Here is a 107,202-nt window from a genome sequence, read left to right on the forward strand (position 1 = left end):
TTCACATAATACATTACATATAATTCATTTCTGTTTGACATAGACAATGTTTATCTGAATGCAATCGTAGCGCATCGAATCGAGCAGGGACCAGTCCCCCCGTACGCAGCCTGTCTTTCTACTCCTTCTCTTCTACCCATTTCCTATCAATCAACATTGTCAAATCTCGATTCGATGCGCTACGCTCGCATCTATGCTCCGTTCACCCTTAAGCTGAGTCTAGAAGCCCCGCCTTCGGCGCGAGTTTTCTGCCCTCGTTAACACAAATCTGAATGCGCAGGCACGTGCTACTCAGTGCGGAAGCCAGCGAGCTGGCGCTGAAGGCGGAGGTTCTATAGTCTCAGTTTAAGGGTGAACGAAGTATAGATAAATGCAGCCATGTAGACGTTTCCACTTTTTACAGAAATCACAGTCCACACGTGCTAAATGACAGTCCGGCCAGCGCTCGCTCGCAAAAGACCTTTCGGTAAATTACCCAAGCATCAAAGAGAATGTTGAGAATGTATGTACTCGCGCTGCTCGTGCTGTCCTTCCCTATAGAATATATTCGAAAAAAAAAAAGCAAAACAAAACGTCCGTGGAACGCGCGTGCGAATTGTGCCATTTGTTTTAGACTTCTGCTTTTTAACTGTTAGAGCTGAAGACGCAAGCACGCGCAGGCGTGTATACCGGGCATCCGTTTTGATGCTTGGGTAATTCGCCAAGAGGTCTACAGACCTATTGCTATATTATTACCCAACCATCAAGGAAAATGCAGGGAACGGTGTTCCACGCGCCACATGGGCACGCCTTCCCCGTATAAAAGATTGGAAGTAAATAACCAAATTAAACCGTTGACGAACGCGCGTGCAAGGTGCCATTCGTTTTAGGTATCTGCTTTAGAAATGTTACTACTGCATGAGGCCATTGCACGTGCGGCGCGTGGAACACGAATGCCTGCATTCTTTTTGATGCTTGGGTAATTCGGCAAAAGGTCTATTAGCGGCGAGATGTTTTGGTGACGCCCTCGTATGGTTACCTTTCGTGACGTCATTACCTTGCGAACAACAAGTTCGAAGGTGTTTGAATTAGCATGGCGGAAGCTTGAAATCATAGCGTTCTTGAATCAACACTGTCAACACCGTCAAAATTAAAGTCCTCACGCTCCTCTTATTTCCGTCCATGAGAACTCCTTTGCTGACGTCATAGTCAGCATTCGGCCAATCGTGGACGGCCGACCGCCGCGACGCTTTCGGTCGCGCACGTCGCCAGCCAGAAAGTTTCGCTTGCATAACACACAAACACAGCAATGGACGCGCCCTTATACGCTTTTATGGAAGGTGCATATTCCTTTCACCCTTATGCTGAGACAGCCAAAGCCACAAGCGCGAGCTTGCCCGCGCTCCTTGCTCTGAGACGTGCATTTCTAGCGCGAGCGCTCATTCCCAGTCGAAAATTCTCATTAGATTCCAATTGGAATTTCCAATTGGTTCCAGTTAGGTTTTCGGACAACCAATTGGGTCACTGTAATGGGAACCAAGGGGAACCATTTGAAACCCATTAAGGTTCCAACTGGAAATTTTTTTTCCAACTGGTGAGACCCATTGGCCAGTGTTCTTCCAATTGGAACCCATTAAAACCGATTGGTTCTAATTAAAACCAGTTAGAATTCCAATTGGATCTAATGACAATTTTTAGCTGGGTTCTACAGAAGAACGCTTCGAAGCAGTGACATCGTGCTCTCGTGCTTGAGGCATTGGCTGCTGTTAAAGGTGAACCAATTATAGACGGTGCCTTGGAAAGTCTCAAACTACACGAGAGTCATCAAAGTCTACAAGGTAAAAGTGTCTGTAGTCCAGGTAAAAGTAATAAAACACGAAGAGGAAAAACGCGCTCTATGTTGCGTTGCGTATTTCCTTGCTCTTCCCTAACTCACTGTAAAAACAAACAAAAAAACCAATTACAACAACAAAAAACGTGCTTTAGTAATGCGTATTTTGTGACAGTGTTGTACAAAAATGAAAAAGTTTGGGGGGAAGGGGGGGAGGGGGGAGGGAATGATGTCACCAGCCTAGCAGATGTTGGTCATCCCGTGATCTTTTATTTTTCAAGCGAGAAATAGAGAAAAACAAGATCGCATTAACAACGAAAGCAATTGCAACAGAGTTCTGGACTGCAAACGTCTTAGTAACGGGCAAAGGTGCGTTTACATGAATGCGACAGTAGCGCATGTAAACACCTCGATTCGCTAGAGTGCGTCGAATCGAGTCCGATTCGATCCGTTTGAAGGGGGTGGTTTGAGCTTTTCGAGCCGAGTCAAGATCTCCTCGTAAACTCTAGCGAATCGTATCGAATACAAGTTGTGGATTTAAAACAGACGGTTTCGCAGTATTTGCGAGATGAAATGTACGCCCTATCCACGAGAAATGATTGTTTATAACATTGGCCCAAATGTCTGAACTTTATAAGAAATGATGCACGAAAAAAAAAAAAAGAAAGTAGAAAAGATACGGAAATTATAAGTGTTCCATGGCTACCCGACAGATGGCGCCAGTGTGATCCTCGTCGTTAGAGATCACAAACAGTTCTAAGGCTCCGGTCCCACGGTGGCCATGTACAGGAGAAGCTCCTCCCACAAGCGTGATGCGCCCGTTTAAATGCCTCCGCAGTCGAAAAAGAGTTCACTGGAAACGCTCCTTGCTCCGCTTGATGATGATGAGTGATGCCAACTTGTCTCCGATCCCACTTTATAAGAAAGTGACCTTTGTATTCATTGGAGGGGGAACCGAGCCCCTGAAAGCAGCCTTTGTATCCATAGGAGGGGGAACCTAATCCCCGAAAGTCGTATTTGTTCTCATCGGAGGGGGAAAACTCTAATCTCCCTCTCGTGGCTTCCACAATGCCAAGTCAAAGTCGAGAGATAAGGCAAATATGTACAAGAAGGCAAGACCCCCCTCGCGCGTTGGCCGCGACGTCACGGAAACGATGGGACGCCATTGGATGCGGAGGTGGCGGAGGGATATATGATTCCCTTTGAGGGGCATTTGCCGCTACCCTCTTGACCTGTAACTTACTATAAACGGTTTTGAATATATCGAAACAAAATGTAGAAATACGTACTCATAAGTAAGTTTCCTAACATATTCCTTCTGTTTTTCGGAGTTTTAGGGCAAGCTATTATAGTCGTTGGTTGTTTATATAATTAGACAAAGAATTAGTAAATATTACCGCGTGCTTCTAATTTGATTTACTTCAATATTAATGGAGAGGGGTTTTCTAAAAATTTTGTTTCAAATCGTGTTAAATTTTTTTTACCACAAATATTTTTATTTAAAAATATAGCTCACTGTAAAATAGAAATGTAAAAAAAAAAGACCCCTGCTCACCTTTTTTTTTATTCCAATACTGGGGTATGTGGTAAAAATTATCCCCCTTTATCGTTAATATTAGAGGAGAAAGATGAGGAGCACGTAAAAATACTTGCTCGTTAATTATATCTTTAAATAATTAACCTAGTACATTGCTGGCTTGCCCAAGAATCCCGAAGACCGAATATGTTAGGAAAACTACATTTGAGGATCATTTTTACATTTATTTTAATAAACTAAAATCCGTTTTTTTGGCCATTCAAGATGACGGACGTGGAACCGCGGAGTCTTAGCTCACTCGGTAGCAAGCAGTCGCAGGTGTGTAAACCAGCCTTAATGAAGAACTCTCTCTTGTAATGAGCCACGCCATAAACAATTTGGAGACGAGGGCTGTTGGACATTTCTTTTAATTATTATTCGGTGAGCAAACGCTGCTTGCCGTATTACAATAATAAAGAGAAACAACTTCGACTGCGCGCGCAGTAAAGACGTGGTAGCACCGATATGTTGAGATACCGGAGACACCGAATCGGCACGTATGTTTTTTTTGTTTTTTTTTGTTTTGTTTTTTCTTGTTTTTTTAAACCTCCAGCCTTTAGGGAGGTTGTTTTTCGTCGGCTTTGTAAACATGCTGCCCCTGGGGCCGTTGCGTCCGCAACCACCTGCAGACAAAATGTAAACTGTTTGCCACACAGTGAAGTGCAAAACAACAAAAGAGAAATTAGACTCAGTGCCAACGACGCGTTTGCACAGAGCGGGGGCCTCTGAACCCGAGGGCAGTTTGTGAGTTGCCCCTGAAAATGGCTTCTTCTTTTGGCGGCGGTATGGCCTTACAGCCGGAAACGTAATGTAGCCGTAGCACAGTCAACGCCAAAAGATCGTGCCGGGAAACGGCCTGCGCGCTCCCGCTTCAGAACAACACAAAAATCACAAAACAGCATCGTAACGCAAAATGGTCGGATGTCATCACGCTACCTAAGACAGACGTGCGCACGTAAAGGTATTATAGTCTCACACACTCAGTTCACCATTGAGCGCCTCAATGTACCAATTACCCAACAATCAAAGAGAATGCTTGGAATGTAAGTCTATACGCATCGCACGCGCTCGCCTTCCTCGTACAGAGATTCGAAGTAAATAACCAAATTAAGGGGTTGACGAACGCACGTGCAAGATGCCATTTGTTTTAGGATTTCGCTTTAGAACAGTTACAGTCTCATTACAACAGACCTGGTTACAACAGAGATTTGGATATAACATACCGATTTGTGAAGTTCGGTTGGTTTTCCTCTACATACCATGGACTCAACTTTATATCTGCATACAACACACTCCCTTTACAACAGACCAACATCTTGGTCAAAATCAAGGTCTGTTATAACGAGCTTAGACTGTATTGCTGCAGACTCCAGCACGTGCAGCACGTGTAGTAAACTACATTCACAGCGTGCTCCTTAGGGCTCGGGTAATTAGCAAAAGGTCTATACACCATTCTAATATTTACAAGTCCTCAGCCCAGCTTGCGATCTTCTTAGCGCAGCACGCGCATGTTCGTCGCTTCGGAAAGCGAGCAAATCACGCGCCCGCACGAACGCTAAAAATTTAATCGGCCAGCAGCCCTTCTTTTGGAAAGGTTTAAACACCTTTCCATAAAAGCGTATGAGGACGCGTTCATCTGTGTTTGTGTGTTATGCGCGAGCACTTTCTGGCTGGCCGCAAATACGAGCGAGCGCTGGCCTGTGATTTAGCACGTGGGCTGCGATTTTCGAAAACAGTGGAAACGGGCCCATGTTCCTACTCGTTTGAGCAGGCACCATTGCAGACCTGCCAAAGCCATCTTCATGTGCATGGTGCACGTGCTTGCACGCACGGGGCACCAGTCGGGGCTCTATGTTTGCAATAGACGTTTTGCCGAATTACCCAAGCATCAAAAAGAACGCCAAGAACGTATATACACGCGCTGCGCGTGCTGCCGTCTGTTCAAAAGGATCGCGCTGCGGCGCGTTGAAATGGGAACCGGCTTTAGCTGACGTCGAAACTACCGCTCCGGGACCCCGACGACCCAAAGCGCAGAAAGGAAGCACAGGGCCGGAGGCCCAGGCCGGGAGCGATTTTGACACCCGGGCCCACCTATTCCCATGACACCCCGGCGAAGCCTAGCTCACCCAAACTAAGCCTAGGCACGCTATCCACCTCGGCTCGGACCGCGCCTGCAGCGAGCACCTCGCCGCCGACGCGGCAGTTGCAAACCGATACAAAGGAAACGAGTGAAGTGGGATCGCAAACCGACGCATTTGGCGTACGTGCTCGATTCCCCGAGCTGGGAACAGTGTCGGCCCATAAAAAGTCTACTGCAATGTACAAGGTGAACATAGAAAGGGTAAAAGCACAGGCGAGCTGGTGAAGAACTTCCATCGTAAACCGGAGACACGGAAAAATAAAAAAAACGGACAAAACAACAACAAGTCTCAACAGACTTGTTGAGACTTGTTGTTGTTTTGTCCGTTTTTTTATTTTTCCGTGTCTCCGGTTTACGATGGAAGGTGAACATCCGGCCTCGGGAGCAAATGGACTCCTTCGTAGTGACGACGCGGAAATTGAGAAAGATATATCTTTGCACTCATCTACGCCACTGCTTACCAAGTAATTAATTGTCACAAGTCATCGAATTGTGCCACGGCGTACGTCTCCACGCTAGAGAACGCCTTCCAGCTAACGAAGTTATTGACTATTTAACAAGATAACCGAGCCGTGCAGGGGTAAGCTTATCTAACTTCAGGTCCGAACATCCATCGGCATGTAGTGACAGGGTTTGCACCCGACCACCCTGATCAAAACATTCTTCCTGATCTCCGTGCACCATCTCACAATATTCTGGCGGCTCGCCGACTAAGCAAGGGAGACTCATACCTCCTAACCGTTGAAGGTATGCAGCAAATAACTGAAATCATCTATCACTTGGTCCGATACTGCGCCTACGAGAATACAAGCCACCTACGGTTTTCTGATACCGTTGCTGCCAGCCCGGACACATGAAGGCCTTTTGTCCTGTATAAACTGTCCACCCTGAATAAGTCAACGCTGACGGCAGCTCGCGCTATCAGTGCGGACTACGCCGCTCTAACGATCACTCAATTGGATCCCCAAAAAGTCTAAGAAAAGGTTGGGGGCTGCTATATCCCGCAAGATTGCCAAGACTAGCCCTACTGCCTTGACGTAGAATCGTTTTCAAGCCCTAGCCGAAGAAGAGGAAGAGAAGGAAGAATATCACTGGGTGTCATCTAACGACGGCCTTGAGGCATCAAAGCCCTCATACGCAGCGACGATCGAAGCTACCAGGAAACGTCAACGACTGCCACGAACGACTGCCACATCGCAATGTTCGTCTCAATCCCTACACGGAGCTTCGCAAGTGTCCAGCAGCCTTCATCAACACAGGGGTGCAATGAACATGCCGTCTCGTATATATTCCCATCTGCCACGCGGCTTGATCAGGAGACACAGTCAGCCTCGGCGGCAGAAAATGGCAATACTGATGACGTGACAGCTCACCCACTGTCCGTGTCCCAAGTACCGGAGAGTGGAGACACACACACCGAATCGCTGCAATGCAATCTTACCTAGATGCCGTCCTTATGATCCTGCTGCAATGGGTCAGTCGCCTGTAGGGTTTCCTACAGCACCTACCCTCCACATATTACAGCTGTCATGGTAGCCGTCAAACATTTGGGGAACTGAGCACTGTAATCCTGTATCATCTAATAAACGTATGGCTCACCGGGCTTGTACAAGAACATTTGGAACTCATTCGTGTGCCCCCGTACTGCCGACTACCATTCACCGTTCATTCCTGCATGATGCCCGGAATTCAACGACCTCCAACTCCGAGCCCTTTAAGCCCGGCAAAGCGGCTATCTATGTCAAGGATCATCTTCAGCACGCCCCCAAAGACCTATCGAAATGATGCACCTACCGCCAGGAGGTTGTGGCTCTCCACGTCCGGATATGCTACACTTGTATTGTGACGGTCCCTTTTTACGAAAAACCTGGAAATGTGCGTCCTAACCTCGGGTGGCTTGAATACATTATCTCGCTGCATACTGACATGCATATTATCGGGGGGGGGGGGGGGGGGGGGGGGGGGGGGGGGGCGGCGGCTTCGATGCCCCCAATACGAAGTTGGGGGTACAAGCAGGATTCCTCTCGAGGCCACCAAGTATACGATCGCTCTGCCAATCGTGACTTTCTTCTCAACTTGCCGGGCCCCACTCGCCTGGGGAACTTGTCCAACGCTCCGGACCTCACCTAGTGGCGTGGGACTGGCCATCCGGCATGTACGACTGAAGATGACACTTGGAGAAGTGACCATTTCCCGATCGTTATCAACTGGTTCCCAACGGCATATAACCACACCCAGAAGCAAGTTCAAGTCACCGACGGTAGTGAACTTCGCTCATCTCTTAAAATCACGGCGCGGAACCAGACACGGTTCAGACCGCCATTAAAGACGCCATGTTGAAGTGCACCACGACTACCACAGTGCACTATGTTCAACCAACACCTGATTCCCAGCTCCTTTGCCTGTGGCAACAGCGATTTGAAGCGATCACGTTGGCCACCATACACTCCGAGCACCACCAACTTCAAGAGGAGGCTTCCCACGTGGAAGCTAAGGCGCGCCGCCACGAGCAACGACTTGTGCTCCAACGCTGGCTTAACTGGTGTGCCTCCTTGAGTAACTCAAAACACCCTGGCTCTTTGGCGGTCTTTTCACGCTATGGAACGACCTCGCCAGGCTGAAGGCCTGACTGGTAACATCCAGTGGCGTCTAGGGCTTACCGACGAAGAGTTTGCAGCGCACACGGCGGATACCTTTTCCTCTCGACATGCCAGCACGTCGGTCGCGTGCCATGTCACGGCTATGCCAGGCACCACCGGCATTACTATACGCCATTCACTCTGGCTGAGCTCCAAGACGCCATCGAGAGTTCTAGTCGCCGCTCCGCTCCAAGACATGACGGTTTCCCTTACAAGGTGTGCAATAATCTCGAGGGAGAGGCAGCCACCGACCTCCTAGCCATCATCAATAAGATCTGGGAAGCCAGCGAGCTCCCCGCATCATGGAAACACTCGATTGTAGTGCGAATTCTCAAACCGGGCAAGTCAGAGACCGGCCTCATCGTTCTGCGGCCTATATCACTGACTCCGACCATGGGAAAAATCTATGAACGGATGATAGATAACGTATCTCTTGGTGGCTTGAGGCCAGTGTTGTGCCCGTTACCGAAAAAAAGTAACGAAATAGCGTTACTCGTTAGTTTGGTAAAAAGTAACGCGTTATCGAGCTACGTTACTCGTTTACAAACGTAACAATATACCGTTACCGTTACTTTTCAAAAATAACGAACATTACTTTTACGTTACTTTTACGTTACTTTTCTGTTCGAGTACATATGTTTGGCAGAGATGTGTGATAAGCCTCCTTAACAAGCTTGGATAAAGATAAAAATTTACAGAGTGTTTTCATAGTGTTTGGATCCGCGAAGCAGCTTAATTTTCGGCATGCAGATTAGGCATTGAAACTGTAAATTACCTGATTCTGTCTACTTTAGTTGATACATTTCATTCAGACCTGCTGGCCATGGCGACGGACTTTCGTTATTCATGCCCATCTCACGCGAAAAATGAGTCGGAGATGTTAGTCAATCGGCTTTTATAAACTACAGCATGCGAACGAGGACTGCTGGGACACAACCAGCCAACCAACACCCCTCATCTGTACGCCGGTTTTAGTAACAGTCCGGTTCATACTATTACCAGAGACTGATTTATTTCACTATCTGGAACAGGACACCGTTTACCAGCACACTGGCTATAATCACTTGCTGCCTCGTACCAGCCGTAGCTCCTAGTTTTTCTGTGAAAAAAAAAAAAAGGTTTCGTGTTTGTAAGTTTTCTTTCCAGGTTTAAAACTTTTTTTTACATTTTTTTTATTATGATTATAGGGAATTAAAGACTAATCAAGCGAAAGATTCTTCTGTGTACAAAAGTGGGTCAGGAACTTTCAGGCAGCGAGGGGGAGAGCGAGGGTAAAAATATTCCACAAAGGATGTTTCTTTTTTTTTTTTTAAACTAGAGAAATGAGCAAATCGCTTCGCCACTAGTACATGTCCACTGTTCTAAACGAACCTCTCTCCACGGCTCCCCCCCCCCCCCCCCCCCCCCCCCTCCGCTGTCGCTTATGGTCAAGAGGTCCAACGAGTCAAAAGGTCCAACGAGTCAAGAGGTCCAATAGCCACGTGACAGACGAGTCGAGAGGTCCAACGAGTCAAAAGGTCCAATTCGAGTCAAGAGGTCCAACGCGTCAAGAGGTCCAACGAGTCAAAAGGTCCAATTTGTGTCAAGAGGTCCAACACGTCAAGAGGTCCATCAAGTCAAGAGGTCCAACGTGTCGGGAGGTCCAACGCGTCAAGAGGTCCATCGAGCCTTACTTTTATCTTCTCTTTTTATAATGATATTGCTATTAATGGGGGGGGGGGGGGGAGGACTGCTTGTGACGATTACTGACTGTTTGACCTATTTGAATTATTTTGGAGAATACAAGTACTATATAGCCATTGGAGACAGGTAGACAGATACTATTTGCCACAATGTATGCATATGTATTTGAGTGTTAAATAATGGATAGTACCTGGCGACATATTTTGAACTTGTAGAACTTAATATCTGTGTTCCAGCCTCTCTGTTCTAGGACTCATTTATGCCATTTCTACGGAAGTATCTCTCGAATTCCCCAGATATAAAATAAATAATGCACCTCAGCCCCCCATCTCGCGTTTACCCTTCCCTTTCATGTATCTCAGTATTTGTAATCGCAAATACTTCCATGGGTAACTTTGTCCAGTCCCGGGTTCTCGTATGTTCTCTTGAAAATATGATGCACTACTATTTTATGCTTTAGTTTTTATTCACTGAGTTCACCGAATCACTAAAGAGGTAAATAACACAACATGGGAAGAAGCTCATATATCATTGGAGGGTAAACGAGCCCAGATTATGCCATTTGGCGTCCAATAGAGTGTGGCAAATGAATGCGAGCATTGTCTCCTTGAAACGTTATGACCGGTGCAAGCTATAGCGGGTTAATTTGGGTCGTTGGCTTACTCAAAAGCACGGAGCAGCAGCAAATACTTATGCTAGTGATATGTAACTCCTTTACTGCTCTTTATTTTTGAGAGTGCTGTAAAATAAACCATGACCTTAAACGTTTCATGATTAAGCATTCTTGACGCGAATTACCGAACAGTTGTCTGTCGATATCATTTATTGTTAGTTAAAATTACGCGATGTGTTAGTCGGTTGGAATTGTAAGATGGTGGTTGCTGAAACATTTTTAAAAAATTGGGTTATAGAGACTGAAGTTGATTGAAGAAATGTTCGTGTCGGAAAGCGCGTCGATCTTTGAAGCCGATAGATCAAGTGTGTCCAGTGTTAGGCCACGGCGAACGTAAAAAATTAGTAACTTTACACAGCATGCTGCGCCAGGCCAAACTGTCTCTGCAAGCTCCTTGAAGACCAAGGATTTCAACATATCAAGGAAGCTATTTTGACGGGACGCGAACAAATTAAAATAATTACTACAACTTTTAAAAATGATGACACTGAAATTAAAAAGAAAGAACTATGTTCAGTTATCCTGACGTCAAACGCCGTAATAATGCTTTATTGTGATGATAGACATCGAAATAACAAATAACTATGAACATATATTTCGTATGTGACGAAAGATGTGTTCAAAATAGTTTTACAATTATTTCGAACCCGGATGTCAAAGCAGTCACTTCCTAAAAAATATTTAAAAAATCTTCTCAAATTGTGAAATGTATTAAGACCTTTCCAGTTACGTGTTTGATATTCGCGGGGGAGAGCAACACGGGAGATGCAGATTTACGACTTTGTGGTCAAGGGTAGAAGAGAGTAGGCACACAGGTCCCCAACAAACGAATATTGCTATAAGCTTGACAGTTTATAACAACAATGATTTCCGGTGTTTACGAATCCAGTGCCCAGCATGCGATCCCCACAGCCCAGCGCGCGCGTATCTGTCGCTTCAGAAACCAAGCAAATCACGGTTCATATACGCACGAACACTAATTACATCACCGTCTAGAAACGATTTATCAAAGCCGTGTTCGTGAGATCCCCCCTGCAGGTGGAAGTCTTCACAGCTCAAATTTTTGCTCTTTTTCCAACATTTTTCTTCTCCGCCTTTATTGTTAGCATCTCTGTTGTCTGCTTTTTTGATGCGTGAGCATTACCTGGCTCAGTCAGCGAAAAAGCCGTCGTCAAAATCCGTGACTTGTCCAACACAATCCAACATAATAAAAAAAAAAAAAAAAACTCTGGTTACGTGAAATCTTTGGTCACGTGATCTCTCTGATCACGTGACCTATCTGGTCATGTGACCAAACCAAAAAAAAAAAGGTCGGTGGTCACGAGACCAAAAAAAGAAAAAACTCTGGTCACGTGACTTCCCTGGTCACGTGAGCACGAAACCATCCCCTGCCTGGTTGCGAACCTAGGCCCTCTTGATCGCGCAACTAGCGCGCTATCCGTTGCGGCAACACAACTCTGGAAAAGCTAGTGCTCGCGCATTCTAACATTGTAAGAGAAAGCTTAGGTGCCCTTATAATTTTTTTTCTTTCTCTTTTTTGCCTGTACTTGTTTCACACCCCTTGCCTGTATATATTTCACACCAAGAGATGCAACGAGTCAAGCTATCCAATATTGGACCTCTTGACGCGTTGGACCTCTTGAGACATCGAGGCACGAGTCAAGAGATCCAATATGGGTCAAGAGGTCCAACGCGTCAAGAGGTCCAACGAGTCAAGAGATCCACGGCGAGTCAAGAGGTCCAACGCGTCAGGAGGTCCAACGCGTCAAGAGGTCCAATATTGGACCTCTTGACTCGTTGGACCTCTTGATGCGTTGGACCTCTTGACTCGGAATCCTCCGCTGTCCACTTCTGCTGCACAAAGCAGGGGGGGGGGGGGGGGGGGGGGGGAAGAGGAGGGAGGGGAGGAGGCTGTAACGCAGTCATTCGTTCAAGCCTTGTGGGTGGTGACATTATGAAAAAAAAAAAAAAAAGGGAGGATGAACGGAATTAGCTGGTAGCCGAAGGTTTTTTTCGCCTTCGAGAAGTGATTTTTTTTGTTGTTTTTTTAACTTTACTGTGACGGATGCTGGTTCCGTGCAGCGATAAGCTGGTGCAGGATTTTGAGATAAGCTCGTGTAGGATTTCACCAGTTTTGGTCAAAAGTAACGAGTAACGAGTGACGAAATTTGACGGCCGATACCGTAAAAAAGTAACGAAAATACTTTACTCGTTAGTCATTCAGAATACTAACGAGTACGTTACTGCGTTAGCGAAAAATGTAACGCGTTACCAGTAACGTCGTTACTAGTAACGCGTTACCTCCAACACTGCTTGAGGCCCACTATCTCTATCGCCCCAACCAAATTGGATTCCGGCAACATCTCGGAACGGAAGATGGCCTCGATCGCCTTGCAACGGATGTCCTACATCTATCACCCTATAGCCACTTGGTTCGTACCCTTCTGGCCACTGATATATCAAAGGCCTATGACAATATCGCCCACTTCCCACAGATAAAGGCGATGGTGGCCCTCGGCTTCCCACCTCGTGTCCTTAATGCTGTCCATGCCTTTATTACCGACAGGACTTTCGCCGTCCGCCTAACATATGACGAGTCGTCAAACTTCACATAAAGCTGTGGCGTGCCCCAAGGCTCGGTACTTGCACCTAGGGTGCCTTCATGTGCGCTTTGCTTAGGGTGGTGGCATCTCGCCATTTTGTCACACACTTTTATTTTTATGTTTTGTTCAGAAGCGCGTGAAAGAGCGTGTCCCTGCACGCGCTTGTGGCGTTGACTGTGCTATGGCGACATTTTGTTTTCGTCGATTTCTTTGTATTTTTCCCGTGAGCACGTGCTGTCGGCATCTGGTACTACAAAGGGTGGCATCACCCTAAACGGAAGGACATTGAGGCACCCTACTTGCACCACTCCAATAAACATTTTGCCGAATTAGCCAAGTATCAAAAATAACGCCGGGAACATAGATACACGCGCTGCGCGTGCTAGTATCTTCAGCTCTAACTGTTCGAAAGCAAAAATCTAAAACAAATGGCACTTCGGACGCGTTCCACGGAAGCTTTATTTTGGTTACTTACTTTTAATATTTTTTTTATATGTAGGAAGGCGAGCAGGAGCAGCGCCGTGTACCTACGTTCCTAATATCCTCTTCGATGCTTGGGTAATTTTGGCGAAAGGTAAATCTACTCAACATTTCGTTCCTTCCCCTGGCCTGGGCTCTTGCTGATATACACGACCTTCAGTTTTTAATTTACGCTGATAATGTCACAATGTGGTCGGTACCCCCCATACCTGGAGGTGCAACAAAATGCCTTACAGGGTGGGCTGAACATCCTAGAGCGCCATGCAACGACCTTTGGCTAACGGTGTCCCCAGAAAAATTCCAATTACTTTCTGTGTGTAACAACGCGACCCGGAAGAAACTGCCATCGACTGCCATACTTCTCAGGATAGGGGTGACACAGCTTCCGATGGTTGCACAAACCAAGTTCTTGGGACTCATCCACCAGCCCGGCTCAGCCAAGCACAGGCTTCAAGCGGCACACATGATGGTGGCGTCTACAGCACACCTTATCCGAAGCATCTCTAAACGATGTGGCAGAGCGGGAATGAGTTAACCCAACGCCTCGTTGAGTGCGTCCTTCAACTTCGCTTGATTTACCAAGCTCAGTTCCAGCGTCTCACTGCACCTCAGTGATAGACTCTCGAAATCATCAATAGGGACGCCATTCGCGGTATTACCAGTCTCCCTCAGCATACCCCTTCCTGGCACCTGTACGAGTATGCGGAACTAAACACTATTGAACAACCTGGCCACTCAACGCAGAGAAGCTCGAAATTTTAAGCGCGCTACCACTCCCCGCTGCTCTCGGCATGTTGGGGCTCCCCCGCCGCCATGGCCAATACACTACGATTACTACCAACAAGCATGCGACCGTCCGCAACCGTCCGCCTGGCTCTGCGCAACCACGAGTGGGGCAGGTCGCGGCCCCGAGCTCGGACGAATCGGCTTTAGATGTCTATACAACGACGGAGCAACGTACCGACGCGGCATCGCTACCGCAGCCCATTGCCCATCACAGCCTTCCATTGACGCATCGGCGTTCTACGCCACACAGCTGGACGATCCACTGATCACGGAGCTATACCCCATTCGGAACGTCACCCAAACAGTAACGTGGATGCCCTACGTCATTCGGTTGCGCGTCCACACGGATTGTGCCTCTGCCATCAGACATCTCAAGTCAACGCGATCTCTCCTACGTATCTGCCATGAGATTCATGCCTCACATCGTACACCTGGTAAAGAAATCCGAATTCTCTGAATCACTGGTCACCAGCACAATACTCACCCCGAGAAAGCCCACCATGTTGCTCGAGCCCTAATTACCTCCCCCCCGATCCAAACAAATTTTCCTGTTTCGAAACACGCAAGAACAATAGACGTTTTAAAAACACGCCCGATTAAGCCACCATTGCAGACCTTCACTTGCCTAACCGAGATGCCGAGCCACTGAAGCGGGCGTTGACGAGCCTCCACAAAGGCCTAAAGGCGTCCGCTAGGGAGGAGGACACGGTGGCACCTAAAATGGCAATAACTTGTCCTGCTGTGGCAATGATGAAGTGAGGCGAAATGAATAGGAAAAAACCATCTGAAGGTCGGTTATGACGGCGCCCGTGCACAGCTGCCTGAAAGCATCTATACAATTGTAAAAGATCCGGAGAGATGGGCATGATTGATAAGTTGATTGAATATACAGTGCCAAAGACGCTTATATTGGCGAGGAACACTTCTAGTACGATGGTATTCCATGGTGATCTTGGTGCGACTGGATTAGAGCGACCCTCTCGAAGCTTTGATGATTTGAAAGGGCCGAAATGGTGACTGCCACAGCAACGGAGACCTATTAGCTAATCACCTTGCGAGGTTTTGGTCGTCTGCATTTTAGTATTCGTTTGTGTTCGGCTAGCATGCGGGGAATGCAATGGCGCTACTTTTTTCAAGATAAAGTGATTTTAGGTCATCTGAGGAGCTCGTGGCGTCGCACTGCGCAAACGCTAAGTTCTGCGTGCTTTTTGGGTGCTTTGTCGTGCGATTGGAGCCCCGGACTAGGGGCACCCAGCCAAAACTGATTCCTCGATCAAGACCACCTATCTGTTCCTAGTCCACCTATCCCCTTCTTTTCATAAAATAAAATATGTTTTTAACAACAACATGTTTTCAATGGGCAGAACGTGAGGAAAAAGAGTTTAAAAATCAATACTGAACGCAGATGGCGAGCCTTGCACGAAGAGCATGCTATTTTGGCCATCCGGCGACTTGCTTGTTTCTTCTGGAGCATGCTTTTAAAGTATCATGCTGCCACTATTCTAATTTGGTGAGGCCGGCGGTTACCCAGAAAGTCCGTCTGTAGTGGGGTGCCTCGAAACGCGGATATTCCTGTAAACGAAGGAGGTGATCACTTGGCACGATTTTCTTTAGCTGCTTCTGTCATTAAAACCATCCCTCCACTGGTTCACGTACTCCATGCAAGCTTTAGCAGAACGCTCACTAAATTTGCTTAAGTTTTAAACGTCATGTTTTTTAGTTTCGTTTTTTTCAGCACGAGTTCAGTGCGAGGCTGGCAACGGCATGGCTAAGATGCCGGGTTATTAACGTGAAGCTCTACGCTAGCAGAATCTGGCATTGTAACGGCGCTCGTTGTACTGAGGTTTAATTTACACACCATGTATTTCTATTTGGTCGAAAATATACGGTTTTATGCCAACTTTTGTTAAAATAAGTTGAAACGGCCTCTCTCGGGCATGGTGGGCTAGAAGGGGGAGGTGGGGACGATTGCGCTTCTTAAAGTGACTTAGTGATTCAGCATGCGAAGCTGTGGTGGGTTATAGCGGGGCAGAGAGCCATCGAAAAGGGGGTAGCTGCGCCACCCTGCACTGCAGGGAATAGAGGGTGAAAGGAGTACATCGAGGCCCACCATAGCTTCACAGCAGCCCGTCTTCATTGCTGTGAGCTCAATGTGCCGTGCCCAATTTCGTTATGGCTAACAAGGAGATATTCATTATGCGGCAATTCACAATTGCGATTAGTGCGGCGGAGTGCCGCTGTGTCGCTGCTTTGGGCATAACGATGCTAACTCTGTGTGCTGAACGTCCTGGCCATTTTTTCCCGCGAGGCGAGCGGTAGTCACACCTCCCCTTTTAGCTCGGGTACTGTATCTCGGGTAGAGCGTAATGAAAGGACGAGTGGGGCCACCGGAGTGCTATTTCCGCACCTCCGTATGTAAAAAAAAAAAAAAAAAGAAAGACACAGCTAATTTAAGTTACTTCGCTCGTAGCGCCCGGGCGCTACGAGGGAAGTGGTTTGGATTATCCGTTGTTTATGAAAAACGCGTTGCGTTCCAACGCCAAGCTCGACCGGCAAGCTGGTGAAGGTCATAGAAACAATAGAACGCCGGGCTATATTTTTTTTACACAACCTAGACGTCAGGCGTCACGTCAATACTTAACGTCACCGTGACCATAGGCGTGCGCAGGATTTTTCATTAGGGGGGGCGAGATTTCCCCTGAGCGCCCCCGCCGCCCCCCCCCCCCTCCCCCCCTCTTTCTATTAACGCACTCCCACTGATGTCCTTACGCTCATATGGTAGTGCTGAGACGAGATATAGTTATGAAACGTTTATTTCAACAATATTGAATTGTAACATATACAAAATATTATTAAGCAGTAGGTTTCACTTTCTTGTGAAACGTCCGCAGAGAAAGGCAGTCCCTGCGCAGCTGAGGCGTCAGTGACACAACGCGCATACAATTTCTTTTTTCTTTCTAAACCAGAGAAAGAGACGATACATATGCCATCTTTAACAGCACAGAATATTTAAAAATATTGCCTCAACGTGACTCTGCTTGTATGGAAAATATAGTATACATACAGGGCAAACGCATGGGTGCACCTACACATGGCGAAAGCTGTCATACGGAGTCTGCAACGTTCATGCAGAGGACGAAAAACGCCACCCAATACACAACGTAATAGCAAAGCTTAAAGGCACGAGAATATACCGCAGATTAAAAATGTGCGAGACAGCAAGTTACAATATTTAGTAATTATTGAAGATAAACGCTATGACATGGCATTTTTTTTCTTCTGAGCATCCAAATGTACAGTTGATAATCTTACTTTCTGGCACTTGATAGAAACATGTAATAGAAACAACAAGATAACACGCGCGCATTATATCATGCTCAACAAACATTATACAAACTAATGGATATGTTATGTGGTGGTAAAAATATTTTATGACTAGATTACTGAAAATCTGTAGCACGTGGGAGATATAGCACTTTTTACCAATCGTGAAAAGTCTAAAGCAAAATTCTACGCGATTTTGTCGCGAACTGTTCGATGACTGACTGCGTCGCGGCGTGTTTTTATGGTTGTTTTTTTTCGTTGCGCGCACTAGAGGGAGGGAACTTTGGCGTCGGTGTTTTATGCCGTCGCACCTCGAGTCGGGCCAACTTTGCGCCCCCCCCCCCCTAGATGATTAGAGGGGGCGGCCGCCCCCCCCCTGCCCCCCCTGTGCGCATGCCTGTGACCGTGACCTGACTTGTCGTCACAACGCCATGCGACCATCACGACGACATTTTGACGTCATCGTCATCACAACGCGCCTTACACGACATCAAAACTGCGTTCTGACGTCATATTGCGTTGACAACGACGTCGATGTCAGCGTTGACGAGGACGACGACGACGTCACGCGACGTCAAGACGACGGCGTCCTTGTCAAAGCGACGTCATAAAGACGCTTGGCGTCAGGTCATCGACGTCATTGTCAAAATGATGCAACTCGACGTCACGACGACGTCCCGACAACTTCACAACGTCATCGTCGACGACGTCACACGGCATATATCAAGACTTCGTCGTGACGGCGCGTCAACGTTAGAAGGCGACGACGTTACACGTCGTCAAGGCTTCGTCGTGACGTCATTGTGACCTCGACGTTGACGACGAGGTCAGGACGACGTTAACGTGACGTTATAGGTATGTTTGAGGTTGCGTGGGGCGTCGACGTCAACGTCGGCATCGACGACCACGTCCACGTCGTCCTCGACGCGGCGCCACGTCATGACCGCGTTACAACGGCGACTTGATTTCGCGAAACGGCGTCGTCCTCGATGCGACACGATGTCACGACGGCCTTACGACACCATCTTGGCGTCGTGTAACGTCGTAGTCGACGATGATGTCGGTGTGTCGTCGTTACGCCACGTCGTCGTGGCGTGGTGTTCTGACGTTACCTCTGACGTCAAAATCATAAAAAATACATTATGGCCCCTAAGGTGCTTAACTCAGTGTGGTACGTAAAGCTGTGCCCCTTTAATTTGTGAAACTTTTCCGGTTTTACTGATTACCTACAACTTGGAGTATTAAAAAAGAGAGTAGTACTAGTAGAAAACGTTTATAAGAGGGAAGGAAAATTAGGATGGCTTCACCAGTCATCTGGACGGGATGGGAGATGGGTGTTTGTATGGGATGGTAGCAGTGGCGTCACTAGGGTCAGCGGCACCCGGGACCTCCCCCCCCCCCCCCCCCCCCCCCCCTTTTCACTGCCCAGCTGCACCCCCCTGAGCGCTGCGCCCAGGGCGGTCCCTCCCCCCTTGTGACGCCACTGGTTGATGGGGTGAGATTCCGTGTTGTGTGAGGTTTGTTGACCTGACGCTGTCAAGGAGCGAGTCCATGGTCTGCTTTGTTTGTTATTGTGCTTATCTGGAGGTCACCAAGACTTTAGCCCAGTGTTCTCACCGTAGGGCATATAAATCTTGCGTGAATATGGAGAGAACTTTTTGTCGTTCTTTGCCTGTAGCCATGCAATCCCGGATAGGATTTCTGTAGGTAGCCTTGATTCTTGGCCAATTCTCCTTACGGGTAAATGCCCCCCCCCCCCCCCCCCCCCCACACACACACACACAAATACTTTCGGAAACAACAAGAACGTTTATTGGTTGCATAACAGGAGTGACGCTTCCTATGTCACGTGCCTCACCTCGACGTTGGTCTTCGCAGGAGTCCGTGTTTCTTCTGGTGGTGCAAGGGCGTGACCCTGGCTTTTTTGCTGGCGGCTTGCGTGACCTTGCCGTCGGTGGGTGCTCGACGACGGCGCATCTTTCATGACTGCACCGAGCGCCATCTGGAGGAGTCTGAAGACATCGCGGACCTGGTGGTCAGCGCCACCGTGGAGCGACTGCTGCACGGAGGGGCCCAGGTGTGCGAGTCTCACAAGGCTCTGATCAAAGTCCGAGCTCAAGTCATCGGCTTATAAAAAGACGGGGGTGGGGCGGCGCCACGGCCGGATCGCGGGAGGGGGGGGGGGGGGGGCGAGGCCCCACGGCCGAAGTTCGCCCAGGGCGCTTGATGGTGTAGGGCCGGCCCTGCAGGGCCTGCACACATTTGGGTTGGAGCACGATGCGTTCAGTTGTGGCAGGTGGCTGCAGAACTTTGCGGAGAGCGCTTGCACAGGGCTCGTGCACATAGTTGCGTCAACACGCATTCGGAACTCAAGAGCCAATAAGAACCGGTTATCGTCTCTCGAAGTAAAATCCACGGCATCATGGCGGCGTCCGGCGACTGCGCCGAGGTGACCAATCTTGGGAGGATTCCTCTAGAGCCAGTGTATATTGCCAGAGTTTCGCATTCGATAGCGCCCGCTGTTATTGTTAAATTTTAGCTTTGATCGATCGTTTTGGCGCCGGAAGATATATGGTGGAAGGGCCTCCCACGATCCGGCCCCCCCGCGATCCGGCCCCCCGCGACCCGACCCCGTCTCCCACGCGGACTGCCACGAATTACCGCCAAAGTCAGGACGCGCTACGTGAGACCATTCGTGAGACATGGTTGTATAAAAGCAACATTAATAGTGCCGCAAAACCTTGTAAACTAAAGTTTAATGAAAACATCACGCTCCCTGTCATTCTGCACTACTCTCCAATAAAAGTTCATACAAAAAAAAATATTTTTTTTTTTTTTTTGGCAGAAAGATGTTTTTTATTTGTAGGATATGCCAGGCTGAACGAAGGAAGAAATATGCAGGACAGAGAGAGTCACAAGGAACAAACACACGCACTTCGCTTGTTCCTTGTGACTCTCTGTCCTGCATATTTCTTCCTTCGTTCAGCTGGTATATCCTACAAATATGAATAACCAACGTGCTCAGCTTCAGGCAATCACAACGATGCTTTTTAGACGCTCATGGTGACCACAGTAAAGAAAATCGATTGAACCGCTATCTTGGCTCCTCAAGCCTGGGAGTTTCGGCACTCTGGGAACATTCGGTGACTCTATAGATTCCGCTCACCTCATACTTCTGTCCAGCTTGAACCACCGCAGCCGTATTGTAGGAGAGCTGTTGCTCCCCGTCTCCACACCGCTTCCATCTAACAAAACCAAGTCCTGTCAAAAGGGGGAACCCTATGCGCGTCGCTGACGGGCGCGGGCTAGCACGTGAGCCACGCCTTCTTTTCTCGGCTTCTGATTGGTATACCGCAAAAACACGCCGCGATGGAAAGTTGAGCCCGGATGGCGATTCACACAATCGCGTCGAGTCAGAGCAGCACCACCTAGACAGAAGGCCTCCGCATGGTGTCCTCTCTCTCTCTATGAAACGTCATCGGAGTCGGATCGCGCTAACTCGGCTACTGGGCCCGAGCCCGACCTTTCGACGCGCTGATTGGACACGAGCCCCAGCCGAACACTGCCATAGCACTCGTGTCCAATCTCACGCCTTGATCGATCTGACTGTGATGACGTGTGCGGAGACCTCCTGACCAGGTGGTCTTGGTCAGACCGAGTGCAACTGCGCAACGGCTTGCGACGGTACCGGTTACCATGGCAACAGCTGCGTCGGCTCCAAGCAAAGCCCTTTTTTTACCCCTTTTTGTTGGAGCCTACACAGCTGCTCTTACGTGGCGCTGCCCCAGGGCGCGAACAGCCGCTTGATACCGCAAAGTCGCCGTTTCGCACTATGGGAGCTAAAAAGATTCCGTGCATCGTACGTAGGGCTAACGCCAAGGGTCTTTAAGCCGCAGTCACAATGCTCATACATCACACACACAAAAAGAAAAAAAAAAAAAACAAGAACGCGGCGTACCCTGCAGACATGATGACATCATCATCTGCGGACACCCACCTTAAACATGTTCCAATCATGTTCATATGTACGTTTTGAACATGTTTGCAGACTATCTTTTGTATTAGCAACCTGACCGGCGGCTTTCAACTATGGCACCTGTCTTCGCCCAGGTGAGCGCCCGCGTGAAGCGCGTCTTCAAGGGCCCCCGCGAGCTGAACGGCTCCGTGGTGCTGGTCGAAGGGCTGGACGGCGAGGGCCTGTGCGACGCCAAGCTGAGGGAAGGAGACACGCGGCTGTTCCTGCTCGAGGAGGTGGCCGCCTCCATGGCTCGCACCAGGGTCCTGGCCAGTCCGCTGCGGGTCACCCTGCCCAACCTTGACAAGCTACAGGCGGCCGTCCACGGTACGGGATGATGATCATGATGATAATAAAAGTTACATTAGGCTAAACTCACTTCAAACCATGCAGCAAAAAAAAAATCATGCTTTAATTTATGGATAATATGTACATATTATCCATAAATGGATAATATGTAGAGACCCGGAGTTCCATTTTAAGTTCAAGAAATTTATTTCAAAACATTCGTAAAAAATACACTAATACGGCTTGTGGAGGTTGGTTATACGGCCAGGGGGAGATTATGTGGATGGCTAATCTTTGCGATGAATAGGGTAATTAATTAGTACTCATTAATTTACTTTTGAATTAGTGAAAATACATATAGGGTTCCAATTCGAAGCATACTGAGCGTCATCCAAAACCCCCAAATCAACTCTTTTTAGAACGACCTGAAGCTCGTGGGAAAATCGGGTGCGTGCCAAAGTTATCGCTCGTGAAGCAGGCGCAAAGCTAGCAGTGGCGGGACGCGGATGATTAGATTATCATCACGATCCGCCCCTACTATCTTTGCGCCTGCTGCACGAGTGGTAACTTTGGCACGCACCCGATTTTCCCACGAGCGTCAGGTCGTTCTAAAAAAAGTTGATTTAGGGGTTTTGGATGACGCTCAGTATGCTTCGAATTGGAACCCTATATCTATTTTCACTAATTCAAAAGTGAATTAATGAGTACTAATTAATTACCCGATTCATCGCAAAGATTAGCCATCCACATAATGTCCCCCTTGCCGTATAACTCACCTGCACAAACCGTATTAGTGCATCATTTTATGGAATTTTTTAAATAAAAAAGTTCGAATTAAAGTGGAACACTCGGTATATTCTAAACTAGGACGAAACTGAAAACAGTTTTTGCGTCATACAATTTGTTTTTGAGTTTATGACTCCTGGACCGAAGACGGATTTTGTAATTGTGCCGATCGTCACAAGTTGCGTATTTGGGAGCTTCTCCAGGCTCAGACCTTCCGCACAACGAAGACACTGTTTACGTATCTTTTTAAACTACATTAAAAGTGCAAGATACTCATAAACGTTTTTGATGTTTTTATTATATGTTTTTAAAAACCCAAAACCTCGCCCTTCTGACGATAATTCGCCGCGTTTAGCTAACTTTTGTAACAATCGATTTTATTACAAATTATTTATCCAGTGAAAGCTTAAAGAAATATATATTCAACAAGCACAATATTGTTGTAATCAAATAAAATTATTCTGGCGGAAAACGCCTTTAAATACAAGAGGAAACTCTTTCAACATCGACTTTATAGAAAAACAAAAGTTATATATTGTTTTCTGCATGAAGAGCCATTGGTATGGTCAAAGACATCCGTTCAAAATCAGATGTAATATATGATTTGTGATTATCAATTCGTAAATTTGTGAATAGGATATATTTGAAGATCAACTTTAAAATTCGAAGCCTGGTCGTCGTAATTTGTATGCCTATTAATTAACTAATTCTTGGCACCTTTTTAGAGTATTAGCTGGCATCGATTTAACACGCTATTTAAAACAAGCAAAAATGATGCGTATGAGGGATGTTATGTTTAATATACGATGTTTTTTGTACACGTACTCCTCCAATTTATTAACTGAAAAAAAAAACCCTGTAATCACAATAAATTAATTCTTTAAGAATATTTCTTGAGAATTGAAAGCTTATAGATGCAAAATGATGTCGTAATTGGATAAAAAAAATATTTTTGATGTGCCGGCAGCCCTAGCAGGAAATTTCAGCTTTTTCCCAACTCTCGCTTCTCCACGCACACTAAGCCTTGTAAGAATTAAAGAGACACTGACAGGGTATTTATGCTTGCCACGGTTTTTATTTGTACATTACATATGAGAGCCCAACTACCCAGAAAACAATTCGCGGCTCGAAATTCGTTTTCTTTCCGACCAAAAACCGCCGATCAAGAACTGGCCGGTTTGAGTCGCGCTCACTCTCTTCTCCGTGGGCACGTGCCGTTTTCTGTGGTTTACACGCAACCACCAAATATAATCGAAGCAGTAGGTCATTGAAGGCACACGCACAATATTACAAATAGAGAAGAAATATGATACTCATTTTTTGTGGCTTCTAAAAAGCTGCGAATGCGTTGTTTGGGGGCAAAAAAAAGTCTCACTATCACGTCACTTCCGCCACCTCTCTCCTCCTCTATATTTCTCTTTCTCTCCAGTCCAGTTTCGGTTGCAAGCAGTTGCACTTTTTTACTTTATTAAAGGGATTGTCCGGTCGAAACCGGAAGTACTTAAGTTCTTGCGCTCGTTACGTCGAGGGAGCCTTCATATAGACAAAGGTCATTTTTATTTTGATATATGATCTCCCGTTATTAATCAAACCTTTCATGAGCCTATGTACGAAACTGCACCCCGCATTTCGCCAGTGTCAATGGCCGACATCCGTAGGTGCTGCGTGACGTCACAAAACGCAAAGGTTTGTCGGATGTTCGGGATAAGCGTTGGTCGATGGATGTCTTGTATTTTGTTTTGAATTATATGGTCTCCTAGGCAGTACCCTACTGAAATACAATTATTTTAATGTAGTTCCCAAGCACGTGCAAAAAAAAAGTCACGCCTTTTCGCAGAATATTACTAGCAGACAGCCATAAGCTTCGAGTGCTTCGAGCAAATGTTCGCCGTTTTGCGCAAACACAACTGCGACGGACGTCGATCGAACCAGGGGCGCTTGCAAAGCAAAGGATGCAGATTTCGCCTCGGAAGCGGCACCTAGGTACACGAAGCGGCATCTGGGTACACATTTCGGCGGATCCACAGGATCGGTGATGAGGCTGCAGGTCATTCCCTCAGAAGCGATGTCCGCGGGTCGAAGGCAAACGGCGAACCGTTCAAATGCATGTCGTCACTTGACTAGGACGAGCTTGGTGAATCAAAGTCACGCCTCATTTTCACACGCGGGTCAAACAGATATCGGGCTGCACGCGTGCTAAATACAACTTCTGGTATCATTTCGAAATGGCCTAGCTGTTGGTTTCGGTTTCGCTGCATAATCAAGGTCTGTTCGATTCGGCCAGGAAGTTCTGAACTATAGTCGGTTACAAGTCAAGAAGGCAGCGGCGAATGCCCCTCAAAGAGAATCTTTGCATTTCGACGATAGGCTCGCGGCATCAGGTTGATTTTGCGTCGGGAGTCACTGGCGGCAGCGCGCGGTCGGTATACCGGTCACGTCGAAGACGGGGGCCTGACGATAGCGTCTTGGCCAAGACAGTTATCTATTTATTTATTTATTTATTCATGGTACCTCAAAGGCCAAATTAAAGGCATTACATGGGGGGGGGGGGGGGGGGGGGGGTACATTCAGGGTAAGTATCAATCAGAACAAAAGAATAGAAACAAAGTAAAAAAAATAAAAATAAAAAACACACACACGCTTTGAGGGAAAAAAAATCTTGAATTACAAGGAAAGAAAGCAAATACAAAGCGAAAGTACGTAGATAAAAGAAAACGGAAGTGAAAATGAAGTTATAATGCTAGCATGCGCGACAAGAACCCAAAAAGCGCTGATTCAAACTAAATGATGACAAACGATGACAATACAAACAAAAAAAAAAAAAAAACACTTTGACGCAAAAATAACAGAGTAAAAATGACAATAGAACAACAAAACAGCGAAATTCAGGATGCAGTGGGGGATCATCCGACCGTAACTTTGCCGTCAATTTTAAGCGAGAATCGGCAAAAATGCCGATTCTCGGCGTCTTTCCCAGGCCCGTTAGTGGGCGTCCACAGATACCAGCGGACAAAGCATGCAGTACTTTGCTCAGCTACGGGGACATGCGAGTGCCAACGCACTAAATCCCAACTTCTGCATTGTATCGGAGTCGACAATATGCATCCAAGAGCAACTGAAGTCGGGGACTATCAAGAGGGCAATACCTTCCCCGTGTCTGTAAGTAAGAATATCAACACTGTGGATCCCCACATAGCATAAAAAAGAAACAATTTACGTGAGCCAATATTTCAACACTCACCGCAGGGAGCCAAACCTACGCGAGCAGGTGCCTAAAACGCTTTCAGAATATCATGATCAAGCAAATTCCTACCCTCGGTTATGATCTCAATTCCGCGTCCACCGCGGGTACGTTATCATCATAAATGAGAGGAAATGCAACCTCCGTATCGGCGTTGTTGTAAAACTTCGCAGACATTTGAGCAAGAGCTGCGAAAAATGGCACCGCGAGCAGAGACGGACGAGGAGTGTCGTCTGCTATCGCCGTCTGCTTCTGCACGTACGCTGAACTCTGAGTCCGGAGCCGGTGTAAGATATTGAGGAACTGGGTCTGAACTCGTTTAGAACTGGGATGAATCGAAGGCGCCAGTGCAGCGGTCGTGCAACTTCCGGTTGAATCGAATGCACCAGTTCCTGCACTGCTGAACTAGTTCAGCCAGTTCAGGCGAATCGAACAGACTTAAATTGACTGATCCGATTTGGGCGAGGAGTGGGTGGACGTAGTTTAATATCGTTGGCACAGCATCACACCTCAGCTTACGAACCTTCTGTCCGCTTAGAGCTCAGCTCGTAGCTATCTTCTGTGAGATGATTCCTGCATAAGCGGGATCTCTATCTTGACGGGAACCCAGTCCCTACTCACGACGACGATCCACACGGAAAAGTGTGGAACGTCATGTGTTGGCTCGTATGTGCTGCCCGGTGGTTGTGGCACCCAACCGCGCAACAAAGATCTCACCCAACCACGAAACAAGTCGAGCACAACAACAAAAACGAAGCACGCTGAGGCGTTCACTCGCCAGGAAACGACGAGACAAAAATGCTCGCTTTGTGTTTTGTGACGTCAGAGCTTCAATGTTGCCAACGAAAGCAGCGTTTACGCTAGAATGCGATTGGAGCAGTATAAATTCAATTATTCATGCAGAAGGGCATATAAAATTCAGATATTGCACGTACGATCCGTCTCGAGGCAATAACAATAATATTCAATCGTTTTCTCGAATAAAAAATTTGACCGGACAATCCCTTTAAACATATACGTGACGCTGTAGCAAACTAGTGACTGGGTAGTCTTCTGACACCATAATGAATCGACTGGCAAAAAATAAAAAAAAATATAAAATTTTTGGGGGTGTCAGTGTCCCTTTAAAGGGGCCCTGCAATCATATTTAAGCGTCTACCTTTTTTGCGATTTCCACGTCTCTTGGGGTTCGGGCAAGCCAGCGGGCACGGAGGGAGTAAATAAATATCAGTGCGTCATCTTTTAACCGGACGAAGCGGAAACCTCCTCCACCGACGAGGACGACCTGCGGTACCGAAAGCGCGCAAAATGTGACGTCTTTGGTCCTGGGCTTACTACTGGTCAGAGCCGCTAAAAGCTTCTTTTTAGTCGAAATACAAAATATAAGTGGCGCGAACCGTTTCAATTATTTATAAAAGTAGTTTTTGTCCAGTATTTTAGATCAGAAAAGAAACGAATGCAGTTTATAAAGTACGGAAACAAGAAATGACCCGTCGACATACCCGCCACCAATCGGTGGAAAAGGCGGCGCATATTAGAAAGGTGTAATGGGATTAGGCACCGACGTGCGGCGAGCGTAGAAAGGTCCCGGATGTACGCGGCGGCGCTGCAGTCGAGGATCCGACCGGTTCCTCCTAAAATATTGATCTATTGCCGGCTACTCAAAGCTTAATTGTTCACCGAAAAAGATGGAATGTCTTTAACATTCTAGGTTGTGATCGAAAATCAAACCGACACCTTGTAATTAGACCGGTAGGTCCACGAATAGCAGAAAAAGTGACCAGAACGGAGCATCTCATAACGGCGTTAATTTTGCGGAACACTGCACTTTCCCACTGTGTATGCGAGCTTTCATTTTTTTTAAGAAGAAACGACGATAGAAATTGTTAAACGAGCTTAGCTTCTTATTAGGCTCAGCGTGCGTGGCGAAGTGGCAGTTGGAAAAGAGCGAAATTCCGTGCTATGCCAGTCGACACATCAGTAACGCTATTCGTTTTTTTTTTTTGCCATAGAGTGCCACAGTATCCCGGATAATGCCTTAACAGGGTGATATTTATTAACTGTTTCTTCCTACTCAATTTGGGTAAATGTATTTTTACTTATTTTTTGAAGGAAACAAAATGCATGTGTATATTATTAAGCATGTTATCATACATAGCGTGTTTATTAAATGTTAAATTGAAGCCAACCAACACTATGAGTAAGTGCCCACAAATAATTAACAATTTGGATCTGTGTATCATTATAAGCACGTTATCATACATAACATGCTTTGTTAATTGTTAAATTGAGGGAAACCAACACTATGAGTAAGTGCCCACAAATAATTAACAATCTGGATGTTGGTATTAATAAGCACATTATCATACATAGCGTGTTTAACTAATTTATAAATTGAAACCAACAAATGGTTCCCCTCTGGCAGAAACAAATGGTTACGACGTAGCTTCGCATCTTAAAATAAAACTTCAAGTACATCGTATATTTGAATGTACGGATTTATACGTTGACACCATATAATACTTTCGATGTTTATTGGGTGCTTTAGGCCCTATCAATGACTCTTCATAAGAAAAAAAAAAAGAAAATATTTAAAAACTTTTTTTTTAGAAAATTTATGTTGAAATTTAGTTTCAAATGCGTTTTTCGCCAATATAACCTTATTTTATCATAACGATATTATACGCGTTCAATAGGTATTGGTTTAAGTTTTTATTTGATATATAATGTATGTCATAATATTGAATGTCACAAAAGTTATCATGAGCTAAACCTGGTAAATTATCGTCAAAGGGGCCATGTTGTGAATCTTTTACAAAAAATAAATAAAAAGAACAAAAAGCTTTTACGAGCGCGTTTTTCGCGTTTTATGTAGTTTCAAAAGCCGGGTAAAAAAAGTTTATTTGTTTTGCAAAAGGCGTCTAAGCTCAAAAAAAAAAAAAAAAATTAAAAATTACGCGATTTGTGTCAATCGCCCGAATCCCCAAATTCGTCTTTGGTTTTTTAGAGTAAAAAAAAAAAAAAAAAAACTCGAAAACTAAATACGACGCAAAAAAAAAAAAAAAACGGTTTTAAGTTTCGTCCAAGAGAAAAAAAAATTGCCTACTACATATGTACTTTTTCAAAGATGTTTTTAAAGACATGTTAACTTTTTTCTGCGCCATTTGAAATGAAATCGCCCTATAATAACTTTTTAAATATTTTTATTTTAGTTTTACATTTCACTTATATAAGCACTTGCTCCCCTAAGCAACCGGGCGGCGCGGGAACGGCGATTGTCGAGATTGAGATGAGCGCTTGTGACCTGGACTTACTTGGACCCCTCGGTTGCAATGTGCTGCAAGCTTTGGTATATACAAGGTGTCAAAAAAAAAAAAAAAAAATTACAGGTTTTTTTTTTTTTTTTTTACCGCGAAAATAAACTAGGCATCGCCGAACGCTCAATCTCCGCCCAAAGGTAGCGCTAGAGGTCACAGCCAGATGCCAAAGTTTCAGCCCGATCTGACACCTTATTTAAAAGTTATTTTCGGAAAATTTCAATGGGAAAATAGATCTCATTTTTGCCCGTTTTCGGTTTCTGGTGCCATACAGCCCCATGTAATCGAAAACTCCGTTGGCCGCCATTTTCCCATTGAAATTTTCAGAAAATTACTTATTCGCGACTCCAGCAAAACGGACGCCGCCAAGCGGGAAAACCGGGAACCAGCCGGTCCAGGTCGCTCCGCGCCCCTCCGCGTCTCTGGTGGCTTTCGCAGAGACGTGTTGTCGGCGCGGTGGCGAACAATGTAATTTGACGAAGGTCCGAATATTTCTTAAGTTTGCCTGAGTGATCATTAGTGTGGTGAAGCCTCAGTAGATTGTTTTCTTCTATTACGTGTTTGAAAGCCCGTTTACTCCACAGCACACGGTCGCGTGCTTTTGATTTCTTGGATGGAGAGGAATCACTGAAAAACTTTTTGATTTCTTGTCTGTCTCGAATCACATTCAAAGTGACGACTGCTTGGTAACTGATTCTGGAGGGAACATCAATGTTGCAGTCAAGTGAATAGGAAGGTTCGATAGCTGCTTTTCTTGAGTTTGGTTGTGTTCGGTTAGCTTCAAGTTTGAGCCACCCACGCCGGTCGGTGCGTTGGGTATTCATCTTGGCTGCTTTTCGCCGAAAAAGCCTCTGGACCACACTGAAGGAGTTGGGCTGATTTCGCAATTACTTGATTCAGGAAAACTTGCTCGCTGCAAATGATGAATGAGGGAAATTATCTGTTTTCAAAAGGTGGGAGACAAGTCTTGCAACGTTAGATGCTGTCATGGCATTTTGACCTATCGCGCCTCCAATATTTATATTACGAGGACGTCGAAGCCAGCAGCAATATACGTCTACATTGGTCAGGTTGACCGGCCACAAAAAAATACTAATTTTCTCCGTTCAGGATTCGAAGCAAAGTTCAATTCAGAGAGGTTCTGCGTGGATCTTCAATGAAGACTCTCTTCAGTTTGTCTCCGTGCTGCCGGCTATAGAACCATTTGGCTAAGTTTAAGCAGTATATCTCCGTCTGTCAAATATACTTTTAATCAGCAGCTCACCTAATAGCTAGTCAACTAAGCTCATATTTCAACCCGAAGGATATACTAATATCGCTTTAGTGGGACCCCCATAGTACGTAATATAATACATAACCCGCTCGTCAAAATGACTTCTCGATTGTTACTAAAACCTGAATTGAAATACGAGTATCAGCTGCTTAGTGCACTGTTAGAAAAACTCCTGTCAAAATATGGGACACATACATGCTAACCTTGTTGCCACAACATGTACTGTATTACCGGACTACAGAACATGTTCCATACTTCTTTAGTACGGGACATGTTGTTGCTGTATGGGCAGCCACAACAAGTTCCATACACCATCATCACGGAACAAGTACTGTATGCTACAGGAAATGTACCATCGTGGCACACAGCAGCACATGTTCTGTTGCAAGCCATGCCAGAACATGTACCATTTTTACGAAGTACATTACATGTTCCAATGCGTCCAAAACGACACAGGTTACATTTCTTGTACGTACGGAAAAAGTTCAGTCTTGTTTGTGATAGTACTCGCCCCATTTTATGTTACTGCCGCTATTCATGAGTACATCCGGGCTTTGTATGTCACATGCCAAGCTCCTCCTTGAAAAAGTTGATATGCGACATGCAAAACAGGGATGTCCTGGCAGTTTGCAGGCGCAACTTGATGCACGTCTTTGCAACATAGAATTACCTGCAATGAGCAAATGTTCCCCAAACTTGTATGTATGGAAAATTTGAATTGTCGTATCTAATGCGAGCCCTATCCTGAAAACAGAACAATTAATCTGTGACATATATACTCAATAGAACAGCCAGGAATGCCATGAGAAAGTGCTCACATGCTACGTCAAGTTTAGAGAGCATTGTACATGTAGTGGCGGGGATAAAGGCAGATAAACATTTGTAAAAAGATCGTTATCAAACTAAGTTCACGCTTGGTCCTTTTGGTTCCAACCCATAGCAACGGACCCATTTTAAAGAAGACTGAACAGTTTGCTGCTTCAAAAATATTTACATTTATTTTTCTTTTAAATGACTAGAGCAGATACACAATAAAAAAAACACAGTTCATGCCGCAAATATTTTGGGGGGCAGCTCAGCCATAAAAAAAAAATATCAAAGTGAGCAGTCTCCTAAAAAAATCTGACCAAAAATTATGCTGACATGCTACATCTCGAAAAGAACCATCTTGGCCTATACAACAGATTGCAATATTAACAATAGAAAAGAAAGATTAATCTAAACAAGCACCGAAGTTTCTTTCCACTTCTTTTGGAACTTCGAGAACTCTTGGAGGGCTCCCTGCGCCTTCAGATGCACCAGAGCAACTTTTCTTGACGACTGCCGGGACCCCTCCTGCGGGTTCATTGCCACAAGTCGCCTGAAAAAAAAAGATAACATAAATAATGGGTGGGATTTCTTAGAGGAGGATGTATAACAGAAGCTAAGGAGTTCCTGGCTCCTTCTTTAACTTCTCTATCGGTTAGTAATCCAATCTCGACAAATTCTAAACCTCGTCTATAGTATACTTTCAAGCCGAGCCACCCCTTAATTTCGACAGTCCGTGCACACACCATAAGCCTCCAAGTCTGATCCTTGCATCAAGAGGAATTGTGATTTTACACAAAAAAAAAAAACAAAAAAAACGATTAAGCTTACTGGCATCAGTTCTCAGTAATAACTGGACACATTTCGGATCTCGTGTCAGCACACAACGCTAAAACATTCTACAACCCGAGACGGAGGCTACAAAGAAGGACGAACACATCCGTCTCAATTGAAACGTATGTCTTCTAAGCCTCCATCTCGGTTTGTAGAATGTCATATTAAGCAGCTCGCCTGTCTAGTAAAGTTGTACCCAACGATACTTCGGTTAAAAAAAGGAATTCACAGTACCAGTAAATGCAATATTACAAGAAAATTTGAATGAAGTGCTTAAGCAGAATATTCTGGTTATTATTAAAGGGAGGTTATCATTTGAGCCCGTTCTCGTTTCGCCTTTCTCACTTGGCCCTTCTCAAAACAACCATTCTCAAAAAGATCTTCTCTCTTGGACCTGGCGCATTTGGTCCTTCCTCGTTTCGTCCTTCGCATTTCAACCCTCCTCATTTGAGTCCGTTCTCGTTTCGCCCTTTTCACCTGGCCCTTTTCAAAACAGCCATTCTCAAGAATATCTCGCTTTGACCCGTCGCACTTGACTCGTTCTATACGAAAATCGTTTTTTTTTTTTTTTGTGGGGGGGGGGGGGGGGTTATATTAATAAGTACACTGATATATTTTGTGCGTGCGTGTGTGTGTGTGCCACGCTACAGGCATACTCTCTCTGCCAAGGATTTTAGCAGTGCGTCGAGATCGTCGTGAAAAGCTACTAGCTGACAATAAAACAGACCAAGTATTTATCGCAGCCAGATCATATTCCGAAATGTCACGTTTTTTGGGGTCTCTCGACCTGGGACAATGCCACCACTTCTATATTGCAGTGTTTCTCAAATGGGGGTCGCGAAGGCATCTTAGGGGTCCGCGAAGCCATGTCTTATCAGTGAAGCACGACAATATTAGTTGTCTTTCTTCACGTCGTTAAGAACCGTTCCAATTTTTGGGTGAGTACTCTCGTGCGTGTGTCAATGAGATAAGTCTACTTCACACTAGCAATTAGTTATATCCATTTATTAAATCAATATCATGATAGCCTATACCTTTCTATTCCCCTCACCCCGAGCGGGTTCCTCCATCATCTCCGCCTTTCTACAAGGGGTCCGCGAAACATCAATGGTTGAGAACCACTGCTAATATGTATGCCATTTCTGTTCAAACAAAGTTTCCAAATTAAATGTTCATCGCTTTTTTTTTTGTTTGCTTAGAGGAAGGGAAGGATGCGTCATTGTACGATTCTCAGTGCGCACCTCTACACATAACATATACCTAATGGTATGTTGGGGGCCCAAGCAAGGTAAGGCTCATCAACAAAGCCGCGAAGGCATAACAACGTTAGAAGCATGCCGAAGTAATGCCATTCGGTCGTAGGGCGAACGGGCAAAATGAGAATGGGCCCAGTTGCGAAAAACACGATTCGGATCTTATGAGAAGTTTCAAACGAGAAGGACCAAATGAGAATAGGACGAAATGTGCAAGGTTCAAATGCGAATGGGACGTTTTGAGATACACCCATTATTAGAATGCTGAACATTCACGTCTTTTGGTTCAAATTACTTATTCTAACTGATAAGCATAGCCCGGTCACAGGTATATTCGTGTGCCCCTGCAGAACAAGGGCTCACGTATTTGAAGCCGATCGACACTAAGGCGGATTAAAATATAAGTTGCATGCTCCGTAGGATGCACAAGTTCTAGTATTGGTTCTATATGACAATGTATCTGAATACCAGATTCATACTGATTCTTTCATTATATTGCAACATAATAATATGACTTACAGAGAAACGGTCCTCCCAAGCAGGTCACGCAGTTACTGCAGCACATCCAATTAATGTGAGCAACGAATATTTTCAAGCGAATTGTGAATAAGGGTGTCTAGAAAGCAGCACAGTTAACATAAGGCCTTTGCCTTTCTTAGTTCGAAGTTTCAACAAAAACATGGTACAACATGTTCCAGGTTGCTGTTGAACGTGCCAAACAAACACAAATGCGAACGCTAATATGCTGCTCTACAGAACATATTTCTTTCCGAATTGCTGCCGAAAGTTAGACACTTTGTTTAATGTAACTGACAATACCTCAGCAAAAGTGTGACCACGCTGAATGAAACCCTTAATATCTACATGGGAATACTGCAATACGTTTGGGGAATCGTTATGCGTCTGCTACACCGAGCGTTTTTTGTTTTTTTTTCTTACAGTTTTGTTTAAAAAAAAAAGCCATGAAAGCTACACTTATCCGATTTGTGCGAGTAAGTTATACGCCCAGGGGGGATTTGGGGGTGGTTAATCTTCGCGATAAGTCGGCTAATTATTTAAAATTCGTTAATTAACTTTTTAATTACTGAAAATAGTCATATGGTTCCAATTAGAAATTTGCTGAGCGTCGTCCAAAACCCCTAAATCAGTAATTTTTAGAAAGACTTTGAGCGCGTGAAAAGAGCAACAGTGCGCTGAAGTTACTGCTCGTGGAGCAGGTACAAGGCTGGGGCTAAATAAGAGACAGAAAAATCGCACAGGCGCCTTACCACGACAGCTAGCTTTGTATGTGCTCCACGAGTTGTAACTTATATGCACTACTACGCTTCTCACGCGCTGAAAGTCTTTCTAAAAATGACTGATTTAGTGGTTTTTGATAACGCTCAGCAGGTTTCTAATTGGAGCCATATGTCTATTTTCACTAATTAAAAAGTTATTTAACAAATTTTAATTCATTAGCCGACTAATCGCAAAGATTAGCCACCCACATAATGTCCCCATTGGCGTATAACTCACTCGCAGAAACCGAATAAGTGTAGCTTTCATGGCTTTCTTTAAACAAATCTGTAAGAATAAAAAAAAAACGCCCTGCGTATGTACAGTACTCAGCAAAGGAACACGCGACTGTATTACCTCTGGAGATTACATCAATCCATGACGTAGCGCACAAAATTGTTGCATTAAGCAACATGTTATAGTCGTCGTTCGGCCACCGACAAGTTAGCACTTTTATGAGGTAATGAACAGTTGGTGTGTTCCTTCGGAAACATTGCACATTGCCAAATGAAAACAGAATTTGAACTTTTTTTACTTGTACCATATTATATAATGTAAACGAAATATGTTTCGAGGGCTCAATATTTCCCGATTGAGGTCAAAGTTCAAGTTTTGGAATAATTTGCGGGTTCTAATTTTCACGATGCGGTGGGATCTCAATATAGTTTCCAATGTGTTTATATTTTACCAGAATTGTTCGCGGGACCTTTTTTTGTTTTCAAATTGTAGGCGTTTTGCGAAAATTAGGTTCTTGCGAAAAATAAGTCGATTACAGTCTTCGAAATTTCTAGTTTTGAGCCAAATTGGCTTTGCCGGAAATACGTTGAAAAGCACACCATCATTCAAAAGTATGCCAAACTGCTTAGGATGTTGGCAAGGACACGATAACAGATTAGCTACATAATTTATTGCTAACGGCCTATTATGTCATTAACGGTGTCAAAAAGTATTTAGCAGTTATCGTTGCTTCCCAGATAAACAAATCGCCTATTTATTTCTTCATGAAATGCAATATCCACTAGACAATTCTACCACCTGAAGGAATTAGAACTGTCCATACGATACACTTTTCCAAAGCAAATTCACAGCACACATTTTCATACCTGAAAGGCACATCTATAGTTACCTCTAAACGAACTTCAACGCTGCTAGCAGCTCAGCAGGGTACTTTAGGTATGTGGCGTACATCAGCTCCATGGCAGAGAGGAAGCTGACGCCTTCGAAGCACCTGGTGCCATCCAGTGGCAGTCGAAGATGCTTCTGCCTGAAAAAAAGTAGATTTTTTTAGTCATAAAGGAACGCTGAACCGAACGTTTATGATTTTAACTGTGTTTGAGAGCATTAATACCTAGGACTTCGGGAGTTATAATTGTTTTCAAACATGGCACACCTTTTCAGTTTTTATCTGGGGAGGAGATTCTCAGTTCCTTCCGGTTAACATATATATCCACGAGTTTTATCGCTTTATTCCGGTGATATATACAGTATTTTCCTTTAATTCACAATGAGAAATCGCACTCCGTTGAGGTGAATGAACTTGATAAGCGATGAAAACAAGTCAAATCCCATCCTCAAAAAAAAAAAAAGCGAACTGGACATTTAGAATCCAATTACAATTCACGAGCATGCTCCTGAATGTGTGAGGCTGCATGCATAATGCGCGACTCTGGTCGCATATTCACGAGCAAGCTCGTCAATTGCGAGGTTGATTAGGTCATGATGGGGCGAAAATATTTGTTTGAGGGGCTCTAAAGTAATTTTTATTGGCAGAGCGAAGCTCTGCCACTATGGCCAGGATTCGGGTCGTCCAATCAAAGAACATCAACGCGCGTCGTGTGTACAGCCACTTCCGGTTGAGCTGCACGACGTCGTGCATGTAGCATTACTCTACATAAAAAGGGTGTCCTCAGGCCATAAGCGGGAGTTCACTCTGAGCATGCGCAGCGTTCAGAGAGCTCCGATGTGGCGTCCAGTGAATACCACCTATTACAATAAAGGTTTCAACTCGACCGGGGTAATTTCGAAGTAAATTCGTTTATCAGAAGCTCAAGTTATTCAGGAAATATCAGTCCTGAAAAAATGGCATTAATTTAGTACGCAAAACGCCCGGAGCATCCGCGGCACGCACACGAGTATTACCACGACGATGATTGATTACTGGCTCAACGCGGATAACTTTACTGGGCGACTCAAAATATCGCACGATAATGCGTTACTATTCCTAAGATGCAAAAGCCTGCACTATTTCTCTGCATCAAGCAGGTGCCACCCTTATTTCACCGCATATTTAGCAAGCTGCCAAGATCGCTCACACGGTCGAGTAGCAGAGGAACGCAGTGCTCCATTATGCTTTCAGACGCATTTAAAAAAAGAAAGTTAAAAACAAGCTCCGTTTCTCAAACGCTGTATTGAGAATATATTACGCTTTCGACCTTATGAAAATACTTCGTTCCTTAAAACATAACTGACCAATGTTCACGCCTTCTAATCCAATCTTCCCTCATCCTCCAATTGCCCCATCCCCCTCCCCGATCAAGCGCTAAACTTTGAACCATGTGAGGTTGAACTTGGCGGCGAAACAAGTTTAATTCGACGCAATGAAGCACGCATGTTGATAGCGACTTGGCATAATAATGCGGGAGTACTGCGAAAACTGTGCCCTCCCAGTGCCCAACTACTAAGTAGGAATAATGAATGCTTGGAGTTGGGCTAGTTGGTTTGACATTGATGGTATGCTGCGCTGCGTAGTTACGCGGAAAAAAACTGGAGAAATGAAGTTAATGCAGAAGGACAGACAAAAACATGCATGGATCGGCGCAGACTAACAACTGTTTAATTTCTTTCTCTTTTTTCTCTCCCGACCCGTATTTCCAAAATTGCGGCTAAGAAAACGAATGGTTGATGTCTTGAATTTGTTGGCCTCTGAACTTGATGGTGTTTGCTGTAGCTGTCTCTTTGATATACGAACTGGATGGTGTGTTTTTTGTAGCGTTTACCTGGGGCCTGATGTTTGCTCCGACAAGTTTGGTATCTTATTGAGTAGATCTATTTCTTCTTGTCGCAAAGCTAGTGATGGCTCACTGACGCACGCTCCGTGTCTACCCGAGGCCATGTGAAAAGCCTCGATTATTTCACGCTTTGTTCTGTCCTTTGATCTGGCCAAGATGGAAGTAGTGTCAAAGAGAGCTTTGCAGTTGCATTTTGAACAATGCGCTGCAAGGTTGCCAGGTGCTTGCAGTTGTCCGCATGCATGGTTGTGCTCCCTTAGTCTCTCGTTAAGGCATCTTCCAGTCTGCCCGACGTAGGATCTTCCACACGACAGTGGTATTTTGGATACCACACCTTCGACACATTCAACAAATTTGCTCCTGTGTTTCACTTGACACAGTGCTTTGCTGTTAGTCTCGTCCACTTCATTGTTGACCTTCCTGCATAATCATTTGAGCCTGAAAGGGGCAGATAGTGACACTCTGACTTCGTACCTTGCGGCGATGTTTTTTATCCTGAGTGAAAAATTGTGTATATATGGCAGTACCACCTGTACATGGCAAAAGGAAATAGAGAACCACAGGGGTTTTTCCAGAAAAATGAAGTCAGGAAGTGCTTTAGATATGTAGACGATTTTTTGGTGTGTTTTCCAATACACAAACTAACAGACAAGACAAACTAACAAAGATCATGGAGAAGTTTCGAGAAGCGCACAGAGGACTGGATTTTACTTTTGAGTTACCTGAGAAAAGCAGCCTTCAGTTCTTGGACATCCACATGACTTTTGATTACAGACACACATGCTGGATGTACAAAACTAGAAGAAAAAAACGAATTCTGCCGTATGACTCTGGACACACAAAGTTAGTAAAGAGGAGTGTTGCCTCAGGATGCATGTGGCGAGCAATTCAAAAATCGTGTCACCACAAAGTCTCAGAAAGTTTACAGAGGCAGACAAGCAGACTACACGCAAGCGATTATCCTGAACCCATGCTGGTAGCTGTCGCAGAAAAATGTATTTCCACACTCACAGGAAAGTGCAAAACCAAGGAGAAGATCTTGGACAAAGACCAATGGTGGTACTGCCATATATACACAATTTTTCACACAGGATAAAAAACATCGCCGCAAGGTACGAAGTCAGAGTGTCACTATCTGCCCCTTTCAGGCTCAAAGGATTATGCAGGAGGGTCAACAATGAAGTGGACGAGACTAACAGCAAGGCACTGTGTCAAGTGAAACACAGGAGCAAATTTGTTGAATGTGTCGAAGGTGTGGTATACAAAATACCACTGTCGTGTGGAAGATCCTACGTCGGACACACTGGGAGATGCCTTAACGAGAGACTAAGGGAGCACAGCCATGCATGCGGACAACTGCAAGCACCTGGCAACCTTGCAACGCATTGTTCAAAATGCAATTGCAAAGCTCTCCTTGACACTACTTCCATCTTGGCCAGATCAAAGGACAGAACAAAGCGTGAAATAATCGAGGCTTTTCACATGGCCTCGGGTAGACACGGAGCGTGCGTCAGTGAGCTATCACTATAGCTTTGCGACAATAAGAAATAGATCTACTCAATAAGATACCAAACTTGTCGGAGCAAACATCAGGCCCCAGGTAAACGCTACAAAAAACACACCATCCAGTTCGTATATAAAAGAGGCAGCTACAGCAAACACCATCAAGTTCAGAAGCCAACAAATTCAAGACATCAACCATTCGTTTTCTTAGCCGCAATTTTGGAAATACGGGTCGGGGGAGAAAAAAGAGAAAGAAATTAAACAGTTGTTAGTCTGCGCCAATTCATGCATGTTTTGTCTGTCCTTCTGCATTAACTTCATTTCTCCAGTTTTTTCCGCGTAACTACGCAGCGCAGCATACCATCAATACTAAGTAGGGTCGGGCAGCATGCCGCCCCGAATCAGGAACTATAAAAGGCCTAGCTTTATGCAGCTGGGAAGACGAGACGCTACACGCTGGGCATCCCGAACTTGGAATATACGACACCCATAGAGATAGTAAAATAACACTGCGTTAGGAACAACTTAACGTATACGTACCTTGGAAAACAAAGCCGTCTACGCACCGCTGAACGCCTCTGACGACGTGATAACAACGTCGAACTCGCCTTCCGAACGGGCAGCAGCACTCCGCAGCTCGCGGGCCCACACCGGCCGGCAGCGGCTTGCGCATGCGCGGGTGAGAGATGTCTTCCTGCGCGTGGCGTAACACGGCTCACGGGCACTGTACTTCCGCGGTCTGATAGAGTTCCATAAAAATTGCTGGATATCCGGCACTTTTGGGCGCGTTCAATCCGCTTATACCAGTTGAACCGACTATAAACTGTAGTCTTGTAAGGCTTTTTTTATTTATACGGATAAGCTCATACTTATTGCCTAAATAGCACATTTCAATGCATATGGTACAGTTCCCGTTTTTGAAAGCAAACAGCACATTGCATGCATTTCCAGAAAACTGGACATGTTCTATTCGGTTTTTCCACGTAGATTGATGGAATTTTCTAACAGTGTGGGGCGCCGGCGGGTTAACATGGTCCTTGGCTCAAGAAGCGGTTGCTTAATTTTCGTAATTTTCCTGCAGCCTGTGTTGTTGGCCGAGCAGACGACTGGAGCTGTTTCGTAAACGCGGATACGCACAAAAGCTCGATTTCGCGGACAGATAAGTCGCATGGTCGAGGCATGCGAGTTAGCTGAAAAGTTACTCTCTGTGGAACAATTCTATAGTTATCACCGCTTTCCTTAGAAGATCAAAACTGATTAGTATATTACCATCTCTCCGGAGCCCACAGTTTCGGTTTTGAACGAAATCTCCGAAACGAAAGTTTGACACGAAAATAACAAAAAAACACCGGCAAAACAAAACTATGCTTTGCAAGTTTATCTGCACCGGCTACACTAAACCGTCTCAGTTCAAATACCTATAAAATTGGGCATTAAACAAAAGAAAATCTGTTAAATTGAACGCGCCACCTGTTCAGGCGGCCCGGCCCAGCCGCCGCGACCTGGACTCAGCCGCCATGTTTGTTTGGTGGTGGCGCCCCCTATAGGTCGCTGGAGTCGCGAATAACTTTTGAATAAGGTATATCGGATCGGGGTGAAACTTTGCGAGTTTTGTGAGTTTGCTATCACTACACCGCAACCACGCACTGAACTAAAAAAAAAAAAAAATGAAAACGAATAGAAAAGAAAAGCGCACTATTGCGGCGCGTTCACTGTGCGTGATTGGTTAGTGATTGGTTGGCGCCGTCGTGACAATTTACTTTTGGCTCTGCTTGATTGGCTCCATCAGGGCGTATACCCGGTCGACTCCGATCGGTATAACTTGACGCGCAAATAAACGAACGAACGAAAAGACACCGAGAAAGTTTTACAATGTTGTTTGTAAGGTTTCTGTATAACTGACACCAAGACTGGCATTTTTTTTACACTGTTTCTGACAAGTATTGCGTCGTTCGTTCTGGTTTCAGACGAGCCGTATCGTAGAAGACTGCACGAAAGGGACCGTGAGTATACTTTGGGATATAAGACATGTTTCTCCGTTTGCTTCTCTCCTCTTTTTTTTTTTCTCATAATTTTAATCGGTGACAAGTGAAAGCTCCTCCCATCTCTTTGCTCTTTAGTAGAATAAACGCTGTAGAGGGGGTCGCGCGACTCGGCTCCTCTCCAGCGTTCGCTCTGCCAAGGTGAAAAAAAGAGGTGGTGGGAGGAGCTTGCACTTTTCCACTTAGCGTGTCAACGGCACCGTGGGACATTTTCTTTACCGGGAAAGTCTTAAAGGGATACTTCAACGAAATTTGAAATATTCCCGTCGTGTTCAAAAATAGGTTGAATATGATCCACATTATCCGTAAATGACAATCGCCCGTTTGTATTTTGACCCTGGTGGCTGTATTTTTCGTTATAAATGGCCCACTCTGGCAAGCGCTCGGAGAAGGCCCAGCTTAGAGCACGTGACATCCAACGCAATCGTGACGTAGGTCGTCTCAAGACGAGCAAAGCTACGGCGAGGCTGACGTCGAGAGGATGGCCTAGTCGTTCCAGCCACCGAAGCGGCTGCTTTTGTACGAATTTTGAGTGACGGGTTAATCTTCTATAATCTTCTAGGGGGACAATAGCGACTTCTGGGACACACAAAAGGGATTCTCGGGAAGAGGGGAGTTCCTCCTTCCCCCCTTCTCTTGTCGTGGCCGAAGACGAGACAACCTCCGTCACTAGCTGTCAATGTTCCTAGACGAGCATTACAAACGAGGCGTTAGCGACATCCACCAGGTGCTCTTTGCTAATCGTTTAATTCGTTTTAAAATTCCTTTTCGAGACTTTTTTTAACAAGATATTGGTATGTTCCATGTGATACTGCTCTTTTGAACACATATAGACCAAAAAAATGAGCGCCGAAATTTCGTTGTAGTATCCCTTTAAGGCCCGTTCACACTCTTGCGACCGAGTTAGACCGAGAGAGATCAGACCGGTTTTTAAGCTTCTTGCGACTTCTTAGGACCAGCTCCGCTGCATAGCATCCGGTCCTAAGAAGTCGCAAAAGGCTTAAAAACCGGTCTGGTCTCTCTCGGTCGAAGTCGGTCGCAAGAGTGTGAACGGGCCTAAATATGGCGATAACTCACTCTGCTGGCTCTAGGCATTCTAGAAATCCAAAAATCATAACGATACGCGGCGGATTTTCCTATTAAAAAGAAATCAAAGATCGCATCACACCGAGGTCACCTCCGGAGATGGGAGGAGCTTGTTCCGATATCAGGACCACGGTCAGCCAGTAGCAAGCAAAGCATCTTCGTGCCTTTGACCGGTGGAACCGCGGAGTGATATCTCGAATGCGCGCGGCTCGTTGCTCATACCAGCCCGAACTATACGCTTCACCCCAGCGAGCTCGAGAGCTGACGCATTACTCCCGCGGAAGACAAAAAACAAACGAAATACATTAACAACAACATAGTGCGCTGTTTTTGAAACTATTATTGCAGTACTATGTTCTCTCTCCGCGAGAAAATAACATTGTTCGACTACTCTTATTTGCTTTTATTCTCTGCAAAAGCATACACATTTTGTAATAACAGTGTTTGCAATTTCAACGAAATGTCGTGTTTTCAATGGTCACATGTTGTCCTGGCTGCCGAAACAATACTCCTCTCATTGTCGGAGATGACCTCGGCGTGTTCTATCTTTGATTGCTTCCTTGATAAGAAAATCGGCCGCGCATCGTTACGATTTATGAATTTCAAAGATGCTTAGTGCCTGCAGAGTGAGTTATCGCCCTACTTAGGCGATCTCAGAAACCTCCTCAGGGCACCTAAATACTGATCTCTCATAACCACCTGTTCTTTCCATTAATACGCTAATTTGTAAAAGTATTGAATAACGCGCTGTTACTTACATATGGGTAGGTGATGGCATTCAGTGGAAGCCTGATTTGACCGCGCTGTTCACCGCGCATGCTCAGAACAAGCTCACCTTAAAGGGATACTACAACGAAATTTCGGCGCTCATTTTTTGGTCTATATGTGTTCAAAAAAGCACCATAAAATCGAACATACCAATATCTTGTTAAAAAAGTCACGAAAAGGAATTTTAAAACGAATTAAACGATTGGCAAAGAGCACCTGGTGGATGTCGCTAACGCCTCGCTTGTAATGCCCGTCTAGCAACCTTGGCAGCTAGTGAGGGAGGTTGTCTCGCCTCCGGCCACGACGAGAGAAGAGGGGCAGGAGGAACTCCCTTTTTCCCGAGGATGCCTTTTGTGTGTCGCAGAAGTCGCTATTGTCCCCCTACAAGATTATAGAGGATTAACCCGTCACTCAAAATTTGTACAAAAGCAGCCGCTTCGGTGGCTGGAACGACTAGGCCATCCTCTCGACGTCAGCCTCGCCGTAGCTTTGCTAGTCTTGAGGCGACCTACGTCACGATTGCGTTGGATGTCACGTGGTCTCCGCTGGGCCTTCTCCGAGCGCCTGCCAGAGTGGGCCGTTTATAACGAAAAATACAGTCACCAGGTTCAAAATACAAACGTGCGATTGCCATTTACGGATATTGTGGATCATATTCAACCTATTTTTGAACACGACGGGAATATTTCAAATTTCGCTGAAGTATCCCTTTAAAGGTCGCCAAAACCGAAAGTCTCAATAAAATAAAATGCACGCTGAAAAACAACAACTGCGGAATTTTGCCGTCAGCACGCGCTCAGCAGTCACTCGTTTATGCAGTGAAAGATCCCCAACAATGTTATTAGATTAGCTCAGTTACGGAACTGCTCATTGACGCTGCTTGCACAAGCCCTGCTCCCCTCTCCACCCGACGGCTCGCCTCCTGTCTTTCGACGCGCCGGACCAACACCACCTAAAAGACAAGGCCGTAGTGCTGACATTTTTGCGTCACCGGAGACAGATTGGAAACGAATGCTGCGTCAGTGCTCGGCTTCGAGTCAAGTTTGAGCCGAACGTTGACGCAATCGTCGTGTCCAATGTGTGACAAGTGTTGGCCTTCGCTGAAGACGCCACCTCTATCAGAACTACGGCTTTGTTATTCAGGAGGTGTTGGCCGGACGGCTGCTATGGTAACTGCATGTGCATCCTAGGGAATGCGTATGTTCCGAAGCACAGCGTCTAGGTGGAGTTTTGCTGTACTGTTTTCTATGCGCCTTTTTTTTGTTTGGCAACAAAATCAGTGATGCTACCTATCGGGCATTCCTGGCACATTTCCGGTAAGCGAATATTTCCTAGTGTTTTACGCGTCGTTCTCTCACCATAAGAGTGAGTTACGTCTGATAGTGCTATAAGCGACCAGGTCCCCAAGAGAGCGAGTAGGGTTGATCTCACAAACACTACGAAATCAACCGTTATAGTTCAGAGCCGGAAGTGCTTGAGGGCTGTTTGCACGGTTTGCACACTGGCGCAACCACGTTTCAAATCACGCGAGAATGAGGAAATACAATGTTGCTGGTGAAGGAACCAGGACAAGCTCCTTCCGCAATACCCTTCACAATTTCCACTAGCGGAGCGAAAACTGGGGAGAAAGCAATCCGGAGGTAAGCTAGTCTGCTTCTTTTACAGGGGTTATGTTGACGTCAGGACGCGGGGCTTTGATTGACTCTGACTGAAGGATAGTGCGTATACCTCAAGGCAGCTTGCTTTGAGTTCTACCCACTATCCTTCAACCAGAGCCAATCAGAGCTCGGCGTTCTGACATCACCACAACCCCAGCACAAAAGCAGACAAACAGTCGCTCCGCACAGTCCCTCCTCGCCTCCTCTCCAGTGTTCGCTCTGTTAAATTGGAAAGAGTGGAGGGCTTTGCGGGGAGAGAAGGGGGGGGGGGGGAGGGCGCTTGTTCTGGTTTTTTAACCTGCAGCAGACTGGATTGAACTGAAGACAACTTTCTAAGGAAGAGAGCGCTCATATCCCGAAACCAAGGCGCTTCGAGTTGTCCGAGCGGTCAAAGACTGCGCCAACTGTCCCCACCGCAGTGCCCTGCGAGTCCAAGTATTGCCCGTGGAACGGCGACTGCAACGAGAGCCGCCTCGGGGTGGCCCAGTGCAGCTGCCCGGGCAGCTGCGCCTACGATCCGCTGGCTGTGCCCGTCTGTGGCCTGGACGGCGTCACCTACGCCAGTCGCTGCAAGCTTCGCGTCGACTCGTGCCGGCAGCAGAAGCGACTCTGGGCGAAGACGCTCGGGGCCTGCCAGAAGCAGCCGCTTTTCTACTCACCCAGGAGTTACCTGCGTTGACACTCCGCTTGATTTCTCTTTTGAGGCGCCCTGCAGGGCGTCCTTAAAAACCTAAGCCGCGGTCGCACTGCCAGTGCATCATATGGCCTTGTCAAGCTGCACGTGTTGCAACTTTTTGCCCCAGCTACCATCTTTCCTGGTGAAAGAAAAATAAAATGATTGATTGATTGAAAAGACAGTCTGCAGGCACTGGCTGAGGCGTGTTTCTTCAATGTAGAACATAATGGTCGTATCACAAAACGATGTCCGCAAAAATGTTGAGTGAGAGAGTGATATAGATAATAAAAGGACGAAGGAGAGGTTTGCCTTGACCAGACAGAGAGGAAGAGAAGACGAAAATTGAAAGACGTTTACAAATCCCTGTAATGCGAAATTACAGCGAAGTTCTTGAAGAGGAGGAGGGGAGGGTACGGAACAGGGGGTATGCCCCTCCTCCTCCCCTCTTTCTTTGCTCCTCCTCCCGTTCTGTCCTCCCCTTCTCTCCGTAGTGAGCTCCCTATTTGGGGAATATGGATTGTAGTGAAACGATGCGTCTAAGATGCGCCGCAGGACGTGATATTCAGCGATGTCACTATAACTTAAGCGTCCCCTTTTCCTTTCTTTTTTGTCCCAGAAATATTTTGTAACACGTGTCAGTGATATCCTGCTCCCTATAGTTGGACTGCATAGAATAACACTAAGATGTGTTTTGTTTGTGCTGTTGCGTGTTAAAAAAAAAAAAAAATTCTGGTAAATCAGGTTTGCGCAACTGTGTAATTGTGTTTGTCCCTGACGTCGATAGAAATTACGCAATGCCGGAAGTATTTTCAAAATTAATTGAATAACATTTTGCACTCTCCTCAAGATACTTTGCAGGGAAAGTAACTTGAGTAGTATTTTAAATACTTTATGAAGCAGGTATTTGGTAACTCAATTTGAATATTTTTAACGAGTATTTTGTCCAACGCTGGCGGAGCGGCTCTGTTTATCAACACGGCCGGAAGGCCGCGCATGCGCGGTAGCTATGTGGGCAAAAGCAGCCCTGCTCTCCGTGTTTTCGCCATTGCGCTCTATGGCGTGCGCTCGTTGTTGAAGTTGTAGGGACGCTCGTATCTTTATTTGTGCGTCGTATTTCCTCATAACGTATGTCGCATGCTATGCCCGACTATTTGAGCTCGTTGCCGGAGCCTGAACGGTAGCGGTATCGAAACAAACTGTGCGTGGACGGCGTTGCCTACGAGGATCCGTACGCCGTAAACAAGGTCTGCTGGACTTCCGACGTAAAGTTGCTGCCGCGGAAGTCAACGGCTCAGGTCGTCGTTTATTTAGTTTTTTCACCAAGCCAGTTCACGGCCGACACGGTGCAGGCGTATAAGTCTCTCGAGGTCTACGATTACATCGAGTCGGTTTCCGCACTGCCGTCGGGATCAGCAGACTGTGGGTCTGCGGAAGTGTCTGTATTCATTAATCGATTAAATACACAGAGCGTCTTCAAGTCAAGGTACGATATATTTCATACCCTCATGACCACAGGGCATTACAACCAGTAAAGGTTTGTCCGTTCTGCAGTCATGGCGGTAACAGGTTACAAGTAACGGCGTTACCAGGAATGCGTTACTTTTTTTCAGTAACGTAGTAAACTACTTGTTACGTTTTCGACACAGTAACGGGTAACGTACTTATGTTACTATTTCAAGTAACGTAGTTACGTTAGTCGTTACTACTTCCCAAGTCTTAAAGAAATTACACTTCAATTGTCTCCGTGTTGAAGGCGTCAAGCCATGTTTTTCTTTATGTTTTTTCTCGTAAGTATTTAGGTGAAACCGAAAAAAGAGATAAAGTAATTATCTTCAGTTTCTGCATGAACATAATGTTTATTGATATATGACCTGTATCGTCAAAACCGTAAAATGTGTTAAATCATAATTTAAAAAGGTAACGCAGAAGTAACGTGCCTTACTTTTTATCGGTAGCTGTAACGCGTTCCTTTTATTTTTAGGTGACGTAGCTCAGTAACGCGTACCTTTTATTTGCAAGTAACGAGTGACGTATTTTGTTACTTTTTTTTTTTGGTAACGCCAACAACACTTCCGTACTGCCGCCGATCCCCTTTTGCTCGGTAGCACGGGCGTAGCGAGCCTCCGACGAGCGTTTCGCCGGTGCGTTGTGCGCGAACACCGTGGGAACAAAATCCGGGTGGTCTCGATCAGACAACGGTTTCCCTGCACATAAGCAAGCCTCGGGACGGAGATTAAATGAAAGCCGCACTTGCCTCCAAGAAAGTGTTTGCCGCACAAACGGTCGTTCGCGCGAGGCGACCATTCTTTTCGATCCACCGATATTATCCACCTTCTATGCCTTTCAGAGTCTGCCGGGAACTTGTGGAAACTCGCTCCGCTGCTTTTCTTGAACATTTCGGTGAGATTAACGGCAACACAGCTTCGCGGCGTGCAGAAATCCTATGACGCCCGTGCAAAACGTGCGCGCTTTTGCCCACACCCCCCGGCTCCGGCGCGATCGCAGCGCCGCCGCAGCTCCGTGACGTCAAGCCCGCGTGTAGGCACGCGTTCCCTCTCCCATTTTGAGCGCTAAATAAAGCTGTGCGCGGGCTGTCCTCTCCCCAGAAATGCCAAGAAAAGTGCTCCCGGAGTGTAGTAAAGTATTTCCCTTGGTCAGCCGCTCCGTGCGCAATCATCCTCGCCACCCGAAAACCCACGCATGCGCACGTGCAACCAATCTGCTGACGAGGTGTCTGCCATTATGGTTTAAGTGGCTCCCTCTCTTAAATCTAAACTCCAAAAAGAACAAAACTTTTTTTTTTTTTTTTTGCGAGAATTGTTTAGGCAAGTTTACTTACACAAAGACGCAAACACTACGATAGTCAGTACTCTCGTCATGTCCTGAAAATTAAGATAGGAGACGCCTTTTAAGATAGGAGACGCCTCTACTAATTGTAAATAAATATTTGGCCACTTTTATCTAGTAAGTATATTTAATTTCAAAACTGACTCAAAATGAATTCAAAACAGTTTAAATGGTCATATTTCTAAATTTTAATAGAATCTCCAGCACTTTCAAACAAAAACTCTAAGACAAATTTCATTACGTTTTTAAAATAAACATCTAAAGGAATAAATACCAGGTGCATTACTGGAACTCAGGTCTGGGAAGCAAAAATTGTTCATTCAGTAACGAGCGGTGCATTTATTCTGGTAAAGTTTTGGTCTTTCATTTCAGAAACTACTGAAACTGTTGTTACCGGAATGGTTGTATTAAAAAAAAAAATAAAAAAAAAATAAGAATAAAAACCTGACCAGCTTCGCGTTATTATATTTTTCAATTTCGCTGAATTGATTTACACGGCCTTTAATTACGAGACAAAGACAGTTCTTTACCTTTTACCTCCAAACGTCACAGAATCTGATTCAAAAGGATAGAGCAACGAAATTATAACGCCTATTTTGTTGTTTAAAGGGCTACTCCACCGATTTTTTCATTGTCTCCGATTTGCTTGAAATTTTGCTAAACTAACCAACAAACATCGCGAAAATAGTATCCCAAATATTAGGTCAAAATATTGTTTTTTCGCGAAGTTATTGAATTTACAGTTTTGGTCCTCACCGTGTTTCTCAAGATCGAAGTCTCTACTGGCAACAATGAAAAAGTGACGTCAGTGGAAGGCAGGGGTTCACTCTTTGGGCTGTAGATTTTGTTTTAAACTGATTCGAAGCAGTTTCATGGTGTCAAAAGAATGCTTGGGAAGCTCGCTGCAGTACCCGCGCTCCAGCACGGAACAAATGGTTGGCATATTCTATTTTTTGGCTGCTTTCTGGACTGACAAGCCTGCCTGCCACTGACGTCACGGCCCTGAAAAGCGCGCGTATATTTGAATGTTGGTTTTTGCATCATTTTCATTTGCCGATTTCGCAATAACTATTATGAATTTCGCGATTCTAAATAGCATACCGGAGAGAGTAAAGGCCGGGGAGTCAGAAAATATAGTTAGTTGAGGTAGCTCAAAAAATCGGTGGAGTACCCCTTTAAACGTGAACCAGGTTCTGGCTACCAGCGTTGGGAATGGGCACCGCCATTCCATTCCAATTCCTTTTCGGAAAATAAGACTTTCCGACAATTCCATTCCTTTCAATTCCTCGGAAACGAGACACTGGGCCCATTCCCACTCCTGGAAAGGCTGAAGTGCACCATTTCATTCCTCTGGTTCCTAAACGTGAAAACTAAAACCAAATCGTATTACTGAAAAAAAAAAAAAAAAACGCATCTTTACGTGGTGAATGATGTTGATTGGGGCGAACCTTGTCTGAAAACGAACGAAAGGCTCGGCATGCTGCGGCTCACCGTCTACGCAGACAAGCACCACCAGAGCTTCGCCCCAATCAACATCATTCACCACGTGGAGATGCGTTTTTTTTTTACACGAGCACCCGACGCCGGACATCGGACGGACGTACGGACATGGCTAGCCCGTAAGAAGCTTCGCCCCTAAAAAGCAGCATAAAGCTGCTGACGTTATCAAACGCGGAGACGAATTCAGAATTATGTAAAAGCTTCCTCAAAGCACTGACTTGGTTGCAGAAAGCGCTTCGTGGTACTCCGGTGTCACCATAGGCGTAGGCTACGCGGGGGCATCGGGGCTCGTGCCCCCCTGATGAAATCCAGGAAGGGGGGGGGGGGGGGCAGAGCCCCCCCTCCCCCCCTTGTGCGATGATTCTTAGTGAGACGCTGTTTACGTGCCATGTAACGAGCTTCTAGTAGTGGCATGTAAACAAAATAACGCACACAACGACGGACACATGGCGATATACATCCGCTGTAAAATGTACTCCCTAAAATGAACTACTGATAATTGCCGGTGAAAATAAATTGCGCGAAAAATCCCCCCCCCCCCCCCCCCGCCCCCTCCCCGGGAAAGTGGAAAGTCTACGCCGCTGGGTGGCACTGAAGACATCGATCGCGCGACCAAGCGTAAAAAGCTTGCGAGTTGCAACAAACGCTAAAAATGAGAACCACCCAAATTCTTCGACGGACCGTATACCCTCCAGAGGTACATGGTTAGCTTGTTGTTTGTTACAATTAAAAATGTCTACTTCGTGCGTGGCCTAAAAGAAGATATCTTGCTCTCCGCTTCCAATACTTGCATAACAGCACCGCTAGTGCCCCAAATCTGCATGCATTGTGGCAAGAACAGAAAACCGTTAATTGACAAAGTGCAAACCATGAAACCAACGTAAACTTTTACGTTTGCTCTACGATTCTTGCGACTTCTTAACATATGGAATTCAATTCGTCAATTGTGTTCCACTCAAACACTGGAAGATCGGCTGGGTTAAAAGCAGGTTGAACCGGCCATTATTCCGGTTCGGCGTCGGATTCAGTAGCTTTGTATTTTGTTCCGGTTCGGTTCTGATTATGTGATATTTTTTTTTAAAATAACAGTTTGGTTACTGGTTTCAACAAGCGCACATCAATTCAAACCGGTTCTTAAAAAAAAAAAAAAAAAAAAAAAAAAAAAAGTCAACACTTTTTTGACAGGATATTTATGCTTGCCGAGGTTTTTAGTTGTACGTGACATATGAGAGCCCAACTACCCAGAATAGAATTTGCGGCTCGAAATTTGGTTTCTTTCCGCCCGAAAACCGCCGATCGAAAAGTGGCCGGTTTGGGTCGCGCTCACTCTCTTTTCTGTGGTCACAGGCTGTTTTCTAAGGTTTGGATACGATTACCAAATTTATTCAAAGTCGTGAGTTATTGAAGTGACAAAGTCAATATTAAAAATAGAAAAAAAAATATACAAAACCCAATTTTTGTGGTTTCCAAAAAGCTGCAAATACGTTGATTGAAAAAAAAAAGTTGCACATACAATTGGAATTATTTTGTGCGTTAACTGCGATATTCTTGGGGGATCGGTGGCCGAGTGAGCTAGCGCACACTAAAGTCACTGGATCCTGGGAAAGTAGCGCCATTACCTTCCCTACCTGCTAGCCGGACACAGACGGATACTAACATACAGACGACCCAAACCTAGCAAGGCGATTGGCTAATCGGTCTACGTTGCCATGGAAATCGCCATCTTGGTCCATTTAAATCTTCGAAGCTTCCAGAGGATCGTTCTAAACCAGTCGCGCCAAGATTACCATGGAGCATCATCGTACTGGAGACGTTCCTCGCCAATGTAAGAGTCTTTGGCACTCTGTATGCAATCAACTTATTATTCATGCCCATCTTCATGGATCTCTTGCAATTGTATTGTTCTTCTTGCGTATTTCAACACAGTAAACTTATTTTTCAGTGCCTCCAAGCACCGACACAGCATCTGGTGGTGGTACAAATGTTTACGCTTGTTTCGCTGGTGTGTAATTAGCAAAATCTCGGTATACGAATAACCATTCCATAAAGCTACCCGTCACCATCGAATCTAGATCGGCTTACCAAGAACGGAAGGGTCAAGAAGAAACTGCTCATTTCACGGACCAAGATGGCGACCACACGGGGAGCTTGGCGTTACTTTCCCGCGCACACCAGCTCGGAGCACGTGGAGCGAAAGCTCGCGCTGCAGAACCCAGGGATCCTGGGCTCTGCAGCGCCCAAGCATCAAACAGAATGCAGGAATTAGTGTTCCACGCGCCACACGTGCTGGCTTTAGCAGTAGTAACTTTTCTAAAGCAAATACCTAAAACAAAAGGCATCTTGGACACGCGTTCCTTAACGCTTTATTTTGGTTATTTACTTGGAATCTTTTATACGGGGAAGGTGTGCACGTGTGGCGCGTGGAACACCAATCCCTGCATTCTCCTTGATGCTTGGGTAATATAGCAAATGGTCTATCCCCACCCCTGCCCGTTTCGATCTGGATGAGCGTCGTACTGGCGTGCGGTCGTGTATCAGGTATCACTACTGCGTGGTGCACGTTAAAGGGATACTACAACGAAATTTCGGCGCTCATTTTTTTTGTCTATATGTGTTCAAAAGGGCAGTATCACATGGAACATACCAATATCTTGTTAAAAAAGTCTCGAAAAGGAATTTTAAAACGAATTAAACGATTAGCAAAGAGCACCTGGTGGATGTCGATAACGCCTTGTTTGTAATACTCGTCTAGGAACCTTGACAGCTAGTGACGGAGGTTGTCTCGTCTCCGGCCACGACGAGAGAAGGGGGGAAGGAGGAACTCCCCTCTTCCCGATAATCCCTTTTGTGTGTCGCAGAAGTCGCTATTGTCCCCCTAGAAGATTATAGAAGATTAACCCGTCACTCAAAATTCGTACAAAAGCAGCCGCTTCGGTGGCTGGAACGACTAGGCCATCCTCTCGACGTCAGCCTCGCCGTAGCTTTGCTCGTCTTGAGACGACCTACGTCACGATTGCGTTGGATGTCACGTGGTCTCCGCTGGGCCTTCTTCGAGCGCTTGCCAGAGTGGGCCGTTTATAAAGAAAAATACAGCCACCAGGCTCAAAATACAAACGTGCGATTGTCATTTACGGATATTGTGGATCATATTCAACCTATTTTTGAACACGACGGGAATATTTCAAATTTCGTTGAAGTATCCCTTTAAAGGGACTCTGACACCCCCCAAATTTTTTTTTTAATTTTTTGCCAGGCGCTTTATTATGGTGTCGGAGGACTACCCAATTAATATTTTGCAACAGAGTAGCGTATTTTTTTAATAAAGTCAAAAGGCGCAACTGCTCGAAACCGAAACCGAAACCCGACGGAGGTCGGAGAAGTGGAGAGAAGAGAGTGAGTGGCGAAAGTCACGTGGCTACACCCGACCATGTTTTTTTTTTTTTTTTTCTCCTTCCCGGTAGCAGACGACATGCGGTGTTTGGGAACTGCTCGCCGTGGGATTCTTTTGCAGTTATGTATGTTCCGCTCGTTGTTCTCTACTCCAAGATGAGTTGTTTTGTACATTGAGGAGTTGGAGATGAGTAGTGAGTGCCCGTGGTGAATTTTGATCGGCTCCGAAAAGAATACACCCAAGATGTTGCGTGAAAAGCTGGCTCACATGTCCCGCGTCCGAAACAGAAGTGGCATTGTGCGACAGAGTTTCCGAAAGATCAACGGGATCGGGACCAATGGCTGGCTGCAATTCCTGTAAACCATTTACGGGCACCTCGGAAAGCGGACACTACCTGATTTATATGCTCCTTGTATTTTGTGGAAAGTGATTACATTAAGTTCGCAGGTGTCAAAAAGGATATCCCATACCATCTAATTCAGCGGCGTGTCGTCCACAACATTTTTCTTTTTTTTTTCTTCAGTAATAATTGTAAAAAAAGAAAAGAAATGTAGACATCAGAAAATATTTAGAAAAAAAAAAAGTTTCACGGGGGATCGAACCCGGCTCTACCGCGTGCGAAGGGGACGTCTTTCCCACTGAGCTACTGGGGCATATTTTTTTTTTTCTTTATTGCATGGGAGGATAAACATAAACCACTTATTCACAGTTCACGGGCATGGTTCAATGTCATTTGTTAAGTCAAAATTCTTTGATATCTATGAGACTACTAAACAAAGGTAACCATTCCGGAACTACTTCTTGAATGTCATACACACTTTTGATACGGGTTACAAGGTCAATGAAATGTAAGCGTACAGTCTTTGGGTACAAATTCTCATTTCTAATGTCAAGGCGTGATTTCCACATGCTGTATAACGCTACAAGCATCACCAGATCGAAAGGAAAAGTATCTTTAGATGACACAGGAAGAAAACGAATCGTGTAAGTTGTAATATCAATGTCTTTCTTTAGTGTGCGCTGCAAAACGTCCCAAAAGAAAACCGCGTCCCAGCAGTGAATAAATACGTGTTCGACTGTTTCGGGCATTTTACATAATGTGCAGTTTACTGACCACGGAACATATAGGCCCTTTTCCTGCAGCCATACTTTGGTAGGTAATACCGAACAGTGCAGTTTAAAAAAGAAAGTTTTTGCCGCCGGGGGGATGCACATTTTTTTCACCCGGCGTAGTACATCTTGGTCAGGACCATGGCCGGACATAGTGCGATAAACTGGCATTGGAAAAAGGTCACATACAAGATCTCTTGTCAACTTCTTACGTGTTACAGACGTCAGATAGTCTCTTGAAAATCTTACTGAGAGAAAGTGATAAGCATCAACTACTTCCTTTAGGTATCCTACCAAAGTACATGTTTGATATCCTGTGGAGGATACAATAAAGTCCGCAAGAAAGCATCCCAGCTTGTTTTGAATGACATCTCGTAGAAAAGGATGTTCCTGGTCTCGTAAGAAAATAAATCGCGAAACCAATTGGCGAATAAACAAATGAGGAAGGCCTAGTCCCCCCTCTGATACACGTCAAAACAAGTTGTCACGACGCATGGGTTCCCAGGAGGACTTCCAGACAAGAACACTAAACACCCTGTGCAACTTCTGTATATTTATCCTTGCACAGTGCAGTACTTGCAGGACATACCACAACTTCGCCGCTAAAAAAAATGTTGCAGACTGTCGAACGTGCAAAAATGGACAAATTTTTATGGGACCAGTGCTTGGCTCGTTTCTCCAACCCAGTCGCAATTCCGGACCAGTAGGACTTGCTATTCCGGAAGTGCCTCAAGGGCACACCTAGGTAGTCACACGGAGTGCAACTCCACTGGATGCCTTCATATTGTTCTGGCATCGTGGCCCAAGCTCCATGACAGAAACCTCGGCACTTTTCTAGGTTCACTGAGGCTCCAGTGGCCTCGCAAAACCTGTGTGTGAGTTCCATAGCATGGGACACACTGTTCTTGTTTTTGCAGAAGTAAGCGACATCATCTGCATACGCCAGTACTTTGACTTCGGTGTTGCACAGGGTGAAGCCTTGAAGTTTCTCACTTCTCAGTATACTTTGGCATAAGGGTTCGAGATATAAAGTAAAAAGTAAAGGCGATAAGGGACAGCCCTGTCGAACTGAGGAACGGACTGGGATACTTGCTGTGACTTAGTTATTTATAACTAAGCGTGTGGAACAGTTACTGTAAGACATTTGTACACATTGAAGTAGAATATCACCAACACCAATATGAGACAAAATTTTGAAAAGAACATGATGACTGACACGGTCGAAAGCTTTCGCCAGATCAACTTGGACCATTGCAATCTGTTCACTACTGTTGGTCACACACTCTAACACACTTCTCGCAATGTGTACATTTGTTTGAATAGCCCGTCCGCGAATCCCGCAAGTCTGGTGTTCTCCAACGAGACCGCAAATGACACTTTGTAATCTATTTGTCAGGAGTTTAGCAAAAATCTTATAATCCACATTACATAACGTTATGGGCCGATAGCCGGTCACTTGTAATAGTTTGTGTTTGTCCTCGGTTTTGGGAATGAGTATAGTATGCGTTCGCAAAAATGAGGGGGGAAGACTCTTGGTTTTGTAGGCCTCTTGAAAAATCTCAAGCAGTATGGGACATAAAGTGTCTTTTTGTAGTTGATAAAATTCTGCAGGGATGCCGTCTGGTCCTGGCGTTTTTCTTCTTGGAAGGGCATTCACTGTTTTTTCTACTTCATCTAGGGTGAAGGGGGTCTCAAATTCTTGTTTGCATTCTTTTTCTAATTGAGGCAACAAAGAGACTAGTTTATCTAGATATTCGTTATCTGTCGAGGCAGGACCATTGCCGAATATATTTTGGTAGTGTTCAAAAAAGACATGTGCTATAGTTTCTTTATCTGTAACGATAAGGCTGTTCTGTTCTATTTCATGGATTTCTTTAGATATTGCATACCGTTTCTCCTCCTCCATTGCCCTTTTCGTTGGCTGTTCTCCTAAACAAAATTTTTCAGCACGGGCGCGCACAACCGCGCCTTGATAACGCTCGTGATGAAATTTGTCCAACTCAGCTTTCGTTCGAGTTATATCTTCCAAACCTTGCCCAGGACTTTGGCATTCTAGTTCTACCAGAACACGCAAATTACGAAGCAGTGTTTTTTCTGTCTCAGCCTTCTGAAATTTAATAATAGTACCTCTCTCAATTGCTAGCTGTTTTAGTTCTTGTTTAAGGAGCTCCCATTTAACAAATATATGTTCGGTTGTTTCTCCAATTTGCTTGATTAGATCTTTCGTACTGGCTACAAAGACTTTATCTTTTAATAATTGAACATTTAGTTTCCATAACTTCCAATTTATATTCTTTTTTCTTCGTTTCTTCCCAACAGTTACTAACACCATGCAGTGGTCTGTGAAAAATACTGGTTCAACTACATAACCACTTAAAGTGTTAATTAGGTCTACAGAACAGTAGATTCTGTCTAACCTCGCGTGAGAGGAGTTCTGAAAATGTGTAAATTGCAGGTGGTTTTCTTCCAGCTGGAAAGGGGCAACATCAAAAAAATTCCCTTCGTCAACTATGTCCAGCAGTAGACGTGCGCTCTGGTCAATTCGCGGTTTAAATGGAGTTCTATCTGCTTCGTTGCAAACACAATTAAAATCTCCTAAAAGAACTAACATTCTATCTGATATTAAATATGGGCGCAGGTTATTAAAAAATACAATTCTGCTATTAACCTCATTCGGTGCGTAAATACATATAATTCTCCACCTTATGTCAGAGACTTGAAAGTCGCACATAATGAAGCGGCCACAGAGGTCTGTGGTGACCATTAATTCAGACAGTTGGAAAGACTTCTTAATAAACAGTAAACAGCCCCCAGAGTAACCAACAGCGTGACTGACACATACTTCATAGTCACGCAGAAAATGCTGCAGGGCACGCTCTACCTGTTCATCTGTTGAGAGCTTTGTTTCCTGTACGGCCAGAAAGTCAACCTCCTTATCTTCAAGTAAACGTTTCAGTTGATATTGTTTTTTTCTAGAATTAAAGCCTCTAACATTTAGTGTTGCAAAACGAGGGCCATCAACTAGAAGGGAAGGGGGAGAGAAAGGGGGAGGGGGAGATGGAGGAGGAGGGGAGGGAGAGGAGAGGGGCTATGAATTTGGGTTTAAACACTAGCAGCTTGGGTGCAAGGTAGGTTTCCGCTTACTCGCGGTGGTGGTGTCAGGTGGTGCATCTTGTTTTCGTTTGGTGTCGTTAGTGTCCTTGGAACTGTTTTTGGTCACGTCCATTGAGTCCGGTAGGTCGTCATTGCCTTCTGACGTCGTCAGCTTCTCAGCAAGATCTGCAGGCTGCTGAGTTAACTCCTGTTGTAGCGGGGTATTTTGGTCCTTGCTTTCCTGCAAGTCTTTTCCTTCATTCTCTGTCTTCGAGCCGGCTTGTGGTGTTTCCGAGACTTCCTTGACAGCTGGATCTTCGTTCTTATCGGAAATAGGAGGTCCGGCCTCTGCAGACCCGGCTTGAGTTGGGAGAACCTCACCAGTGGCGTCTACGACCTCGGAGATATCCATGAACTCTTGGTTGGCATCTGGTTCTGTGCCAGAGCCCCGTAGCACGGCTGCATAGCTGGAGTAGCACTCGTCACTTTCGTGTCCGAATCTGTTGCAACGCGCACACTTTGGGGTGCGACACTGCCTGCGTATGTGACCAACTTTCTTGCATCTCAGGCACAAAGGTGGTCGCCCGGACATGACCAGAAGGGACTGTATGCCGGCAACTCTGAGCAGATGGGGAATATCTTCCGATGTCGTCATGTCATGAAGAGTCAGACAGACCTCTCTGTTCAGCGTTTCCATGTTTTCCATCCCTGGCACGCGCCACTTTTCTCTCGAGACGCTACGCACGGTTCCAAATGGCGATAATGCTTCAGCAATCTTCTTATCTTCTAAGTACGACGGAAGCCAGAGGAGCTTGAGCTTAACGTCTTTTGAGTTCGGGTCGATGACCATGCACTTTTTGCCCTTCACCGTCAGTTCTTTTGCCGCTTTGAGCTTCTCAGCGGCTTCAGAACTCACTAGCGTAACCATCCAAACGTGGCTCATTTGGAACTGTCCAAGGGACAACACTTCTCGGAGTTCGATGGCGTCTTTGAGTCCGTCACGAAAATCAATTGCACGGTAGGGCCTGCCCGACATGTCGGCATGAAGAAAAACAGAATTGATGCACAAGCTTCCGGGAGGAAACCGTGGAAGTAGGATTCGATACTCATCTAGGCTAGTCGCCTGAGCTTGGCTTTTTCCTGGGGCCGCGGGTGCGGCTGCAGCGTTGACCGGTTGCATCGTTTGAAAGTCGTTGTTTGCATATGAACCAGAAGGAGAAGGGTTTCCTCGGCCTGGGGCCGATTGTTGATTTGCAGCGGAGAACATGAAAACGCGTCCGTTCGAAACGGCGTCTTCTTCTTTCTCCACTACTGGGGCATATCGAAAGTGGGGTATCTTTCTCCTTGGTAATAATTCAGCCGATAAACTGTAAGTTGGAAAGTTTGCTGCCGATTTTTCTCTAGCAAAAGCACTCCCGGGTCGAAGTCGGGATGCACCACGCATTGGCGACATTCTCACCTAGTAAAGAAATCGTACGCGTGCATATTCCACTCGAAGTAGACACGTCGCGCTTGACGTTTGTGCGAGCGATGTCTTCAGCCACAAGAAGGGAGCGACGGCTCGGCGACGTCTTCGTGCAAATCGGCTTGGTGGTCGGGCGTGTCGTACGGGATGAATACCAATTCTTTTGACCAGTCCCAAATTTCTCTTTTAAAGGCAGACAAAATTCGCCGGTACCGCGAACGACAGTTCTGAAATAGAGGTCCCACGCCCGTCGTCCGCTGCCATCGCCGTCCCTGCGAGTCCCACGATACGCGAAACGACGCACGCACAGAATGCTTCCGGTTGTCTGTGGAACTTTTTTTTCAATCAACGTATTTGGAGCTTTTTAGAAGCCACAAAAAATGGGTTTTCTATTTTTTTCTATTTTTAATATTGAGTGTGTGCTTTCAGTGACCCACGACTTTGATTAAATTTGGTGGTCGCATCGATACCTTAGAAAACGGCCCGTGACCGCGGAAAAGAGAGTGAGCGAGACTCGAACCGGCCAGTTCTTGATCGGCGGTTTTCGGGCGGAAAAAAAACCGAATTTCGAGCCGCAAATTCTGTTCTGGGTAGTTGAGCTCTCATATGTCACGTACAACTAAAAACCTCGGCGAGCATAAATACCCTGTCAGTGTCCCTTTAATGGCTGATCACATAACCCATTTGCAATTTGCTTTTCGTTTATAGCACTTATAACCTCCATAGCTGGCATGCCCAAGCCACTTCGATCGCAGCGCCGCCACGCTAACTTTCAACACACAGCGCTCCTCCCGAAACATAGAGTTATCATAATGTCCCGAAAGCATGGGCGGAGCTGGGGACTCGCCCCACTCATACCCTCTAGTACACGCTGTCTTATTCTAAATGATATTCTTACGGGACCATTTTTTCCTACCTTGAACTTGGGACCATTAGTTGACCATTTGCTCATACACCCGACAACATCGTCATGCGGCATCGTCATGCCCGTGGACGTTTCTTCAGCTGCAGCCGTATTTTAAAATTAGCTAGAGTGCATCTGGGAGAATAGGATAGCATTTCGAAATCACGAAGCCATCCACATTCAGATGAAGCCTTTGGATTAGGTAGCTGAAAAAATCGGCGGAGTTCCCTTTTTAGCTTTCCACACGTCGTGTCCACACGTAGTGCCTGCCATGGTCGCCATACTTAGCCGTGCGCCAAGCGTCGTCCGCCAACCCTGCGCCACAGCTGCCGTCGTCGCCATTTTGCGACGAATAAGATCTCCGATTTGGTGCCTCTCTGAAATTTCGTCCAACTTGGACGACTGGGGGACAGAGCCTTCCCCCGATTTACTGCATTGCGGCAAGCCCGACCTCCGCTAGCTCCTAAAATTAAATCTGGTTTTCTACATTAGCAACAAGATTATTTTACCGAGTATCGAAATATGCAGCTCTTCTGAATTGCGTCGGCCATGAATTCCCAGGGTTACTTCGCCACTTCTTGTGGAGGCACCTCGCCCAGCGCGTACACCGCGGTCGGACACGGATTCTCCGTCGTCGTCCATGCTAGAGCCCACGGCCATGGACAAGAAGAACTCGACACGGCAAACGTCCGCGCCCAAGGGAAACACTGCCAGTGATCCGAAGAGCAAGCAAGGTAGGCCCCCGCAGTTCTTGCTTGATCAACACTTGCCTCTACTTGTTCTACGAGGCACCTTTATTCCAACGAAGCTTACTAAGTCGCCTAACCATCCCTGTCGTTGCTGTCTGATTTAGAATTTTGCTTTGTCGGCGACGCTCAAGTGTTATCTGGACCGTTAGTCCGCGTGCTGGCTTAAGCCTCGCGCTGAGTGAGGTGGTGGGGCGAGTGTTTGTTTTGGGATCGTATTTGTTGCCAGTCACCTTGGATGGTGTAGGGGTTGCGTAATTACTTTACTCGCAGCGTTGGAAGCATTGACCACGGCAGCTGATTCTCTTGCGTAGACATTATTTGTCATGGTCTAGAACAAACAACCTCATGCTAAGAAATGTGCCGGGCGTCTACGTTTCCGAGGGATTGCGCAACTTCTCCGCGAACGTCGTAAGGTGATCTCTCTTTGCACGTGCTCAGTTAGATCGCTTTGTCGCTTTCTGTTTATAGCTAAGAGCAGCGCGGAGGGACCATTCATTCTTTAGGCACTTATTTTATGGCCACCTTGGTACCTCAAACTGTCCAAATCTTATAAAAAACAAACAAACAAGCAATTTATTTTACGACGTAGTAACCTCGCACATTTAACGTTTCGCTAAGTGTAAGGTCGAGCAAAAATCAATCAGTGATTGTCTCAGTCACAACTCCTCTTGAAATAAGAACCACCTTTCCTGAGATAGTTCGTAATGGAAGGGAAAGCTGCACTGTTTCTCTTGTTTTAATAGCGGTAGGAATAACTAAGGATTAATTGGAAATCGATTGTTGCACCTTGATCACTAACACGACTTGATGGAGTATCTGCATTGACATACTAGCACAGCAGTAGCGAAATGTAAACTGAATTACAGTGGCGATGTGGGCGAGTTGGTTCATCTCTTAGGGGCAACTCCTGTCAATATTTTCGAATTTGGCATTGCGACTGTTTTCAGCTCAGTCAGTGTCCTTGAATTACAAGGTATAATCTTTTTTTCTTCAATATTGTTTGTGGTTACCAATGTTCAAAGCAGGCACGTAGCCAGGATTTTGTTTCGGGAAGGGGGGGGGGGGGGGGGGGGGGGGCACGCGCCCATGACAAAGTAATGCTGTATGAGGGGGAGGGGGGAGAGGAGGTCCCAGCAAAATGGAAGATTGGGGGGGGGGGGGGGGGGGGGGAGCCGGGCCCCATGGGCCCCTCCCCTGGCTACGTGCCTGGCTCAAAGTTTGATTTCGGACGTCTACGGCTATAACGATACTATTTGCTAGAGAGGGATGGCAACACTGAAATCAGATGTACGGATGCGACGTGACATCACGATGGTGCTGCGATGCGCAATATAACGTGCGGAATCAACCGCAGCATCACAGCGACATGATGTCACAGTGGTGCTGTGGTACGCATTGCCCAGTGTTGCTTGACTGAAAGTTAACCCGCTTGCCACCGACTAAAGAGCAGGTTGCGTCGTTAAAATCAATCTTTGTGGAGTATACGGCTTCACTTGGACATAATATTTCAAGCTGTGATCATATTTCGTGCCACTAAAGCAATATCAGTCATTTATTTTGGTTTTGTTTTCAACTGAAGTTGCCTTTTAAGCAATCTTTAAAACAGTCCACATAACAACGAAGACTGGAGAGAAGTACACAGGACAAGTGCGGTTTACTTCTGCAGCGCTCATCCTATGTACTTCTCCCGTGTTCATTGTTTTGCACACTGTTTTATATCTTAGTTGACCATACTGTTGATACCACTGCCGTCATCTTTTTGGCATCTGCTTACCAGAGCAATTTACGCATGGTTTAATATGAGGACTTTCTGCGACAGAACTCATACGTAAAAAATCTCCTGTTCCGCTAACTAACATTTAGTTATTTGCTGGCGAAATAGAAGTGTCTGGCAGCTTTCTTTAATCCTTACTGCTGTATGAAGTTATACTTTCCAGTGCCTCCTTATAGTTTATATTAGTTGCAGAAATGCTCTGGTTTCTCATCCACAGTTCTTAAAGATGATGAAAAGAGGTCAACCTACTTTTTGTGGAATAGACAATAGCTGTAAAGATCAATTTGCTCAACTCTTTAATTTCTAACCCATTCTTCGATAGTTTACGCAGGGATGGACCTGCTGCACCAATGGTGCCACTGTGTGCCTAATGACTTTTCATGCGCCACACTGATACAAAAACATAAATAAGAGCAAAATTGCGCCAAGGCGTGCCCAAACTGAAACTATAAACGAGCCTCATTGAAATTAGCCGTCTCGCTGTTTCTGTTAGCAACATTGACACTGAAACTTCCGTCCCAAATGGGTCGCCAGTGGATCCAAAATCCAAAAAATCTATATCTGAAGGTTGCTGCCACCAACGTTAGCTGCCGTTGCTGCATGCTCACCATGCTTTTCTGAAGTCCCGAAGTCACTTCATCTGAAGATCTGAGTAATGTAACAAATGTTTGCGGCGGCCCTGCGCAGAAAACTTGGGAACAAAGGAGGCGATTGAGCAGTGAGGCATATGATGGATCAAGATACGAGCTGCCAGATCGCAATTGCGCTTTGAAGTGATTTGGCAGTGATGTCACGAAAGTGCCTTCGACAGCAGACTTGCTGTAAGCTGTGAAGAAGTCATAAAGTTTACACAGAAAGGCTAGAGGTTGAAAAGCAAAACAACGAGAGGCATAAGAGGAAGAACAGTGATGCGAGGGAAGCGAGTACAAAGAGAGCTTGTCTTCAGGATGAAGAGCAACAACTTGAACAGCACATCATCTGTTTGCAGAATATGCTTGAGCATGCGGAATCATTAATTGAATCAAGTCTGAAAAAAAAAAAAAAAGGAGATGGAGAAGATTGAGTTTGGACAAGGGCTGTTAGTGAATTCTATTGCGAAATTGGTTTAGAATCTGAAAAAAGTGAACTGTATCCGTGAGCAATTGACGAAGTCCCAATTGATTTATATATATACAAACATTTATTATTTTAGTCACTGAAAAATGAAAAACCATTTTTGTACCTTCATTTTTATTTTTCGGTACACGTTACTAGTTAATGCTGTGCAATGAAAGCTATTTGTGCCTGTTTACATATACCTCTTTGCAAGTCGGTTTTATTGCGTGTTACACTGTCATGTGCAGTTTTGCTTCATATGTTTTGTGTAATTTGCACATAAGTTTGTCAAAAATATTTGCAACTAATAAGTTTATGGAAACTACCATTAAGTTCACATGGAGTTACCTGCATGCCATATTTTCTTTAGTTTTGAAAACCAGGTGACATTTAGCCTTTATTTTAGCACTCTTACAACTCTTATGTTGCTCCCAACTTGCTCCAAGAGCTCGTTTTTGCTGCTCCCAAGATTGCTTCAAAGATGCTTTGGCTAGTTCCATCCCTGCTTATGTCCCAACTCCAATTTATCAAATGGGGTTTGAAGCCATTTTTCGATTAAAACATGTTGCATGAGGCAGGCTTCTGATGCTTTCAAAAATCAAAAACCATATATGTGTTTTTTCTAACATTCAATGCAGGCATTTTAGCTAAAGAATTTGATATTGTTCCTTCAAACTTGATTTCATAGAATCATGGCACATTCAAGCTATGCCAGAAAACACCAATAGGTCCTTTACTGTCTGCCTACATCAACAGGCTTTGCAATATCACCAACCCCCAAAAAAATGCACCACTATAAAAAAAAAAAAAAAGAAAAAAAAAAAAAAAGAAAAGAAAGAAGCTACAAGAAAAATGCTGCTCCCCAATTGCCATCACCAGTCAACCCTGAAGAAAAGGCCGAGCAGGCTTTGAAACGTTGGGTTCCTAATTAGGGGCTTGGTTGGATGTCCCTTTTTAATTATTGATTGAACATGCCTACATTGGTGGAGTAGAATATAGTGGGCTATGTAACGCCTGCACAGTGGCGGGAGGAGACATTCTCAAAGATTACTCGAAGCTACCTTTCCGAGTCTCGCTCAAACCACATCGGCCGTCGTCGGGAGAGAGTACAATTTCTGGAACCACGCCGTTCGGCAGTTGCAGAAGTTGCATTGTAGAACTTGAGGTGCTTCCCAAGCTCATTCGTCGACTCTCGTTGGCGCCACGTGTCGGACGCGCGATCAGATGGTCCCTGGAAGCAGCAGCAGCCACAGCAGCAGCAGCAGCAGTCTGGCTCTCAGCAGGGCCAGCAGCAGGGGAGAGGGGGTCGCCGGAGGGATGGAGGGAGGCCCCTCCCCGACGCCGGCAGGAGGCCCGCCCCCCAGCGTAACCGGTGCGCCTACGACAAGCGCCCGCAGCCGAGGAATGGACAGACTGGCCCCAATACCCAGGGCCAGCGCTGTGAGGTGGGTGCTCGGGTCGGTACGGTGCCTGAAATGCTTCTCCGACCAGTGTGCTTGGCGTCCCGTTCTACCCGCGCGTCCAAGGTGATGCCAAAGTAGCAGCTAGTGGCTTCGCAAAAGCCGGAGCGTCGTGCCATTGGGTGTTGCGATTCTGGCAGTTGGTCATAGAAGCGCCGGCGAAAAGCAAGAGTGAACGTGAGAGTCGCCGTCGTCATGACGTTTTAACTCCTGGTTGCCAAAGCTTTTGTGGCAAGCTGGGAAGCGGCCTGCAGCGGAACTGGTGTCTGCGAAACCGACCACCGGCACCGTGACACCGCCAGGATCGTGGCCCGCAACAGCACAACGCTTTTACGGCATAGTCGGGCAGAAATTGAGAGACTCCTTCTTTTGGACGCGGTAGGCGTATTGGTTGGAAAGGCGTTCTAGGCACCACACTGGTAGCTGGGGCATAACCATGGGCCCTTTTCGTAAAAATGCCCCGAGGAAGCTCTGTTCCATTTTACGTCCTCTCGAAGTTCCGCTTAAATGGGATTAGAAACTATCCCCATCATGACAGTGCTCTTTCAACCTCCATTTCCCTGCCAATCTTACTAGTGCTTAGCTAAAGAATCGGGTTAGCGAGAGACTCGTTCGATAGATTTGAATACTCCTCCCAGACAACAGATCGCCTGGAATACGTTCAGTGAACGCGACAAAAGGATCTTACTAAATCTTCGACTTCACCGTTTCTTTATGACTCGCAGTCCTAGAACAATTGGACATAAACAGGCTCGGAGTTCTTAACGAAACGGAGAGACTGGAAGTTTGCTCGGCGTGCTGAGGACCGCTCGTTTTTGTAAATACGAAAAGGATCCGTAGTCCATTGCAGGTTCAGAAAAGAACCTGCAACGGATCTTTTTTGTAAACACAAAAAAGATCCGTAGTCCGTTGCAGGTTTAGAAAATAAATTTTTGTACTGCGAAACGATCAGTTATTTTGAATCATTGTGTTTATATGCAGTGCTCGCACTCGGGACCGTTGAGGAATCTGCACCGCAGCACTAACCTGTACAGCCAACCCATATTGCCCGTACGCACCACTTCTACGCACGTCGCTCGTTGCCATGTTTGTTTTCTCATGGCCAAAAATGGGGTTCCTCCAATACCTCTCCCCGCCTGGAAGGTCAGACGTTGCAGCGATGTCGAGTGGCCATTCGCGGCACTGCACTTCTCCTTCTAGTGATTGGCGGATATTGTTGAGGTTTCAGCAAAACCTTGCTACAGAAGCGAGGAATGCAAGCAACCTTTTTCGGAGGCGCGCATCCTTTTCGGTCGCGTTCAAACTGTGCATCTGTTTTGTGAAACTAGGTTTCGCGACACTAGACTGTTGCCGACGCAGTACGGTGCTTGCCCGCCGCCGTGACATGCAGGTAGCGCGCAGCCTTCAGGATGACAGCGTGGACAGCGGCGTGAGCAGCAGCGTGAGGAAAGGCTGCAAGAAGGTGAACCTGAACCACCTCCTCAAATTCACCCTGGCCCCGAGGGAAGGGGAGGCCTGGCATCACCCCCAGCAGGGCCAGGGGCACCACTACCAGGGCCACCGGTCGTACCATCACCATCGGCCACCCAAGTACAGCAAGGAGCAGTTCCTGCAGGCCAAGTCAGTGCTTCAAGAGAAGTGTCCTGTCAAGACGGGGAGGGGGGGGTAGGAATGTAATATTTGTGCCACACGGCACTATTTCGTGTCATTTCCGTCGCGTGACATTATCTGATTGGCCAATCGTTACGTGCGATACTTAAAGTCGGGATTACAAGCCGGTTCGCCGATAACATTGTTAGATGGAAGTGACATCAACCCCTTGCCTACTAATAATGAGCGTCACTTGTGCCACCCCTTACAGGACCATAAAGCCCAACCCGAGTGTGACTCGCGTTTTGGTTTCGGCGCTTGTCAGTGCGGTCTCTGGCAGACGGTAAAAACCACCCCTGTTGTTCCATTCACCTTTGGCAGTTTGCTCGTTTAGTTTTCTGTCTAACAAAACCTTTTAGCCAAGAAAAAAAAAAAAAAAAGCAGTCGCTCATGAGTGTGTATGTTAAAACAACTTTGGCTTTGGCGCAGAGGTCCACTTTAGCCGACAAAGAGAAACAAAATCTTCTTTTTGAATGGGATCAATGGTCGGGCATATGTGGCGACGAATCCTTCGGCCTTAACATTTTTAGGAATCGGACGATAGTTTTATGGGCAGCGACAGGAGTGAGGCAAACAATATGAATCCTGCAAGCATTCCATCAATTTTGGCGTCTGCACGTCTGTGGGACAAACACCAGAAGTGCTGATTTAGAGCAAGATTTCCTTGACCTGGAAGTCAATGAAATGTTTTTGTCTTATTTTAATGTAAATTGCCTTTTTAAAATAAAATTTTGCTGTATGTTCCCTGAAGAAAAAGAGTAAGCCACAGGTTAAAGGGCAACTCCGCTTCACTTTTGGTTTTGAAAAAACAATGCAGTCCTCTTCAGTATCGCCTAGGAAGACCACACGTCAAATATTACGACGCAGTTCTGTCTAAATGTTTCTTAAACGGTCCGGCAAACTTTGCAACTCGCCAAGTTGCCGAAATCGGCTGACTTGAGCGGGCGAATTCAGGCGCAACCAACAGCGCAGTCAAGGCTACGGCATGGGCGGAGCCAACATTGAGCTAAACGTCATCACCATGGCCCCCTTTTGCTTGTTTTTACTTCTCCGATCGAGCGTAGCGCATGACGTCAGCAACGTTGCCTCTCGGCGCTCAGCGGTGTCCACGTGATTGGCGTGCGCGCCTGCGCAGCGCGCATCTTGGGAGCAGACCAACCGCCCGCCGTTACCGCCGTCTTCCGCGTCACAACCACCGTCGTCGTCTCATCGTTTGTGATTATTGCCTCTCGGAGTTTCGTCCACACTATGGACACCACATCCGCAGAGTCGCAGACTTATGCCGCAGTTGTGTAGACATCGTCGAATGCCATAGATACCAAAACGTGGCAAAGAGTGCGGTGCAGACGACACTCGCGCCTTCCGCCCGCCTGACCCCATCCCGCCCGTCGTTGGGCCGAGGATCACGTGACATATCGTACCACGTGATGGCCATGTATTTGGCGGCTCGAGGCCAATGTTGCCGGACGGAGCCGAAGTTTCGGTTTCGATTTCCGCTCGTGTTTAAAATTATATTTAAAGATATATATCCCATTTTTCGCGCAGCAAACGACGTAGTGTCTTTTACTAGGGCTTTTTAATTCGAAATCACTCATTATCCCGAAATCTTCGAAATTGAGCGGAGTTGCCCTTTAAAGAGACATTGTACCTGGGCAAAAATTTTTTTCTACCTGGTTAGGACAGGCATGTTTCAAAATCAATGTTTGTCGAAAAAGAAATTTCTTTTCCCCAATATTTATGCTACAATGCAAACTTCTTGATTTCCGGATGAAACTGAAACTATTCCTGTGGGATGATGATGATATCGTTTGTACCTAACTTATGTGCACTCTGAGTTTGCTGGACCTCAGAGCACATATTAGTTGAGCATTAATGCTATCATCATCATCCGACAGGGGTACAGTTTCGGTTTTGCCCACAAATCGAAAAATTCGTACTGTAGCGTAAATATTGGGCAAAACATTTTCAACAAACATTTATTTTGAAACATGCCTGACCTAACAAAATTGGAAAAAAAAATTTTTTTTTTTTCCCGAAGTTGAGTGTTTTTTAAGTTTTCCTTTGGCAGGGGTACTGTTGTGTTATCTGTATGTTCGGATAGCCAGCAGTTAGTCAGCCCCAAAGGCAGTTTCGGGGGGTGGGTGTTGTTAGACCCGCCATAAGGGTGTGTTAAATTAGGAGGAGGGGGCGTGGGATGTACACCATAGGTTTTGTACTTTGTGTAAGGAATTCTGGAGGGAGGGGAGGCGTGTTTAGACCCAACCTGGGGTTCTGTTGGGGGAGCGTGTATAAATGACTGCCCCTTTTCTCCGGCAGCTGCCAGTTTGTGGTGCGGGAGAGTGCGTCCCCTCCACGGGGCTGGGGCGGCAGCGACCCGGACGCGCCCGTGGACTGGGGCCGGGTGGAGGAGGTGCGGGTGGGCAGCGTGGGGCCCCCCCTGTGCCCCGTGTGCCTGGGGCCCCCCGTGGCGGCCAAGATGACCCCCTGCGGGCACGTGTACTGCTGGCCCTGCCTCCTGCACTACCTGGCCCTCTCGGATCGGCCCTGGAGGCCCTGCCCCATCTGCTTCCAGCCTTTCTCCAAGGGGGAGCTCAAGAGGTGCGCTCAACCCGTACCGGCCCCCGTCATTTCTAGGCCGACAGGGCGCTGGAAGAGCGGCACCAGGAACGTGTCTGCGACCGGCGTGTTTGGTCTCCTATCCTGCCCATGCACGGCGACGTGAGAATAAAGCTAATTCGGCTGGACGTCACAAAATTGGGGTTTAGACCACCTTTTCCGATGCAACCGCAGAAATTAGAACATTATGCGAGACTAGAAGGGCAGTTTGCAAGTACACCGCTGTGCGAAATCTGCGTCGTATAGGCACGGTGCTGACTTTGCGCAGTGTCAAAGTTCCACTTCCCGCAACCCTGCGACTCTGCATTATGTACCATGTATAGGTAAATTACTTCCAAAATGTAATTTAAATACAATTACAATTACTTGGCTTCAAAAGTAGTTCAACTACAATTACAATTACTACTGAAAAGTAATTAATTACAATTACAAATTACTCAAAAAATAATGCAATTACTTTACAATTACTTATTTCTGAAAGCGACCCGACTTCGGCCTTATAACTTTAAATGAGTTGTATAGAATGCAACATATTTGTTCATTCCTTGCCCCAATGTTTGAGGAGGCTTTGTTAAGCATGGCAGCATAAATGTCGCATATTGTACTTTCCTTTTATGAATTTTGTTAGATTCATGATAGAAATTGACAGTTTGGGGCAATGAAGTACTACATTCTTATATTTTTAATAAATAATAAATTAGTTAATTTGCTAGAAGATGCCAAATCGCTTAAGAAATAAATTGGGTCGACAGACTATTGTTAGCCAGGCAAATAAAAATGTGACAATTAGTCATATATGAATATTTTACTAGTGTTAGTATAAAACTAAAATCCACGTGCTAAAACAACCGTAATCACATACAAACATCATGGTATTGTAAATTATTTACATTGAGTTGAAATTATAATGGATCAGAAATATATAAGAACTGAATCAGTGCTTCCTAATCAATGGTGTCAATATTCACAGGTGCGAGGTCAGTCTCCAAAATGCTCATGCAAATAATATCGAAGTAAAACCAACAAAAAATAAACTTGAAAATAATACAAAGATACGCATATATGCGACAGTACTGGAACGAGGACGTAAAAGCTGGGAGAAAAAAGAGACAACTTCATAGATAATTAAAATTCCCAACCTGAGCTGAAAGCTGAAGCTAAATGTTTTTTCTTTCAATATTTTGGCATGTTTACGCTATTGTTTTTTGTTTGCACCGCTGACAATGCTACTCGGCACCGTTGAGGTAGCCTCTGAAGAGGATTGTCTCTCAGCCCGCAGCGTAAGCAACAAAAAAAAACAAAACAAGGCGACACTATTTATGTTGTGCGTGTGTGCTTGCACGCCCGCAAGTGTTTCACCGAGAGCTAGACCGCTTGTGCGAGCGCTGAGGCTTTCAGAGAGGTTCTGTTGGTGCCACAAAGTTTTGCAAGAGTAATTGTAATTGTGCCTGAAACTTTGTAATTACTGATGCTTGGAAGTAATTAAATTACAATTCCTTTTATCCAAAAGTAATTAATCCCTTAGTGCCAAATATTTTTTCCCAAAAGTACCCTAAAAATGCCATATTTTTTTATATTGTTATTCCTCTAGTATTAAACATAAAATTTGAAAAATTTATTACGCAAAAATCAGCGGAGGTGAAAAAAATATTTGCCAACTAAAACGAGTGCTGCCATCTATGATCAGCGCCGCAAAACTACTCGGACGAGCTAGGCTCGTCCGTGGAATTGAGGGCTATCGAAACAACCACTGGACGAGCTGAGCTTGTCCACAGCATTTTTAGCCAGAAAGTGGCAACGAGCGCAGCTCGTCCAAGGCACTTAAGGAGTTAATTGCAATTACAAATTGCCAAGAAAAGTAATTAAATTAGAGTAATTCAATTACTGTAATTGAATTATTACCCAAGTATGTTATGTACGAACATAGTGCAGTGTCGACTCGATGCAGAGTCGGCGTGGACTACAAAGCTGATGCGGTGCCGACTTCGCGGTGTGCATGCGCGAGCTGGCCTTGGGGCAGCTTGTGCGACGAGCCTCTCTTCTTCTTTTGGTCCCAGTGTGGTTCCCCAGTGCAAGGCGTCCTACAGACCGGGTGACGAGATCACCATGTGCTTGATGCGGAGGCAGAAGAACGGCTGCCTGCCCGTGCCTGCGAGCCTCTGGAAGGAGGACCTGACGGGGCCCTTCGGCGTGGACGATGGTCAGTTTCGCTTCGGAAGGGGGGGGGGGGAGGGGGGGTGTTGCCGTCGATGGACTTCTAAAGTAACCACTTACGACCATTTAAGCTACTTTAATCATAGTCACTGATGGGATGAGGATTGCAGGAGGGAGGAATGACGCGAGTTCTACTAGCTTCGAGAGCACTGAGCGTCTCTTGAGGCTCGAGCGTGCGCGGGCAGCCATAGTACGGCGTGCCAGATGCCGGTTGTTCTAAAGCGACATGCTGCCATTCTCACCTTTTCGGCTACTGCCGTAAAGTCCTGCGAGGGCGTCCACCCGAAAAGAAGAGATAAATTAAGAAAAATATGATGTGGGCTATCTTTGGGAATGAGACGTCCAAGCTTTGTCGAAAATTAACGATAAATACAAGGGGCACTCGCTACAAACCAAGGTGACACGTGAAGCGATGCTGCAAACCGCGGTCACAACAAATTCGCGTTTCGCAACGAGATAAACACGTGGAAATTTGCTACAAACTCGCTCCAGTGTCGAGGGAAAAGGATGCCGCAGACTGCGGACGCAGCAGATTTTCGTTTCACGGCTCGATAAATACGCAGAAACTGGCTAGCCTTGCGTGCCACGGGAACCGATGTCGAGCGCACGTGCAGATGGCAGACGAAAGACGCAGGAACTCACTACAAACTCGCGTGTCACTGGAACTGATCTTGCGTGCGCAGATCGCCGAAAAAAAATGCAGGAACCCTCTGCGAACCCGCTTGTCACATGTATTAGTACCGCAGATTGCGCGGTTGATGCGATGTTGTTTCGACATCATGTGATGTCCGACAAGAATTGGTGAGGGTGGGTGATGTTTTGGAACTTTTACGTTTCCAATATTTAGTCATTAAAACGGGATAGGCGATCACTCAAGGGGTTAGGGGATTTTACGGTAGTTACATTGTTTCTGACTAAATATTTTTTAAGTTTGACAATGAGATTAAATCTAAGGTCCAGTTAGCTGCGTTCGAATTAACCTAAGTTTAGAGTATTCTGGCTTTCTAATATTTGCGTGTGCCCAATTTTACGTTTGCGTTGCCGATGAGCGTGCGGATGCTGCAATTGGAGACGTGTGACAGTGCATGGGCAGACCCCGTACCATTCCCGAATGCTGTTTGGCGTGTCCCGGCTTGCAGAGGGTGCCATGACCCGCTACCAGAAGGTGCTGACGGCGGGGCAGGACCAGGTGTCAACCATCTTGGACCGAGAAGAGCATGAGCTGAGGCAGCTGCTCCGGGAGGAAGGGGACGCTCCGGAGGCGTGCTTCGTGCAGGCGGCACTCTTGGTGAGTCCCGTGCTTCTGCCCCGAGTGTAGAAAGAGTAGGAGGTTGTTACACAGCTGGCCGGTGCAGTTCCCTCGGGTGTACGGCCCCGTGTTGTTCACGTTCGTGACCGGATCGACCAAAAGGAAGCCTTCCAGATTCCGGCTACGTTTCCCGACGGTACGGAAGGCAACCTTGGATTTGCCTAAGAAAGGCTCTGTCACTTCCTGTCAAAGTTCGGTGTCTAATCAATGGTTGGAAACTTGCGGATCGCGGAGAGGGTGAAAAGCTTTGAATTAAAGGGGTTAGGACGCGAAAACTAAACGGGTAGGTTATTCTTGAAATGGGGAATGCTCGTATGCTACTCGTATATACAAAGTTTTCCGATTTTTAGAGCTCTAGTAATTTTAATAATCAATTTACGAATGTTGATAATTTTTGTCTAGTGACCAGACGACACTGCCTATTTTAGTCGCACCATGGTGTCCATAAACCACGTGATCATCATATTTAGCTAAACACTCACATTCTAGGTGCCCCGTGCTCGCTCAAGCTCGCCTTGCCATGGTACGATCGCGCACTCGGGCGCCAGTCGGCTATTCGAATGATATCTTGCCCTTTAACCCTGCCTGCACTTGCGAGATTGTCGTCGTGGGAGCTCGTCTCCAGTGGGTCAAAGTTAAAATGACCAGTTTCCAACATCTCTCAATAACACTCCTCCTCATCGCTGCTGCGATCAGTGTCGAAGACTCCGTCGAAGCGAGCGATGTCGTCAATGTCATCTCGAAACCGCGTGCGAAAATTGCGGAAGGTAAACTAAGAAGCTGAAGTGTGAGGCGCTGAGAGAGCCAGGTCTGCGAGTGCGTTGGGCGAATGACGTTGCCGACCCAGCAAACACGACTGCCTTTCCGTGTGGGGTGAATCTGAGGGTCCCGTATATGGAAATCGATTTATTAACGAAACTTTTGTGTCATTTTCAAAACAAATTTAGCAAAAATATAGGAACGTACAATGGGTCCTAGCAGTACGGATATCTCGTATATTAATTTTAACATGTTTTATTAAAAAAAAATTTTTTTTTTTAATTAGGAAAACAGATTTGAACTATGAAGTTTTCTTTATTAAATGTACCTGGAAATTAGTGATTTTCTGGCTAGCCTCCTCTAGCAGAGAACATGCAGCAGTAACTATGCTCTTCACATTACAAACCTTTCTCGGATGTGCTCGGCGTTCTCTTCGGCGAAGAAAACGCAGAAGGCTCGGCCGCTTAGTCGGCGAGCCGTGCGCCGCGGTCGTCCATTGTGTTCCCAATCGCGCACCATGCAGACGGTAGGTGAAAGCAATAAAGTGAACATGGTTGCAATTTAAGCCCTGTCAGCGTAACTGCGGGGCTGCGGGTAATAAACAAGACTTTTATTCAAACTTTTAGTCTCGGCCGACGGAGCGAATGGCGGGAAAATGCCACCCAACGAGTCTCCTATGGCTTGTTGGTGGCATTCATTAGAGAAATAGGTACTGTTGATCAGTATGGAAAGAGAAAGTTTGGTGAAGGATAGGTATTTGTGCCTTTCTTTTTTTTTTTATTCCTTCTGAGGCTCCCACTTTATTTTGGCGTTTTTTCAATCTATATTGTGTTTTTTGTTAATGTGGGCATTTTCATTCAGTGGGTGGGACTGTCACTCAAAGCAGCTATTGATGGTAAGGTGTCTTTTCCTTTACAGGCCCTCCAGGAACGTCGCACTGCATTGGAGACAGTTGCCACCCTCGACACAAATGCCAATTTGACAGCAGTCCTTGACCACGAGGGAAATCACCTGACTCAGGTGCTACATGTTGCACAGATACTCTGTGCTCATGCTGTGCAATTTTCATGCCTACCTGTTCCATTCATTGATAATGTCCTTCATCTTGTTGATTTGTGCTTTTGTGTGCCTTGCTCATTGTGGATCTCTTCTTGTTTGCGTTTTCCTGCAGAACACTCCAACTACTGATGACACTGAACTGGAACCACCCAACAATGAAAGCAACGAAGCTGATGGGATTTGTGACACTATCAGAGGTCAGTCTCGATGATCTGCTGTTGTCCTAGTTTGTTCCGCTCATGCCTTGGTTGCATACTTCCTAAGATGCGTTGAGGCACAACAAGTTATTTGTTAACTGCACCTTCGGCACAATGCTAATATGGTCCGAGCACCTGGCTCGTGACAAAGCTCTCGTACTACAATTGGCACATGATCCAGAGCACTTGCTTGTGTCTGGGAACATGTAGGCAGCATATAGGTTGTGCCTGGAGGAATGTAAGTAGCACACGGCTGTTGACGGGAGGATATGACACAAGAAACATAGACTGTTTTATGTCGTCAATGTTCTCCTCTATTTCATTGTTCTTTTTGTACGAAGGAGAGAGACAAAATCTTACCGAGCTTTGCAAGAGTTGCGGACAATGCTCGTTGTACGTTCCCTAAACTTAGAAGTAATCCAATCCTACGAATGCGAAACCTAGTCACGGGCTTATCCAGCACTGCCTCTAAGGCAGCTTCTTTGGTGTGTTGGAGCGACCATAATTAGTTGCATTGTTTCGAATAATCTTTACTTGGTAGTGGCACTATAGTTAGAAATGCAAATTGGAGTGCTGGCCCACATTGTTGCACATATGAAGAAGCATCAAACTTAAATTTTATAAACGAGACTCGACAGAATCAAAGGCACTGTGCTTCATTTCACTTGAAATACGGGTGTAGCAGAAACTATGAGCGCAAGTTGAGGGTCTCCAGCAGCCCCGCCTAGCACACGCGCTTGTGCGGTGCAAGCGTCGTTCAAGTCCTCGAAGCAACGCGCTCACAATTGTAGCTTCGGCTTTGCTCGCACTCAGTGTGAAACAGGTCATACAACACTCAAGTATGCGCACTTTCTGTGCAGTGGGTGTGGGTATGGGAGAGTGCCGAACTCCGTTCGAAAGAATAGTGGGTAGCTGGAAAGGCTAGCCACCTTCGTCTCTACCCATGTCTCCCTCCAATTCGAAAGGCAAAATCGTTGTCTGCTCCTCGCGCAGAGAGAGCCGTCGACACAATCGACGCATTTTGCGCAGCTGCCCACCGAAAGTTTAGCGAGCAACCTCCCAAGACGAAGCGCAAGCAGCTCGGTCTAAGCGAGGCAAATGCGCGCGACGTCCCCGCAGAGCTGTCTCTGGGACGGTCCCAGGACGGCCGGCAGCGCTACATGAGCAGTGGGAGCAGCGGCGGGGAGGGCAACGCTGCCGAGGAGGAGGGGGCCCTCACCGCCGAGGACTTGGAGCTGCCCCCCCAGCAGCAGGGCACGACGCCCGCACGGGACTCGTTCCACTACTACCAGGCAGCGGACGGGCAGGCGGTGTTCCTGCACGCCCTCAATGTGCGCATGCTGGCCCGTGACTATGGGGCCCTGGAGCACTCCCCGCACAGCTTCACGGCGCGCATCGTCGAGATTGAGGGAGCCTCCATCGACGAGGTGTGTGTGCTAGAGATATAGGCGGCCCGTTTGTTTGTTTATTTGTTTAGTGGCGCATACTGCGACCTCATTTGAGGTAATTGCCGGAGGGGAGGTGCAGCAGCTCACAGTAATGGTAAACTGATGACAAAGAAAAAAAAAAACGATGCCAAAAGTGACAATTTGAAACAACCACCTGTTAGGAGAAACAAAGGTGCATAATCGTTGAAAGAAAGTCATTGTATGCAGGCCTGTTGACATTATGCCACGAGTCTACCGTAAATGGCACAATATTTAGGCGATCAAATCATACAGTGCATAAGATAGCCGAGTAGGAAATGTATTTAGGTAGTACTTCTGGATTGGCTTGGCTGCTCAGCCAAACAAGCTTGGAAGCCTAGTGTTTCTCTTTTGAGACATGCGGTGCGTCTAGTTCGGCGTCTGACACTGCCTGCTAGTCGTGCAAGCAGATGCGCGTCAGCGTCCGGCATCGCTTGCTATTTAACCACCATCTATCGTCGTTTGCAATGCCTGTTAGACGCGGACATGAAAGCTGCGCGTCCGCGACCGTTTTTGCCTTTGTCCGTCTGCTATTCCTTCCTCGTCTAAGAACTTCTGCTCCGCTTGCAAGACGCAACCATGAAAGCGGCGTTCTAGGGTTTATCATACACAAGCTGCGATCCAATACAAGCGTCTCTCAGCGTCTGTCAGCGTCTTTTGATGTGCGGTAAAAAGCAATGGAGAGAACTAAAAAAAAAAAAAAGCAACAAAATCAATATGCAGTCCTTTCGACTTCTTTGCTCTTGTTATTTTTTTTTCGCAGGACATCCGTGAGCAAGGTGAGTGAGCGTCATGATGCACAATTAAAACGTGACCTAAAATTATTCACTTTAACAGACCAGGTGCACAGCAGAACTTGAAAGCTACTTGCTTTTCGAAGTGAAATGATGGGAACAGCTCCAGCCAAGTGGCTCTTAAATTCTTGCCCGTGTCGGTATCTTCTCAATATTGAAACCATGGTTGCAATTATGACGGTTGCACAATTCACTAAGCGGCAGAGCTGCTTTTATGGGAACCAACATCTTTATTGAGCATTAACATGCGCAAGCGAACAAACCAAGTCAGATCGAGCAACACTGTTGCGTGGGACGCTAGGTTTGGGCCAGCGCTTCTGACAGTGCATGCTTGCGACAGTTTGTTGGAAACTACTACGGTTGAGAGATATTCCTCAAAACACTTCAGTGAACACAAAATGACTCGCATTCGTAAAAATAGGCGAGTTATACTCCGCGACAACTTTTCTTGGCAATGCAGTGGAAGGTACAGGCCCGCGTCCCCTCTCATTTTGAGTGTACGCAGGCTCTCCTCCTCCCCCATTTCCGGTTAATTGCGGCTTAGTTTTACGGCGACTCGGAACACGACCCAGGCTGAACCGTTCGTGTGGCCGCTTGTTTCGTCTGGCACCACACACACCTGGTCTCATTTCCTTTTGTCGGTACGGGGATGATTTGCGAGCATATTTGTGTCGCTCGTATTTTCTCTGGAGGTTGGGGAACATTATGGCCTTGTCCCGTGTGCTTGGACATGAGCCCCGGTAAATGCAGATTTTCTGTTATTTGTTTACGCGCTTCCACTGTGAGGTTAGCTAAAAGTATTAATTTTTGTTGGTGCACATGACATCTTTGATAAAATTCTTTTAAAAGCTTGGCTTCCATTTTTATTTCTGTTTATGCCCTACCTTGGCTTTATAACTGACTATGACGAGGAAATCCACGTCTACTTCAGATGGCATTTTTTATGCCGGAGTTTTAGATAACATCGGTTTGCACCGGCGCACGCATTGTTTTTACTGCTCAGTAAAACTGTGTGCCTTTCCACGAGTGCTGTCTCCACTCGCGCCACCTTGCACTCGCGGCTGAGCAAAGTGTTTTCAGGAGATGCGCCGTCGCCTGCGCTACCTGCGCCACCTGCCCCTGACTTGCGAGATCCAGGTGGTCGAGCTGAAATTGGAGCCACCCTTGGTCACGCAGGACACCTTGGACCACTTTGCATGTGGGTGGCTGTTTCATCCTAGAGTGCACTTTTTCTGGGGGGGGGGGAGTGGTTCTGCATCTTGTTAGCTTTGCCACCCCCGTTCTATCGTTGCACATGTGAAGCATTGCAATTCTTTGAAAGTGCATCCAGTGCTGAAAGAAGGCTTGTGCATGCAGCCGACGTGGAGAAGCGGCGCCGCATGCGTTCAAAGCGTGCCCGCAGCGAGAAGCGGCGAGACCGACTGCTGGCGCAAGAGGAGCTGCGCAAGCAAGGGCACGGTGGGTGGATTTCTCTTGTCTTGTGGCATTCTTGAGGCCATTCTGGTGGCGGGTTAAAGAGACACTGACAGGGTATTTTTGCTCGCCAAGGTTTTTATTTGAACATGACCTATGAAAGCCCAACTACCCAGAACACTAATTGTGACTCGAAATTTCTTTTTTTTTTTTTTTCTGTCTGAAAACAGCTGGTCGAGAATTGGCCGGTTTCGGTGGTGCTCGCTCACTTTTCCATGGTCACGTGGCATTCAGACTATACAGGTTTGCAAGTCTGGCTTCAGAGCGCTGCCATCTTGCTCGCTGGGGTGCGCTTAGACGTGTCCCTATCCGATTACGAAGCCTTGCTAAGGCGTCATAATCGGATTATGGCCGCGCCCAAGCGCACCCCACTGGGAAAGATGGCGGCGCCCAGAGACCGGACTTGCAAACGTGTATAGTGTACCAAATATATTCAAAGTCGTGGGTCTTCTAAGGCACACATTGAATATTAAAAGTAGAAAAGAATGAGGACCCCATTTTTGTGACCTCTAAAAGGCTGCAAATACGTTGATTGAAAAAAAAAAAATTGTTGCACAGATCAGTTTCATGTACTACATCATGCTCAATATGGCAACGTACAGCGGGCTGGACGATGCGATGGCGGCGCACGACGGACCGATGTTGCGACGGACGTGGGGCCGCCACTTTGGAAGTGTCGTTGTGGTAATGGCCAACCAATCTTCAAGCGTAGAACATCGAGCGGAAGGGATACTAGTGCAAAGCAATCGCACGACAAACGGTGCATGCAACTTTGTTGTCGTCGTCATCTGCTTCCCATGCCGCCAAAAAGAAAAAAAAGGTTTGTTTGGTTGTAGTTGATTTCCGGCAACTCTCTCCTTCTCTGCATTTCTCCCTCCTCGGTATGCACCGTTCATATGTCGCGGCCATGGGCTTCTGTGCTCGTGTTTCAGTTTCGGTTTCAAGCGGTTGAGTTTTTTGGTTTTATTAAAAATATACCCGACTCTGTAGCAGAATATTGATTGGGTAGTCTCTCGACACCATATTAAATTGCCTGGCCAAAATAATACAGTTTCTGTTAGGGGGGGGGGGGGGGGAGGGAGGGAGGAGGAGGAGGAGGAGGAGGAGGAGGAGGAGGAGGAGGAGGAGGAGGAGGAGGAGGAGGGGGGGAAGGAGGGGAGGGGGAGGGGGAGGTGTCAGGGTCCTTTTAAAAAGATATTACCACGAAATTTCGGCACTTATTTTGTGTTCTATATGTGTTCAAAGGAGCAGAATCGCATCGAACACACCAATATCTTGTTAAAAAAAAGTCACGAAAAGGAATTTTAAAACGAATTAAACCATTAGCAAAGAGCAACTGGTGGATGTCGCTAACGCCTCGTTTGTAATACCTGTCTAGGAACTTTGAGAGGTAGTGACGGTAACTGTCTCGCCTCCGGCCACTACGAGAGAAGAGGGGAAGGAAGAACTCCCCTCTTCCCGAGAATCCCTTTTGTGTGACCCAGAAGTCGCTATTGCCCCTCTACAAGATAATAGAAGATTAACCCATCACTCGAAATTCGTACAAAAGCAGCCGCTTCGATGGCTGGAACGACTAGGCCATCTTCTCGACGTCAGCCCCGCTGTAGCTTTGCTCGTCCCGAGACGAACTACGTCATGATTGCAAGGATTTCACATGGTCTCCCCTGGCTCTTCTCTGAGCGCTTGCCAGAGGGGGCTGTTTATAACGAAAAATACAGCCACCAGGCTCAAAATACTAACGTGCGATTGTCATTTATGGATATTGTGGATCATATTCAACCTATCTTTGAACACGACGGGTATATTTCAAATTTCGTTGAAATATCCCTTTAAAGGGCAACTCCTCTCAATTCCGAAAAATTTAGGCTTACATGTGACTCCATTTCACAAAGCACTACTAAACAGCTCCACGTCTTCAGATTCGCGAAAGGTGGAATATTATTTGTGTAATCCTAATTTAAGCATCAGCTGATACCGAAACCGAAACTTCGGTTGCGTCAGGCAACATTAGTCTCGTGTCGTCAGAGTCATGGCCACGTCACGTCGAAACACGTGGTCTTGTGACGTTTGAGGGACAGGACACGCGACGCGGGCAGGTTGCTTCGCTTGGCGTGGACGGTGATAACCGAGGGGAAAGGGGGAAAGGGAGAAGACAAAAGAGAAGGGGAGCGGAGAAACAGACCGATAAGCGCGCAGGGCAGCGCAAACTAGCGCATCCGCGTTATGGTGATCACGTGGACGCCGTTCAGCCAACACCGGGAGGAGAAACTCATGACGTCATAGTTCAATTTCGCTCTGAGAAGTAAAAACAAACAAAACGTGAGAATGACGTAGTCATGCCTCTGACGTAGTGGCTCATCATTGGCCGCTCCAACTCCGTCGCATTGACTGCGCTGACGATTGCGTCTCACGTCGCACGCTAGAGTTGGCAGATTTCGGCGACTTGGCTCACTTGAAGGTTTGCTGGCCAGTTTATTAAATATATAGACGGAATTAGATCGTAATATTTGACATGGCGTCTTCCTATATGATACTGAAGAGGGCTACATAGTTTTCTAAATATCAAAAATGAAGCGGAGTTGCCCTTTAACTAGTTCCAGGCTCCCATTGGGCGCGTTCAGTAGCGGTTCCAGGAATCAAGGAGTGAGCGCTTCTTCAACTAGATGGCAAAAACTGACTTCCGGTGCACGTTACTCCGAGTCTTTGGAGTCAGGCTCTCGTGCACCGAGTCTGGAGACTGTGCACGAGGAGTGAAAGGAGCGCAGCATGGCGTTATTCCGGATCGCTGACAAAATTCGATTGCTAAAAAGAGAAAAAAAGAAAATTAACGGGATAAGTTCCGTTGGTTTCGTCGCAGGTCTGTGATTTGCTCGCTTTTGTTAATGAAAAGTGCTCAAGGTAAGACGAATAACGCGTTTGAATTTTTTTTCCAGCTAAGGCTCTTCCTGGAAAATGCATTGGACCGTATTTTGTTTGGTTTGAATATGCTAATAAACAACGTAAACGTTCGTTCGACGCCGTGTCTTGATCGCTATTGCACGGAAACTCAGTAATATTGACGATAGTCCTGCCCGCGCTGAACAGAGCAAGGCAGGGTATGAATGCGACTTTGGTGGCCGGTTGGACACTCACGCAGAGCATGATTCCGATTAATGTTTTGTTTGCATAGGTAAATCGGGGTGTACGTTGGCTGACGCTCGCTTCGGCCGACAAAACCTTGGATCGTCGAGCACGGCTGAACTTCCTGTGTGTATACGAATACATTTTATAGGAAGTTCGTAACGAAGGGCAGAACAAACTAATGGCCGTATAAAAGTATCGCAACCCGCAGCATAGATTTGCCGAGCTTCATATTTTGCGTGTGCTGACGACGTTTTTACAGCAGTAGCAGCCTTTGCTCCGCCCTGTGAAGGGCTCGATCGTGTTGGATCGCTTTGAACAGCAGCGCTGATGTGTACAGTTGCTCACTTTTTCTTTAACGACGTTGTGGAGACTTCTTTAATACTGGCATCGAATAGAAGCGAACGTGCTTGGCATCGTCTGCTTCCATTTTATTCGGAGACCGTCTGGCACAGGGGAGGAAGTAGAAACTGTGTAGAAGCAGCTGAAAAGCCGCCCTCTTTTTGCCGTTCAGTAGGCGTTCCGAGGACTCCGACATGAATTACTCCGTTCGGAGTTGAGGGAGCCGCTACTGAATGCACCCATTGGGATGTTGCATGCTCTCTTTGGAAAACTTCGGGTTCAGGTGCATCTCCCGGCATTGAAAGTGGGGTAGTTATGCGACCCTGTGCCCCTCCCGAATCTGGGTGTCATCCTGGTATTAGAAGATGTAAAATGATTACGTCAAGTCTATGTTTAGACGTCAGAAAGTTAGTCACCCCCAACAAACTCCTGGTGCCTCTGCCGTAGATGGGAAATTTAACCCGTGCAGCACCACTTCTAGCCCGGGGTCCTCGACATGCATCACGTAGGAGAGCCTCACGACCGCGCGCCGGCATGACGCTCATCCAGATAGTAACTGGTGGGGGCAGGGATTGAGCCCAGGATCTCTGGGTTCTCCGGCGCGAGGATCCTTTCACTGCGGTCATTGCCACATACACATATTTTGCAAGATGTCCAATCTGGGGCCCTATGCTCCAAGGCGGCACCAAGCAAGACCAAAGGATTGGGACAACGCCATCTGCTGCAATTCGTCAACGGTGCAGCACCGACTAATTGCAGGAGATGACGTGGTACCGGTCCCTCAGTTCTGTTCAGTCCTGCCATGTAGTGTAGGGCACCTGGACACGGTTGAGAGTGGTTTGGAACAAGTCTGTGGCGGTCGGTACCCAGGCCTAGCTGCCCGCTACAACTTGGACAGTGTGAAGCACTTCCCAAGCTGCGACCCGGGGCCTCCCGAGCCTACCGAATCCAGTCCGGTGCCCCGCGTGGCTTCCGCCGATTCCCACTCTACCGCCCACTCGGACCCGGATGGGGGCAGCAGCGGCCTCGCAAGTGTGGCCAGTAGTCTCGCCGAGGAGGAAGGCGTGCCCAGGGTATCCTTTGCCCAGGTAAATGTTCATTCCTGTTTTAGCGTGGAATGTGTTTTAGTGGCTGATTTTCGTGGAGTTCTGTAACGTTTAGTTGTCACGAGAAACCGACACTGGAAAGCGTTATGCCCATAGGGAACCGTATATAACAAGACTTCAGTCCCCCTGCAGGATTTTAGTTCACCACTTCGAGATTGCGAGCCCAGTGCATCGCCGACTGAGCTATCCAGGGTCAATGACCACTAGTGTGCAAAAATGAGCTTGTTTGCACGGCGCGTGAAGGCGCGGTTGCGCGGTCACGCGCTTCGCGGCCTTTCCACTTGTGCTGCGCCGTGTCACGGCGTGTGCCACAAATGGGAGGAATCTTTTGTAAACGGTGTCATTCGGACGCCCTTATCTTCCCCGGAAGGCCTGTCATACGTCCTGTGCTTACTGTGATATAAGCCCTGGGGCTTAGGGTAAGAAGAAGGAGTTACTCGGCTAAAGTGGACGGCTGTGCTATCTTTCCTCACCGGCTACGGATACTACATGGTGGTAGCGGATTTAGCAATATTCATTCATGAACTTTTCTTCCAAGCATTTCCAGAGGGCATAGGCACCGACCAAAGTCCACCGCCGAAGTCCAAGCGTATTATTTAAGCAAGTGCAACTACACAGCGAACCACTGCGTTCGCTTGTCAACCGCTGGAACCTCTCGACTTCACAGAAACCAAAGACTGGCCTTGATGGATACAGCGCTTCGAGCGATTCCGTCCCATAAGGACTTTACAACATGCCCGCAACAGGACGAGTGAACACCTTGATATGTTGCATGGACGAAAAGGCAGAAGACAATCTGCTCTCGCTTGCGGTTACTAACGAGCAGTCACTATGATACAAAGCAGTTCAGAAGGCTTTTGAGTACCATTTTATTGTGCGGCGTAATATCATCTATGACTGAAGCAAATTTTAGACCAGATAACAAGAACAACACGAGCCCGTTGAAAACTTCATCACTGATCTGCATGCTCTCGCAAAATACTGCAACTTGGGAGCACTTCACAACGAGATGATACCTGACTGTACTGGCGGCACAAAAACCCCAATTTGCAATCACCTTTTTTTTTTTTTTATAGCTTTACGTTTTTGCAGAAAATTTTCCCCGCATAATTCTCGCACCCCCCAACTTTCCATTGATTTTCCGCAAAAAAAAGTGTGAGGATTACGTGAGTAAATATGGGTATCTTCCACCGTGAGAACCAGAAAATACCGGGGCCTGTAGCCTGCATTGCCTTTGCAGGAAACAAACGAAGAGAGTGACCGAGCATCGTGCAACGCTGCCAGTTCAATTTTGCTGATGTTGATGACTATTGCTGTTGAAAACATTTTTTAAAAGCCTTTGCGGCTATGTTGCTGGTCTGCAAAAAAATAGCCGATAGGGTCGGATCTGGCGTGGGGACGGAATGGAACACTTTCGCTCATTTGCTTTGGTGCTGCCCAAAAAAAACAGCTCCCTTTAAAACGTGCCCCAAAAGGAGCCGGATTCCGTCTGATCGTCGTGAAGTATGTTCCTGTTGTCGACACTGTATATTGCATATGGCGTGTTATTTTAGACCTTTCTCAAATCCTCTTTGGATAACATGGCACTGTGGGGTACATACAATATATGTTGTTCGTTTGATGAGAATCATTGAATTTCATGTTGTGAGCGGGGAATACTCATGCGTTTCGGCCATCCTGTAAAGTTAAGTTAAGACTTCTGTAGATTGACACGGCTGAGTGTATGGTGCCGTAAAAAAAATCACCATAAACTGATGCAAACATTCCAGTTGCATTTGTTCTGTTGTGCAAGGACTCGCGAAGAATAACCCTCATTTGTTTGTTTTTGTTCCCCCAAAAAATAGGGCAATGCTTTCTTAATTAAAAGCCTCGAAAAATTCTATTTGCCATAAAGCACAAAAGAAAAAAGAAAGGCTCGAGGTACACCTAAGCACTTCATTATGAGTTGGAAATGCGAAAGCATGCATGCCGTTCTTCTGCTTCTTTATTTCGTCTGCGGCAAACTTGCGTCAACGGCCACCGAGCGCTGCGTCGCTCGGTGGCCAGACGCTTTGTGTTACCGGCGCACTGGTGGTGCGGACACGCAGCACGATGGGGTTGCGGTTGTTGAAACTTACTGGCAGCAGCCATTGGGTACCTCATTCCTTGAAACTACGATGTACTCCAGCCAATGGGACCGAAGTTGAAATCCATCAGATTTCGGTTTCACTGTGCTCCATTAGAAGCGGGGAAACTAGGTACCGTTTGGCTAGACTTTTTGCGTGGCTTCAAAGCTGGGGAGCCATCGGATTTTGGCTTTACTTGGAGAGAGGAGTTTAGGTGCCGTTTGGTGTGGCTTCAAAGCTGATGATGTCAGCCCGCTGCATGGGACAGTTGATGCTTTCGCTTAAAAAACACAGAAATCTCGCCGACACCACCGTCTGGAATTGTGCCTACGCAGGCTGCCACAGTCCCTTGACGAGAAAACTCGGTGCCCGGCGCAGTCAGGCAACACTGACGTATACTCTCAAAACCAGGGACTTGCACTCTACATTGCTTTGTTCAAGGCTGCCGCTGGAAAGGTGTAGAGAGCCTATATGTACTTTTTAAAAGTACACATTCTGTTCATATGGATACCCCACTAGATAGACAAAAGTTTGGGGGACTGCTAATTGGGTGAATACTTTTGTCTCGTTACTGCAGATGACTCCCATCATGGACAGTTTTGAGGGAGGAAGGGAAGGTTCATTATTGAGATATGACTGCATCGGCAGGCCGTTCCTTTTGGGATGTTTCGTGTTTTCTAGCTGCATTGTGTCAAGTCAGTGCATTTGTCAGAAAATACCCATGTGGTTATCTTGCGTTTGGTTTTGGATAAAGGTTAAGGGGGTGCGTAGAATAACATAATTACCAACTTGTGTACTTTGTTTCTGCTAAAATAGAACAACAGTCTTTCCTTTTGTGCACAAACGGGCCAAAATTGGTGGCTTTGTGAGTTTATGATTTGCTTCGTAAAGTTTTGGGTTTGCCTTACAAGGTTGAATGTGTTTTTTTTATTTATATAGTAACGTGGCACCAATGTGTCGGTCGAGCGTAACGTGTCGCTTTTCTCGTGAAATCGGGCCCTAGAGCGTGTTGTGCGACGGCTGTGCAGATGGTGCAGACGCACGGTGCTTCTGGTGCAACCCGTGCCTCTGGGACCCCGAGGGGGCAGCGTCCCAAGGAAGGGGTCGAGAGCCCCCTGGTAGGGCCTCAGCTGGACTCTGACGGCGAGGAGTTTGCTCCGGCACCCCAGTTCCAGCACTCATTCAGCTTGGCGCTGGAAGAAGCCCTCAGCGGGGTGTCCAGGGCTGCCCAGACTCCCGGTAAAAACCCCTCCCCCTTCTTAAATTTATTTGTTTCCGGAGGCACGACGTGTAAACAACTAATTTGGTGGGCACAAAATTTTGCAAATTTCTTTCCCACTGTTTAGAGTCTGACCTCGCAAAAATGGAGCATTGGTGTACTCCTTGGGGACTGCCTTTTAATGCAAAAAATTGTGTTCATTGATGTTTTTCCTTTAGGACAGAAACACTTGTCTCCTCGGTTTCTTCTTAACAACGAGCTAGTCCCTAAGAAGTCTGAAGTTTATTATTTAGGTGTATTGTTTTCCAGTACCTGTTCTTGGGAAGCACACATTAAACCAAATCACCAGTAAGGCGAGCATGACAATAAACTTCCTACAAAGAAATTTAAAGCAAGCACCTTGCAGCCTAAGAGAAGGTGCTTATTTGACTTATGTTCGGCCAGTCCTGGAGTATGCACGTGTTTCGTGGGACCCATTACCAAGATATCCAAGTTGCTAAACAGAACAAGTGCAAAATTGGGCAGCTCATTTTTGTCTAAAGAAATGACAATTGTGGTGCAAGTGCACCGCAAATGAAGAGCAACTTAGTTTGGAAAAACATGGAAACTAGAAGAAAAACATACCGGAAATTTTTTCATAACAAACATTTTGGCGAAACTGGTATAAATGCCTCCTTATGTCTTTCTCCTCCCACCTATGTATTTCGTAGGTTTGATCATCCGTTTAAAGTCAAAGAAGGCTTGTTTAACTACAGCCTTTCTAAGAACTAATTTTTTCTTGAAACAATAAGTGATTGGAACTCTTTACTCTTGGAAATTCTAAACACTACAAACAATACTCTATTTTCTTTTTTTTTTTTTTTTAAAAATGATCTCTACTTCTTTGCTTCTTTCTGTAATTTTAGTGTTTTTTTTTTGTGTGTGAATGTCTTTTTTTGGGTATGCACATAGAGTAAACTCACTTGAGTGAACATCAAGGGACCCAAGGAGATAGTTCACTTGAAAGAAAGTTCTCTAAACTGAATAGATTTGCTAGAATGTGGAACAGCATAGGGTACAGCGTACATTGAATCAAAAGAGTGAAATGGAATTTATGGAGTCATGTTCATTGATATATACAAAGTGCATAAGAGTTACGTTGCTGCCTTTTTCATTTTGAAAAGAAATCTAATTTTAGCTTGCATCAGTGCTCCTAAAGCGCATGAGTAACAAAGCTGTCCAGAGAGTCTATGTCTTTTTGCACTTCCTCTGGCACAGCTTGTTGCTGTGGCGAAGCCATACCGCAACGGCATCATCCACTGGCTTGAAATATCCCGTGCAGAGTTGTTTCATGTTCAGATTAAATGCAGTTCCTCCTTCAAGCTTCGACCTTTGCTTCACTATCGTTGACAATGTCGACGGTGGAATTTTATAGCCCTTCGCAACGTTTACTTGTCTTTGACCGTTGTTTAGACGCTGAAAAATTTTGAGTTTGTCTGATAGAGGCAACCGGTTTTGTCTTGTCGTACTTGTTACGAAAGTGCCGTCCTGCCGTTGTTACCCAAAACCAAGATGGCCGAACGGAACCGATGACGAAGAAAAAACAGACGCACCACGTGGTTTGTTTTTGTCTACCGCACTGCCATTTTGCCTCGGTGGTGCTGTAAACTCCAGTGATGATACGCCGCCGCTGCGGAAGCGGGGCTGCGGGCTTCGGTTACGCAAGCACTGCAGAGCACAAAACTTTGTTTATTGCAAAATAAGCCTGGGTCCACCAATCAATTTCGTTCAACTGAAATATTCGCTATTCTGAATTTATTTAACTGAAACATTTTTGCATAAAAAACTGCCGGGGATTTTTTTTAAAGTTTGTTATTTTGAAAGGTTTGTTAAACCGATGTTCGCTCAAGTGAGAGTTTATTGTATTTGTATGTAGTCATTGTTCTGTTTCCATTTGCCTGATACTTTTTATTGTGATGCTGTTGTTTTTCCTCTTTTCCCCTGCTATAATGCCACTGGTGCGACAGGTATCTGACAAAAAAAAGTAAAAAAAAGATACCCAAGTTGGCTTTGCACGCGACTGCCACGTGAAGGCACGGGATTCAAACCCCCGCCGGCCCAGTTCTTTCTTGACTTGTTTCTTCTGTTAAGTCCCAGGTTATCCTTGTCTGTTATCGTGTGTTTTAGTTTAAAATGTTCCTGAATGCAGTGGTAGTATAAAAGAAGCAGTAGTGGCTCTGCCTTGAGGCAGTTGCCACTTCGTCACCGTTGCAGGCTGGGCATTGCTTCTGCATTATTTGAGTCGATTTGTTTCTTCCTCGTCACCTGTCATTCAAGACAATATTTTACAGGTGCAAAGTTTTGCAAACGTACCAACTGGCCTCGTTTTTGATGTTGCTCATACAAGATTTGAAGCTATTCTGTTTACTAAAAGAGATTGAGTATTGTGCAGTCATGTCAATATGCGATGGCTCGGATTCGGTTTTGCATATTCGATGTTTCGCGCTTATCTCCTACAACGAAGTAACCTGTACTACAGGCTTTTTTACCAGTCTCCCGAAATTTATTATAAAAGCGTTTGACCATAGTTGCTAGTAAAAGGGGTGACTATGGTCCACCTCTGGCGCACCACCGTTTCCGCATCATCTTGACACGCAGCACACTGTTGCAGCAGTTGGCATCTAGATGTCAAGATGTGCTGGATTGTCGTCGGAGAAATAAAAGCATTGTTATTAGGGAACGCATCCATGAAGCTGCAACATTATCTCTTCACAAGTCGTGGCATAGGCAACAGCAATGTATTTTGCATTTCATTTCAGATGGCCCGAAGTTAAAATCTGGATCCAAGAAAAAGAAGAAAAACATGACCTTGCTCTTTGCCACTTCCATGAATAGGAGCAAGTAGTGATCAGTGGGCTCCTCGAGGCCACGGTAACTGTGTGCGAATGTCGTAGGTCTCCACAAACCACTTTGTGTCTGCGGCTTTCAGCCACTTTGTCTCTTGGGGAGCGCCTCGTGAGAGGCGCCGTAATCTGCGTTGTCCCAATTTGCCATTAACGATTGGATGGGAGGAAAGTTTGTGCGCTGCAATGGATTCAAAGTAAGAGGGCTGCCGCATTTTGTGGTAGCTCTAGGATTGAAGGAGCGTTTACCGGTTGATTTCTGGAGGCAGTGTGGGAATGTGTGCTTGGTATGTGAATAAAGGTTGCTTGTTTAAATTACTCTCGTCTCCACGACTGAGTCGACAGAAAGTGGGTCGTTGGATGTCTGAGAAGGATTTGGTCGACAGCAGTTTCACCTAGGGCCACCGAGTTCTCCGAGGGTACTGCATTTCATAGCATTTGCTTGAGCTGAAAAAAAGTGAGAAAATTGAGCTTTGTGAGCTTTTAGATTTGTTGACGTGGGCCCCATGTTGATCCTGAAAAACGGAACGAAAAACAAAGTGTAAGGAATGAGGCATATTTTTGAGGAATGCATTCCTTAGAATTCACTGAAATAATGAAATTAAAGTGCTAGCATATGCCAAAGAGAATCCGTTTGTCTGAGCCTGATAAATGTTTGGATTAATTTTGTTCAGAAGAAACGTTAGTGCATGAAAGGGCTTTAGATCGAATAAATAATATATATTTGAGTTTTAATATTGTGGCCCTTTTTTAAGTTTATTTAAAAAATTGTTTCACAAAAACTTTGGTTTAGCTACACCCGAATTATAAAAAACTAAAAAGCGTGGCTCCACAGATGTGACGCCACATAAAGTACCTTCGAATATTCGCCGCTTTCACGGACTACCGTTGCAAAAACAGTAGTAACTGGTGGTAAAAGAAAAAATGTTTTGTGGGTATGCTAAACTTAGTCTGGGGGGGGGGGGGGGGCCTTAACAGGCAACTTGTCTCTTGGTTGTAGATGAACAAGTTGGCCAGTACGGTAACACCACTAGCCTACGGTCTAACGTGCACCACGCTGTAGTGATACACGACCGCACGCTGGTTCGATGCTCGTCCAGATCGAAACGGGCCGGGGTGGGGATAAAACCCAGGATACCTGGGTTCTGCAGCGCAAGGTTTCGCTTGTACGTGCTCCGAGCTGGTGGGCGCTAGCTTACTCGGCCACCGAGCCCTCTAAATCGGAGGTCTCAAACTCATTCGAGTGTGGGGGCCAGATAGCCCACTCCAGAAAGGTCTAGGGCCACCGTAAAGCCCTCGACCTTTGAAGGGGGGGGGGGGGGGGGGGGGGTTAAAAGATTTTCAAGGGACCTCGTGCTCTGCTTTTTGTAAACTCGCAGTTTGGCAGACATTTTTAGCTTTGATTTGTTTATTGAACTAATTTGGGCCCTTACCTGAAATATTAACACGAATTGAAACGGCACCACCCCGCCAACGTGTTGTCATTTTTAACAAGAAGAAAGCAAGCACGCTATCGTTCCCGTTGCTCATATTACTCGGGCATTATTCCAGCTCAACACGTCCCGAAAAAAAAAAAAAAAATTCGTAAAACAGATTTTGCTTTGCTGACCGTTTGTGTAGCAGCAGTTTGGAGAAAAAAAAATATTTTAATGGTGATGATAACTGAAGACAAGAATCTCAAACTAGCAGGTTTATCTATTTTTCTTCCTCTGAGCAAGAGTTCGTGCAGCCGAGGTCTGTCCTTGAGTGAAGAAAGCTCGGAAGCAGAGATAAGAACGAAACACAAGGCAAATGAAAACAAAATATTACTAACTATGTGATGTATGTTATAAGAGCAGAGCTACGCGTCAAGCGAAAGTGCCATTTCTAGCGCTTGAGGCATGGGAACGGGTGCCCGCAGCCGGTTGCCTGCGGGCCGCATCTCTGCGAGTCGCGGGCCGCATGCGTCCCACGGGCCGCGTGTTTGAGACCCCTGCTCTAAATGGTGGTAATGTAGAACGTTAAGTGGGTTGCTTTGCGGTGGTATTGCACAGGTGAGCTTGTTACGCATTTCGTGCCTTGAGGGCGCAAACATAGATGTGTGCGTATATGCGTCAGTCTGGAAGAAATCCCTACCAATGGCTAGCACTGCATCGGGGGTGGAACGCAAAAGTAGCATCTCTTGCAATCACATACCTCAGTAACTATGCTCAGCATATGAAAAAAAAAAAAAAAAGTTCTGCGTATTTTTTACGCACTGCACGAAGTAGATTTCACAAGATTTGGATGTCAAAGAAAAGCTATAATTTCGGCTTTTGAATATGCATCTTGATTCAACACAGGAATTGGTAACATTCTGCGAGGAGCCAGACCTTTTTACTACGCAGGGTTTGCTCAGGACCTTGAAGACCCTTGAATCCACCTTTTTCCAAATATGTGCTGCCACCTAGACACGCGACTGGGTTCGGGGTTCGGCACCCAAAACGTCAGCTGCATCCTGTTATCCCATTGAGGCGCTTTGACCGAGATACGGCTCCCCCAAACTTTGCCTTTGTCCCCATCGTGTGTTACATTCGGCGCGGCCGAGGTTCGTACGAAGAAACCATTTTCCTTCTCTGCTCGGCCAGAAGGAAGAAAGGGTTAGTCAATATTTACTCTCGAACCAATATTTCTGCAAAAGGGCGTACTCACGGGGGCTCTGGTCACTGGCATTGTCTTTTTGGAGTAATACGCCACAATTACTATTTTCTTACATTTATATTACAATACAAATATTTTCAACTTTCGAATTGTATGCTAAGCGATATTCGCTTTCAGATAAGCAGCGATACAAGTATTTGATATATTTGCAGTTTCCCGTGCTCTTTGTTGCCTCTGCTTAGTTGGCTCGATCTGCATATGCTTCATAAAGCGCATGATGCACGCGGACTTGCTTAAAGGGACACGGACAGGGTATTTATGCCCGCTAAGGTTTTTATTTGTACATGACGTATAAGAGCCCTACTGGACGTCCTGCTCTCCCAACACCGTCGTTTCGCGAACTTTTCAAACCCGAATGGAAGTTTAGAAACTTTCATCCGGGCTAGTCTCCGCTAAAGATGGGAGATTTCGTCAGTGCAGTACGACTGCTAACTTGGGGATGTTTTAGCCTGCATCACGTAGTCGCACGCCGGTAAAGCCCCTCGATAAGGCTGCGTTTACATGGATGCGACCGTGGCGCATCGAGTCGAGATTTGACTGGGTAGAAGAGGAAGTAGGAAGACAGGCTGCGTGTGATTGGTCCCTGCTCGATTCGGTGCGCTACGATTGACCTCATGTAAACGCAGCCATTCGATGCATGTATGATCTGCAGTGACCTAAAACGAAACGTAAAAAACAACAAAAGAGCAACAACAAAAAAAGTAAGCAAACGCTTCTGTATGAATGGGTCATTTTACACGCCGGTAATCCGCTCCTGCTCGGATAGCGAGCATTCACTCCAGCGGCTCCACGTGACCCGAGTTGTGGTCAGACTTGTACGGTGCTTACTGCAAGTATAATCACATTACTTGCGATCGATTACTTTTATTAGCGGAGCTTTTAAGGGCTAGTTTCCCCAGCTTCGTGTCCGTGGACAAATAAATCTCGACACAAACCTCTGATCAGCTAGCGCCATCTATGAGCGACGGTGGCACATAGTACAGCTCCGCTGCTCTTCCTTCTTCATCAGAATGAACAGGCTGAATGTTTTTGGAGTAATTTTGTAATAATTTGAATATATTTATTGTAGACCAATCGCGAGAGTAATCCCAGTACTTTTAGAAGTACTAAAATTATTTGAATCCGTTACAATTTTTCCCTTCCCCTTTTTGATGGCGCCCTTTGTTTCTTCAAGTTAACTTCTAATGACTGTTCGAACGAAGTCTCGGACAGAAGGAGGATTTACCAAAATTGGTAGATTAAGATGAGTGGTTTTATAATTCGGTGATCCTAATCCAATAATGGACAACAAGAAATGCCGGTTTTAAAACTGGCAGAAGAAGCTGTCCTCAAAATAAAAAGTAATCAGAAAAGTAGCGGTTACTTCTTGAAGTTACGATCAATTGCTTCTTCTCAATTAATCAAGTAATATAATTGAACCTCTTCTTTCGCGTAATATGTACAATATTGACTGTGTGTGTGCCATACACTTGGGTGATTTCTGAACATTGGTCAAGCATTTGTGGAAGTTGCCCTCTGACTCTTCTAAAGTAAAGGACAGAAAACACAATTGGCATGCGTGTCCTAGTTGTTGTGTAAAAAAAGAAAAAAAGATAAATAGTGGCACTTTTGGCACCCCTCAACTCACTTCCAGCCTTCAGGGTCACACCTGTTCCCCCTCCTAGTGACGTAATTCGGGGTGCCGTGTTTGCGTGTAGCTTCCCGTGTGCTCTCTCGGGGGACGCTTCCCCTCCCTCTCTCTGCTGACATTAGCGGGCGTTATGCTGCAGCTTCGAGCCGACCGAGGTCATGTAATCTTTTCGCCGTAGTTCCTTCGGCTGCCACTCGCGGCTGCAGGTGGGGAAAAAAGCTAGACTTTTGCTTTGCGATTATGCAGCGGAATCGCAACATTTTTAATGAAGGAGGTGTTTTCTGTATCCTCCGGCAGGTTACGAAAAATTTGATTCATCGCGTACTGCTGGAGAAAGCCGAGTGACGTTATTCATCCGTAGGGACCTCACGTACGTGCCACATGTCATTCCACCTCACGAGAACAATGAGTACGTGTGTGCTTCAATCTCCGACAATAAGTTCTCGTTCACAATAATTGCATCGTATATACCGCCTAAATTGAAATTTGAGAGACAACGCCTAGAAAACATTCTAAATACGGTACCCCCACCTCACATTATAACTGGCGATTTTAATGCGCATCACCATCTATGGGGTAGTGTTCGAACAACTCCTCGCGGGAGATGCCTTGGTGATATAGCTCACATTCATAACTTATTTCTCCTGAATGATGGAAGTCCCACCTACCTACATGGGACAAGTGGCAGCAGTTGCCTTGACTTGACATTCGTGTCATCGAGCTTGGCATCATCTGTTGCCTGGTTCACAGATGTAGAAACGCGCGGCAGCGATCATATCCCAACCTACACAATAATTCACGATTTTGTCAAGAAACAAAAAGGCAATATAATCCAGCGAGTGAATTGGTTGGAATTTGAAGAGGGAATGAAAAACAAAACAATGAATAGCCTCCACGAATTTGAGAGTGCAATCATTTCTTCTGCAAAATCATCAATGCACAGCTACAAACTTCCAGCTCATCGAACAGTGATCGACGCCGAGTATGAACATCTTCGTGCAATACGACGGCAAGCAGAACGGCGCGCTAGACGATCTAAACTTAAGGAGGATCTTCGAGCGGCAAGAAGACTACAAAAAAAGATAAGTCGTCATTTCGATAAACTTGGCCAACGCCGATACCGAGGATTTTGTGCGAACATTGATCCTCGAAAACCACTCAGTATAATATGGGAAATATCGAGGGGACTTAAAACACCTCCCCAACAATATCACCCATTTCGGGCACTTTCATTATCAATGAAATGCCCTCAGAAAACGATAGCGGATGAATTCTGCGTTTTGCTCACAGCAAGGGCAACCCAACCAGCGAATACTCGACTGTATAGGGTCACTCGACTATATAAAGGTGGCGCGCCCGCTAAGTTTGATAATTGTCTTGACGATCTGTTTACCTTAAGGGAACTTGACGCTGCGCTTGCGTCTTTAAAACCCAACTCGTGCCCTGGTCCGGATGCCATCAAATATGCCTTTCTAAAACATATGGCCGCTGATGTTAAAAACTGGCTGCTAAACTTTTTTAACCAATCATGGACAGATGGAGAGGTACCTGACTCGTGGAAAAGAGCAAGAATTGTTCCTTTGCCAAAACCTGGAAAGTCGCCACTGCTTCTCTCGTCGTATCGTCCTGTCGCACTTGCAAGTTGCGTAGGAAAACTGATGGAAAAAATGATCAATAGGCGCTTAGAATGGTATCTTGAGCAAAGAAATACGTATCCGAAAATAATGCATGGTTTCCGTAGAGGTCGGAGCTCAATAGACTCTGTTATCGACCTTGTTACTTACGTAGAAGAAAGAGCAAAGCGCAAAGTCACAGTTGCGGCATTCCTCGACGTAAAGGGAGCGTTCGATCGTGTCACACATGAGGCTGTCCTCCAAGCACTTTTAGAGGTTGGTGTAGGGGGGCGTCTCTATGCATGGATAAAGAGTTACCTCACAGGACGCTCAATTTTCATGACGACGCAAGAGGGTGATACAGCCGATCACTACGTCTACCGAGGGGTTCCTCAAGGAGGCGTTTTGAGCCCTATACTATTTAACCTTACACTCATTCGACTGGACCAAGTGCTGCCATCCAACGTTAACGCGTCATTATATGCAGATGATATATGTATATGGGCCTCTGGTTCTACTCGGGTGCAAGCAAAAGCAAGAATACAGGTTGCATTGAGAAGACTTCAAAAATATCTTTACCTTCGTGGCCTTGAAATCTCTGCCGCCAAATCAGCCGCCATCGCTTTTACAAGGCGTAACATGGATTCATATCCCCTACGTATCTGTAACCAGACAATTCCATACGTAACTCGACATATGTTCCTTGGAGTATACATTGACAGGGGATTGACATGGACGACGCATGTCGCTTATTTAAAAAAGAAGCTCACAGGCTTTGTTGATCTCTGTCGTTTTATTAGTGGCACTACGTGGGGCGCGACAGTACCGGCTCTACTCCGTCTATATCGAGCTCTTTTTGTAGGCTTGCTGCGATACAGCCTGCCCGCAATACATGGCCTATGTCAAACAAATGTCAACACAATCAAAAGCGTACAAGCGCGCGCTCTTCGTGCATGTCTTGGACTTCCGGCCTGTACCTCGACCGCTGGCACAATTGCAGAAGCTCACGCTACACCGGTGGAAGTTTTGCTTCTACTGGAAACAGTTAGAGTCCACTTAAAGCACATTACGAAACATACTAATCACCCTCTCTCTAATATTGGCCTTCAATGTCAACACTCAAGCTACTCTAAAGCTCTGTTCCAAATAAGAGCCCACTTTCCAGATGATCTTGCACCGGAAAAAATTTCAATAGTGCCCCCATGGAGGCTTCCCGTGCCTGATGTCACAGTGGACATTAAGGGAATCAGGAAGAAAGCAAACACCCCAATCTCCGTAATTATGCAACTTGTATTATCGAATACACTTTGTGATCATCCGTCAACAACTCATGTTTACACCGATGGGTCAGTAAGTTCGAATAGCTCAACAGCATGTGTGGTTATCCCAAGTCACTTAACAACGAAGACATTCAAGCTTAGCCACATGACGTCATCTACAGCCTCTGAATTAGTGGCAATTAATCAAGCACTTGAAATGATCTTCCCGAAGCCGCCCGAACACTGGACAATATTTTCGGACTGTAAACCGGCACTACAAGTGATATCCACATTTATGAGACATAATCAAAACGATCAAATCCTTATTGACGTTTTACTGAATCTTAAAAGATGCTTCGACCTAGGACACACTATTAAATTCCAATGGATCCCAAGTCACTGTCACATACCTGGGAACGAGGCAGCTGATTCTGGTGCGAAATCAGCCCATCTCTTAACCCCCAACGTCATGGTGCCGTACTGTCAAAACGACATACGGTCTCTCATTAATCACTACGCCTTCACCGAAACAAGAAGATTGTGGCATACTGCGACCTATCATCAGTAAGGACCTCTCTACGCTTTGGATCCGGATCTTTCATTCCACACTCCAAGTGATATGCCACGGCGGACAGAGGCAGTGATACATAGAATGAGACTCGGTGTAGCGTACACACGCAAGTTCCTTCATCGGATTGGACAGGTCACAACACCTAAGTGCCCAAGTTGTGACTCCATTGAAACAATTCATCACATCTTATGTGAATGTGTCATCTACGACGCAGAAAGGACACAACTCAAAAACACGCTAGCATGCCTAGAAAACCGACCCTTCTCCGTGACTACAGTGCTTGGTGCTTGGGACAATCCACACAAAGAAGCCAAGGCCACAAAAGCACTAGTTGGATTCCTAAAAACAACAGGCCTGGACTTGTGTTCAAACTTTGCAGTTCTTAATTTTTTTTTTTAACTTTCTGTTTTTTCTTTTTTCTTTTATTCCTCACACCCCTCTCCCCCAAAACAAAGTAGCAAACCGGGACAAAATACCCCAGGTTAACTTCTTTGTCTTCCTTTCTGCCCTTTCTTCCTTCCTCGCGGCTGCAGGTGGGGGAAAAAGTTCGACTTTTGCTTTGATTATGCAGCGGAATCGCAACATTTTTTGAATCAATGAGATGTTTTCTTTATCCTCCGGGACACGATAAACAACGTAAAAATGACGAGATGCAAATTATTTTAATCTTAAAATCATGTTTTTGGTTTTTGTAAGTGCCAAAAACACATTTAAAGGTGTTTTTGGCTCTTACCTAAAGAGGAGATTGGCCAATTATCCGAGTGATTAGCTGATATGCTATATTATCTTAATTTTGAAAATCCGAGCGTAGATATAGTTTGTTAGCATGCCTAACAACGACGACGAATTTCGCTCGAGCGTATGTGCGCGTGTACTCCGTCCCTTGAGCCCCTCGAGCGGCTCTAAGCACGCGCTCCGCAGCCCAGAGTCAGTCGAACACCTTCGGGATTCATCGATGAGGTAAGGACACTGCGTTTGCTGGAACCCGAGGGGTTGGTTTTAAGTTTGTGCCGGTTCACTCAACGGGTAATAGAACGCTAAATATGTTATTTTTGCAAAAAAAAAAAAAAAAAAAAGCTGTTTAGCCTTGGATGGTAGGTAATCGACACGGGCTATGTCGCCTGGAGGCTGTCGAACCGTCGCGATATTTTTGAAAACCACTTGGCGGCGAAGCCGCTTTTTTTGTTACTCTTGGCAGATGGTTGTAGCAGGGCACTGGTCCTTTGTCTCTTTTTTTTTTTTTATGCTCTCTGCCGAGCCTGGCTGTTTTGCGAGGGAAGGGGAAAAGGGACCGTAGTCAGCGGAAAACAGGGACGAAGACCGAAAGACCGGGGGGGGGGGGGGGGGGGGCTATGTTGCACGTTTTGGACTCCCAGGAGACTAGGGAGAAGGAAGTGACGTAGGTGTGATTGAACGTATCTTAGCAGCACCAGGCAACGCGTCATCAGCGACTCCACCAATCAACATCCAAAGAGCGTTGTTGACATGACTTCCTTCTCCCTAGTCTCCTGGGAGTCCAAAACGTGCAACATAGCCACCCTGCTGTCCCACAGCTGTTTCGGAGACTCGATGACACTGCTCCCGCAATGGCCGTGCAAGCTTGAGTTCGCTTGTCAGTTCTTGAGGGAAGAATTAAGTTAACGGGGAGGGAAGGGCATCTCTGCCCTTCCCTCCCCGTCTCTGCTGCCTCCTTTTAGGGTCCTAGCTGCAAGCATCGGTCGTTTGTGTGTGGTGCCATCTGAGTTTTATACTACGCTTTACCGCAAAGGGACCGCAACAAAAGCTACCCTAGAAAAACTTAAAAAAAGACACAGAAACATGCTTATTGGTTTAACAAAAATACGACCTACTCTTGCCATAGGCATCAAAAAGGAAAGAGTAGGGGTGTGCAATTAGGGTATGTGGGTTGGAAGGGTTCCTTGATATTCGCTGGAGCCCGAGCCCGTAGGTTTAACAGTTGCTCCTGCTCGAAAAGTGCGCATAGAAAAGTAACATCAATAGAGCCAGGCTGTCAGGGCGTGCTGTCCACATCAGTGGCATAACCAGGAATATTTTTCGGGGCGCGGGGGTTGGGGGGGTGGAGGTGGCTGGGATGTCCATGACGGGGTGCGGAGTGGGAGCGGTGGGGTCCAAAATGCATATGTATATTACAGGGTCGGTTGGATTTTGGGGGGAGCTGATGCCCCATAAGCTACCCCTCCCCCCCGTGGCTACGTCACTGGTCCACATGCTTGCTGATTGGCACGAGCGTGTCTATGTGGCAAACAAAAGCTCCGCCCCTCATCACACGTTACGTTAGACGACATACAATTTTTTATCTGATGTGCTTAGATAATGAAATGGTTTACTGCCTTTTGTGTCTCTGCAGATCATGAGAGGATACAAGTAAGTATAAATCTCGCACATTAGCTGCTTTGTGTTTGTTAAATAAATATAACGTTGCATTTTTTCTTCTGCAGCCCACAAACACAGCCGCCAAAAGAGGAGTAAGTAGTAATTAAACAAAAATACCAATTTTCACAAAATTAGTTAATTTTTTCCCAGCGGTTTCATGAAGCAGCGGAGCATCCAGCAACCGAATGCCTCAGGCATGGTCGCGCGTTTAGTGAGGGCGCGCTGCAGTGCAGCTCAATGATGCAGCGGCCGTGCCTCAGGCAACGAGTGTGTTAGTCGATCCAGCTGAAGTGTATAAGGCATTTGTTTTCTCTAGAAGTCTACACATAACTGTTTCCTACTGCAATGAATGTAAATAATAATCATGGAAGCGCATTACCGATACCATTCTTGCTAATTGAGTTTAGGTTATACTATGATGACGTGTACTTGTCTCTATATTTCGTTTCACCCTCTAATAATAATAATAATAATAATAATAATAATACTTTATTTACTGAAAAGAAATATTTTACACAAGATAGCGTACTGGCCCACGAAAGCAGAAATGCTTGTGTGTGGGTCCAGGCAGCCAACAAAACACTGCATACATCATTACACATAAGGAAGAACTGTGCACTATGCAAACGATATCAACCTTTTATCCACAGGTATTACCAGCGAGCGTTTGACACCATTTTTTGACTTTTAGTTTCACCGCGCGAATGGATGTTAAATTACTTAAAGTTTCAGGCAACGCGTTAAATAATGCAGGGATGTAATATTTCCTTTCTTTTTTACCATAATTTGTTAGAACTTTCGGCAAAATAAATCTCTCTGTACGCCTTAGATTTCTTTTCTTAACCTCGTATTTGAAATCATTTTTATAATAATTACTTGTTATTGCTACATATTTATGAAATTGATCGAATGAGAGTATGCCAAGTGCCTTCATTTTTTCTTCCAGTTCTAAGCCATCATGGGCTGAACCATATGAAACGTTATTCGCAATATGCTTTATGACCCTATCAATTCCCTTTCTTTTGTATCCTGAACAATTCCCGCATATCGTTATTCCGGCACCATGACAGAACAGCACACGACATAACAGCACGCGACAAAGTAGCACGGTCAAAACAGCACGCGTCAAAACAGCACAGCGTCAAAACAGCACGGCGACAAAACAGCAGACGTCAAAATAGCACGCGACAAAAAGCACAGCGTCGAAACGGCACAGCGACAGAAGAGCACGTGCCAAAACAGCACGGCGACAAAACAGCACGACGTCAAAACAGCACAGCATCAAAACAGTACAGCGTCAAAACATGACATTCACAAAATAGCTATAGGGTTCGGCGTTTTCGGTTTGTATTTTGTTTTTAATTCCGCGCACTTTTTTTCGGTTTTTATTCCAAACAAAAGTTTTCAGTTTATCGCGGTGAATATTTGTAGACTCATAAACTTCTCAGTTATATTAGGTTTATTGACGAAAACCAGTATACTAACGAAAATGCAATAATTAAAAGCGTTTGTGTAAAATGTATATTGAGTACCAGGCACTGGTCTTATTTGTTGCCGTCTTTAGCAGCCGACGCGACCTGTTCTGTGAGACGCACTGGTGCCTTATCGTAATCTGACATTATCGTCGTGTGCTCTCATTTGTACACACGAGAACCATGAGCTTCAGTACCACTTCGGTTGGAGAGGCAAATATCAAAATGGAGAAATCAGCAAGCATTGTACTCGGTGGGTTTTCGCCCATTTTCACGACTGCAAGAGGTGATAAATCCGCGCCGACGGCAGGAATGACAATAACACACTCGTATTTATGCCCTCCTGTAGTAGACGGAAGCTAGGGGTGTTAAACAATGCGCGGCATTTACGTACGCTCTTGATTTCACTATTAAACTCTCTTCTTTTAACTAAGAATTCAGCACAAAACCCTATCAGGTGAAAAACCCAGATTTCGTCCTGAAGACCCCTGCGCCGCCGGAGCTTTTGTTGAAAGTTGAACCGATCTTGCAGACAAGCTGAAAACTGCGAAAGGAAGTGGTCATACTGTCAGTAATGAGTAGGATTCCGTGTTTTCGGAGTTTAGTTTTCGTCAAGCTCGGAGGGTGTTTTTCTGAGTTTATTTTTTGCCGAAAATTCGGAGTTTATCGGAGTTTATTTTTGTTTCATTCTGAATTTTTCGAAATTCGGAGGTCAATTTCGCAGTGTTTGTTATAATATCCAAATGTAAACGTCGTTGTGCTGTTTTGACGCCGTGCTGTTTTGGTACGTGCTCTTCTGTCGCTGTGCCGTTTTGACGCCGTGCTGTTTTGTCGCGTGCTATTTTGACGCGTGCTGTTTTGTCGCCGTGCTGTTTTGTCGCCGTGCTGTTTTGTCGCGTGCTGTTTTGACCGTGCTGTTTTGTCGCGTGCTGTTTTGTCGTGTGCTGTTCTGTCGCGTTCCCCGTTATTCCATACCGTAAGATTGACTCCCCTAGAGCTCTGAAAATAGACTGTCGTAATTTTACACAGCATGCACTTTTTAGTTTGTACATATACGCGGATACTAAACGGAGCCTTCTAGTAATATGTTCTAACTGCTGTTTCCAAAGTACGTGCTCATCAAAAAATATACCTAAATATTTGACTGAAGACTCATATGTTAATGGCTTACATCTGCAGACTGATTGATCTTGCTCATGAAGGTGGAGATATATGTTTGTCTTAAGTTCAATGCGCTTATGAGGGTTACGGAAACATACTAGCTTAGTTTTTTTGGTATTTAGAGAAATTTCGTTACTTGAGAACCAATCTATTAACAAGTTTATCTCACTCTGAAAAAGAGGAACCGCTTGCTCGTAGTCATAATGTGGTAATAATAAAACGGTATCGTCGGCATACTGAAACATTCTAGACTGCAACGGTATTGATCCTAGGTCGTTTACATAAATATTAAAAAGCAAGGGGCCTAAGGTGCTGCCCTGCGGCACCCCACATTCGATTCTTACTTTTTCACTTGTGTTGTGACTAATTTTGACCATTTGAAATCGGTCTGTAAAGTAGTTTGTAAAAAATCGGTTAAAAGGACCTCTGAATCCGTGCTTTTCGAGTTTGCGTAATAGAATTTTGTGGTCGAGTGTGTCGAATGCTTTAGATAAATCCACAAACAAGGCAAGCGCTATCTTATTATTTTCAAGTGTCTCATGTACACAGTCGGAGAAATCTTCTAGTAGTGAAATCGTACTTCTTTGTTTTCGGAAGCCATACTGCGCGTCATTTAATAACGAAAATTTGTCGCAAAATCCATTCATGCATTTTTGAACCCATTTCTCTAGGATGTGAGCGATCACAGGTAATATAGATATGGGTCTATAATTTCCAACTTCTTTCTTATTACCATTTTTATAAAGCGGCCTTACTATTGATACTTTTAGCCCTTCTGGAATTTCACCCGTTGTCAAACAGCCGTTGATGATTTTAAGTAGCATTAGTTTTAACTTTGGATAGTTATACTTTAAATCCCGTACACGAATTTCATCTATCCCCGGTACCTTTGTAATTGACATTGAGTTGATAATATCGAACAATTCTTGTTCGTGTAGCTCTGCTAAGTGTGCCGAATTTAAGCAGCCGATCTGTTTAGCTGGATTTTTTCCCACATGCGGCAATATATTCTGCTTTAAGGCTTTTACAGTACTAACAAAACTGCTATTGAAGGACTGCGCCAGTTCCGTGTAGTTTTCTATACTGGGAAAATTATTTTTTATTGTATCGTCAATATTATTTTTTCTTTTTCTACCAATTAACTCATTTACGAGATCCCATGTTTTCCTTGAATTTCCTGCTGAAGCAAATTCGTTTAAGTAATGCTTCTTCTTCGACAATCGAATTCTAGCTGTTACTTTATTTCTGAGTGCACGAAATTCATTTTTAAGATTTTTATCACCGGGATTTTGCTTGCATCTTTGCCATAATTTCTCTTTTTGATGACATAGTTCTAAAATATCATCATTAATCCAAATATTTTCTGGTTTTCTTTTTTTTATCTTTTTAATCGTGGAAGAGGTTTTATAAATCTCTTTAAATCTATTTACGAGCAAATTGTAAGTGGTGATATGATCATACATTCCCAATGAATTCCAATCATACGCGCTAATGAGACGGTCTATCTTTTTATCATCTAAGACTGTTTTAAGCACTGTACGGTTGGACGTGTAATTGGCTGGGTTTTCCACTAATACCGCAAGAGCTATACAATAATGATCCGCGACTTTTTGTTTAATCACTGCAGGAACTAATGTCACATTTCCAAGTCTAGTTATTATATGATCAGTACATGACTTAGTTATTTTACAACCGTAATATTCTTCTCTCGTGTAATCTAGTATTACGTTCTCTAGACCAAAGGAAGAAAGAACATCTAAATAATTAGAAACTCCGCATTTTGTTTCGTCCGAAATATCAATATTGAAATCACCAGCTAGTAGAATATGATGGTTGTTATCAAAATGGCGAAATAGGACAGAAAATTCCTCACAGAACATGTTTATGTTTAAATGAGGCGGTCGATAAACCGCGCACACAATATATGAAGACGAAGATTTGTGAATCGAGACTGCGCAAACTTCTGCGTGGACCATGGATACGTTTATCCTATCTGAAAACCAATCATTTTTTACAAACATCAATAAACCACCTCTCCTTTTTTCTTCACGACACAGACAATATGAGTTGAAACCAGCCAACGTAAATTCCGAACACGCTTTTTCGTCCACGCTAATTTCGCTCAATATTAATACATCCAGCGATGCCAGTCTTCCAGATAATATAACTAAAAGTTCGTCCCAATGCCTGCGCAAGCTTCGGACATTTACATGCAGAAGGCTAAGCTCTACATTACTGCAGCTACTCTCCGTCTGCACTCGCGCCCTATAAAGGTCCCATTCGCGTATCGAGTCGAAAGTACTCTCCATTGCTACGTTAGTTTAGTTAAATCTCTTTCACTTTCGATACGGATGGCACCAGCGCCTTCTTTCTGCCGTACGAAAATCTTGCCATTTCTCATCCACACAAACTTGTACGCCTTTGCCCTTGCACATTCCCTAGTTTGCCAAAGTAGAACTTTCAGTGTTTTGGTTAAATTCTCGTTAATGTAAATATTTTCATTTCTTAGTGTCACTCGCTTCGTCATCCACAGGTCCCTCGTTTTTCTTTCCGCAAACCTGATAAGAACCGGTGGTATTTTCCCTTCCCTCGACCTAAGTCGGTGGGCAGCCTCCATGTCCTCTGTGTCTGGTTGCGGAAGGTCGAGTTTGGCAGCTAGGTCTTTCAGAACGTCTAATACATTCTCGTTGGGTTGCTGTACGATTCCATGGATCTCTAAGTTTTTTCGCCTGGAGTACTGTTCTGCGTTATCTACTGCTGTTTTCAGGTCTCGAATTTGAACATCCTGCTCCGCCACCCTTGCTTCTAGTTCGCCCGTCCTCTTTGTTAGTTCTGTTATTGTAACGCTTTGTGTGTCTAATCTTCGCAGAAGTTCATCATACTTTGCTGACAGGTTAGTGATGGCGGTGTCTATTGCGTCGACTGTTTTCCCGTGGTGATCTAACTTCGCCATTATAGTATCACCTTTACCAGTCTGAGTCTCCAACGCTTTTTCAATAAATTCTATTCTGCTCAAGACGTCCATGAGTCGCTTGCTAATGTCGTCATTTTGAGCTACTATCTTGTCCAGACTCCTCTCGCGAGTGCTCAGTGACGCAGGCTGTGTCGGCGACCCCCCATCTGGCGTCTGTTGGTCGTCAACCACGGTGGACTGACGGGCTGCATGAAGTGTGCATGTATTGCACTTCCATGCGGTACGCCTCTCTGGCGACAGAGCCATCAGAGCCTTTCTGGTCACACCTGAGCACTTTCCAGTATGATAGGCGTGCTGACACTCTGAACATGCCGCAACAATACCATCCAGCGGCAAAGACTTAAGACACGCGATGCATTCACTCTGCGCGGCCATGGCGGACAAAATAGCAGATAAAGGGGCAGACCAGCGAAATGCAATCTGTACACTCCCGCGGAATGCAGAAGGATGAATGCAAGCTTACCTAAAACCCAAAAAGGCACAGCTTAGTACTTGCTCAGTAGCATTTCGCTGGTCTGCGACGTGTTCCCTTGCGATCGGTGCTTAAGTAGGCGGCGAATCCAGAGATGCTCGATGCACCCGTCTGAAGATAACAACGGCGCCCGCACCGCAGTCCGCCGAAACTTGCACGGCCCTGCACTGCCGATGACGGGGCAGTGACGCAATGATGTTGCGTAGCTTCCTTGATTCTCGCGACTTGCGCTGAGACGAAGGCTGGCGGCGGTAGGCCGGTCAGCTGCGATGCTTGCTGCCGTGTTTCGCCGCCTAAAACCGAAAAAGGCACAGCTTAGTACTTGCTCAGTAGCATTTCGCTGGTCTGCGACGTGTTCCCTTGCGATCGGTGCTTAAGTAGGCGGCGAATCCAGAGATGCTCGATGCACCCGTCTGAAGATAACAACGGCGCCCGCACCGCAGTCCGCCGAAACTTGCACGGCCCTGCACTGCCGATGACGGGGCAGTGACGCAATGATGTTGCGTAGCTTCCTTGATTCTCGCGACTTGCGCTGAGACGAAGGCTGGCGGCGGTAGGCCGGTCAGCTGCGATGCCTGCTGCCGTGTTTCGCCGCCTAAAACCCAAAAAGGCACAGCTTAGTACTTGCTCAGTAGCATTTCGCTGGTCTGCCGAACGTAGACCGCAGCGGACGTTAAAAGCCATCGGAGAGAACCAAACGCCGAGACGGTGTCCTGTGACTTCACGCACCGCGCGTCGCTCCCCTCATTCGGAAGTTGTTCACGTGACCCGCTGTCATCTCATTGGCACCGTGGCCTGTACTGTCCGCTGTGATTTAAAACAGAGTCTAATAGTTATATAGCCCTTTTTGTTTGTCCTTTGCTACAAACTAGACCCGCACTCCTATGTGGTACAAAACTTGGAGGACGCTTAAGGTTTGCCTTTAAGAGTGGAACACAATTGCGTTATCTGTCCCCGTTTGCATCGCCTTGTTATTCGCTTCTCATGCTCTTCTTGCCAGTAAGCAGGAGGAAGTGCGGCGGACATGGCCTAGTTAATAGCGTGTCTGGCTTATAACCGAAGGGTCGTAAATTGGAACCCCGCCTAAAATATTTCAAATTTTTTCTTTAAAGGCTGATGTACTACACTTCGCGCTTTGCACTTTCCCCCGCCCCCTCCTCTCCTATATCCTCTCCACCTTTTTCCTTGACCCAACCTGCCTCCCCTCGCAGCTTAGGGGAGGGGATCGCTAAGAGGATTATCTCCCCTGCAGAAAACTAAGGTTCTACGTCGGCCTTTAAGGAAAGTGAATTACTTTATAAATTGATTTGAGACATTGCGAGTTTCTCCTTTTGGGTACCACGTAGGAATACAGTTGGTCTGTGGGTATGTAGAGCAACGTGTTTAATAACTCAAGGGCTAACAGGCTGTGCCCTCAATAAAGTTTGAAGTATCGGCGCTGTATCAATGTGACAATCACCGGTCGGACTCCGCAAAATCACGGAAAGGAGAAGAGCCGAATGGCGAATTCCAGAGGTCGTTTTAAAGAGCGCCTGGATCAGTAGACCAGATCCAAGATTGAGCACGCGATCCGAACGGAGTTGCTCCTACTCCATATCCCCAGTGGAACATGACCACACCTCCGGGATCGGCGGATGCCTTCCCGTCATTCACCTTCCCGGCAATCCCCATCCCGCGGTCCGGGGTCCTGAAGCACTTGTTTTCGAAGAATAATCATCGAATAATCAATACAGT

The 107,202-nt window shown here is 45.8% G+C and overlaps 3 protein-coding genes across 3 annotated transcripts; 2 read left to right on the forward strand and 1 right to left on the reverse strand.

The window, feature by feature from the left end:
• Positions 1-19,557: 19,557 nt before the first annotated feature.
• Positions 19,558-45,721, forward strand: LOC120838705 (agrin; the record flags this gene model as incomplete). The annotated part of the gene is made up of 4 exons (XM_040208729.1): positions 19,558-19,791; positions 21,825-22,056; positions 41,282-41,317; positions 45,288-45,721. Coding segments are annotated over 4 exons (762 nt in total), but the record flags the coding sequence as incomplete, so codon positions are not given.
• Positions 45,722-56,924: 11,203 nt separating this feature from the next.
• LOC115313085 lies at positions 56,925-58,602 on the reverse strand. The gene has a single exon (XM_029972000.4). The coding sequence runs from the start codon at positions 58,519-58,521 to the stop codon at positions 57,502-57,504; it is 1,020 nt and encodes a 339-aa protein (XP_029827860.2). The 5' UTR covers positions 58,522-58,602; the 3' UTR covers positions 56,925-57,501.
• Positions 58,603-60,125: 1,523 nt separating this feature from the next.
• On the forward strand, positions 60,126-89,561 carry LOC8029436 (RING finger protein 10). The gene is made up of 14 exons (XM_029983671.4): positions 60,126-60,588; positions 64,697-64,917; positions 66,323-66,552; positions 68,899-69,180; positions 71,256-71,398; positions 72,552-72,700; positions 74,399-74,500; positions 74,652-74,736; positions 75,856-76,163; positions 78,077-78,194; positions 78,353-78,454; positions 82,802-83,019; positions 86,171-86,381; positions 89,160-89,561. The coding sequence occupies exons 1-14, from the start codon at positions 60,495-60,497 to the stop codon at positions 89,243-89,245; spliced, it is 2,349 nt and encodes a 782-aa protein (XP_029839531.3). The 5' UTR covers positions 60,126-60,494; the 3' UTR covers positions 89,246-89,561.
• Positions 89,562-107,202: the final 17,641 nt, after the last annotated feature.

Source organism: Ixodes scapularis, unplaced genomic scaffold (genome assembly GCF_016920785.2).
Source record: "Ixodes scapularis isolate PalLabHiFi unplaced genomic scaffold, ASM1692078v2 PGA_scaffold1__304_contigs__length_218370807, whole genome shotgun sequence".
In the NCBI taxonomy this organism is placed as follows: domain Eukaryota; kingdom Metazoa; phylum Arthropoda; class Arachnida; order Ixodida; family Ixodidae; genus Ixodes; species Ixodes scapularis.

Coding starts and splice junctions, on each gene's coding strand:
- LOC115313085 (XM_029972000.4), bottom strand. CDS start 58,521: ATGTCGGGCAGGCCCTACCGTGCAATTGATTTTCGTGACGGACTCAAA.
- LOC8029436 (XM_029983671.4), top strand. CDS start 60,495: ATGCTAGAGCCCACGGCCATGGACAAGAAGAACTCGACACGGCAAACG. Junction 71,399..72,551: donor GCCCTTCGGCGTGGACGATG/GTCAGTTTCGCT, acceptor CCCGGCTTGCAG/AGGGTGCCATGACCCGCTAC. Junction 86,382..89,159: donor CAGGGCTGCCCAGACTCCCG/GTAAAAACCCCT, acceptor ATTTCATTTCAG/ATGGCCCGAAGTTAAAATCT.